Source organism: Misgurnus anguillicaudatus, chromosome 21, assembly GCF_027580225.2.
Source record: "Misgurnus anguillicaudatus chromosome 21, ASM2758022v2, whole genome shotgun sequence".
NCBI lineage: Eukaryota > Metazoa > Chordata > Actinopteri > Cypriniformes > Cobitidae > Misgurnus > Misgurnus anguillicaudatus.
Genome location: NC_073357.2, coordinates 29,023,430 through 29,126,276, shown reverse-complemented (window position 1 = coordinate 29,126,276; position 102,847 = coordinate 29,023,430). Strand labels below are relative to the sequence as shown.

Below are 102,847 nucleotides of genomic sequence, written 5' to 3'. Positions count from 1 at the left end.
AAAGAGAAATAAAAAGTGTGCATATTATTAGCAGCTGTTTGAGTTTGCTTTTTTCTTCTTACAGCTAAATAGTGATAAAACTAAAATAATCGTTGTTCCACTAGATTCATTCACTGGCATTGTTAATCAGTTAGGTTCCATGTTTACCAATATGTGTAACTGGATGACAAACCTTGGCGTTTTTTTAGATCCGGTGTTGGGTCTATTACTAAAATCAAGAGTCTTTTAAAGAACATTTTGGTAAAGATTATTTATGCATTATAACATCAAAGGTGGACTACTGTTATTCCCTCTGTCTGGGATTGCACTGAGCTGCTCCAGACTATTTGTAAATGAGCAGCCAGACTACTACATTCAGACTACTGAATGGCACCAGTAAACGTGAGCACATTACTCCTTTGGTTGCCTCTTCTCTGGCTGCCCATTTATTTCCACATTTTCCTATTAGTTTTAAAAGCTTTTTGTCCACTTAGCCTATGTGCTGCATTAAGATCTCTCTGAACATCTAGTCAATTACTGCTTTTAGTCTCTCGTTCATGTTTTAAGGCCAAAGGTGACCAGGCTTTCACATTATCTGCTCCTAGGCATCCTTTTCCTGCATTTTCTTCTTCCCCCTCGATCACTATGTCCTGTATGAAGAACCACTTTATTTAATGGTTTGTTTTATATAATTTGAACAGCTCTTTAGTTTTAAGCGCTGGTTTTAAATGCGCTTAATAAATAAATAAACTAAACTAAACTGTAGTAAAAAATATTTATCTAAAGGGTTAGTGTTCTTAAAATATATGTCTTTATTTTAATCTGCCGGGGTTTATTCAAGGAATAATTTACGACAGGCCATTGAATTGTGATAATGTGGTACTACGCGAAGCAGAGCATTATTTTCAAATAATTCAAAGGATTGGAGTCAATTTTTTGCTTATACCACCATTACCACGGTTGCTCTGGTGGTTATTTTAAGATTTTGTCAGGTCAGGTGTGGGGTTATTGAAAAATAATCCATACTCGTGGAACAGAATAATGCATTTAACAGTCCCTTGGTATCATTTGTGAACTACTGTAATATATGAAACCAAAATATTGGTTTGAAATGGCAACTGACCAATTAGAAATGAGTATTCCAGATAGCACTGTAGTTATTTGTTTTAACTTTAGCTCATGTGTGCCGCTTAAATTAAATTGGCAGATAGTCATTTAAACTATTAAACTAGTATGCTAATTTGTGGATTTCATAGCACTTATAAAAAGTTTTGTACTGTAAAGGCAATGCAATATGTTTATTGCTGACTGATGATCTTTCTCACGACTTTCTCCAGGTCCTGCACCTGCCCCTGTGTCAGTGCCCGCTGGAGTGCCACCTGGTCTGGAGTACCTCACTCAGGTGAGCTTACCTCGATCTCGCTCTTATGGTGCATTCACACAGAGCGTAAGGGCTGATGCTTCCCATTCACTTTTAATGGGTGGCGTCATGCGTTGCCAAACTGAATTGTGGCTCCGTCGGCGCGGCGTTACTGCCGTTGCTCACGGCAGAAGTTGAACATTTCTCAACTTTTAAAGTGGCAATGCGTGTGTCAGCCAATCAGATCGCCTTATGCAAATAACCTAGGCAAAGCCAGCCAATTACGTTTATGGAAGACCGGAGCATGTGTAACGGCCAATGTGATTGGCTGTTGGCCACGCTTCAGACAAGCCTTCCGTCAAGCGTTAATGCTTTCGCCGCGTGTGAATGAACCATTATACTGAACTTGTATATAAGGTTTTTTTATTTTATTTATATAATGTGTGTGTTTCAGATTGATCAGATCCTTATTCACCAGAAAGTGGAGTTATTAGAAGGTAAGACTTTATTTGTTTTTAAGTTCAACACAAAAAGAAAAGATTTAATTTTTAACTCAGCTGTGTGTTCTGTCCAATATTTACCCAGCATGGGTTAAAAACAATGCAGCATTTTTTTTAAAGTGTAGAAAAAGTGAAACTTAAAAAAATAAAGTACCTCAAATCGCAAACACAGATACTACAGCAAGATCACAACAGTGAGCAACATGCAAAAATATCAGTAACCTACATCTTCTGATATTAAAGAAAAAGAAAGGTAAAGTAAACACAGGCTACATGTAGCGTCTGCTAGACATTTATTCTGCAAAAATAGTTTTATCATTGATGATTATTCATTACACCTGGTTTTAATAAAGCAAACAATAATAACAACAATATATTGTACAGTAGAGATCAAAATTAGAGAATATAAGCTGTGGATATATCAATATTCTACTAGTGTGTTTTAAAATATAACCAAGACACTTCAACAAAAACCTTTATTTTGTGGAAAACCCTGATGAACAATAACCATTGTAGCACAAAAGAAGATTACAACCATTTTTTTAGGATTACATTTGTCAAAAATTTAGTAAAATAGAGGACTTTGTGATACTCCCAGTATGAGTATTGTGTAGATATTTATAAACATATAAACACTAAAAATGTATGGGAGCATTAAAACCATGTGCAAGTATTTTGTTATGTAGTGAACCTTTCTTATTTACGGTATTAAACAAGTTAAATTGAATTAGTTAAATTAGAAAATGTGATCAAATTTTCTCTGTCCTCGACAGCATTCATTGGCTTTGAGACCAATAACCAGTATGAGATCAAGAACAGCCTCGGCCAGAAGATCTACTCTGCCAAAGAGAAAAATGACTGCTGCACGCGTAACTGCTGTGGTGCACTGCGCAGCTTTGACATGAAGATCAAAGATAATTCTGACCGAGAGGTCATACGGCTCATCCGACCTTTCCGCTGTGCCACCTGTTGGTGCCCCTGCTGCCTGCAAGAGGTATAACGACATGTCATATCAATTATCAATGTAATGTAAAGATAAAAAAATAAAATAAAATCTGAGTTATAAATATTATAGGGAGGTCATGGAGTCTTATAGTCCTCACTAAAAAACACCTCTGTCTATTCTCCTGAACAATCTGTCACTAAGACTTATGTAAACATTTCACCTTCAGCTCGAGGTGCAGGCGCCTCCAGGAACGACCATAGGATATGTAAAACAGGACTGGCACCCGTGCTACCCAAAATTCTCAATTCAGGGAGCGAACAAGGAGACATTGATGAAGCTTGAGGGGCCCTGCTTGGCCTGTAACTGCTGTGGTGACGTGAACTTTGAGGTAACTTTTTTTAACTAAGAGCACATGACTTTCAGACGTGTCATACAGGAAAATATTCTAAATATCTATACATTATATTATAGGGTTGTAGCTGTACATGTATTCATACCGGACCGTTTCGGTACAGGGCTTTCGGCACATGTGCACCGAATGCAATCTTTTGTGTACGGAACATGTTTCCACACAAACATATTAAGTGGCGGAAGTCTCCGCGTTCAGCGCAAATTCCGCCCTGCAGCTGATTCTAAAGTTTTCATTGGTCATGTCAATATGTCATGCCCTGCTGTTGGGTTAAATTAACCCAGAAAATGTTTATATTTGGCCCAGCAAGGGGTTAAAACAACTTAGCATTTAGGGAATTAAAGGGAAATTTGATCGCTAGAAACATTAATCTTTATTGAAAGTGGGTCATATTTGTAGTCGAAATGTAACATAAATTGTGTGCCTATTTGACAGAGAAAAGACAGAACGTGACTTTAGGGCACATTTGTCTTGAAAACTACAACTCCCACAATGCACAGCTCTGCAAGCCACTCCCATTAATCGGAACACCGCTCAGATATGCTATTGTGTACATAAATGCCACGTTAGTATAACATAGAAAATAAAAACACTCGCTAGACATCCGTTTATCCCTGCAGGCTTTGGCTGTCGCTTCCAGTTTAGGATTCTAAAATATGTATCCAAGACGCAGCTGTCCATATATGGTACGAAACTTGGGTAGGAGCACGCTTCATTCAGTTTCTGATTTATTTTTGCGCATCCTGCACACAAACGCGTCCACCGCACAATATGTATACTCCACAGATGCGCTGGCTCACTGCTTGTGCTCGTAAGCCGAAACACATCTGTGAAATAAACATGCGCAAATACCTCTCTTCTTGCCCGGGAACATTCACCAAACAAATGTCTATATCCTGATCTGATGCGAAAATTTTATACAGAAAGCACACAGCGAGATTACAGGCACTACTAGTTCGTCCAAGCTCAAGCCAGTCCAGGCTCCTCTACGCAGCTGAAGCTGTATTGTGGCTCATAAAGGTGCAATGAACACGCTTGCGAAATCACCCTCTTGCATGTCATATCGATTACCTTCCGCTATTATTGTGACATGAAGTCTGGCTCGCTCCACAATGTCTGTTAGCTTAGCTTAGCATAAAGATGGCGGCTGATTGTTTTTTCATCTGTGTTCATATATTTTCGTAAGTCTCACCCACTTAACTGTAATAGGTCTGTAGCCTGAGTGGGTCCCACCCGTATACCCCACCTTGGAAAAATGAGGAATGAGTGTCTGTAGTCTTTCACCCTCGACAAAGATACAGCAGTTCCTTCTTTCAATGACGCAAAATTATGATTTTTAAGGAAGTGCAACACTGAAATCTATATTTCTCCCATCTCAGGGGAAACTGAGGGAATGATGCACCACGATTCAAAAACATGACTGGGGTTCTTACGATACAAAGCTTAATGCAAATCGGTGAAGTGTCCCTTTAAACAGCCTAACATATGTTAAATTACAACTCAATGCTGCAATTATAAAACATAAACATTAATTTAAGTAAATTAAAATAAAACAAAAAAGTACTATCAAAAACGTAGCCCTCCAGATCATTTTATCCAGTGTGGTAACCCTTGCTCACAAAAAGGTTGGAGACCCCTGGTACAATGTGTACATACTAAAGTGTAAGTGTAAATAAGGGGTAAGGTATGATTGGCTAAAGCTCAAAATATGAATTTTCGTCTCACACATTCATATCGTTTCCCTTCACATTTACCCAAAGGAGTCATTTGGATTACTCTTAAAATATAACATGACTCATTTTAACATTCATATAAAATCATAGTCATATACATCTAAAAATGGCATTTTATGTTTGGGCGAACTTTTCTTTTAAATACCCTCACTGTCTTACTGTGCGACAATGCTTTCAATGTGGATAGCAGGCACTGGTACATCTTGAGCTGTCAACCTGATTGTTTTGGGTTGAATGGATCACATGACTGTATCATGACTAAACAAATGCACATTGTTTTCAAATATCTCCATGAAAACTGCATTGTTACATCTGTCTGCTTGGCAGAGTCAGTTAGTGTGGATAGGAGGCTAAAATAGAGACAGAGATGCATGCTCAACTTTATTTAGACTAATGTGGATGTAACTCGGCCGTCCAGAATCAGGACTCAACACCTTTGATACAGTACGTGCCAACATAACATTGTCCAAGTGTTTCACTATAGGTTTTATTGCTTTATTTAGCTAAAAGGCAAGGATGGTGGGAAGTCTATTGGCCGAATCAGTAAGCAGTGGAGCGGACTGTTAAAGGAGGTCTTCACTGACACTGACAACTTTGGCATCAAGTTTCCTTTAGACATGGATGTGAAGATGAAGGCTGTACTTATGGGTGCCTGTTTCCTTATTGTAAGTATTCAGTTAATAGCACACTTCAACCTTGCTGTTTTTATTCTCTTGTTAATGTGACGTCACACTGATAAAGCCCCGCCCACAGACACTCACTGACTGGTTAATTTTACCAATAGGCATTTTGGGACATGCTATAACAAATTATATGTGGGGTATTTTTTAGCTGAAACTTCACAGACACATTCTAGGCACACCATGCCCTTTATACATTTATACATTTTCTATATATTATGTACCACAAATCAGATACACTAGAACAGTCTTATCTACTATGTATTTGCACTGACTCAGTCTTTGTTTTTTTTCTCTCATAGGATTTCATGTTCTTTGAAAAAGTTGGAGACTCTAACCAGCGCAATACTGTGTTTTCTTAAGCATGTTTCCAATTAGTAACTTAGGAAGGAACCTCAACTTTAATTAGTACCAAAAACTACATACAGCTGGCGCTCCAGTCAAAGGAATGTTCATGGTCATTTTGTATTGCAAAATTTACAATGCTAGACATCGTACCATAAGTGCCTGTTGACTGGGTGCCTTTTAAACAATCATGGTATAGAAAAATACAAATCACTGATACAGAAGCAGCTGACATTTGTTTGTCAAGTGTTTTTGTTCCTTGATTTTTTTTCTTGCAATTTAATAGTCATATATAACCTTATACACGTGTCTAGGTATTTTAAGATTATGTTATGTAGTAATCATGTTTACCTGGAATGTATTGATTATGTTTTGTGAGGATAAGGCAAAGAAATCAGTTTGTTTATACATCACAGGCTGAAAATTATTTACAGTACCTATCCAGAAGTAACGTTAAAGTCAGTTAACACGTCATGAAAGCAAATCTGTAATTTTCTTCATAGGCTTGAACACATAACACTGCAGTTATTTAGATTCAAGGTTTTCCTTTTTATACAGTACACACACTGCAAAACAAAGGTGCCAAAATTGGTTTTTGCAGAGATGCCATAGAATGAACATTTTTCTTAACTTGTTAAGTTATGAAGCAATATGACAAGCTAGTCATAGACTACCAAGATGAAATTGGTATTGGATATTTTTTAGACAATATGAAGTACATTTAGTGCATCACCAAACCAGTTCCTACCTAACTGCCTAAGAGCCTTTTTTCACTATGAAGAACCTTTCTGATGTTTCATGGATGTTATATGATCTTCCACACTGACAAACAGCCATTTAAAAACTTTTATCTTTATAGTAGTGAGTAGCCAGGCTGTGTAAATGATTTGTTACAGTATTGCAGTTTTTAACTCATTCAACTGGTGATTTAACACTTTATTAACATAATAAGTATACATTTAAGAATGAATAACAACTCTTCATCAGCATATAGGGGCCAGACAGGGATTAGACTAGTCCTAGACTAAAATAAATGTAAGAGCTGTCCAAACTGAAAACAACTACTAGTTATATTTTTTAATTAAACTAAGGCCTAGTCCTGGTTTAAGCTAATCCCTGTCCAGGAAACTGGTGCAGGCGTGCATTGCAATAATACACAGATATTCCAACTACTTCAATATCTTGATTTGTAGTGGATATAATACGTCCTTATCTACACACTTAAGCCATTTTTATACATGTTATGTATGTGTGTTTTTGTGTGTTTTTTTCTTGTAGTATATATCAGTGTAATGTTATAAATATACAGACATTGTATTGTTATATTGATTTGTAGAATGTATCACAACCGTGTCTAGAATCAAGTTAATAGCATGCATGTGTAGAGCTTATACTACTTTATATTGCCACGTGAACATTTTCAGTAATAGATAAAAATATGTACACTGTTCAGAAAGGAAGAGAAAAAAACTGGAAAATAAATAAATGATTAAAAAATAGTCTGTATTATTTTGTTCTTTTTGTTAAAACAAAATCAGGAAAAAAGCATTTTCCATTATGTCTGTAAGAGGTCATCTATTGGTTTGAGACTACAACTTGCACACATTTTTTCCACAAAATGCACATTAAACACTAAAAAATGCATCATAAAGTTAAACCAACTTGGTTTTGGAAGTCAATTCAACCTACTTTAAGTTTTTATTAAACTTAACTTATAAAAACAAGTTAAAGTAACATGAAAAATATGTTGATTTGACATAATTTTTTTACATTGTATAGTAGTACTTATGTTATTGTTTAAGATACCCAACAAATGCTGAGGCAGTCATCTAGATGCACTTGTCCAACCTGTTTACCTACTGTACTTAAAGGGGTCATACACTCTAAAAATAGCTGGGTTATTTTTGACCCATAATGGGTAAATATTGGACAGAACACATGCTGGGTCAGAAATGACCTAATGTTGGGTTGTTGTTATGCAACCATGGGGTATAATAACAGAGCAGTTGGGTTAAAATAACTCAGAATTGGGGCAATTTTTAACCCAGCACGTGCTCTGTCCAATATTTACCCATTATGGGTCAAAAATAACTCAACCATTTTTAGAGTGTAGTGTGAAAATCAGACTTTCCATGTTTAAGTGCTATAATTAGGTCCCCAGTGCATCTATCTACATAGAAAACGTAAAAAAAACCACCCAGTAACTTTGTTTGGGTAAGCCATTCTTTGCAAGCATGTGAAAAAATAGGTCGTCAGATTTTGCCTGTTTTATGACGTAGCCAGCAAGGCCAATTAAAATAATACTGCCCCTTTTAGTGCAAAGAGAAAGATTGAAAGAAAAAAATTATTGACAGCACAATTGAGTTTCAATTGCAACAAACCACAATCATTGTGATCAGTGTTTGCATTTTATCAGCTCATTTGCATTTTAAATAACACACCCATAAACGGCACATTTTTGCTCGCACCTACAAAGTGGCAACTTTAACATGCTATAATAAATTATTTGTGGGGTATTTTGAGCTAAAGCATCACATAAACACTCTGGGGACACCAAAGACTTTTACATCTTTAAAAAAATCTCATAATATGACCCCTTTAATATTTCATTAATATGTAGTTAAATGTTTTAAAGGATTTATGTTAAATATGAACTTCTGAACTGTATACTGTTAAGTCTTTGCGTAGTGTGCACTAAATTTGAGTATTAGTTTGAACATAAGAATTAGAAACCACTAGTGGGGCATGCTGTTAGAATGTTTGAGTTAAGTTGTCTCAGTTAAAGGTCACGTTCTTCCTGATACCATTTTTTAAACCCTAGTTAGTGTGTAATGTTGCTATAATAGCATAAATAATACCTGTAAAACGATAAAGCTCAAAGTTCACTGCCAGGCGATATTTTCTTCAATAGAATTCCTCTTTAAAAGCCTACAACGAACGGTCGGTTTGGACTACAGCCCTCTATTTCCTGCTTTAATGACGTTGGTAAAACGGTTCGTTGACTAAACTCCGCCCACAGGAATACGTCAGTCACCAGCTTTGGCTCAAACGGCTCTGCTAAGCTAAGCTGCTATCGAATCACAGCACACTAAACAAACTACACAATCGGAACTCCATACGTATTTCTGAAGGAGGGACTTCACATAACAAGGAAGACATCAGCCTGTTTTGAATACAGATAAGTAAATAGTGTGAAAAATACTGCGGTTTTTTACACGTGAAACATGAACACATGTTATATTGCCCACTATAAACACAATCAAAGCTTCAAAATCACAGACAGAACGGGAGCTTTAAATCACATTTGGACTATAAACAACTTATAGAAAATTAATATACATTTAGCCATTTTATAATTATTGTTAGATATCAGAAGCCAATCAAAATCAAATTAATATTTAGGCACTTAGTAGGTATCTACACTGTCAAAAATAAAGGTACGAAGCTGTCACTGGGTCAGTACCCTTTAAAAAAGGTCCTGATATGCACCATTTAGGTACAAATATGTTCCTTTAAAAGGTACATTTTGGCAGTTCAAAGTACTAATATGCACTCTTTGGGTACAAAGGTGTACCTTTTTGAAAGGGTACTGTCCCAGTGACAACTTTTGTACCTTTATTTCTGATAGTGTATGTTAAAATCTGGTTTACATTTATATGCCACAGCTAAAGGTTTGTGACCATGCTTAACAGAAGTCTTCAGTTTTCTTAGGTTTTTCAGTTAAATATGAAAGAAGAGGGTGCTATCAGTTTAAACACCTTAAATGCTTCATTCTTCAAAAGGCAGATCTGCATTCTGCATAAATATAAGCCAAAAAAATGAAAATCTCTAAACATTATTTTCTCCATCATCACAGTAACCCTACTGCTTCTCTGATCAAATGGAAGATAAATGGTATTTAAAGGAAAATGTTGGTTGTGCACCCAAATCAGTTGATGTCAGAAGAACCAGGGACTGAAAATCTGTTTCATTTGTCACTAGGGCACTCCTGCAGTTCTTTTAAGTATTTTTTCTACAAATTCTGTACTTTTAAATAATATTAATAAATTATTTAAAAAATGCAATAAAAGCAAATGATAAATGATAAACAATATATTTGTAGCCTGATGAGATGCCCTATGACTGGCCTTTTTCAGGACAATGACCAAATTATCTCTTTACCTTAATACACTCCAGTACAGTATGTTCCCTTCTGCCTTTTATATTTAGAAAATTATGAGACCCGATTGTTCCCCCACAACAAAGCACCAAATCGCTCTCTAAAACATTTAACCCATTCCTGTTCTTGTGGAATGAGTTTCCAGCCTCCACCTGATCAGCTGAGACAACCACAACCTTTAAAAAACAACTCAACCTGTCCATACACACTTGACTAAACCTTAACAATCCTTAGCTTTTCATTATAAATTAGCTATGGTCATAAAGGTGTGAAATGTATGCCTGTCATTCTAATATTTCTATAAATGTGTCCAGTGAAATGTGGGGAGTACAATATAATACAATATAATATAATAATAGCTAAACAGTATTTTAAAAATAATAAATGTCATTTTTTGTAATGTGCATACTATATAGGAAAGAGAACGAATAAACTTTTATTTACACCTGAGCCTGCATTGCTACTTACTTTTTCTCTTATTCTGTTCTTTCATTATATAAAAAATAACCATGCCTCATGTACTGTGTTAGGTTGACCGAGACAAGATTCAGAGCAATTATGTATCTTCCACCTCATTTGTAAATCGCTTTGGATTAAACCGTCTGCTAAATGTAAATGTACTTACCAGCCAAAAGTAACTAGTTACACTACTAGTTATATTACTTTTCAATTGCACACCCCAGCATAAAAGTTTGTGAGTCTGTGAATCCATGAAAGTTGCAGATAAATGAAGAGTACAACAGCCTCAAACTATTTGTTAAACAAGTTATGTAATGTAATAAAGCTGTAACATATATACCAAAATTTGCAACAGGCTCAAGCAGGTGACAAACATGTAACTAGCAACTAGCCCTTTTTGGATGGTAACTGTAATGTATCTGTTTTTTAGTAAATCATTACACTACCAGTTACCAGGGAAAGTAATATTATTAAATTAACTAGTTACTAGTTTCTGCCCAACATTGTGAACCTTAATCCATTTTCTACGTTTTAAACTTTGTGAATGGATTGTGGGGAATGTGGGGAGATAAATGTTACTGAATGTTAAAAAGTCCTACAGTTAACAACAAGTAATTACAATACAAAGATAACCTATAGAAAACACTTCATATACAGTAAAGACAGTACGAAATACGGCAATGATAATTAAAATTATGTTATATATGGCTAATATTTATGTGTTTATATGACAAGCCTAGCTTTGGGTCGAAGGACAATTTAATGGAGAATATGTTTATAGACCATTTTGCAAGATGTAAACACTACTGATTCAGAAGCACTTCCTGTTTCAGTTTTTTAACACTGAACAAAATATTAATATTAATTGAATTAAAATGTAAAATAAATATTAACTAAAAAAATGGAAAACAAGAAGAAGTGCTTTTGAACCAGTGTTGTTTACATCTGGCAAAATGGTCTATAGTTTTTCTCTGTAATATATCTATCTTGAAGTCTATCTTGTGCTTATTATTTTTTTAACACTGTTTTATACTAAATTCTCTTGTCACAAATTAATAAAATACTGTCACTGCATTATTATAACTGCTAAAATGTTTTGAAATATGAAAACTACATTCTTAAAGCTTTCCAATGATATTTGTCAACATTTCTGTAGATTTATACCAGGATATAGTGTTATGAATATATAAAATTTATATGCATTCCTATGGGGGGTGGGGTCATGTAACTAAAAACTGTCACTACATTATTTTTATCATCAGATGACCTTGACACATGAAAACTACATTCTGAGAGCTTTCCAGTGATATATAGTTTATCAAGATTTTTTAGGTTTAGAGTAGAGGTTTAGAAATATGTAAAAACAAATTGGGCCTACATATTGACCTTTTAGAAATTGACTCTCACTACGTCATTTCTTTCCCAAAATGTTGATGAAATATGAAAACTGCACTCTAAGAGCTTTCCAAAGATATATAGTTTGACTGGATTTTCTAGGTTTAGAACAGGGTATTAGTGCTATACATATGTAAAAACAAATTGGGTCCACCTGTGGCCCGTGACGTTTTAGAAACTGACTCTGACTACGTCATTATTTTCCAAAACTTGTGATGAAATATGGAAACTACACTCTTAGAGCTTTCCAAAGATGTATAGTTTGTCAAGATTTTTAGGTTTTGGATAGGGTATTAGTGTTTAAAATATGTAAAAACAATGTGGGCCCGCTTGACTTTTTAGAAAATGACTCACACTATGTCAATCTTTTCCCAAAATGATGATGATGAATGAAAACTACCCTCTTGGAGCTTTCCATTGATATACAGTTGGTCATGATTGGATAAGAATTCATATGCAAAACACTGAAGTAATTGTAAGCATCCCACCGTTGGGACAGTGACATTTAGCAGGATATAAATCTTTTGAAGCACACTCTCTTCATAAATGAATCAATTACTCTCCCTACATAATTTATTTTATAAAACACTGCTGAAATATGTATTCTAGATGCTTCGACCTTTCCAAACATATATAGTTTGTCATGATTCAACAAACATTTACATCCAAAATAGTAAAGTAAACCTAGGTGTTCCTCTACGACAGTTAAGTGGTTAAACTATTTCTATGGCGCACAAGGTGATGTCACAGTAAAAGTGACGCTAATGGAACTGTAAGCATGTGTGATTATTTCGTCACTGTAAGAGGGCTATATAAGACCGCGCGAATTCCAGAAAATTCGTGGGTTTAAAGTTAGGAGATTTTGGTTGACGTTGCTGTTGCTCTTCATTGCTATTTCGTTGTATTTCGTTTTTTAGTTTAATTTGTGTGTTTTGCGTGTTTTTGTTTTGTTTTGAGCGTGTGTTAGTTTGCTTTTGGTGTGTGTTCGTGTGTTTGTTTTTTATTTCTTTTTTTTCTCAATGATTTATAGACGGCCAAAAAAGCCCGCCGCGGTTAGCCGGCCATTCCGGCTAATCGCGCGGTTTTTTTTGGCCATGTACAATTGGCTGGTCTCTTTCTTGGGACGCCAGCCTAGCGGCGAACCGAAGGTCCACCGCGGACAATACAGCAGGCGTCCTCGGATGCCAGCTGTGGAGTCCGCGGTGATGCCGGTTCACCGTATTTCGGACACCGCGAGAGAGACCTGTAAGTAAACCCATTTCTTCTGTTATTAACTATAAAGTAAAATGAGATGTGTTTATTATATTTGTGTTAATCAGAGTTTGACATGAACTGTGTAAGTGAGTCAGTATCTGTAACTAAAAAGTCGTGTAAAGTGTAAAACTCAGTTATCGTTTTGCTGCTATACTAACGTTAACTTAAAAACTTGACAGTTACTTTAAAAACATGGGTAACGCTTCATATTAAGACCCGCAATGTAGGCTACCGGGTAATTAAACAGAATTCACAACGTACCTATTTGTAACAACAGAGTACCTTTACAGTACATAATACTTGTAGGTATAAGGGAACAATATGATACGTTTGGGGTAATAAGGTGGTAAAAATGGTATTGTATCACACGATTTTACCATTAGATGCCATATGTGGTTTTTCTGTTGTTTTTGTGTGGTAAAACCAAAGCTTTTGGACAGAGTTAAATACCACATGATTACCACAGAACATTTTTTGTAAGGGTACAGGGTAACTATTGTAATATTACTTGGTATGTATGACTAAGGGGCGATATTATTATAAATCAGCTGGATTTTTGCTATTTAAATCATATCAGTAATATAGGCTACTAAAAAGTGATGTGCTGTTATATTTTATTTGACGACGTGGCTCGTAGACATCGACTGTATACAATATACTTTCTTCAAGTAAGTAGGGAATAAGAAAAATGTACAAAAAAATTATTAAATAATTTCCCCAGATACTTGCCTAAGTCGTACATACCATGTAATATTACAATAGGTACACTGTAGTTATAAAATACTTATAAATAATTTATAAAGTATAAATAATTGATAATTTTCCATATTTTTACCACCCTATTACCCCAAAATAAATATATTGTTACCTTATACCTACAAGTATGTACTTTAAAGTTACTCTGTTGTTACAAATAGCTATGCTGTAAATTCAATTTAATTATGCCGTACATTGCGGGTCGTAATATAAAGCGTTACCAAACACCGTTGTTAATGTTGTTGACATTGCAAGTCCTTCTCACACCTGACTTAATCTCAAATGGACACTTCTGGACAATATACTGGAAGAAAAAATGGTCTTTAACTCTTATACTGTAAAACTCATAAAATGCTTTTCATATACAGGTCCAGTGTTTCAAGCCCAGAAACTTGTTTCAAAGTTTTCTGCGGCATCAAACGAAGGCGGTCTCAGTAAAGGGTAAGATAAAACATTCACAGTAATATTGTTGTTAAAACATGTTTTAAACAAAAAAATATGTTTACCTGTAAATAAAAAATGCATTGTTCTTGAGTGTTTGCACAAACAGGTTTTATTAAGTTTTGTATTTGTATTTATAGATCTTCTATGAGCTATCCAGGATCCCCGGGACTAACTCCTCACAAGCGTCCCACTTGTGCTTCACAGGTTAGAGTTTTGCCAGAGCCCTTATCATAACTAGTGCCAAGTTACAAAGTAATTGAATGCGCATGTATTAATTCTCTGTTTTCTGCATTTCCAGCCAAGTGGGACAAAGCTAGTTGAGGAGTTCCCTCCAGGAGGTCTCTTGGAGGCTCGAGAAGGTTCTGTGTCCCGCGGTTTGTCCAGGGGACTCTGTAAGTTTGAAATGTTACATGAATACATATTTATTAAGATTTGAGGGTTTCACAATTGTTCTTTAACTTGTAATTTTTATTCTTGCTTATTAGGTTTTGGACAGCCCAATGGGCGAAGGTCAGGCCCGGGCAGGATTCCGTCTGCGAAAATCTCGCAGGTTTAAATTTGATCATAACTCGTTCAATTTTAAGTTAAAAAGTAGTTTAATGATCATTTGTTAATTCTCAGTTTGTTATTTTTCCTGCAGACTGTTACTGTGACATGTGAGGAGGTGGATGCGAGCTTTAGGCAATCTAATGCTCCGTGAGTTCAGCTATTAACCTTTTGTTTTACTTAATCATTTGTAATATTTGTTTTAGCCATGTTTATGTAAAAATGTAAACAGCAATTGGGTAGTCCCTGAATATTTGTATATTTATTTTTATATATATATATAGACCAGTACGCCCCCTCATATGTCCGGTACCTGCCCGGGTTACCAGGCGACCCATGGCCGCTCGTCCGCCGGTCCGGTCCTCAGAGGACATCTGTAAGTTATTAAAAAATTCATTTAAATTTAAATCAGTTTTTCTTATATGCACAATTGTTCTTAAAATCGTAACTTTTAGTGTTACTGACATTATTTTTATTCTTGATTATCAGGTTCAGCTCAGCCTGACACTGGGTCCCTGGGTGCGACTGGCAGAGGGCCGCCAGAGGGCCGGCAGAGGGCAGGTCCCGGTCCCGCCCGCTCCTCTGGCGGTCGCGCCCGCTCCTCTGGGGGTTGCTCCTGCTCCTCTGGGGGCCGCACCCGCTCCTCTGGGGGTCGCGCCCGCTTCTCTGGGGGTCCCGCCCCTCAGCCGGTTGTGCCGTCGGCCGGTCCTCAGCGGGTGCTGCCGTCGGCCAGTCCTTTGCCGGTCCTGCCGACGGCCGCTCCGTTGCTGGTCCTGCCGACGGCAACTGCTGAGCAGGTCCAGAACTCAGAGGACATCTGTAAGTTATTAAAAAATTCATTTAAATTTCAATCAGTTTTTCTGATATGCACAATTGTTCTTAAAATCGTAACTTTTAGTGTTACTGACATTATTTTTATTCTTGCTTATCAGGTTCAGCGGAGCCTGAGACTGTGGCCGCGGTTGCGACCGGCAGAGGGCCGGCAGAGGGCCAGCAGAGGGCAGGTCCCGGTTGCGCCCACTCCTCTGGCGGTCGCGCCCGCTCCTCTGGAGGTCGCGCCCGCTCCTCTGGCGGTCGCGCCCGCTCCTCTGGGGGCCGCGACTGCTCCTCTGGGGGTCGCGCCCGCTCCTCTGGCGGTCCCGCCCCTCAGCCGGTTGTGCCGTCGGCCAGTCCTCAGCGGGTGCTGCCGTCGGCCGGTCCTTTGCCGGTCCTGCCGACGGCCGCTCCGCTGCTGGTCCTGCCGACGGCAGCTGCTGAGCAGGTCCAGAACTCAGAGGACATCTGTAAGTTATTAAAAAATTCATTTAAATTTCAATCAGTTTTTCTTATATGCACAATTGTTCTTAAAATCGTAACTTTTAGTGTTACTGACATTACTTTTATTCTTGCTTATCCGGTTCAGCTCAGCCTGAGACTGGGTCTGTGGGTGCAACTGGCAGAGGGCCGCCAGAGGGGCGGCAGAGGGCAGGTCCCGGACGCTCCAGCTCCTCTGGTGGTCGCGCCCGCTTCTCTGGGGTCCACGCCTGCTCCTCTGGGGGCCGTGCCCGCTCCTCTGGGGGCCGTGCCCGCTCCTCTGGGGGCCGCGACTGCTCCTCTGGGGGTCCCGCCCCTCAGCCGGTCGTGCCGTCGGCCGGTCCACAGCGGGTGCTGCCGTCGGCCGGTCCTTTGCCGGTCCTGCCGACGGCCGCTCCGTTGCTGGTCCTGCCGACGGCAACTGCTGAGCAGGTCCAGAACTCAGAGGACATCTGTAAGTTATTAAAAAATTCATTTAAATTTCAATCAGTTTTTCTGATATGCACAATTGTTCTTAAAATCGTAACTTTTAGTGTTACTGACATTATTTTTATTCTTGCTTATCCGGTTCAGCTCAGCCTGAGACTGGGTCTGTGGGTGCAACTGGCAGAGGGCCGCCAGAGGGCCGGCAGAGGGCAGGTCCCGGACGCTCCCGCTTCTCTGGCGGTCGCGCCCGCTTCTCTGGGGTCCGCGCCCGCTCCTCTGGGGGCCATGCCCGCTCCTCTGGGGGCCGTGCCCGCTCCTCTGGGGGTCCCGCCCCTCCGCGGTGTCTGCTGATGGCCGGACCGTTGCCGGTTATCTGTAAGTTATTTAAAAATTATTTAAATTTCAAACAGTTTTTCTTATATGCACAAATGTTCCCAAAATCATAATTTTTAGTGTTACTGCCATTATTTTTATTCTTGCTTTATTCTTGCTCCTCTGCCAGTCCCACCTGCTCCACAGCAAGTCCCGCCATGGACCAATCAGCAGGTCTTAACGTGTCCCGGTCCTCTGCCGGTTCCACCGTGGGCTGCTCCGGCCACTTCCGGCCACATCCTCTGTACTTCAGTAGCTCAGTAAGTTTATCAAATTCTAAAGTGTTTAGGTTGAACATTTGTAAAATAACGTTTTGCTTTAGGGATTTTACAAATAGCAAATGTTAAGTGTTGGAATATTTGCAGCAACAGCTCTTAACAATATTGTTTTATTTTATGTATTTATAGACCTTCCTCTCCACAAGTGCAGCCAGCACCAGCATGTGCGCCCCACAAGCGCCGTTCTGCTGCTATGTCACAGGTAAACATTTACCAGAGTCAGACATAACTAATGTCAATTAATACGTAAAATGTAGTGTGCTATGCATGCATTAAATCTCTTTTTTTTACAGCCACACACAATTGATGAGGGGGAGGTTGAGGCAAAAAAAGCCAGAAGGACTGTAGCTCAGTAAGTTTAACAAATTCTCTTTTTATAATGTTTAGCTGTGGTCATTTACAGTTATTATATAGAAAACTTGTGCTTAGTGTTTGAATATTTGAAGCAACAGGTCTTAACAATATTGTTTTATGTGTTTTATAGGCCTTCAACCTCAGTCTCAGAGGTAGAAATTTACCAGAACCCTACATATATCTATATACTGCCAATTTATGTGTAGTGTAATATACATGCATTTAATCTCTATTTGTTTAATTTGCAGCAAAAAAAGAAAAAGAAAAGGGAGAAGCGAAGGCTGCAAAGACAGCGAAGACGGGCGGCAAAGTCAGCTCAGTAAGTTTTAGCCAAATAACTTTAACATTTGTAACATGCTTTTTATAGGCAGCATTCGGTTAGTGTTTGAATATTTGCAGCAACAGCTCTTAACAATATTGTTTTATTTTATGTATTTATAGACCTTCGCCTCCACAAGTGCAGCCAGCATCAGCATGTGCGCCCCACAAGCGCCATGCTGATGCTGTGTCACAGGTAAACATTTGTCCTAAACAAAACTAATGTCAATCTATATGTAAAATGTAGTGTAATATACATGCATTCAATCTTTGTTTCTTTATATTTACAGGAGATACAGACAAGAAAAAGGGCGAGAACCATGCCCCCAGCTCAGTATGTTTATCAAATTCTCTCTGTTTTAACTCAAACATTTATAATGTAATGTTTAGCTGTTTCAACATTTTTATAGACAGCAGTTGTTTAACGTCTGAATGTTTGTAAAAACAGGTGTTAATTATATTGTTTTATGTATTTATAGACCTTCCTCTCCACAAGAGCAGCCAGTACCAGGGCCTTCAGCTGTCCTTTCAGAGGTAGAAATTTACCTAAACATATCTACTGCCAATTTATATCTAATGTGTAGTGTAATATGCACGCATTACATGATTACATCTCTATTTGTTTACTTTGCAGCAAAAACGAAGAAAGAGACAGAAAAGGCGGCAACGTCAAAGGAGAAATCGGGCTATTAAGTAAGTCTCAGCAAGTCTAGCAAAATCTCAGTTTTAACAAAAGTTTAATGTTTGACTGTTTGCAGAAATGAAGAATATTGCTGGTCATTAAGAAATGTGTTTTATGTATTTATAGACGTGCACTTCAAGCCCAGAGGAGTGCATCTACTCTCCAGGCTTCGTCTAGCACTGCGGTCTCACAGGTAAAAATTTACCCGAGCCCTGAATATAAAAAGTGTCATGTTATATTTAATATGTAGAGTGACGTACATGCATTAAATCTCCATTTGTTTTATTTACAGCCTTCAATAAGCAGTGCTATAGACAGCCTGGAGAGAAAGCTGTTTTGCTTGTCAGTTCAGAAAAAATGAAGTTGAGGGGAGCAGCAGCAGAAAGCTTCAATGAAGCCCCCCCCAAATACAATTAAACAATTTAAAGACCTGAAACTTGAGATCATTCGTTTACAACTTTTTAAACTTATTACTCAGTTAGCTGGATTTCATTGTTATTTTTTGGGTTCTTTGATCTATTTGGTTCTTAGAATCACATCCTGTAGTTGCTGTCAAGCAACAGATTCAAACGTTAAAACCTGTCCGGGATCAGGTTTAGTTCACCAATAATAACAGCTTATCAGTATCAGAGGTGATGGGGGAAATCTGTCACATGCGTGTCCTCTCCATGGTATTAAGAGCAATCCGTTGAGGATTGTGTGATATGAAGAGCTTTCTGAATTCAACGTGTAAAATGAGAAAAAAGTTGAGAGAGAGAGAAAATTGATGAGAAAAAATGAGAAAGAAATTTGACTCAAACAAAAGGTCCTCCATTCTTTTCTAATAGTAACCTTTAAACAGGTTAGATTACAGATGAGTACAGTGTTCAAGCTTAAAATACAGGTAAACAATTCAAGATGTCAGGATCTACAGGCATACATTTTACATAAGATTAACATTAACTCATAAGCAGATGTCATGAGTTGCAGGGTTTTTTCGCATGGTTCTCAAATGGCTACAGACACCCAGCTGTATATTCTGTTTGATAACCGTATATCCTCCAGCAATGAAGAAGCTCAAAGCTGGAAGTTTTATGTGAAGACGCGGCAGACAGAAATACTAATCGTGCATCATGAAGTGTTATACAGTGAATTATTAACGCGTTTTGTTCGTTGATTTATATGGATTTGTTTTAAATATTTAATTTTATTCATTTTCTTTATTGTTTTGTTGAAAGATTAGTCTAAAGACTCGTATGTTGAACTAAGCGATCACCTGATTTATTGCCAAAACATGTTTTCACTTCAATAGTGAGCTTGACCCGAACCAAACGCATATCTATCTTACTGTAAAAACTGTACATTATATCAGCAGCCTTCAAACTAACTTGTTTGTTCTGCATTTCTCATCCTTTTGTTCCCAAAGAGCCATGAAGAGACTGACAGACCCAGCTCCGGTTCAGTGTGATGCTCAATGATGACGGCAGCCATAGAGTCAACCAGAATCTGTGATGATCAAGCATTTAACTTTGCATCCCATGATCTGCCGCCAATGAATGTGACGCCATTGCATTCATTTTGTCATCTTACATCCGGCTGAGAGGGACTTTCGGCCACATAAAAATATTCAGATAATCATCCCATCATATATTAATTCTCATGATGTATTTTAAGTACTAATGTAAAAATATGTTTATGGTTTTATTATTTTCACAGATAAGTGATGTGGTGTAAAGATGAGACCTTCCACATGCTCCTGAACTGTGATGCAGAAACGAAATCGGAGGATTTATCTGTCTCTGACCACAACTACACCTCAAAATCACAGCTGAACCTGAAGCCACCTACATCTGATATGACACAACAGGGCTGTTTCCCAGATGGGCTTATTCTAGTACCAGACTAAAATGCATATCTGCCATCATTTTGTACTGCCATCTCAACATATATCAGTGCCATTGTTTTGTCTCAAGTATTGTTTTAAACTACTTAAATTTGGTCATATTTTTTGTCAACTAACGACATATTAAAACATTTTATTTGATTAAGGGGCAGATTCCTAAAGAGGGATTAGATTAATCCAGGACTAGGTCTTGGGACATTTAAGTAGTTTTTACAAACATACCTTACAAAATAACAATATTGGGTGCATCTTAAAACAAAACATTGACACTGGTATATGTTAAGATTTGTCAATACACGAGGTTTTTAAATATATTTAGAATGTTTTTTATTAAATGAAGGCAACTCAAACATGCATTGTAGTCCGGAACCAAGACAAGCCCTGTATGGAAAACCACCCCTAAATATCTACAGTATCTAACAGGTGGTAAACTTGCCCTGTTTAATTAAAATATTGAATTGATGTCATTACTTGACACTAAATTTTTCTGTTGGTTTTCATAGTGAGATCCAAATCATTTAATGTTGGAGCACACATTTTTTGAATGACATTTTATTCATTATGTTTAAACACTTTGTGGCGATTTCCCGGACAGGGATTGGACTAGTTCTAGTTTAAAATAAATGTAAGAGCTGTCCAAATGGAGGCTCTTTGTTTTGCCACAAAATGCACACAAGTAATGTTTTAAGTAAGGCATGTTGGTAACACTTTACAATAAGGTTCATTAGTTAACTACATTAGTTAACATGAACTAATAATGGACTGCACTTATAAAGCATTTATTAATCTTGATAATAATACATTGAACAATTACTAAGACTTTATTAAAATCTTGTTAACGTTAGTTAATGCAGTGTGAACTAACATGAACAAAGAATTTAAAGCTTTATTTCTATTAACTAACATTAACAAAAATTAATAAGCACTGTAACAAATGTATTGCTGATAGTTTGTTCATGTTAGGTAATACATTAACTAATGTTTGTTAAAAGTAGTTATATTTCCTAATTAAACTAAGGCCTAGTCCTGGCTCAAGCTAATCCCTTTCCCGGAAACCATCCCTTAGACTTACAACAAATAACAGTTTATATAAATAAAGTAGATTATTGTAAATAACGTGAAGATTTACTCATATATAAACAAATAAATATTGAAACATTTGCGCCATAAGAATAATTCAGATGTATGTAGGCCTAATATATGGTTATAAGCTGTGCATCTTGACATTAGAGGTGCGTAGTATTGAATTAAATTTAATTTGTTATATTTTCTTGAGTAAATATTTTTTGTAACCAGTACTTTTAGAGTATATGTAAAGATTTCTAATGAAAAAACTGTACTTTTATTCTGCTACTGTCAAATGGTAATGATTAATAAATATCAATATAGCCACCTGAGTCCCAGCTATTCATTTCTGTCTTCTGTATAATGAACATGAGTTTCAGACCTCTAAGTCATGCACAATTTGTTCAAACTATTTCAATCCTACTGTTCGGTCAAGAGGACATTCTATTGGGTCTTACATGGGGACACAAAGTTTCTTTTCAAAATAATGACAGTTGCGATTTTACATTTTATGGCAACAAGGTAACTAAGTAATACTTTTCTGCAGATTATATATTTGATAATTATTGTTTTTTCCCAAAATGAGAGTCTAGACTTTAAATTTAGCAGCATTTCAAAAAAGTAGGCTATTCTGACCCTCACAAATCACTTTTATTTGATGTCCTTTATAGTGGACACCAGGATAGGATTTTGTTCTTATATTTGTTTCACTTAATAGGCATTTCTAGGACAGATGTTGAGAAGTTTTCAAATTAAAATAATTTGTAACACTTTTACAACACTGTAACATTTGTAATACTGTAAAATAATTATATTCTGGGTCCAAAACATTTCCTGGAGTAGATACACTTTTCTTGTATTCTGTTGCCTTTTCATTAAACAATTGTTTTATAGCCTAAGAGCTTTGTTTACCTTGTTTTGTTGTAAGAGTGCAACAGGCGAAAGTAGTGAAAACACGAAATGGAGTTTAAATTATATCGACTCTAATGAGCCAAATGGAATGGGTTTGAGGAAGCAGCAGCGTGAAGGTCATAGCATTGAAAGCTTAAATGCGGAACGGAGTTTAATTTACCATTAGAATGACCTTTTTTAAATATATCTAAAGCAAATTTAGTACTGTTTTGTAGCTTTAGTGCATCTGATATGTATACGTAATGTTACTTTTAAAGGGGACATATCATGAAAATCTGACTTGTTTCATGTTTAAGTGCTATAATTGGGTACCCAGTGCTTCTATCAACCTAGAAAATGTGAAAAAAGATCAACCCAGTAACTTAGTTTTGGTAAACCATTCTCTGCAAACATGTGAAAAAATAGCTAATTGAAGTTTGGCTCCCCATGTGATGTCAGAAGAGGATAATACCGCCCCTTCATCTGCACTATCCAACCACAGCACTGCCATTCAGTGCCGAGATCAGCTCATTTGCATTTTATAGGACACACCCAAAACGGCACATTTTCCCCTATACAAAGTGTCAATTTTAACATGTTATAATAAATGATCTAGATGGTATTTTGAGCTAAAACTTCACATACATATTCTGGGGACACCAGATGTTTATTTGACATCTAAAAAAAGTCTTGTGAAATGTGGTTTCCTAGTCTTATCTGTCCTCTGACAGTGTGGAATTGTCTGTTCTGACACTGTCTGGACTCTCAGCTCGATACATGAAGTAATTCAGTCCATCGTTGTTGAGCACAGGAGAAAGTCCTGTTTCTACATCTTCATCCACCCTTGTGCAGACCTCCTCCTCTGACAAAACCAAAAACAGACACAAGTTCATTTGTACCAATTAGCCAAATAGGTTAAGTTTGCAATGCAATTTAATCCAGAGGATTTTGAGAAACCTAATCATAATGTTTTTTAAGTGAAAAGGAAAGCTTATATATTGACAATACGAAGTGGTTCTATATAAAAGAAGAGATAGAAAACATTTCAACATGCTTGTTTCTTACCATCTTCTTGGTATGCTTGGTTTACATGACATGCAATCATATTTTCATCCTATTTTATTTGATCTGCTTCGTAAACTCGCAATTTATGCGGGGTTTCCTGTAGGTCCTGGAAGCTTGGCCTTTCATGTGGCCCCTTTTTCCAACAGTCCATCATCAGATTGTACCTATAATATAATATAATAAAACAAAACATGATATAATACAATACAAACAATACAATACATGTTTAAAGCAATTGTTATGTCTTTGTTTTCTGTCAACACATTTAACGATTGTTTATTGAACTCACAAACTCTTAGGACACCCTGTTGGTAAAGGCAATCGTCCACCGGCATTAATGTAGCTTAAGACTTCATGGTTGGTGTATGTTGGATATGGAAGATTTCCTAATGTCATAATCTCCCACAGGAGAACCCCAAACGCCCTGAAAATATGCAAATAAAATTTTTATGATATGAATACTACCAAAAAATGTAACTGCAATATTGTCAATATTTACCAGACATCCGAGAATTTGTTGAAATTTCCATCTGTTAAACTCTCTGGTGACATCCAGCGTACAGGAAATAAACCTTCACCCTTTTCCCTGTAGTAGTCATTCTTGTACACATCACGGGCCAATCCAAAGTCGCCTATTTTAATGACTCTGTTTGGGTCCGTGTAGCTTTTTACTGAAACCAAACAGTTCCTGGCGGCAATATCTCTGTACACAAGAAATTGATACAGTGCACTATTGAATACAGTTCTATGTTTTCTAATGCAGAGCCTAGACAGCTTTAAATAAAGGTTCTTTAAAGAAGTCGTTCTCAAACTCTTCAGCGGATGCCCCCCTTTGTGCCCCCCCAAAGAAAATCTATGACAAAAAACAGTTCTAAAACTTGACATTTGAATTAAACAAAACATTAAATTATACAAAGTAGTGATGCGTTATTTTTTTTAGGTTTAATTTAACAGATTTTGTCACAGAATTCATGATAAATTAATGTATTTTATAAAATGTCATAAAACTGGGGCCCCCCTGGCACCATATCGCGGCCCCCCTGGGGGCCCCGGACCCCAGTTTGAGAACCACTGCTTTAAAGACTTCTGTTTAGTATAAGTTTAATATCCACAAAAAAATAAATAAAAATAAAGATGCTGTATGACGCTATACAAAAAACATTTTTAGCTACATGGTTCAGTAAATAACCTTAACATTTTTGTTTTACAAAAGATTCTTTGTAGTGAAGAAAGGTTATTTATGAATCAACAGATAGGATATCATGTTTTTTCTATAACATCACTGTGAAGAACCTTTATTTTTTTTAAAGGGGACATTTCACAAGACTTTTATCGGATGTCAAATAAATCTTTGGTGTCTTCAGAGTAAATATTGAAGTTTTAGCTAAAAAAAAAACCCACAGATAATTTATTATAACATGTTAAAATTGCCACGTTTTAGGAGTGAGCAAAAATGTGCCGTTTTAATGCAAATGAGCTGATCTCTGCACTAAATGGCACTAAATGGTTGGATAGTGCAGATTAAGGGACGGTACTATCCCATTCTGACATCACAAGGGGAGCCAAATTTCAATGACCTATTTTTTCACATGCTTGCAGAGAATGGTTTACCAAAAGTAAGTTACTGGGTTGATTTTTTTCACATTTTCTAGATTGATATAAGCACTGGGGACCAAATTAAAGCACTTCAGAAAAAAAATCTGATTTTCATAATATGTCCCCTTTAAATGTAGTTGAAGTATGAATAAATAATACCAAAAGATGTTACTTATGAACAAAGCGCTTCCTTTCTAAATAAGCACACCCTTTGGAGGCATCCAAACTGATGTCCAGAAGGCTGGTTAGATTCAGGAGCTCTCTATGGTTCTGTAAGATATAAGACTGCAGATGTTATTAAAGCATTCTCAAGTCTTTCCAACCAGAAATGTAAAGAAATCTCACATTCATAACAGTGTGACCTCGACGTTAATGTGTATTGCTATACACATGTTTGTGTGTTCTTACAAACTAAAGGACCAGTTACAAGTTTTTTCAATTTAGTTGCTACTTCAATGAGACTCTTACATAGGTCGAGCTCCCCTCAGGTAGGAACGGAGGTCTCCTCCCTCCATCAGCTCCAGGATGAGGTAATGAGGTTCATTCAGCAGGCAGACTCCAAGCAAACACAGGATGTTATTATGATTAAACTGGCTATCAAAAAAAAAAAAATTCATAAACATGCCCCAATATCTTAGTCAATATGTGACTCTGTCTGTGAAATCCAGGCTAAAGACTCGTAATCTAATGATGAAATTAGTACCATCAAAGTTAGATTTTTTTACATTGTTTAAAATTTTTGACATGGCTCGGGTTAGTATCCCTAATAGTTATATATTTACAGAAAGTCTTTACATTATGTAGCATGATTTGATTTAAAAAACTGTAAATCACAAAAATGACTTTAAAGGTGCAGTGCGTACATTTTAGCAACATCTAGTGGTGAGGTTGCAAATTGCACCCTCCCTTTCGAACCACAAAGAGGCTGTTTACACTTGGCATTAACATGTGTTTTCGTTGATGGGATCACAAGTGGACCACGTTAATGCCAGGTGTAAATGGTGTTCAAAACGTTTTGAGCTCGTCCACTTTCGACCACTTTCAACCACATCCCGAGGTGGTCGAAACCACTTTCGATCGGATCGCTTTGGAGTTGCGGAACGCACATGTGGTTGAATGCGTTCGAACAGCCACACGCGACCGCCTTCTCTCCGCCCATTTATCTAATCTGAGGTATTAAACACAAGTTTTACGTCTTGTTTGACTTCTGGCGTGAACATACGGTGAACAGCGCTATTTTTCGCCTTTCATTGATAAAACTAAGCGGCTGATCTCCGTAGTTTCGTTTTGAAAGCGTGTGAAAGTTGCGCGATCCTATTTCATCAATTGCGCTGAAAATTCAAAGAAAGCTCTATACATACTCATGTACAAAACACTGTGCAGCATGTTTACTTGCTAAACAAGCAGTGCACTCTGACATAATATTCGTTTGCGTCCATATAAACTCATAATTACTCCCGCTCGGGTTTGAAAGACAGCAGCGAGACTCGCCCACCGTCTCACAGACCACCCCCTCATAGTATTCAGCACAGAAGCGGTCGAAAGTGGACAAAAGAGACGGATTTAAATACCAGGTGTAAACGTAATGTGTCTCTCTCGTCCACTTGTGATCCGATCGATGAAAACACATCATAAAACCAAGTGTAAACAGCCCCATAGAGAAGCTATGGTGGCCGTCATAGGATAAACATGTCATCGTCTGAGACAACGTAATGACTAACGCACTCTGTAGAGCAGTTTGTTCGTTTGGGGCTACTGTAGAAACATGATGCCGCAAAATGGCGGCTTTCATGTAACTGTACGTACACACCGCCGCAGTTGCCAGTCCCGCCCGCGGCCTTTGCTTAGCAAGGCCCCCCATGGACCACTCCTCAGCAGGTCTCAACATGGGCTGCTCCTCTGCCAGTCCCACTTGCGTCCGTTCCTCTGGCAGTCCAGCTTGCACTCGGTCCTCTGCTGGTCGCGCCCTCTCCTCTGGCGGTCACGCCCACTCCTCTGGCGGCCCCACCCCTCTGCCGTTTCTGCCGACGGCCGGTCTGTTTACGGTCCTGCTGTCAGCCACTGCTAAGCCGGTCAAGCACTCGGCTGGTCCTGAGGATATCTGTAAGTTATTCAAAAATGTATTTACATTTCAAACAGTTTTTGTTATATGCACAATTGTTCCCAAAAGCATAATTTTTAGTGTTACTGCCATTATTTTTATTTATTCAAAAATGTATTTACATTTCAAACAGTTTTTCTTATATGCACATTTTTCCCAAAAGCATTATTTTTAGTGTTACTGCCATTATTTTTATTTTTGCTTTTATCTTGCTCCTCTGCCAGTCCCGCCTGCTCCTCAGCAAGTCCCGTCATGGACCAATCAGCAGGTCTTAACGTGGCCTGCTCCTTTGCCGGTTCCACCGTGGGCTGCTCCGGCCACTTCTCTCCTCTGTACTTTAGTAGCTCAGTAAGTTTAACAAATTCTAAAGTGTTTAGGTTGAACATTTGTAAAATATTATTTTTCTTTAGGGATTTTTAACAATTTTACAAATAGCAAATGTTAAGTGTTGGAATATTTGCAGCAACAGCTCTTAACAATATTGTTTTATTTTATGTATTTATAGACCTGTACTGAGTCTTCCTGCTCTTCCCTTACCCGCCAGCGTTCTCTACCTGACAGTGCATTTAAACATTTTAATTTGAGTTAAGGCGGGAGTATAATTTTAACAGGTGTGATATTAAGGCTGTGAAACCTTTAGTAAACTCTTTCTATTGTATTTACAGCTTAATGCTTATGAGAGTATAAACTCCATTAGATGAGGTATTACTAATATAAATATGACCATTTTAACCTGAGTTAAGGGGGGAGTATAATTTCCTCAGGTACAAATTATTACTCATGAGAAAAAAAATAGGGCATAGCTGTGCCTGTTTTATACAGTCTATGGGCAGTGCCACACCAAATTATTAATCCACTTGAAAACACAGAACTCAATATAAACTGAATTAGTAAAGGAATTAGTTTTTACGTTATTTACGTTACGTTAACATAGTTCCGAACAATGATATGTCATTCCTCGTCAGCAAAATGCATGACGTGAAAGCGTCATAGATTACGACAAATTCAACAGGCAGTGATTTGATTTTACTAAAGAACTCGTTTGAGAGATTGTTATTTAATGAGAAAATGGCCATCAAACAACATGGCGCAATGCAAAATTGCATGTGTTGTCATTTAAGTGTACAATTTATTCCAACAACATTAAATCATACAGCCTATAACACAACACAGAGTCCCCCCCCCCGAAATAGCGGACTGGACGGGAGTAATACTCCTGACTATAAACTGTAAAAGTAATGAACCCACTATAAAACTTACGAAAATGTCACAGGTAGGAGCGGACCCAGATGTTATAAGTCACGCCCCTTCCTAGTTTCCACCTCGAGGTTCCAAAGCCACCCCAATGACCAAACACCCAAAGCGTAAGTAAGGATAAAACAAGCTTTATTTAAATTATTTAAAATGGTTCAGGGAAGGCAAGAGGGGACTATTAAAAAAAGGACTTGTCTGTCTTCCCGGGGGAGGACGGGGCCAACGGAGACTTCGGTACGGGGGTGAGTGTATCCACAGGGGGGAGGGGGACGGAGCTCCTTCGTCCCTTCTTGTGACCCTTGGTCTTCCTCCTGTGGTTATGTTGACCCGTGGCGCCCTTCTCTTCGCCCTGAAGGCAGAAAAAACATACAATGAATATCCGATCCGATGAACAGCTCTTTACCTCTGGCTAATTAATGACTGTTTCCTCCTTGTGTCTCCGTCCAGGGCCTTCGAGTGGCGTCTCCTCCCTGGTGGTTCCGAGAGGGGGGATACTACCCGTGGCGTTGTACTCCTGAGGACAGGCACAGTACAAGGTGAGTATCTTAAATGGTTTTACCACGTTCTGGACTGGTCCACTTCTCGACGTCTGTTTCCTGGTTTCGACTATACGAGGGGAAAAAGAACACAAGTCAGTATTTCACCGGTATCTGTGCCTTCACTTTTCTTAGGGTCATGTGACTGGATCCAATCTCCTTGGTGGCTCGTAGCAGTGAACAAAGGTAAGTATCTCACAGGTAACTGGGGCTCTATGGTCACTCTGGTGGCTGGGTTGCAAATTACTGGGACTTTTTACAATGATCCTACAATTTCTCTATCAGCAGCCATTTCTCATCAACTACTCTTCCCTGGCGGTGGATTTGCGGTGACTATGGTACAACACAGGAAGTAATGAACGTACAGACCTTGTGTAGTAGAACAGTTTAACCCAGGCCTTCCCAAGAGCATCTGGTATGTCGGGGGGCATCCACACCGTCACGCTGAGCCGACCGCTTCCCAATCCTCTCTTCCTCCTACAGTTCCAGAGATCGGGACAGGGGCGCACCTTTGAAGAGGCTCCGCGGCGGGTAAGGTTAATCCACACAGCTCTTTATAGCAGTACAACTTCCTCATTGCATACAATAATTCTTTTAATCACTACTCACAACAGTCTGGTTCTACCTGTCCAGTCTAGTGTGACTACAGACAACACAAACACAGCATCCCATTGCAGATTTCAAGTGTACACATGCACAGCAAAGACAAGGACTCACCCACGGCACTCCACACACTCAATGTGAAAATAGGGTCGAAGCCACAGTATTCGGAGACTTGTCGGGCGTTGTAGTAGGTGTAGAACCAGATGTCAAACATTGCTGTCGCGGCTGCTTACGTCTCTCTGTATGAATGCTTCCCGGCTCACCCAACACTCTGCTCCGTGATGGGGCCGCTGACCTGTGCACCGGAGGCTCACAACACACGCTGAACCAGTACACTTTCCACAATGATGTTGTATAATATCCAATGTACTCACAGTTGGTAATAATGCTCTCTCCTTATTTCTTCCTCCTAGTGAGCCAAGTGTTCTTCACCCCTCACGTGTCTTGCTGTTTGCGATAGCCTTCAATGATACTTCCGGTGAGTTGTCTTCCAAACTGTTTACACAATACATCAATGGTGCACGTATGCTATTCCATTCAAAATCATCAAATGTAAGTCAAGTATACTCAGCCCAGTGTTTCCTGTCTCTGTCTCTTGCTTCACCCAGCAAAATGGCAACCTCCACCGCTCTCCAATGTGACTTCACCCAGACCTCCGCTTCTTCACACCAAATCGGTTTGTAAGCACACCTTTTTCTGTGGTGCTCCTTTAACACAACCACTACTCCACCTTTCTTTCACCTCCTTTGGCCCCGCACTCTTTCCACTCACTTCTTAGCGATCCCCGGATCAATGGAGCCTTCAGACTCTTCAAACGGTGAGTGTGTGTAGGTTTGGCCCGCCCTTGGCGGAAAGGAGCTCGCCCCGAAATCAACCCCCCCTTCTTGTATTTCTACAGATCTATTTATAGACATGTGCACCACCTGCATGAAGAGAGCACGTGCGCTGCCTACACGACACCAAATCACTGTAGCCTACCACGTTGGTTTGGATGTTGGGACCGTACCAGCAGTGGCCTACAGCTCAGCAGTGGTGTAGTCTACGTGATATTCAGGTACACGCCTTATATATATACCCACTAGGAATTGTCAAAGATTTCCGTACCAACTAAAAATAGTGTGAGGATGCCTAACAGCACGCACCGGCCCGGCGGCGGGCCCTAGGGGGCGTTTTTACGTGTTTTTGTACTTTGTTTAACATCAAAAATTCAATCAACAATCATAAACTTTGCATTATTTGAAAGTTTAAACACTCCAAATTCATGTTCTGAGCTTATTTTTGCAATCAATACACTGGTGTGGAAAGGGTTAAATGAAATGCAGACGGAATGCATATAAAAAATTTTGTGGGTACTCACATATGCAGAGCGATCGGCGGCTGACTTGAAGCAGTGCATTCCGGTTAGTATTTTTGTCCGACTTCAGCTGGCGCTGCAGGCACGTGATTGTGTCATATGGCTTTTAAGTACCGCGAGAGCGGTTCGAGATCAGCCGCCTGAGTTAGCCAGCGCAGTTCCCGAAGAGGAGCTGCACGGGCTGTAATGACGACACAGCTGTTTCACGATTGGTCGGATTCACCATATGACAACAATCACGTGTGTTTCGTGTGTATTTTCACGCCCTTAGTTCCACAAATGCTCACAAATCTGTATTTTTATAACAGTTAAAGCTCTTTTCATGTAGTCGCGATGTTATATTGTGTCATCTTCATCAAAATAAATTGGATAAAAAACGTAGACCCCACTACATTGGTATTTAAATAATATATGCTTATGTTGAACTTTATTCTTGTAAAAACACTGCTGTAAGCCTCTTCAGTTCCACTCATGCTCATACAGGGACATTCAAAACAGTATAATTCACTTTTTATGTAGTTTACATCTTACAAATCATGTTTAATGCGATTAAGCAAGCAAACGGCACGTGATCAGCCATGCCTGACGTAAATAGCGGTATTGCGGAAAGACGGAAAATCTCGTCATTGGCGGGGGAAGCGTTTTCTCTTAATTGACGAGATATCTTGTCAATGGCGGCGAAAGAGTTAAACACTGAAGTATTCTAAAACCAAGAGTATCGCACAAGTAATGCACAACCTGATCAAATAATATACTCCACATAATGCATTGTAAATAGCAAAATGCACAAATGTGATGTAATGCTGTTATATAGTAAGTGAATTTGTTGTTGTAGCCCAAATCTAAACGTCATTAAAGATTTAGCCATCAGACAGTGAGGTGCAAACAGCTGTGCAGTGCCTTAAACCCTGAATTCTTTTTAAGCTATGTTAGGACACATAGGAGATAAACTAATTTAGCATGTGATGGAAACCGCTCTATTTTTAGCTGAGTGTTCACATGCTTCTTTGAGTTATGAATATGTGGGATAAGAAGTAGCTCTCAACTCTCTCTGACTATTTACGAGTGAAATTTATTTGATCTGAATACTGGTAATGCGTTTTTGTACATAACTATTTGGTTCTGTCTATGGAAGTAGTACCTCATTTACAAACTTTATTTACTCATTATGTTCTTTTACTTTTTGATATTTTTCATCCTCAGGTAGAAGTAAAGGCTCCCCCTGGAGGACATGCAAAATAAATCTGACACCCTTTTAAAATATTTTTTCAGTCCCAAATTCCCAATAATAAGACATAACTGAAGATCAATTGGCTCTGTCTGCCATAACTGCTGTGGTGATATTATTTTTGAGGTAAATGTTTGAGGCAGAACAAAAGATTAAATTATCCAGCCCCACCTTGGTCACCTGTTCATCCCTTGGTTCTACCCTGTCCCACAGTCCTGGATGCTATAGTGTTTTCGCTGGGCATGAAGACCACACTTATAGGTGTTTTATCCTCCTGTAACATGAGTCATGTTTTTAATTTTATAGCTTGGAATTTGCATTATTTATGATTTAAGGTTTAGCTTACAAAATACCCACTAATTTTCAGGGTTCCCACGAGTCCTTAAAATCCTTGAAAGAATCTGGGGGAAAAAATTCAAGGCCCTGGGAAGTTTTTGGAAGCATACATAGATAGATACAGGTCATTTAAAGTGCTTGAATCTATTTTATGCAAAAAGTTTTCTGGGAAAAAAATCCCATATTATTCCCTGTGTAGTGTAGGATAATACGGTATCATAAAAATTCTTGACTTGTTAAGCCCACGTGCTAAACTGTTTGCTTTAAATGCTTTTATCTTCTGTATGCGAATGTTGATTCATACCAAAATGCTTTTAGGCATAGCTGTGTTTGACACATAAAAACGTCTCAGGTTACGTATGTAACTGTTGTTCCCTAAGAAGGGAACGAGACGCTGCGTCTCCCTTGCCATACTTCCTGCGTCCCTGTAACGCCGTCTTTGGCAATATTTCAGATAGCAATATACTTCCTGGCTCCCGTGTCACTCTGTCTTTGTTGTTAAGCCTCACCATTGGTTGAATTTGATATACACATTCAGACGCACTTACCCCTGGAGGCGTCCCCAACGTGTCACCTCAGTGACGCAGCGCGAGTTCCCTCGAAAAGAGAACTGTAACAATGTATCTTAAAAGGTAACACAATGTAACCTTGCTCTCACTTGAAATGTGTCCCCACATTTGGTTCTTGAATTTGAGGGTATTGGACCTGGAAAGTCCTTGAAAGGTCCTTGAAGTTGTGGGAACACTGAATTTTTCATCACTTTGTACATTTCAAATAAAAAGCAAAAGAAAATGATTGCTGCACACATCATAAACTTAATAAAAAAGTTATTTTTATAAAAAGTTTACTTTATTAAACAGCTACAAATAGTTCCTAGACTCTGTATATACACATTCACATACATATTTATACACAGATCTGAAAACAAACAATTAAAATGTCACAACTGTAATGGTTTCTCTTAAAAAAGTCAAGTTATACATTATATTCCTACTAATATACTGTCTTTATTTCAGTGTTGTTGTACCCGAGACTGAACCTCATACAGCTCTTAATGTCTCTAATGTCACTTAAAGCTCCTAATCATAGGGGAACCATTTTTAGTGCTATATAGCACCTATAAAGCACCTATGACGAACCATCAGGGGGTGATATAGCACCACATATGGTTCTATATAACACAATATGGCTCTACGTAGGTGCTATATGGCACTTAAACTGGTTCCTCTATGATTATGAGCCAGTGAACCACTTTTAGTGCTATTTAGCACCGCTTGTTTTTAAAGTGTACTTTAGCTACAACTGTTTCGTGGCCTTCATTGATATTGAGAACAGTATCATATAATTATAAATCAGAGATTGAATGTTAAACTCTTTCTCATCGTCTTTCTGATGCCTCTCTGGTCCTATCTCGGTCTTTGATCATTCTAATAAGATGACGGCTGGCCATTTGCAGGTCCCAGTTGTAGCGGGCGAGGAGTTTGTGACATTCCTCACGAGAGCACTGATTCATGTAAAACAGCTGGTCTGTCTGATGACGTTAGGAAAAGACAAAAATGACTTGAAGCAATGCAAAGATAAAACAGAGGATATTTACATGGATAAATGCTGGTTATTTTTCTGTCTTGAGCTGTTGCTCTGCCCGTGCAGGATTCCATTCATTGCGATGCAATGCTCTCTGAACCTCCTCACTGGTCACTCCATGTACCGCCTCCTGAACCTTACCGAGCATCCATCATTCATTACATAAAAAAACAGCTAATTAATTGAAAATGTTTTTATGTAATGGAAAAGTATAAATGTCGACTATACAGGAAGAAACATGCATACCTGTGCTATGAGTGCCTCCTTATTCACTTGTGGTGGGTACCTTTCCGGTCCCTTTTCCCGATCTTTTTCTTTATACCGCTCCTTCTCTTTATCCACGTCATCATCTAACTGAGGGCTCGATTTGGCCAGATGGGTCATCCGGGTAAGATTGTTGCTCCCGAAACACTGCTGCTGAGGTTGGTGTTGGAACTGTAGCTGTAAGTGATGAGCTGGAGGGGCCCAGGAACCGGGGTTTCCTTGTCTCCGGTCATGAATCATCATTTGGGGTTTGAAGCGTTTGAGCATAGGGGGTGGTGGGCGTGGAGGTGGAGGTGTGAAGACAACAGCGTCACTAAACCTGCGGGGATCTGGGGGGAATTGACTCGGCAAGGCTCTGCGGTGGCTGGGGTGAGTGGCATTGCCTCCGCTGTTGTCTCCAAGGACTGACTCCAGACTTTTTGACATGCCTGAGGAATGAAGGTGAGATAGGTAAGGGCTAATGTATAGGCATCCTCCGCTTCGCATCGGGTCATGATCACACTGTTTGGCCTTATTTTAACATTGTTCATTATCCCACTTATTATATGGCTATTTACCTCAAAAGTAAGGAAACGAACATTAAATATTGATTTGAAATATTTTATTAGCTAATTTTGAATTAATGCAGACCTTTCCACTTTTTTAAATACACTTATTTTTCAGCTCCCTTAGAGTTAAACAGTTGATTCTTACCGTTTTGCAATCCATTCAGCTGATCTCCGGGTCTGGCGCTAGCACGTTTAGCATAGCTTAGCACAATCCATTGAATCTGATTAGACCATTAGCATTGCGCTAAAAAAATAACCAAAGAGTTTCGATATTTTTCCTTTTTAAAACTTGACTGTTCTGTATTTACATCGTGTACTAAAACCGACAGAAAATTAAAAAGCAGAATAGAAAATAGTCCCCTGCCATTGAAAGTAACCAAAGGGGACTATTTTCGGGCAATGCGTAATATCACTACGCCTGCTGCAGCCATGTTACTTTGGCAAAGTCACTGATTATCACGCCAGTTTGAGAGTATTTGGATACCCAAAAAAATCCCAGCTTTTAATTTTCTGTCGGTCTTAGTACACTATGTAACTACAGAAGTCAAGTTTTAAATAGGAGAAATATCGAAACTCTTTGGTTATTTTTTTAGCGCGATGCTAATGGTCTAATCAGATTCAATGGATTGTGCTAAGCTATGCCAAAAGTGCTACCGCCAGACCCGGAGATCAGCTGAATCGATTTCAAAACGGTAAGAATGAAATGTTTAACTCTAGGGGAGCTGGAAAATTAGCATATTTTCAAAGAAAGTGGAGTGTCCCTTTTAATGTCACGGTTCCCGGACACACTATTTGGTTAAATCATTTGTATATAATGTCATGTATGTTATTAAAAGACATAATTTTGTGTAAAACTATACTGTAGAAATGCCTAAAATACACATTTATGTAAATCTTTGCAAGCACTCTTTTTTCTTCTAATAAATGTAAGTACTAACCTGACATTTTCTTCAGATTGGATCCATTCTTGACTTTTGTTGATGGAATCCCCCAATTTCCAGTGCTGGAAAGGTTGAAATAAAATACTCAGTCCAATAGTTCTATTACATTAGCATTGACACATGAATTTATAACTTTATTATCAGTGGCGGCTCGTGACTGCTCTTCTGAGGGGCGCAAATTCAAAATATGTGTTCGGAGTGTCATGTGTGTTTCTCGCGTTTTCAAAATATGTGTTTGTTGTGTCATGTTAACCATGTGCATCACGTTTTTTGTCAAAATAAGTGCCTGCTGCATACGTGTCAAAACCGTTTATGATAAAAGAGACGCTCACGTTCACAAAATACACGCAAGACACTCCCTTAACAGTAAACTCTGATTACGCATTAGATTATCCGAGTATCTGGCAAACACAAGCGTCTCTTTTATCACAAACCCTTTAGACGCGTCTGCAGCAGGCATTTATTTTGACAAGACACAGGATCTCTCGATGCGCAGAACACATATTTTAAAATTACGAACCACACACATGATGGGCTACATACATGTTGTGACAAACTTCGCATTGTGCGCCCTCAAAAAAAGAAGTCACCGGCCGCCACTGTTTATATGTCACTTACTCATTTAACCGTTCTGGGGTGCCCCAGCTCCGTGCTGGATCACTATCTCCATGGCCAGCGTGATGTAGACTGCCTCGAACAGGAGGAGAGATCAGAGCAGAACTGGGCATAGGAGTTACTGCTGTAAGTGAGGGGGCTGCCAATGCTGGGGGGAACCAGCCAGTACCCAGAGTTCTCTGGTTTTGCCCCTTCCACTCAGATATGTCCTGCCCATGACAGAACAACACAGAAAATACAGAACATGATTGTTTACGCAATATTGACTACATTGAGAAATAAAATGAGGAAGGAAATTGGCAATGTATAGAATAAGGTGAAGTATTTAAAATGTTAGCTAAAGAAAGGGTTAAATAGAAGGACAAGTAAAAATATAAATGTTAAAGAAATTATTTTTAGGTTTCTTTCCTCCTATCCCCCTTTCTTACCCATGCTCTATTACAGTGATTAGATCATTCGGCTGTAGAGAGAGTTTTCTAGGGTCTGTAAAATCTTTCACTGCACGAAGCTCCATAGGCTGTGCCTAAAAAATGAATTTAAAAGATGTTACATAGAGGTTGAGGTGAAAAGACGACATTTAATTAGTTTATGTTGTGGTTGGCACAGTGTATTAATATTGAATTGGAAAACTTTATTAATCCCTGTGAGGGGAAACTCATTTGCCACTGTTGCACATTACAAACACCACAAACCAGACAACAATCAACACTTACAAAAAAATTACACAACTGCATTAAAAACCTAACTGCATTCGGAATAAAAGACCTTTTAAATCGTTCTGTAGTACACTGAGGCATTAATAGTCTTCCAGTAAATGACTTTTTTAGTCCACTAAAGAAACAGTGTAATTATGTTAAGACTAAAAGCATCCATAACAAATCAAAACTCTATTATAAGTTATCATCTGCAATGTAGTCAACCCTTGGCTAGAATTTGCAGAAATATTCTCTTGGCATTTTATCAAATGTTTTTTGTGGTCTCATCCTGGGATAAGGATTTGAAAGAGTTCCTATGTATTCTATGCTCTTATTGATTGTTTTCTTTATCATATAGTCCAAGTCATCCATTTCAAAAATACATTTTTTAAATAAAATTTGCAGCTTTCTAATCAAATAAATTAATATGTTGGAACAATACACCTTCAAAAAAATACTTTTATGTATCACGAACAACAGTTAAAGGCCCACTAAAGTGCCACTCATCATTATTTGATGTGGTGATGTAATTTTGACTGAAACAGGAAGTCAATCCGAAACTATGGAGCAGACCCTCCCTATTTAGATGACCAATGGCATTTAGTTTATGGCAAAGTGCAACAAAGCTGCATTTGACAGCTTGTAAGCACCACAGTTTTAATAAAAAAGTTGAACAGAGATATAATATGCACAATTATGTACATAGCTTTATTATATTTGTAGAGAGCGTTTGATTGGACAGGAAATTTGATGAGAAGCTGTAGTGTAGGATGACATCATAAAAATGTTAGACTTTAAACGCACATGCCAAACTGTAAGTTTTGAATGCGTATATATTTATTATTAGATTTTTGACAGCGTTTTTACCATACCAGTTTATGTATATCCTTAGGCCCCATTTCAACCCCCTTAAAACTTCCACTTGGTTTTGAGTGCCCTCAACTTTTAAGTCCCCTCAACGAGGGAAGTGGGGGTTCAAATCTTTCCCTATGACTGGGTCACCACTATATGGAAAGTAGCGTAGCGAACATGCTACCTACGTCACACGCAGCGTGATTATTAATATGATTGAACTCTCGATAAGCCCGGGTTATGCGTGTTCATGTGAACGCCGGAACACAAATCCTGAATATTGACACAACTTCCTAGATCAGATGTATATATGATAAACAGACTCTCTTGAAGCAGTCGGGAGACATCGTCAGATAGCTTTGTGAAATATTTTCTAACAAAAGTGTTCAAAACTTCACACACACAAAACCCGTGTTCAAACTAACATATTTCAACAATTTCCAGAATTTTAACATGCTTATTTGTAAAAATATAGTTGTTCTTTTCCAGCAGGGTCCGCCATCTTGGTCGAAAAGTTTGACCAGCTCGCTGTGCTCACAAGGTATCCTGGGTAATTTCATCTCCCACTTCGTTTTAAGCCTGCATCGATCCTGACTACATTTTGAGGGTTGATTCTAAGGGAAAAAAAGCACTCCGCCTTGCTCCCTAAAGTAGTGGGACGCCCTACCCCTACACATGCACGCGCAAAAGCGAGGGTTAGGGCAAAAATGTAGGGGAAGGGGAGGTATTGGGACGGGCCCTTAAGCCTAACATATTTATATTAAAAGGTAAAAGTTTAATTTTGATTTAATGGGGACTTTAAGTGAAGTGTTTTAAAGAGGACATTTCACAAGACTTTTTAAAGATGTAAAATAAATCTTTGGTGTGCATATGTGAAGTTTTAAGTCAACATATCATATAGATAATTTATTTTAGCACATTACAATTGACGCTTTGTAGGTGTGATCAAAACTGTGCTGTTTTTTGGTTGTGTCCTTTAAAAAGCAAATGAGCTGATCCCTTCACTAAATGGCAGTGCTGTGGTTGGATACTGCCGATTAAGGGGCGGTATTATCCCCTTCTGACATCACAAGAGGAGCCAGATTTCAATGAGCTATTTTTTCACATGCTTGCAGAGAATGGTTTACCAAAACTAAGTTACTGGGTTACACATTTTCTAGATTGATAGAAGCACTAGGGACCCAATCAAAGCACTTAAAGATGGAAAAGTCCCAATTTTCATGATATGTCCCCTTTAAAACTTTTAAACAGTAGTGTACTTACATATATATTGGTGGCACAAGACATTGCATATATGGGTGATTCTCACGAAACCATTGAAACACCTCGGCACTAATGATTTTAGCTTTAAAATGTGTAATATAGTAACATTAAAAAGCATCAGAATTAACACAATACTGTGTTCTACCTTGCACAATGTGTGATTTCAACATAAGAATTTATAATTGTAAATTTTATCTCCTTTTCTGCTGAAATTCTCATTACCGCAATGTGTCCGGCTGTGTTTGAACATGCGTTATGTTGTAATTTAATCAAATTAACACAAAAATATTAAGAAAAAAATAAATGGATGTTTTGCTAGACTACTTTAGATGACCGAAAAAATATTTACTGAATATTCATGTATAATAATAATGAAGAAAAATTAGGAAAATGATGTGTCCATGCCTGATGTTCTCATCCTCCGCAACACTTTTTGAGAACAGTTTAAGCACACATACAGAATTGTAATAAAGTTTGATTTTGAGTGACCAAGCACATGGACCAGTTACTTCAAGATGGCTACCAGGTAAGATCATTTTTTTACAGTTAATTTGAAATATTGTCTTGTCAGAATGCTTACACGACATTTTGATTATCATTACCGCAACAGATGCTTATTAAATGTTAATTTAATTAATAGAAGCATAATACTTTGATTTTAAATGCATGTGCAGAATCTCCAAATTATGTTCTTTCAGGTTTGTCATGTCATTTTGAAAATATGTCAGTGTTGATGTTTTCTGACTGTTGCGGTAATGAGATTTTTTAGGACTAATTTTTTTAATTATGTTACAAAAATTGTTAAATGATAAGTAAAAGTTTTTAAATTAATGTTCCCATTTACTCCAGAATTTGTTTTTCAATGTCTGGTGGGAAAAAAAGTAAATTTAAGCAATTTTTACATTTTCATGCTTGACATTTTTAAAACCAAGTTTTCGTGAGAATCACCCATATGAACGACAGTAGGCATATTCAATACAATTTTCTTTGAGTTTAAACTTCTGCAAAACACTTACCTCAGCTACCATAGTTGTGAGCTGTGAGAAGGTCGGTCGATCGGTAGGACTACAGGCCCAACATTTACGCATCACAGAGTATATCTCCTGCGGACAGTCTTGTGGCCTCTCCAATCGATCACCTCGCTCTACACTGTATAATATCTGCAAACACAACACACAACCCCTTAGTCTACAAGCTTGAAAACAGTCTTTTCACAGATCATTTTAATTCAATTTTTTATACATTCATTGCATCTTTGCATTGACTTGTTTAGTATTGCAAGTTAAGACTATGTACACTAAAATATACCTGTTTGCCATAGAGCCCCAACCAGGGCTCTTCACAGTAAGTGAACATTTCCCATAACGTGACACCGAACATCCAGACATCCGAGGCATGAGAGAAAGAACCCACACGTAAACTCTCAGGAGCACACCTGTAGAAAGAGAGACTGGAATTAGTATCTTTGACCATACGATAACACGCAAGATCTTTCTGGCATTTCATGTCTAGCCTCTCACCATGCAAACGGGATACGTCTGTGCGCTGTCATGACATAGTGATCCCTTTCCTGATCCAAGCCTCTCATCAGTCCAAAGTCTCCGATCTTCACTAACTCTTTAGAAGCCAAGAGCACATTACGCGCAGCAAGATCTCTGTGGATGAACCGCCTGGACTCTAAATACTCCATACCCGCAGCAATCTGTGTGCTGAAGAGCCAGAGTCGTAACAGAGGGTAAAATCCCTGCCGCAGACGTAGTGTGTCGTATAAAGAACCGAGAGGAGCCAGCTCTGTTACCTGATAAACAAGAAAGTGTAATTACATCATCTGTTTTTCTGTAGCTCAATTGATAGTTTTCATGCGACGTCACGCTCTTAGGGAAACGCCCCGCTGGAGGGCAAGAGAGCGCTATCTGCCGTTGTCCACAGGGCAGGAGTGATTTCTTTTGTTTGGCCTAAATACTGAATAGTTGTTGTGCAATAAAATGCACTGACAATCAGACAAGCCTGGGCTATGCTTCTATCGAATGTAGTCAGAGATTAAAAAAAACCCAGAAAAAAGCAACTTGGGAATTTTGTGCCATAAACCCCCAGTGCCAAACAGTCATCAACAGTACTGTGCAAAAGGTCACCACCACCGGACTTGTTGTTTTAGAAGTTTTAATGTCCAATCACATTTATTTTTCAATCTATTTTATTAAGATACAAACAGGAAATATGTACAAAAAAATTAAATAAATACATTTTCAGGACTAAATGTCTTCTTTAGTAAGTGTTTAGTGTGACCTCTCTTGACACTATATCTTGAGCGTTTTTGAGCAGAATGAAGTAAAAAGAGTAATTTCTTTAAAATTAGAAATAAGGATTAATTTTATTTAAGTTTAAGAGATCTGCAGTTCCTTTCTTAATATTGCTCAAGTGTAAGGGGAGTTATCCTAAAAACTTGACACTTCAGCTTACAGTTTTATACAGTTTTTACTACTATATACACATTTCCTGTATTTTCTGGATGTATTCTATTAAAGAGAAACAATTATATATGATCACTATAACATTGCAAAAACAACAAATCTGATTGAGGCATGGTGGCCTAAGACTTTTGCACAGTACTGTATATACACTCAAATTTACAGGTAATCGTTTATTAAGACATATTAATGACTGTAATTTTGGCCATAAATCATATATTTGGGTCATTTTCTTACCTAGATTGTTGTTTTGTACTGAGGCAACCAAATACAGTGATTAGCTAACTTTAGCAGTTAGTGTAACTAGGTAAAGTAGTCATGTGAAAATGCAATGTTTGATTATTTGTTGTACAAAGAGTGTTAAGCTTGCGTTCATACATTGCTGATATTTATTGTTTTTTATACATTTAATTTAAAATATTATAATACAATATGATATGATATAAAAATAATATAATCCTGGATGCAGTATAATGTGAGGAATTTTCTTAGTAAGTATAAAACAGAATCAGATGTTCATAGCTTGAAACTAAAAACTATCAATTGGCAGAGCATTGCATTAGCAGTTCAAAAAAATAATAATACTCATGGGTTCAACTTCCAGGAAACATAAATATTGATAAAATATGTAAACTTGTAATGCACTATAACTCAATTTGGATGAAATCATCTTCTAAATGCATAAATGTAATGTTAAAAAGCTTTGAATTACCAGCATTGAAACAACAAAAAATATTTCAACATTAATGTGTTCCTGTAGCTAAATTATAAACCGTGTAGTAAGATGCAATGTATTGGTAATATTCATATGCTTTCAAAACTAATAAACGTAATTTTAGATGAATGAGTAGATTACCATTTTAAGGGGCTGAGTAAGGACAACACCATAGAGGTGTATAATGTTGGGGTGGTCTAACGACTGCATGATTGTAACTTCCTGGAGGAAATCTGTCACCATTTCTCCCAACCTCGATGAGTTACTCCTCAATGTTTTCACTGCTACAGGAATCTTAAAAGACAGAGACAGACATTAAAAAATAATGCAATAAACATTTTAACTTTAGAGATAGAACGAACAAGGACAATTATATCTGGAGTAGAGGTAAAACATAACATTAGGGTTTAACATTAAACATTTAGATGGTTTAAAATGCTTATAATCAAATGTAAAATATTCACCACTAGACTTCCTATTCATTTTTTATTTTTAGTGCTATTATAAATGCAAAATGTGCAAGCAAACAGACCATAAACCAAACCTACTAAGACCAGAAAATAGCAGAAACAGCACAAACTGAATGATAGAAATGATTAAATCACTGCACTTCAGGAATACATCTCCACCATGTCAGAAAATAACCAACTCACCACACGTCCAGTTGGTGTAAACCATTCTGCTTTTCTAACTACACCAAAGGAACCCGAGCCCAGCTTCTCCCCAAAGACCAGTTCACTGTCCTGAATAAGACAGGGGAGAGCACGTCCTGTGTCTGGCCCCTGGCCAGGTCCAACACCCTTATTCTGGTCATTTCCCTCTTGGCTACGACCATTAAAAACCTACCAGAACATTAAAGCGATGATTAACAGGTATCCTTATCAGTAATAAGTGAAATCATAATCAGGTTGTAAATATGTAAAATACTCTACTTTGACCATCCATGACCGTGGTCGCACGTTGCTTTTATACTGTTTGACAGCTTCCCATAATCGTCGCTGTCCTGTTGACAAATAAAAAACATCATTTAACCAAGAATATCATAAATTTAGCATGATTATAACAAAGTGGACTGCGTAACAAAACAAACCTGGTTTACTAATGCCAATCTGTTCAAGATCTGCTTCTTTAACGTAATTGAGGTGCTCAATACGCGTCACGTTGAGTCCATCACGCAGCTTCAAATAAAATCTCTCCAGCTGCACCTCGGAAAGGATCTGGTACAGCCACTGAGTGTCATGATCCATCATTATTTCACTGTATTACAACAACCCTGTTGATCAATAAGATTAATACAGTTACAATAAATTCAGAATACATCCATGACAAGACCTGAGGACATGTGACTCAATGAAACCTGTGGTTTGTAATGAAAGAAAAGAAAGTGCCTCTCTAGCTGTGTATCACTTTGTGAGAGCTATATCATCATTAATGACTACAAGAAGTATTAATACATTACTAGTCATTGCAAGAAATCTGAATATTCTCATCTCATTTTACTCAGTGAGTAAACTGTTTTTGTCGTAGTGTGTCATTGTAGTGAGTGCCCTAGGACTCACATTAAAAGTCAGTCACCTTTAGCTTATTTTAGCATAGCTGTTGATTTAAGTAGGCCTAGGTATTTGCACAGTGCTGAGTAAGACATGTGGTTATTTTAATAATTATTTGTTTAAATTTTGCTTTAATGTGTAAGCGTCATAAGCTGCTCTACGATTTTTCTGCCTTTTCATGTAATCCCACACTGACTGTGATTGTGAGATCAGATGTCTGTGTGGGCTTTGTTATATGAACAAAGACTCTAATGGACTTCTATGTTACTGTATATGGACAAAAACTCATGTTAATGGCAAAGAATGAATGTGAATCTATATTGATATTCCTTATGACACATTTAAACGGAAGATAACTAAAACTCTTTAAAACTTTTTATTTGTTGATGCCTTTTGCAGTACTCTATAAAGGGACACTTCACATTTTTTGAAAATTTGCTCATTTTCCAGCTCCCCTAGAGTGAAACATTTGATTTTTACAGTTTTGGAATCCATTCAGCCGATCTCCGAGTCTTGCGGTACCACTTTTAGCATAGCTTAGCAGCATAATCCATTGAATCTGAGTAGACCATTGGCATCGCGCTAAAAAATAAGCAAAGAATTTCAATATTTTTCCTATTTAAAACGTGACCCTTCTGTAGTTACATCGTGTACTAAGACTGACGGAAAATTAAAAGTTGCTATTTTCTAGGCAGATATGGCTAGGAACTATACTCTCATACTAGTGTATTAATCAAGGACTTTGCTGCCGTAACATGGCTGCAGCAGGCGCAATGATATCACGCAGCGCCCGAAAATAGTCGCTTTGGTTACTTTCAATAGCAGGGGACTATGTTTGGTCACTGTGTAATATCATTGCGTAATATCCATGATCGCCGTCTCCCCTCGTCTTTAAGAAACCAAAACATTTGTTATTTTCGACAAAGTATTTGTTCTAGAGTTAGTTTAGCCACTAGTCAGACAATTAAATAAACCGAGACCAGAAATTCCATCTATGCGTAACTGCGAAAAAGCGCATACGTCCAATGAAACCGTCTATACATCATTAGTCTCTGATTCATCAATGCATATATTTTAAACTGTGTACCCCTTACACTCTCAGAAAAAGGTACAAGGTGGTACAAAAGTTGTCACTGGGACGGTACCTTTGCAAAAAGTACACTTTTGTACCTAAAAAGTGGTACCTCAAAAGGTACATATCTGTGCCAGAATGGTACATATTAGGAACTTTTAAAAAGTTACCATCCCAGTGACAACTTTTGTACCTTTTTCTTAGTGTATAGTAAACTGTTAGAGTTAGGTAAGCCATTCTAGATCCTACTTTGCCATTCCTTGCAATTAAAGGCCTCATTGGGTTGCTATGGTCACCTTTTGGGAATTTGCTGCAAAGTTGAAGCCAACTGGCAAAAACACAAACACTATGAGCTTTGTGATCCTCCTGAAGCACACATCCTATGCTAAACAAACAACATACAAGCTATTTGAATTTTAGGGTGCTTGAATTTATTTCCAAAACTACGTTATGAGATAAAAAAAAGTGAGGGAAAATACAGCAAACAAGGTGGAATAATATAACCTGCATTTTAACAAACAATACCGAAATACAATAATGAGAAAGATGTAGAGGGTTAAAACACCAAACAAACCACTTTTTCAAGTGAATACCAATGTGGTGAAAGGTATGTGACCGATAATGACTTCTGGCATGCATGTCTGAAAGAGAATGATTTACCAGCTAATAAAGATCAGTCTCATAAAGTCTCAAGTAATAGTCTTTAATCAGTAATCATACCATCTTTGTAAAATCATCATAGGCATAGCACTTTTTTTAAGGAAATCCACTTCAAACAGTTTCATTCTGTATTGCAAATTTAAAAATATGCAAGTGTTGCTCAAACATCATTATTTTTGCCTGCTAAGCAAGTCTGTGAACCTTCCGCAACCTATGAATGTTCACAGCATGTGCACAAGAAGAGGCTCACTGCACCCCTTTGTTTAAAGAACCATGACAACAAAAACACAGACACATGACCTTTAGTGAATAATCAGCCAGTATGCTTCAGGAGGAATCAAAGTGACAGCTCTAAAACTATGGGTGCTTGTCTGAGCAGGTAACCCGAGAGTATCAAAATATGATTCTTCAAGACTACACACCCATACTCCACACCCTACATGACAAGAAAAACAGTAGACTCTGTGTATAATGTACAGGCTCTAGTTGAGTAAAGTCTGTCTACACCAAATTCTGAACTTATGCACTTGGAATTAATGCATTTTGGGTTCATCAGAGCCAGATCAAAATATAACCCAAATATCTTGAGAGGACTTTTACATTTAAAAGAATAGGCTACAGGAGTCAATTGTTCTGCTTATACCACGGTTACAACAAAAATTGCTAAGACATTGCTCTGGTGCATAATTTAAGACATTTGACAGGTTAGGTGTGCGTTTATAGAAAAATAATGCATACCCGTGGAACATTTCTCAACCCATCAGAGCATTCAACAGCCCCGTTCATGGTATAAACAGGAAAACGTGTGTATTGCTGCCTACAGACTTTATCGCTTTCTGATAAAGCAGTGCTCTGTTGCTTTTGTTTACATTTGATATGGAGCCTCCTCTGAAACTGGGTGTGTACTGAAAGATCAGAGAAATCATCCTATAGCATTATGCTAATCAAAAAAGTGTCTACCTTCGAAGAATTTAAGCCCGGTTTCACAGACAAGGGTTAGCTAAAGCCAAGACTAGGCCTTAAAATGTTTAAGCATCTTTTATAAGTGTGCCTACAAAAGACATTTCAGTTGTGTATTAAGACAAATCAATGGCACTGGCATATTTTAAGATCTGTCAGTGCTGAAATTATTTTCAGTTGAGACAACACAAACAAGTGTCTTAATTTCGGACTAGCATTAAGCCTTGTTAAATGTGACTATTTACAAAGCATTACGATACGGAAAGGTGAAACACAGTGCTCAAGGCAATTATGTTTTTCCTTATAGACTTATGTTGTGTTAAAAGATGTGACATAATTCCTTTCAATTTCATTAAAAAATTAAATGTGTCAATGTGTCATCCGTTGTGTAATTTCTGCTCTGTGCCAACACAAAATTTTACAATTAAATCTGGAGTCATAAGTGTCTGTTATATATCACTATTATATACTGGTGAGATTTGCAGGGCATTTTAAGTTTCAGAATATTTATTTTACAAAGAAAAAGAGAAATGATACTAGAATGGTAAAAACGTTGCCCATGCAGAATAATCTCATGACTAGGATACAATCCCAGGTGAAAATTAATTCTATTACTTTTTTAAAAAGTCTACTAAGTATATTTTCTACATTTTGTACTATTTTCGTCAAATCCAAGTATAGTTAAGTGTATTCAATTATGCATTAACTTCAACTTAACATCTATTTGACTTCACTTCAAGTGTAAATAGTATACTAAAATGAAACAACTTTTTGTAAACTTCAATTGCACTAAAATACACAACTGAAAATCAAGATTCATAAGCAATTAAGCACACTTACAGTACAATTGCATTGTATCGCCATTCTAATGGAAATATAATTAAAAAGGCATTGCAGCGCAAAATATAGTTGTGTTTATATACATTTTGTGCATACACTAAAAGTATACTTTTAAAAAATACATATTAAATACTCTTTAAATAAAGCACAACAAGCATACTTGTTTTATACTTCATGTACTTCAATCCTATTTCTAATACACTAAAGTTTACTACTTTTTTTACCTGGGATGATTATTACAGTATGTCATTAATAAAGTTTAATATAACACATAAACATATATGACTGTACAGAATAAGGAATAACTTTTACAGAGGCAGAGAAAAGCAGCTTTGGAAAGCAAAAACTCATACAATACACTTTGGTTTCACCTTGTTTCATAAGTCAGCCATGACAGCAGATAAGGTAAGCTTAGCTATTTACCCAGGTATGAGTTAAAGTATAACAGCAAAGCGGAAATGACGGTTTTTGAAAAGAAATAAAAGCAAATAGTTAGTTTTGACCAAACCTTTTGTTTACACTTTCAAACTCATTTGACTATAACAGTTATTTGATAACATTAATAACTGTTATTAAATATTATATGATAATAGGCTATAGTAAGCATACAAACGCTGCCAACTACAGTAACTTTACAACTTTGTTTGCACTAAATGTTCAAAGAAAAGCTTTTACTTACAAATAAGCGATCGGCGTCGAGTCACTTTTCCAGCTTGTACACTAACGACATTCCAGGCACGAGATTTCCATTATAAGTCGTTCATTTTTACACAGTTTAGATTTAAACGCATGATCATCCTTTTCGTGTGTTACAACATTGAGGTTTAATTAATCGTACTATTAGTTATCAGTAGTCTGTGTGTTTCTATATAAGTAGCTACAGGTGATTTATAGATCGCATCTGACGTCTCTCTGTTTTTCCCTCTGTGCGTTTCCTCACTCCGCCCATAATGCAATACTTCCCCCATCCACCTGCTCGATTCCTGAACTCTTGTTAGGTAATATAACTGACTCAGGTTTGATCTGACATGCTTTTTTCCACGTTTTTTCGTGTTGTCAATGTGGTCTACACATCACCTCCTTACTTTCAAATGATATATTCACAAAATCACCATTTAAAGGGATAGTTCACCCAAAAATGAAAATTCTGTCATTATTTTCTCATCCTTATGTTGTTCTAAACCTGTATGAATTTATTTTTTCTGATGAACACAAAAGAAGATATTTTGATAAATGATGGTAAGCACGCATCTTTTTGTAACCATTGACTTCCATAGTAGGAATAAAAAATATATGGTGGAATTGGGTACCATCACCTGTGTGCTTACCATCATTTATCAAAATATCTAATTTTGTGTTCATCAAAAAAAAAAATTATGTTTAGAACAACATGCGGGTGAGTAAATGATGACAGAATTTTCATTTTAGGGTGAACTATCCCTTTAAGAGTTTAACTTTTTATGAGTTTAATTAATGTTTTGAATCTGTTGGTATAGCCTATCTGCAACTAACCAATTGCAAAATTGGTATTTAGTTAGACAATAATATTTTTACAAAGAAATCAAACTTTTACTATAATAAAGTCCCTTAAATAATTCAATTTAAAATATTCACCTATCAATGTGCTGTTCATAGATTTTTCTTTGTTATTATTATAATAATTAAAAGTAATTAGCCACGTGTGTTTCACAGGAAATAATTAACTTGTAACACCCCAAACTAATGTTGAAATAAAGGATGTGATTACGACAAAGGAAGCGTATAATGACAAATTAAAATAAATGGGTGTGAGAGGAATTTTTAATTTTTTGTTTTAGTCTATTCAGTACACATGAACTCTCGTGCTTGACTCTGGATCATTACAAACAAAGACTGAGCAGAACGAAAACAGATACTATTCCCCCTCAGTGCCGCTTTCAGCCTTTCCACTCTGATCCTGTCTTTCTGGTTTGACTGGATGTTTATGGTCTTCTTGTCACAAAAGACACATAGGCCTACTCACAGATATGCAAATGCTTGCGTGAAATCATCTAATAAATTACCATATATATACAATTAGAGAATGGCAAAAGTTAAATTTTATTATCATTTGATTATGTTTCAAACCATACCTGTACATGCTTTATCAACAAAGAAGCAACCACCTTTTATCCTGACTTATGTGTACTGTCACCAAATGGAAAAAGCAATAGATCAAACTGATACCACATACTTCGCTTTTTAAACAAAACTAATGTATCAGGAGGAAAGTTCATCAATTAATACTTGCGAGACAATTGTCTGAATATGCTCACATTAGATAGAAGTGTTACAATCCAAACGTGTTGTTTTGTTGAGGTAAATAGTACATGTTAAAAAAAAGGTAAAATAGTCATGAACTTTTTTTCCCATATTTACTTTTTGATGTTTAGACATTTATATATACTTAAAAAGAGTCATGAACAATTACCACAACAAATAAATACAGTTGCAAAACGAATGTTAACTTTTGAATTTAGTTATTTTTGTAATTTTCAATTGTTAATGAAATATTGTTTGTTGTTGACTACTAACATCTGTAACGTGAAATAGCTTAATGTGAAGTTAGCGCTGTGATTCAAAAATGTCCACATGGTGCAATTTTGGAAATGTGTTTTCCTTCCAATCATATTATGACTCAACTCTTTTGAAGACGTAACTCTTAAAGTATGTAGTGTGTACCTACTAACCCTTACCATTTAGTCTACTGTCTAGACCTAAAAAGGATTGACAGCAAACATACTAACAATCTGTAACAAAAACTGGAAAAAAATGATTTCTTTTATATTTTTTTCATTTTGTTCCTTTGCTTCTCTTCAATCTGTTAATTCAAAGTTGGAATATTAATATGCGCTTTTATATTTATTTTACATTTTTATCCATCATCCAGCAGTATAGTTTCAAGTAGTCATGTTTCAGAGGTACAAGAGCTTATCTCACCATTTCACAGACCAAAAGCAGGACAATATTATGTCCAGTCAGTCTGCCAACTTTTATTGCAAATACACCTTTTTTTTATTTCACTGAATTTCAACAAAACAGACATAGTCAAACTTCAGTAAAAACTACAATAATACATATACAGAAAACTTTACATCCAGGACTTAGGCTTATCATTATACAAATATATTAAAGTGCTTATAGTCTAGCGAATTTGTATTCATTGATTTTTTTTTATTGTTTAAAGGGGACATTTCACAAGACTTTTTTTAAGATGTCAAATAAATTGTGTCCCCACAATGTGAAGTTGTAGCTCCAAATATCATATAGATAATTTATTATAGCAAGTTAAAATTGTCACTTTGTATGTGTGTGCAAAAATGTGCTGTTTTGTGTGTGTCCTTTAAAATGCAAATGAGCTGATCTCTGTAGTGCAGATTAAGGGGCTGTATTTTCCCCTTCTGACATCACCAGGGGAGCCAAATTTCAACCTATTTTTCACATGCTTGTGGAGAATGGTTTACAAAACTAAGTTACTGGGCTGTTCTTATTCACATTTTCTAGGTTGATAGAAGCACTGGGGACCCAATTATAGCACTTAAACATGGAAAAAGTCAGATTTTCATGGAATGTCCCCTTTAAATGAAAAAAATCTTCATGCATATTTGAATATCTTTTCCATTAACCAGAAACAAATGTTGCAAATATCTGTTTTTTATCTGTTTAATTAAACCTCAACAAAGCAGACATATTAAGTACAGTAGTAAAAAAAAGGCGGTACAGTAGTCAAAACTACAATATTACATATTAAAAAAACATACATTAAGCCAGGGGTTGAGCTATATATTATATTATATTAAATGACTGACACATAGAAAACTCGCATTGGTTCTTTTTAATTTTTGTTCTAAAACCCTGTAAAAGCATTATTCACACCCAGTGATGTCATCAGTTATGCGCCGCGTTACTGTTTATGCTGTCGTCTAAAGGACGCGACTGTATCCATTGATTAAGGGGGAAAACCTCGCAATGCAGAATTTGATTAATTGGTACAAAAATCGCAATAAATAAAGTAAAATCTGCGCGTATTTTGTAGCAAATAGTCGTTTGAAACTGCACGTAAAAGGTAAGTGATGTGTCGGATTGACGCAGAGACTATAAAGATTGCACGGGTGCAACGTAGCTGTTAGCTAGCCAGCTAATTAGCCAATGTACACATGCCAGGTAGTAACTAAACCACCAAATCGTTTATTAGCACTACCTATAATGTCAGTCATTATTGCAAAACTTCAAACGTATGTTTTGCTAAATCATGAAATGGCTAATAAAATGGGACATGCAAGAGGTAAAATAAATTATTCTGTATGAGATATGTTGTCCGCGGATTTAGTCTTTAGTAACGTTAGATACATTTTACAATTCAGTAAACATATATGTGCACACCAACCCAGGTTATTAAATGTATTGTGAATACATGCTATCTTAACAGCACGTGCTGAAACGTGCTTCTAATCTATATTGTTCTGCTAATAATCCACACATTTTAATGTATTTCAATCAAACTGGTCTTTGATAATACACTTAAAAAGCATAATAATGTTAATGATTATTATAAGACAATTTTAAACTTTGACCCTGGCAGGCGGCGAGCTGGCGCAGGTAGCAGGTTGCCAGTGGACAATGAGAGACAGTGGTGGAAGCCTGGCCCAAAACCGCTGGCAGGGCGAACTCTCCTTGACTGTGAGCCAGGAAGCCAGCGGTGTTGGAGGAATGGGAGGTGGTCTAATGGATCCAAACTCCCCTCCTAATGCCACCAGCCCCATACACCTCAGATTAGGCCACAAGGAGAGGGTCTGGACCGGTGATTACATAGAACCGGTAGAGGTTGATGAAGAGGTTGGTTTTGATGAGAATGAAGAATATTTGGAAGAGGATGAAGAACAAGATGACGAAGAGATCGATTCTGAGTGTGCTCCATGGGAGGAAAAAGAGGATGTGGAAGATTGGCAACGGCCATTCGAATCGCAACCACAAGTCATGCATGTTAATAGTTATCCACACCAGGCTCCATCACACGAAACCAGAGACTTTCCAGAAAATACCGTACAGATACGACTTCATGGGCTACGAGAGCAAAGAATGAAGCGTTGGAGAAGGCTGCGGTCCAGTGTGCGGCTACGAAACCGGCTTGTGCAAAATTGGAAAATTTGGAGACAGAGGGCACAGTGGGTTGGCAGCTTAGGGTATCGACGGGCAAGGAGGTGGCGCCATTATAGGCTTAATACCAGCAAGAGACGAGAGCAGGGATTTAACAATATGGGATCGTTACGGTTGGGTTTGGGCAAAACAAGCGGCAGACAAACAGGCAAGATATTTTTTCAACTTTCAATAAAAAAATATTTTTTTTAATAAATTTTAGTCAAAACTGCATACAATAAATGTCTTTATTTCCCCACAGAAAATCAGTTCTGTGGTTTCAACGGTTATCATGGGGATTCTTTCTCAAAATCCGCAGTCAGTGGAGGCCGGGAATATCATTCTATGCCTGAGAAGCCTGCCCCTCAGAGGATGGAGTTTGCCCTCACAGAAGAGCAAAGGACTTGTGCTCAAGGTAGCTCTTTGGGCTTTGAATAAAAAAATTCCTGTTACCACATCTGTATCATTTTGGTTATGCTATACTGATAGAAGTCCTTAGTCCGAACTGGTCCTAGGTGGTTTACCATTTCCTGGTACACGTGTTGTAAGACCAGTTATTTGTTCAGTCCTGATTTCCAAAATGATCCAGACAGCAAGTAGCAAGTAGTTAAATTCTTTTACAGCATGTTGTTTAACATCTCAAGTCTAACATCCCTAACTTTTTTATGCATTCAATGTTTTCTCAGGTCTTCTTGATGAATATCTTCAAAAGTATGGAAGTCTAATTCCTGTACAATCAGATGATATTGCTGAGGAACTACAGAATATCTTCAATGAAGACTTTTCCCAGCCTCACAGGTCTGGCACAAGTTTAAATACTCTTGTGCAGTACAGAATTTATGAAGTGTATATCTGCTGTATGTTAAAATGGAAAGTTATTTATCATATTATAAAGGTTCTATTATTAATCATGTGCTCACAGGAAAATAGTAGTGCAGCATTTAATCCAGTCCTACCAGAGATCACCAGGACAAGCTATGGTGAAAGGATTCCGGGTGAATTACAAGCGACATGTTCTCACGATGGATGACCTTACCACCCTCTATGGCCAGAACTGGCTCAATGACCAGGTTAGTTTAAAGCTCACATAACACATGCTTTTTCTCGTGTTAATTTTGTGTACCTATAGAGTAGTATCCTTCATATCGCCGAAGAGTCTTTAGTTTGATCATATTTATAAAAGACAGATCAGCTCTAGCGACTGTTTCTGGAAAAGCACAAAATCCCATAGGCGTCCAGCAGAAGGAGCGAATCACGAGCAAGCAACACGCACAAAACATTATCCCACTATCTCTGGATAACTTATAATTCACTACATGTTTGTGTCGTTAAGATCATATGCACTTACGTGCCGATTGCCAACAAAATGCAGACATTTGAAGCAGTTTACTTAACGCCTGAGACTCATGATCTGTGTGCGTTTCCCGAACAACGACGTAACTCGCTGCTGAACTAACATACTACGATGCATAGTTGGAGAAGCTAACTACCTTGTCAAGACTGTTTCCAGAAAAGCATAGTAACTTTGTCGCACATTTAACAATTTGGTGATTTTTTTAATTTAACAACATAGTTTATGATGTCATGTGAGAGGTGAAGTATTAATTAATCTGTGCAAATCGATTTAATGTCAGATTACTGCTCTAAATAATTGCATCAGAAGACTGATTTTGTTATCGTGTTAGTTATCTTTTGTTTTTTTCAAGATATTTAATTAATGCGCAAGTTCCCTCTTACGTCACTTCTCCCATGGATTCCCCAGGGTCTTAAAGCTTGTATGCTGCGCACCTGCGCAGTTTTCAAATGCAGCTCTTTAATTCTGTTTACAAACTTAAAGACATAAAATAAAATTTTTATATATTTAAAATGATGGATATAGAACGCACTACATTTCTTTGCTTATTTTGTTCAAAAGCATGATCAACGTAAGTCTACATATTATAATAACAAGGAACTATGCTTCCAACAACAGGTGAAGAGCTGTCGTTTAAACAACACAAGTTTGCGATGCAGCTTGCGAATGCTCGTTTGAACCAAGTGTGCCGCACAAGCCCTGAAAAGTTAATACAAAACGTCTTGATTGCCCCCCAGTGACTGGTCCCAGTATAGGTCATAAACCCCGCCTTTCCATGTTATTCAATGGGACTTGAGACCAAATAAACAATTTAATTACACTTCAATTTTTTTTCCAAAGCTGGTTTCTGTCATTTACTGTAGTTTTTATCACGCTGATGTAAATTTAAATGTTTGTTTTTAAAATAAGTTTGTTTTTAGTTAGTTATTTAATGATATAAAAACGGTGGTGTCACGTCATGATTGACACCGGTGACATCGTGTGATATGCGCATTCTGCGAGAGCGAGGGCGGGGTCTTGATTTCGCTGCTTTACTTCCTGCTCACTACTGCGCAGGACTGGTCCCGAAATCGCTATTGCGCAGACTCAAGACCCAAGATGTCAGCGCCGTATCGGGATACTGGCGGCTTCACTTTTCAGCAATGGAAGAGAGCGAACAGGCGTCATTCATCTTTTGTTTTGAACTGTGGTTGGGAAACACCAAATCGTTGAACTTTGTCGATGCTTTAAACGCACCCCTGGTTGGGACAGCACCATTTTCATAAAATCTAGCATTAAACAAAGAAACACATGCAAAACTCAGCTGCTACCCCGAATAAACAAACTATATCTATTGTTTTACATAAGGCTGGCTTACTTTCATCTAAAAACAAATTTCTTCTTTGGTGCCACTGTTGGGTCTTGATAATAAACACAGCTGAGGCGTGTAGTGAAGCCTGTGACTTCTACTCGAAGGAACAATGTTTATGAGCGTCCTTGTTCTCGCTCTCTCTCTGATTGACGCGTGGGTGTGCTTTTCTGGGGAAGTGCCCATAAAAGGAATACAGGGTCACTCATACCTAATGGGTACCCATGTTTGGAAAGAGGAGGTGTTAGTTTGATCAGAAAAACACGCTCAACTGCTTTTTTGACACTTTGCATTTGCGTTTAGCATCAGGATTACAACTCTTTAACTGTGTTAATAAGTCAGAATGCATTAAATACCCCCCCCTTAAAGTTGAACACTGACTACACCACAGTTTCTGTCATTTGATCATATTTTATTATCCTGTTCTTTTCATTTCTGTCTAATGTACTGTACACACTCACGTTTTATCTGATCCATAAGGTCATGAACATGTATGGAGACCTTGTGATGGATTCAGTGCCTGAAAAGGTTTGTTGCTACTTTTCCAGCTAATCTGCCATATAAGTTGTGTATAATTGTACAATAGGTAATTCTTAAGAAAATCTTGCACAGTTAAATGTATATAACATGTTACATGTACAATAACCTATATGTAACCCGTGATGTCTAAATGAGTCTGAATGTGCGCAGTCTAAATTTGAGCTACAGGCAAAAGACATGAAAAATATTGATTTTGGTCCAATTTAATTTTTTTGTAAAATACGATTATTAAGCATTCGTCTATCAATCCCAATGCTCCAAAAAGTAAATAAACATCTAAATTGATCTTTTTTTGTAAATTTTTTGAGAGGTGTACTATTCTAAATCCTAAACCTAATACAAAGGATGTTTGTCTGAAGCAAAGCACTTGCGCCTCTGACGTTTTGATAAAAAAATAAAGTGCAGGACTTGCTTGATGTTTAAAGAGTTAGTAAGAGAGATAAAGTGCGGTACCAGATTAATGTTTAAAGAGTTATTGAAAGCGACAAGACAGGAAATCGATTTCACTTCCGCTGATCTTACACATCCAAAGCCCACAAAGCTCTCATTGCGCGATCACGATATACACAGAATTACAGTTATTTGAAAGTTAAGTTTTGACAAGAACTGTTGGGAAAAATATCTGATGTGTAACATTATATTAGATCCTTGCATTTCAGTAGATCTTAAAGCCACCTGCCTCAATATCAATCAAGCAATAAAAGAAAGAAAAAAGTTGAACATAGATTTTTCCTACAGATATTGGTTTTGACTTGGTGTGCCAAATTTGTTGGTATTACTAGAGATTTTAAGGTGTGATTTTGTTTTGGAACCTTTCTTTAACTCTTTAACTTGGTTTTCTTAAAATTCACTTTGTCAACTTTATCAACTTCAAACATTTACATTTTAGGCATTTAGCAGATGCTTTTATCCAAAGATTAGGAAACAATAAAGCGATTTGTCATAGGGAGGATGTATGACAAATGGTGTAACTCAATTTTATCAGATTTCAGTCAATCATAAATAAATCATGTGAAAATAACTCATTTTTAAAGATTTGCTCATTGCGACTCAATTTGCCTTAAGGGTTCAAAAATTGAAGTGGAAATTGAACTATTCTAGACAGACATTTGGGCATTTATTTTTATGGTGGTTGTTTTTGTTGTTGGTTGCAGAAAAAAAAAATTCCATTCAACTATATCTAATGCTATCTTTGCTCATTTTTAGGTGCATTTCTTCAACAGTTTCTTTTATGACAAGTTAAGGACCAAAGGTTATGATGGTGTGAAACGGTGGACCAAGAATGTAAGCAAATTGTAAACATGTTATTTGATTTTGTTGTAGAATAGTTCTGTATACAGGGCATACAACCCCAAATCAGAAAAAAAATGGGACACTGTACAAATTGTGAGTAAAAAAGAATGGAATAATTTACAAATCTCATAAACTTAAATTGTATTCACAATAGAATATAGATAACATATCAAATGTTGAAAGTGATACATTTTGAAATGTCATGCCAAATATTGGTTCATTTTGGATTTCATGAGAGCTACACATTCCAAAAAAAGTTGGGACAGGTAGCAATAAGAGGCCAGAAAAGTTAAATGTACATATAAGGAACAGCTGGAGGAGGAACAATTTTTAGGAATAGGAATGTTGTCCTATTCTTGTCTAATACAGATTTCTAGTTGCTCAACTGTCTTAGGTCCTCTTTGTCGCATCGTCCTCTTTATGATGCATCAAATGTTTTCTGTGGGTGACAGATCTGGACTGCAGGCTGGACATTTCAATAACTGGATCCTTCTTCTACGCAGCCATGATGTTGTAATTGATGCAGTATGTGGTCTGACGTTGTCATGTTGGAAAATGCAAGGTCTTTCTTGAAAGAGACGACATCTGAATGGGATCATATGTATCTAGAACTTGGATAAACCTTTCAGCATTGATGGCGCCTTTCCAGATGTGTAAGCTGCCCATGTCACACGTACTCATGCAACCCCATACCATCAGAGATGCAGGTTTCCGAAATGAGCGCTAATAACAACTTGGGTTGTCACTGTCCTCTTTAGTCCAGATGAAATGGCGTCCCAGTTTTCCAAAAAGAACTTCAAATTTTGATTCGTCGGACCTCAGAACAGTTTTTCACTTTGCCAAAGTCCATTTTAAATGACTTGATTTAAATGATTGCCCAGGGAAAATGCCTACGCTTCTGGATCATGTTTAGATATGGCTTCTTTTTTGACCTATAGAGTTTTAGCTGGCAACGGCGAATGACACGGTGGATTGTGTTCACCGACAATGTTTTCTGGAAGTATTCCAAAGCCCATGTTATGATTTGCATTACAGTAGCATTCCTGTATGTGATGCAGTGCCGTCTAAGAGCCCGAAGATCACGGGCATCCGGTATGATTTTCCAGCCTTGTTCCAGATTCTCTAAACCTTTGAATGATATTATGCACTGTAGATGATGATAACTTCAAACTCTTTGCAATTTTTCTCTGAGAAACTTAGAAAACTATTTTTCACAACAGCATTGGGGGAATTGGTGATTCTCTGCCCATCTTGACCTCTGAGAGACACTGCCACTCTGACAGGCTTTTTATACCCAATCATGTTGCCAATTGACCTAATAAGTTGCAAATTGGTCCTTCAACTGTTCCTTATATGTATATTTGGATTTTCTGGCCTCTTATTGCTACCTGACCCAATTTTTTTTGGAATGTGTAGCTCTCATGAAATCCAAAATGAGCCAATATTTGGCATGACATTTCAAAATATCTTACTTTCAACATTTGATATGTTATCTATTTTCTACTGTGAATAAAATGTTGGTTTGTGAGATTTGTAAATTATTCCATTACTTTTTGACTCTAATTTCTACAGTGCCTCAACTTTTTCTGATTTGGGGTTGTAATATAATCACGTTATATGATTGTAACCTTGTTTGTATTGGTGTAAAAGTGCTGCTGGGCCACAAAGCAAACGAGTGACACTTTTCTTGATATGCTCTATTCATTTAATTAAATTCAAGTATGTGTTTAGGTGGACATCTTCCAGAAGGATCTGTTGTTGATTCCCATCCATTTAGAAGTGCACTGGTCACTAGTTTCGGTTGATATTAAAGAGAGATCCATCACATACTTTGATTCTCAGCGAACTCTTAATCGTCGCTGCCCCAAGGTAAAAGCCCCATTGTAGGCCTAATATAATATATATATATATATATATTTCGGAGAGAGTCTTCCCAAAATGCTATAAAATTTGTATGTAATTGCTACACAAATGTAACCATTTATTCAGCTGTGTATAACTGTTTTTCTTTCACTTTTTCTCCATAGCATATTTTCAAATACCTACAGGCAGAGGCTGTTATAAAAGGCAAGAGAGACTTTCTTACAGGATGGAAAGGCTTTTTTAAAATGGTGAGTCTGGACATGTCAGAAGCAGTCGCCACACATTGTACTTTGCGATTGATTGATGTTAAATTTATGTTAAATTTAAATTATGTCTTAATTGTTACAGAACGTAGGCAGACAGAATAATGACAGTGACTGTGGGGCATTTGTCCTGCAGGTATGTATATTTACTATTTACTATTTTCAACAGAAAAGCCATACTGCCCTCTTCTCAAAATGCAAATATATGTACTTGACAGCCACACTCAATAACATGGTGTAAAAATGTACATTTCAAACATAATACTTACCTCTTCTTTATCTGTGTATCTCTGCATTCTCTAGTACTGCAAGTGTCTTGCATTGGGTCATCCCTTCAGCTTCAGTCAACAGGATATGCCCAAGCTGCGGAGACTTATGTACAAAGAACTTTGTCATTGCAAGCTTTCATTGTGATATTTGTGTAAAGAGCACAGTCAGACGAAAGAAAAAAACACTCAAAAGATATATTTGTCAAACAACATGAGAGACTTTACACTGAGGATGTTTTATCCCTACTCACTCATTTTTATTTTGTATAAGCTTTATCTTTAAATAGAGCTCAATATCTTGAGTCAGAGAACTGAGAGCGAGTTATTCGCTTGAAATGTTGACAACAGTCTTGACAACCTGCGACATACTGCCTATTTCTAGGACCGTCATCAACACATTGTCCCAGGTTTTGTTATGAGAGAGGGTGCCTGATGCTCTTTATTGCATAGCCACCTCGGAGGAGAGGCAGCCCACCAAACAAATTTTGTTCCATTTTTGTGAAATCTGCTGATGACAAATGGAACAATTTGTTTTGGCGTTTGTGTTTGTTCTGTGCATAAATATGTTACAAAACTCCTAATCAAGCATTTTGGATGGAGAGTAGAAGCTCTCTTATATAAAAGAAAAATCATGTCTGTAGTTTTGTTATTAAATAAATCACCTTATGGAAAATGGATGTGTGTATTCTTTAAAACACTTTTATTATTGTTATGTTAACAAATAGCAATGTATCATGATTTTTGTTTTGTAAGCTGGTATGTGAAAAATAACTGAATCATGAAATGATCTGAACCAGAATATCTTGTATTAGGAACATGGACGGGAAATCAGCTCTTGAGTAATAACAGGAGTCACTTACTGTATTTTAAGCACTGCCCTACTTACTCCGGTTTCCTCCTACAGGCCAAAAACATGTAATTATGCAAATTGGAGATACCAAATTGTCCCTCCCCTAACCTGTGTATGGATCAACTTGTCTGAATAAAACTTCTGGATGGATTAACTGGTTCTCGCCATGAATATTGCAGTAGATGCTGAAATGGCGTTAAGAAATAAAGGAAGAAGAAGAAGCACTGCCCTACTAAAAATCCAGCTAAGATCAGCATAAGATGTTTTAATGTGACAGTAGCTGGTTTAAGATGGCCCTTCCAGCCTGGCAAAGCTGGTGGGTTAGCTGGTCTTCCAGCTAAGTCCAGCTTAAAAAGCTACTAAAACACAGCTAAACCAGCTTGACACACCAGCTAAAACCAAGCTGGGAAGAAATGAAGACCAGGGCCCTTATGTATAAAGCGTGCGTACGCACGAAATGGGGCTGGAAACATGCGTACGCCAGTTCCCACACAAAGGTTGTGATTTATAAAAAAACAAACTTGATGGGAGAATGGGCAGGCCGGGTGGGATCTGAGGATGATTCATGTACGCACACTTGCAGGTGATCTGTTATTTATAAAGCGAACATTGCTTTGTTTTAGAAGTCTTCATAATTTTTGGTATATGCCATTTTTGGCTTTTGTGCGTACGCAGACTTTTAGTAAGGATCTTACGCACAGTTTTATACATGAGGCCCTTGCTCATTCTATTTTTTGCTGGTCTCACAGCTTGGTTTTAGCTGGTGTAGCAAGCTATGTTTTTTCAGTGGAGTGACAAATTGCCAAAAAACAGCCAAGCTTAATAATACGTTCTATATAGACTTCGGATGAGAATATGTCAGACGTTTAAAAAACACTTCGACTAACCAAACAAATTTGTAGCCTTATTTGATAAAGTAATATCGTTTTTCTTGCCGAGGCGTCACTGCGTGGGCTTGTGACGGGGCGGTGCCTACTGTGGAAACCTCTGGTGGGTGGGACTATATCGTGATTGACTGGAAGGACGTCCAATCACTGGCCCATTGGCTGTCGTCACGGTTTAAGTATTTGCGTGTTTCCGCCGCTCTACAGTTCTTTGTGATAATGTCGTCTGAACATGAAGATAGGTAAGGAGACCATGTGGTCAAATAATTTGGTATATTCCTGTAAATTATTACTGTTTAAGTTGAGATTTATTGTAAGGATTTGGTATTCAATATTATTTATTAGGAAATCTAAAGTATTTGCTTTTTTGTCAAGCGAATGTTACCAGCCGGTTTGCGTCGTACCTTATCTCTGTTCCCGCCTTGTTAAAATCGGTTAGAATTTTTTTCCGTAGTGGTGTAGTTGACAAGTTATGTTATTTTGATAGTGGTAATGTTTATTGAAGAGTTTTTGAAGTGATTTTATAACGTGCGCACGACGACCCGTTAGAAGGCCGGGTGCGTGACGCAACGTGCCTCACGCGCTCATTTAGTTCCTCGTGTAACCGGCGAGTCCATGCGGCACATGGCTGATCATTTCTCATTTCATCGCATTTTAATCATCATACCTACGCATTTCACATTTACTGAAATGTTTTATACTCGCGATCGCCGTATTTTAGTATAGTTATAAAAACGGTGCGCAATAGGTTATTTAGAGATGCGTACGTATTTGCGAATGTGTAGGCCTAACGTTACATGGCCTTTGATGGGCGAGACAAAAGACTGGGCCGGCATTTTCGGCCTAAACCTTGTTTATAGAGAATGTTTTCTAAATAATAGTGACATCGAAGTTTTATCAGTTAACGTTATATGAAAAACCTGAAAATGCTTCCATATTTAATATAGCCGGGCTATATTAATGTATATGTGCGTAATATATAACGTTACGGATTATTTTATACGACGAGCTTACGAATAAACTATTTGTTTGTTTTTTATTAAATCTAGTCGCGTAACTTAATGATCGGTATTTATTCATAAAGTAAGTTAGCGAAGCCACGTTGTTAATGGCGCTGAATGAAAATGGCTGCCTCTTGGAGTTTTTCTGAGCATACGTTGTCTTCGTTCATTTCTTTTCGATAAAATTTTTCTAATGATGTCATCGGAATATATTTAGGATGATTACATAATTTTTACGCCATACTATATATCTAATGTCTTTGTCGGTGTATATTGGATAGCTCACACCATGTATAGGGGGGTGGTCACCTATGTGCAATTATGTAGTCTTAAGTTTTTGTGAAATTTTAGTCCAAGCACAGTATGACACGATATATATTAGAGAGCAGTGGTTTTAATTCTAACAATCTTATTTCAGACCTAGAGATAATGGCCCTGAGGGGATGGAGCCAGATGGTGTCATTGAGGTTGGTACCAACAAGCACCATATCACCAAAAATATTTAAGCAGGTATTTCTTGACCAAATGTTTAACCAATGACATAAAAATGTTTTTACAGAGTAACTGGAAGGAGATCGTTGATAGTTTTGATGATATGAACCTACGAGAGGCTCTTCTTAGAGGAATCTATGCTTATGGTTTTGAGAAACCTTCAGCCATTCAGCAGAGGGCAATTCTCCCTTGTATCAAGGGGTATGTATAATTTATAATGTCAAGATTTCGGATCACTTTATTCATACCCTTATCAACTGGGCAGGGCTGTGTCTGTCGATGATACGTTGACCTATATCTGGTAAGGGTAGAGAAAAAGAGCCCATATTCATCACAGTCTGCTCAGCACAGTGAGATTTGAACTGCTTCATGCTATGGGCACAAATATCCTCAATACTTAAAACCACAGCCAACATGAAATTGTGTGTATTAATTATCGTGTGTTTTGGATTGCAGGGTATGATGTCATTGCACAGGCTCAGTCTGGCACAGGAAAGACTGCCACATTTGCCATCTCCATTCTGCAACAGATTGATGTGGAGCTGAAGGCTACACAGGCTATGGTGCTGGCCCCAACCAGAGAGCTAGCCCAACAGGTGAGACCCGTTTGGTTCAGCGTTAACCTGGAGACACACGGGTAAATGAAAAAGTGACACCATTTCTTAACTACTACTACTATTTGCTTTACCCAAGCATATGCCCCCCTATCAACTGGGCAAGGCGGTGTCTGTGAGTGACACAAAGTCCTATATCTGGTAGGGGCAGAGAAAATAAAGGCCGTATTCATCCCAGTCAGCTCAATACAATGAGGATTAGACTGTTTCATGCTATGGGCACAGATTCCTAATTTCAGAAGTAAATCATGACTTACCTGTCACTTTAGAGTTTAAGTGGACTTTATTGCTAATCTAGTTATTGTTTTACTATCTTCAGATTCAGAAAGTAGTCCTGGCTCTCGGAGACTACATGGGTGCTACCTGCCATGCCTGCATTGGTGGAACCAACGTCCGTAATGACGTTCAGAAACTTCAGGCTGACGTGCCCCATATAGTGGTTGGGACGCCCGGTCGTGTTTTTGACATGCTTAACCGCAGATATCTATGTAAGTAAGGCTTGACTTAGTTTGTTTTGTATTAATCACGTATTCTGTTTATTGCCATAAATGATCGTTCCACATGCTTAAGTTGTTTCTCTTCCCGTCAGCCCCTAAATATATCAAGCAGTTTGCACTGGATGAAGCAGACGAAATGTTAAGCCGTGGTTTCAAGGACCAAATCTATGAGATCTTTCAAAAATTGGCCACAGACACTCAGGTAAATTAATTTCACATCTGTTGAATTGGTTATGTCCATTCCTGTGCTCTTAACCATGCACTAGTTAACAACCACACCAAAGTTACCTCTTCCTACCAGCTTTATCTGCTGTGATGGGTATCATAAACTTTGGTAAAGAATTGTAACTGCTCTCCACAATGATTGGGCCATTTAGTGCCTTTTTGTAACTTTAAAGCAGTTTACATTTCATGTCTTCAGGATGATCTCTTTTTTTAGACAATGAATAATCCTTTTTTGTTTCAAGTTGAAATGTAATGCATTTTTTTTTTATTTTAAGGTGATTCTTTTGTCTGCCACGATGCCTCAAGAAGTGCTGGAGGTGACCACAAAGTTCATGAGAGATCCTATTCGTATTCTGGTCAAGAAAGAAGAGCTGACCCTTGAGGGTATCCGCCAGTTCTACATTAACGTTGAGAAAGAGGTAAAGTGTTGTTTTATTTATGTGTGCAATGGGAATATGTGTATGGTAGTAATTCAAGTACCATTAAAAGTCTCAATTTGGCTGCCTGATTTTCAGTCCAACTTTGCATAAATTAAGTGTTAGCTGTTTTGTGATGATCCCCATGCGTGTCAACTGATCCCAGTCCCCCTTCAGTTCTCAATGTCTGGTAAGCGTTTTGCTTGGCAGAATGTTTGAGCCTGCAGGAGACTGGGAACGTGATCTTGCCTTGATTCTGAAAACAGCACCACCTAGTGGTATAATAAAAAAACACAATGTCTCCCATGTTTGTTAAGATTTCACTTTGTTCATTTAGGAGTGGAAGCTGGACACACTGTGTGATCTCTATGAAACACTGACCATCACTCAGGCTGTGATCTTCATCAACACTCGTCGGAAAGTCGATTGGTTGACGGAGAAAATGCATGCAAGAGACTTTACGGTTTCTGCGCTGGTAGGTGTGATGGACAAGATTTTGGAAAACCGTGCAGTGTTTACCAAATAGCATTTACTAAATGTATTTTTTTCATTTGTAGCATGGTGACATGGAGCAAAAAGAGAGAGATGTCATCATGAAAGAGTTTCGTTCTGGTTCCAGCCGAGTCCTCATCACCACTGACCTGCTGGCAAGCAGACGTCTTGATCTTTTGTCTACGATATACCCAAAGATCCCTCTTCCACTAGCTTTCTGTGCTGTGATGGGAATCAAGTTCTTTGGGAGAATATTGTAACTGTTCTCCACAGTGCCTGGGTTGCCAAGTCCCTTAACGCTACATAAAAGCAGTTTACACTTATATATATATATCTTGTCTCTGGTGTTACGTTTCATTTTAAATTATTACTTAACTACTTTTCTACCCTCTCTTTTGTCAGGCAAGAGGCATTGATGTGCAACAGGTTTCTTTGGTCATCAACTATGATCTTCCAACCAACAGGGAGAATTATATCCACAGGTGAGTTCATATGCTCTGCTTTTATCCCCTGTGACTTGTGTGTTTGAAGTAGTAGTAATAATAATGTAATTTTTATTTTGTGTAGAATTGGACGCGGTGGCCGCTTTGGCAGAAAGGGCGTGGCTATCAATATGGTGACTGAAGATGACAAGCGCACACTCCGGGACATTGAGACTTTCTACAATACTACTGTTGAAGAAATGCCCATGAACGTTGCTGATCTGATCTAAGACCCCTGCCTCTTTCCACTCCTTCCCTCCCTCTCTCCCTTTATTTCCTCTGTTTTCCTTTTTGTCTTATTCCAACCCACACCCTTTGTGCAACCCCCATCACAACTCAAGTACTGTCACTTTTGAGGACAAGATTCCTTTTGGACACATATCAGTGAACTTCGCTGATTTCCTCTCATTGCCCATTTAAATAACTTTGCCCCTTTTTAAACCGTACCATCTGCTAGCAAAGAGGATTCATTACAGGGCTTGTTTGCATGTTATAGTGTAGATGTTGTTGCACTGACTGGCATAATGGTTCAGAGACATGCCTTGCTTTTCAGTGTTGGTTTAATATTTGAGATGTAAAGGTTTATTTGTTTTTTAACTCCCAAGTGTGGACAAGGCATATGAAGTACAGAATGACTTTGCTTTTATGTAAAGGACTTTGACTTCATTTCAAATGGCAGGTCATTTGTAAGGTATGTAAGTGGAGTAACACAAGATCTGCCTTGGATGAACATGCTTTAGTCCAGTAAGCTGTTGGTTTGCTGGACCACAGAGCTGATTGTAGACTTGCAATATGTGATCAAGTAAATTTCTCCCATTGTCCAATTCTCCTGTTACATCTCTTGTATTGTCCTGCGCGTGTGTGGTTGTAGCATTTTGATTTTCAAAATGGGCTTTACTCTGGTGGGTTAGGTGGTGAAATGCATTACAGAAGTGAATTGATGGAATTTGCCCACCATAGTACTGCCTTAAATTTTCTCTGCATCAAAGTCCTTGATGTGTTGAGGAGTGTTGCTCCTAAAACCTACCTCGACAAAATATGTTGGAGGGGTCTAAAATGTAAAGGACCAAACTGCAGTAGTAGAGTATATAGATAATGTCTTTGTATTGTTCAGAATGCTTAATGTCTTTTGTTGGGTGGGTTGGGATGTGGGCTTTACATTGGTCAGTGATATTTTTTTAAACAAATTTATTACAAATGTGATAATTATTAACCTTTTTGAGACAGAAGCCATGTATTAAATCCTTTTCTACATTGGACTCTGTATAGTATTTATTTTAATGGTCTGAAATAAAGGTATTTCCCATTTTTAACATGCTAAAATGCTTCTTATTGGTGTAATTTTCTGGAAAACAACTATTGCAAAAGATACCGAAGCTTAATTTGGCTATTGTCCTTATTTTAAAGGATGCAATTTTTATTCTCTGTATAAATACTGACCTTGGTGGGAGGATGTTGTTGGGGTATGCCTTTCTTTGGCCAGTCACATACCTAATTTTAATGTGTTTTTATCAAGGGTTAATCTTGAGGTCTGTACCATGAAAATGGTTAAACTCAGGGCTACAGGTTTCAAGTGGATAAAGGCAAGCCAATGTGAACAGGCCTTGTTGGCATAAGCTATTTTTATGGTACACAAAATCCAGGATTTGCACAAACTAATCCTAAACATACCTGGCTAACCAACTAAACCGTCTTCAAGGTATAAGCCCTGGTCTCTAGGGCCGTTTCTCAATACGAAGGCCGCAGCCTCCTGAGGCCGCATTATGCAGGCTGCATACGTCATCAAGCCTGGTTTAAGTTATCCAAGCATTACATTTGAAAGTCATAAGCATGTTCCAACATTTTCCGATTAAGAACAATAGTCAACTTTATAATTGTTACTATTCTGAAATAAGACCGTCTTGATTATGAATGCAACCTCCGAAGGCTGCAGCCTTCTGATTGAGAAACGGCCAATGTCTTTGTTTTAAGGGTTAGATGGTATACGTGATAACATTTATTGTTTTCATGTTACTGAATTTAATCCAAGACCTTAGTTATGTTACTTCATTTTTAGTGTTTAAAAAAAACTTGCCTTACTAAAATTAGTGTGCATCTTGAGACAAAAAAAATGTATTGAGAAATGTTAAGATATATCAGATTTCAAAATAAGCCCTGTCTGGGAAACTGCCTCGTAAAATTTTAAGTGAAATGTCCATGGGTATGTTACAGTATCAAGGCAAAAGTCGAAGATAGGCAGTTTGTTTTGTACATTTTTAAAGAAGCATCAGCAGTGATCAGTGGGACTCATTTTCAGTTTCATGCCTTTTACTGGTCCTACAGCCTTGCAATTTATTATATTTTTTTAAATATATCATTTCCAATTCAATGCAAATACAGTAACCTAAACAATTATGATGTTTGCCATAATCAGCCCTACCATAAGTTATTTTAATTTATTCAATTAAACCTATTCAAAAACTACTGAAAGGGAACACGTGTTTGTGTTTTCCCCTACATTTTTTTTAATGTTTAGTCTTCAGATGATCTGTTAGGTATAAAAGGTTTAGAAACCCCTGATATAAAATACACAAGCAAGATTTATCAGGTCTGCAGGGGAAACAGATGAAAAAATCCTTATCTTCATTTTTTATCACATATCGCCAAAAAATGTAATGTAGGCCTACTTTGTGTCAAAAAAGTTTTTCAAATTTTTGTTTTACAAACATATTCATATGAAACTCACTTTTTAGAGGCTGTTCGCATCAAGTTGTGATCAAGTTTATTTTATAACAACATCAGCTGTAAAATTGACACAGAAGTTCAGGCTTTTGAGAGCTGCTCTTCATGTTGAAGTGGGTAAAATGTCCACAAATTAGACATAAGCAGAATTACTGGGTAAATCTTCAAGGTCATTGAGAGGACCACCACCCAACAGTAAAATTACTACTCCCATGCTCGGAAAAGAAAAGTGACAAAGAGGCAAAAGAAATGGTTTTAGATGAGAAAAGATACATCCTAGCGTTATAACTCCACCTTGGATGTTCCCTGCAGTTTTCTTGGATTTTTCTATGTTACAATTAATGAAAGAATTTAAAGAAGCTGAAAACATTGCAACTATTGTTGAAGATAAACTACAAACAGTGTATCAAGATTATACTCTAGTGTATACGGATCGATCTAAAGATCTTAAAGGGGACATTCCACAAGACGTTTTTAAGATATTAAATAAATCTTAGATGTCCCCAGAGTATATTATGTGAAGTTTTAGCTCAAAATACCATATAGGTAATTTATTGTGGCATGTTAAAAAAGGCACTTTATGGGTCTGAGCAGAAATGCACCGTTTTTGTGTGTATCCCTTTAAATCCAAACGAGCTGCTCAGGTGGGCGGAGTCTCAAGCGCTCGCGCTGTAGAGTGTAGACAAGACAGCATCGAGGAAGATTCTCTCACGAAAGAAGTTAGTGAGCGATGTTAAGCATTATATATTTGAACAAGTTTAAAAAGTCAATCATCTGTTTTATGCATACTAAATACATGTTTATCAGCAGATGGGAAACATTGTAGAATAAAAATAAAGACTTTTAGGTCTCATATGCTGCCAGTGTTTTAAACAGGCACAATGATTTTCAGCATGTTACAATAAATTACACTTCCACAAACGCTTAGAAGTAAACTTTTTGACCAAACCACACGAGCACATTTAAATGATTTGTAATAAAACAACACGTTTAATGCTTAAACTTTAGAGAAACAGATCACATGACATGTTTAAGTTTATTGTGATTGAAGACACATTCGCGTTTCTGTCAGTCTCTCATCTATCTTGTTACTCCTCGTATTCATTTGAAACTTCAGAGAAACATTAAACAACATATTTACTTATTGTGTATGATAGTGAATACGCGTTGTTCTCACACTCTGTCTCGTGCAGTGCATTAATCCTCGTGTTCATTCATATAAACTTCAGAGAAACACATTAAACATAACTTACTTGAAAGCGAACCGTCACGTTGCTCTCTCTCTCTCTCTCTCTCGTTCGTTTACTCGCTCTCTCTCACTCACTCGCTCTCCCTCTTGCAGGTTAATCCGTTAGAACGTTAATTCAATCTTTAGAAATATTAAAACTACAAGTTATAAGATTGTAGGCTCCTGTTTGTGTTTGAGGGAATACAAACGCGTCGTGCTGTCAGTCATTCTTTCTCTCTGTCACTCGCACTCGAGGTAGCATCATGGTTGGATAGCGCAGTTGAAGGGCGGTATCATTATAATAGGAGCCCTTACCTACGTCATGGGGGGAGCGAAATCCGCATGACCTATTTATTCACATGCTTGCAGAGAGAGCCTTACAAAAACAAAGTTACAGGGTTGCTATTTTTCATGTTTTCTGTGTTGGTAGAAGCACTGGGGACCCGATTATAGCACTTAAACATGGAAAAAGTCTGATTTTCATGGAATGTCCCCTTTAATACAGGGAGAACAAGTTTTGCTTTTGGTATTCCATCTTTGAACATTTTATTAACAGGAGAACATCAGATCATTTATTGGTTACACTTTAAGGATAATGGCAATAGCAACATACAGTGGATAGAAGAAACTCACGTGAAAAAGATTATACTCTGTACAAATTCATGTTCAGGATTACAGTCATTGAAATCATTTACAAGTAGACAGGATATACTAAATGAGACATATGAAAACCTGTATAGATTCAAACATAGGAACACCATGATAATATTTATGTGGATACCAGCCCACAGGGGATAAAGGGTAATGAAAGATGTTGGGTTAGCAAAACAGGCTTTGGAAACTGAGGATATTATGAACATTTCACTTAGTAAATCTGAAGGAAAAGCATTAATTAAAGCATATGCCACAAGGGGATTGCCAACAAAAATGGGATACAGGAAATATAGGACATCAACTTTATGAAACACAACAGGAAGTAGCAGCAGTGAGGATAACCAAAAAAGAGGAAACTATTCTAACAAGATTAAGGCTGGGACATACTATGGTGAAATAATACCTTTTTATATTAATTAAATAAATAAATAAACACCCAACAGGGAAATGTGAGCCCTGTGGAATAAAGGAAACAGTTGAACATGTTATTGTGTATGTTAAACGTATACTAATGAACGAGAAATAATGAAGAATGAACTTAGAAAGACTGGAGTGGTTGAACTAAAGCTTAAAAATATAATTAAAAATGGAATAGAAATGTATTTCTTCATCTCAAGACAGCAGGGTTGATAGGGAGAATTCAGTTAGAATTCAGAGTTAAAATATACATAATAAAGTTTTTTTTAAATAAAATGTGGAAACTCTGGTCCACATCCCAGAACAGTAGGTGGCGATAATGTAATGCACCTTAAAGTTGGTGCCACCCGCCCATAAAAGAAAGAAGAAGAAGAAGCTGAAGCACGTTTGAACTTGTGGTCTGAACATGAGGATAGGTAAGATGAACATGTGTGGTCAAAGAATTTGGTATATCCATGTAAATTATTATTGTTTTATTTGAGATGTCTTGTTAGTATTTGGTATTCAATATTTGCTTTTTTTCCCAACGATTCACAAGCAGATGTTACCAGCCGGTTAGCTCATACCTTCTTTTTTCCCGCCTTGTTAAAATTGGTTAGAAATGTTTCACTAGTGGTGTAGCTGACAAGTTATGTTATTTTAACCGTGGTAATGTATATTAAAGAGTTTTTTAAAGTGATTTTTACTACGTGGGCAACGTGTCTCACGCGCTCATTTCCTCGTGTAACTTAACCAGCGAGTCCATGCGGCACGTGGCTGATCACTTCTTCGTATTTTAATCACAATGCCTTTTCGCTTTTCTTTTCGATTAAATCTTTTTTTCTAGCGATGTAATCGGAATTATAGGATAATTACATTTTTTACGCCATACTTTAACATCTAAAATAGTACTAATTTGTCGGTGAATAAAGGATAACCCCACACTGTATAAGGGAATGGTCACCTATGCGCAATTATGTAGACTTAAGTACAGTAGGACACGATGAATGAGATAACAGTAGTTTTAATTCTAACAATCTTATTTCAGACCTAGAGATAATGGCCCTGAGGGGATGGAGCCAGATGGTGTCATTGAGGTTGGTATCAATAAGCACCATATCACCAAATATATTTAACTTAAGCAGATATTTCTCGACCAAATGTTTAACCAGTGACTTAAAAAAATGTGTTTACAGAGTAACTGGAAGGAGATTGTTGATAGTTTTGATGATATGAACCTACGAGAGGCTCTTCTCTCTTGTATCAAGGGTATGTATAATTTATCATGTTAATTTTAAGATCACTATTCATACCCTTATCAACTGGGCAGGGCTGTGTCTGTCGATGATACGTTGACCTATGGCGGGTAAGGGTAGAGAAAAAGAGCCCATATTCATCACAGTCTGCTCAGCACAGTGAGATTTGAACTGCTTCATGCTATGGGCACAAATATCCTCAATACTTAAAACCACAGCCAACATGAAATTGTGTGTATTAATTATCGTGTGTTTTGGATTGCAGGGTATGATGTCATTGCACAGGCTCAGTCTGGCACAGGAAAGACTGCCACATTTGCCATCTGCAACAATTGATGTGGAGCTAAAGGCTACACAGGCTATGGTGCTGGCCCCAACCAGAGAACTAGCCCAACAGGTGAGATCCGTTTGGTTCAGCGTTAACCTGGAGACACACGGGTAAACAACTACTATTTGCTTTACCCAATCATATGCCCCCCTATCAACTGGGCAAGGCGGTGTCTGTGAGTGACACACAGTCCTATATCTGGTAGGGGCAGAGAAAATAAAGGCCGTATTCATCCCAGTCAGCTCAATACAGTGAGGATTAGACTGTTTCATGCTATGGGCACAGATTCCTAATTTCAGAAGTAAATCATGACTTGCCTGTCACTTTGGTCCTTGTTATGGATGATGCATTGAGTTTAAGTGGACTTGTTGCTGCTAATCTAGTTATTGTTTAATTATCTTCAGATTTAGACTCTCGCAGACTACATGGGTGCTACCTGCCATGCCTGCATTGGTGGAACCAACGTCCGTAATGATGTTCAGAAACTTCAGGCTGACGTGCCCCATATAGTGGTTGGGACGCCCGGTCGTGTTTTTGACATACTTACATAGATATCTGCGGTTAAACAAGGCTTGACTAGGTATGTTTTGTATTAATTACGTATTCTGTTTATTGCCATGAATGATCGTTCCACATACTAAGTTGTTTCTCTCCCTTCAGCCCCTAAATATATCAAGCAGTTTGCACTGGATGAAGCAGACGAAATGTTAAGCCGTGGTTTCAAGGACCAAATCTATGAGATCTTTCAAAAATTGGCCACAGACACTCAGGTAAATTAAATTCACATCTGTTTAAGTGGTTATGTCCATTCCTGTGCTCTTAACCATGCACTAGTTAATGCCCACACCAAAGTTACCTCTTCCTACCAGCTTTATCTGCTGTGATGGGTATCATAAACTTTGGTAGAGAATTGTAACTGCTCTCCACAATGATTGGGCCCTTTAGTGCCTTTTTGTAACTTTAAAGCAGTTTACATTTCATGTCTTAAGCATGATCTTTTTTTTAGACAATAAATAATCCTTTTTTGTTTGAAGTTGAAATGTAATGAATTTTATTTTTAGGTGATTTTCTTTTGTCTGCCACGATGCCTCAAGAAGTGCTGGAGGTGACCACTAAGTTCATGAGGGATCCTATTCGCATTCTGGTCAAGAAAGAAGAGCTGACCCTTGAGGGTATACGCCAGTTCTACATTAACGTTTAGGAAGAGGTAAAGTGTGTTTTTTATTTGTGTGTGCAATGGGAATATGCGTATGGTAGTTTCCCACTTGAAAATTCAAGTACCATTACAGTTAAAACTTGACTGCCTGATATTCAAGTGTTTTAGCTGTTTTGTGATGATCCCCATGCGTGTCAACTGATCCCAGTCCCCCTTCAGTTCTCAATGTCTGGTAAGCGTTTTGCTTGGCAGAATGTTTGAGCCTGCAGGAGACTGGGAACATGATCTTGCCTTGATTCTGAAAACAGCACCACCTAGTGGTATAATAAAGAAACATGAATGTCTCCCATGTTTGCTAAGCTTTCACTTTGTTCATTTAGGAGTGGAAGCTGGACACACTGTGTGATCTCTATGAAACACTGACCATCACTCAGGCTGTGATCTTCATCAACACTCGCCGGAAAGTCGATTGGTTGACGGAGAAAATGCATGCAAGAGACTTTACGGTTTCTGCGCTGGTAGGTGTGATGGACAAGATTTTGGAAAACTATGCAATGTTGCAGAAAGAGAGAAATGTAATCGTGAAGGAGTTTCGTTCTGGTTCCAGCCGAGTCCTCATCACCACTGACCTGCTGGTAAGCAGACGTTTTGATAGTTTGGCTACGATGTACCCAAAGATCCCTCTTCCACCAACTTTCTGTGCTGTGATGGGAATCAAGTTCTTTGGGAGAATATTGTAACTGCTCTCCACAGTGCCTGGGTTGCCAAGTCCCTTAACGCTACATAAAAGCAGTTTACACTTATATGCTTGTATCTTGCCTCTGGTGTCACCTGTGGTGATTTATGTGTTTGTTGTATAATAATAATAATAATGCTGTTTTTACTTTGTGTAGAATTGGACATGGTGGCTGCTCTGGCAAAAAGGGCGTGGCTATCAATATGGTCATTGAAAATGACAAGCGCACACTCCGGGACATTGAGACTTTCTACAATACTACTGTTGAAGAGATGCCCATGAACGTTGCTGATCTGAAACCCCTCCCTCTTTCCCTTTATTTCCTTTGTTTTCCTTTTTGTCTTATTCCAGCCCACACCCTACAAATGTGATAATTATCAACTTTTTTGAGACAGAAGCCGTGTATTAAATCCTTTTCTACATTGGGGACTGTATAGTATTTATTTTAATGGTCTGAAATAAAGGTATTTTCCATTTTTAACTTGCTAAAATGATTCTTATTTGTGTAACTTTCTAAATATTGCAAAAGAAACCGAAGCTTAATTTGGGTATTGTGCTTGATGTATTTCAATGTGTTTTATCTGTGGTACATAGAAAAGATAAAAAAAGTCTATCAGGGTTTAATCCTGGTCTCAATGTCTATGTGGGTTAGATGGTATACATAATAACATTTGAGTTTCCCATGTTCCTGAATTTAAAGGATTTCTATGTGTTTCTATTTCAGCATACAGTGATGGTGAGTGTGACGATAAGTGTTAGACATGATTTAAACCAGGGGTGCCCAATCCTGCTCCTGAAGATCGACTATCCTGCAGAGTTCACGTCCAACTCTAATCAAACACACCTGCCTTCAATTTTCAAGTAATCTTAAAGTCCTTGATTAGCTGCTTCAGGTGTATTTGATTTGGGTTGGAGCTGAACTTTGCAGGATAGTCGATCGCCAGGAGCAGGATTGGACTCCCCTGATTTAAACAATTGACCCTTTGGTGCTCTGCAGAAAAGGTCTTCTAATGTAAACTTTTCTCTGAGAAATAAAGTAAAACACCATCGTTTTTCAATATTTTACGATGTTCTTACCTCAATTTAAATGAATTAATATATCCCCATCTTTTTTCAATGCGTGCACTTAATCTTTGTAGAGCACATCGTAAATGTTACAATTAATTCTGTTATTGTAATTCCACTACTTTTAGCGGTAATAAACATGTAAAGAAGTATTTTTTTTAAATCAAGTAATGCAGTTACAATTAATGAAATTTAAATGAGTTGGTTACTCGCGTTACTCTATTTTGTGATAAATGAACACTTGCAGACAAGACATTTCTCATCTAATGTCGCAGGACCACGGGCGGCACAATGAATAACAAAAGAAAAATCCAGATAATTTACTCACCACCATGTCATCCAAAATGTTGATGTCTTTCTTTGTTCAGTCGAGAAGAAATTATGTTTTTTGAGGAAAACATTGCAGGATTTTTCTCATTTGAATGGACTTTAATAGACACCAACAATTAACACTTAACTCAACACGTAACAGTTTTTTTTTCAACAGAGTTTCAAAGGACTATAAACGATCCCAAACGAGGCATAAGGGTCTTATCTAGCAAAACGATTGTCATTTTTGACAAGAAAAATAAATATGCACTTTTAAAGCAAAACTTCTTGTCTAGATCCGGTCCAGCGCGACCTAAAGTAAATGCGTAGTGACGTAGGGAGGTCACGTGTTACATATATAAAGCACACATTTGCGGACCATTGTAAACAATAAACTGACACAAAGACATTAATTAGTATCAGTTGACATACAACAACGTCGGAACGGTCCTCTTTCAACACACTTGTAAACACTGGGGCGGAGTTTCGTGTTCGTCCTCTGTGACCTCTTGACGTCATGACGTATTGCGTGGGGTCACGCTGGCGCATCACGGCCGGATCTCTACGAGAAGTTGTGCTTTAAAAGCGTATATTTGTTATTTTTTTTTGTCAAAAATGACAATCGCTTTGCTAGATAAGACCCTTGTGCCTCGTTTGGGATCGTTTGTGGTCATTTGAAGCTCTGTTGAAAAAACTGTTAAGTGTTGGTGTCCATTAAAGTCCATTAAAATGAGAAAAATCCTGCAATGTTTTCCTCAAAAAACATAATTTCTTCTCGACTGAACAAAGAAAGACATCAACATTTTGGATGACATGGTGGTGAGTAAATTGGTGATTTTTCTTTTAAGAAAATGGAATATTCCTTTAAGAACCTTCAACCTAGTGGCACGACAATATCGGACCTCTCTTTAAAAAACAATTCTCCCGGTGCTCCCGATTAGTCAATCCGGGCCTGGCAGTGATGGGGTAAATAGACAGCACCTTTGTTGCAGCTTGAGTTGGTAAATATAGCTCCTCAGCTTGGTCCATCTTTGTTTTATACTCGACGGCAGGGGTTCTAGCAGTGCTTGCACTCCGCATAGTTGTTTTTAAAGAGAGGTGCACAGCAGTCTACGCAGTAAGGTATGCCGTAAAATCGACGCAGTAGTATAAATTGGGCTTAAGCCTCATAAACTAAGATGAATGTTTGAGATGTTTTAGCTGAAAACAACATGCAATGACATACCTTGAAGAATTATGAAAATTCTGCCATTGTTTACAGATCTGGGCACCATTCACTCCCATAGTAGTCTCAAGATGAACACCAATAATGTTTAATTCTAAGGCACATTTATGAAAGCTACTAAATTTCTCCTGGTTTAATCTAAGCCCTGTCAGTGGAACTGGGCCTTAATCATGATTGTTGGTTTCTTTAAGATGCACACTACCTTTTCTTAAAGGAATTTTGGTAACCCAAATTCTTTGCATTAAAGGGATAGTTCACCCAAAAATGATGTTAATGCAAGTTAACGTATACAACATAAATCATTGTGCTGAAGCTCCTGTGCCCATATTACATTGGATTAAGCTGTGTAAAGACTCTTGAAAGAAACAGCACTTCAACCAAGAGTCAAGAAATGAATCTAGTACCTCTAAAAGCAAGTTCCCAGTGTGTCCACAGGGGGGCAGATAAGTACACCATCCGCATGCAAAAGAGAAAATAGTCTTTCAGCTGTGCCAAACTAAGAATGCATACCAATAAGACTCAAGGACTTGTCATTCCCAAACATGAGGATATTTTAGGAAATGATCTATTCATACATATGTGAGCCAAGAGCTTTCGAAACTCTCAGAAGTGTCATTACAATTCCACGGCTGCACCTTCTGATCACTTCAGTGAGATTGCTTCACCAACATCTCCTCACATAATGCACATGCTCTCATTCACCTGTCCATCACGCAAAGACTATGTTAATTTCCGCATCATGTACCCCTGTCCCACGTCCCCTTCATTCAATTCATGGTAGCACCTCCCTCTCCCTAATACCCACCATCTTCTTTTCCAACATTATTCCTCCTATCACAGTCCTCCATTGGAAGTTGAACAACCTCTAGCCTCTGTCTTGCCAAGGGCTCTACACCTTATGAGAAATGTTTTGATTTTTTGTGCCGCGCTCAGTGTAGGTGGCCCTCCGAACACTTTCACCGTCTGCATGGTAACCCCCCTGCCACTTCCCCCTTTCCCCCCGCTGAGTGCACGATTGTGGTCTCAGGGATTATGTGAGCAGGAGGCTCGTAAAGGGCCTGCCAGGGTCTTTCTGTGCAGTGATGGATGGCTGGGAGACTGAAGCCCAGATTTACATAAGAAGGGAGAGAATAGAGGCCCCATTCACTTTAGTCTGTCACAGAGAACTCGGGGACAAACTGCACTCTTTCCAAGTTGCCCTCTTCCCCTCTCAGTCTCTCTTTTCTTCTTTATCTTTGCCATTCTCCCTTTTCCTCAAGCTTTTCCTCATCCGTCCTCTTTTATTTGCGCCTTTGTAATTTATTGTGAACTAAGTCTCTTCATTTTTGAGCCACTTAATTTTTTTCTTCTCTTTAGGCTTCCTAATTCAAATTAAAATGCCATATTAGCCCTGATGAATTATTTAGCATTTAAATTTTTCCTCACAGGTTAAAATGCAGTAACAATTGAAATATCAAAAGAATTGATGGTATATCATATCAAAATCATTGTCATTGTTAGTCATTAATTGGACTAAACTGTTTTTGCGTCCCTTACCACAACAGAAAAAATACTGCGTGACCCACCTAATCTCACTGTGAGACCAACAGTCTGCTTTAGAGTATATTATTATATTAATAGCAAATATTCACTGGAAAAAATTGTTACGCAGCTGTTTCCCAGTAACTTACTGTAGAATTAAATGAACATTAAACTATTAACAAGTCTTTGTCTTTACAGAATATGCAAAGCATTCTGGCAACCAGAAATCCTCATTAACCTTTTTCTGTTTTTCCTTCAGATTTTGGTTCCCAGAATGCTTTGCATGAGGCTGTTATTTTAGTTTTATTTTGTGAAGATAAAGACTTGTTAATGTTTAATGTTTATTTAACTTTGAACAAACTGTTGCCAGTAAATAACATACATTTCAATCTACAGTTACTGGCAAACAGCTGCCAGTAATACTGTAATTTCTACATAAATGTTTTACAGTGTAGTCTACATTTCATTAATAAAAAGACAAGAAAAATAAAAACAACTAAAAGAGTTAAAATGTGTATTTTCCCCTCATATTTCCATTTAAAAATATATGCTGATTATAGATTATACATATTTTAGTGGGTCGCAAAATTGACTGTTAAGTACAAACATTGTAAAACATTGTAAAGTTGCGTATCCAACATGCTTCTCAATGGACATGACCATTTTTGTCAAAACAAGAAAGCTTTGAGCCACATTTCTGTGAAAAAATATAGATTAAATTATTTACACCTGCCTTTATTTCCAATTAAAGGATTTTACAAAATCATTATTTTTTAATATTTTGATATTTGGTAATCAGAATTTTACAAAATGTCTAATTGTCTGTGAATAAAAACAAACATATTGTAACATTCAAAAGGAGGGCACAGACACTCGTGCCTGCTTTTTTTAAGAGGTTTTATTAACACGGGCACCGTTGGCCGTTGCTTTTGCCTTACAAACAGTCGTGCTCTAAAAAACAACCCAGCCCCTTGCTTTTGCTACACCCTCTCTCTGCCCTCTCCAGACCCCGGAAGCTACCATTAAAGTGAAAAAGAGAACATAATATACAATCAGTTCAAACCAGAACAGAACAAAGTGCAATTAACCATTTTACATAAACAGAACATAGTGACTTTGCTACAGTATTGTTACAATCATACACAATATATAAATAAAGTTTAGATCACTTTTTTTCACTCAGAGAATTCATGCTTAGTGCTTAGAATATTCTGATATTTCGAAATAAAATCTTAATTTTAGAAAGAAAAGTCAAATACGTTATTGTGTGTGAATAAAGCAATTATTTTAAATAAATAAATAAATATAGGCAACAAAAAAGTCTAGACACAGTATTTATTTTGTTCAGTCGGAGAATTCATGTTGATTTTGTACAGGCTCATTCAGATGGCTGTGTTTGAGCAGCTTAGAGCCCAGTTGAATGGGTGGTTAGCCTATCTTTTGTGCACTTTGGAAAAACAACTGTGTTGTAACTTGTTTTGGACTTACATATTCAAACTTATGAAAACACGGGTTTTAAAAAGAGATAAAATAGTCATACACAGCACATGTGTATGCAAACCTAGGCTAGTGTGAGATCTGTGCGTGTTTGTTTGCAAGGCACAATTTTTGTGAATTTCTCTTAAGCTGTTGAGCTGTCTTGGTGCTGCCACAAACCACAACACAAATAGGACAAAGGGAAAGGAAGAGGATGGAAGAAAGCATTGGACAGCCTCCATTAAGAAGTCTTCTTTCTGTTTGTTCAAAAAGGTTTTCTGGATACGGTTATAAAAGAATGGTGCGTCACAATTTGTGGTTTGACTGGCATAAAGGTGTAACTGTCAGTCACGAACACAGGCTACTCGCATGGTTCACAAAGCACCTGCAAACTCACAGGCACTCACACCTGTGTCTACAAAACAAGAAAGAAACATAACATAAAAAAAACAAGCTTTGCACCCACACCTTTCCCCAAGCAGTTACAAACACTGAAAATCCCACCCCAATAGAAATCTTTGACATGTATACATCATAAATTATCATCAAAAGGGAGTAATGGCAGAAATTCTCGCTTTACTTTAGGACCTCTGACATGAAAGCATACCTACAGGGATGAAACTGTAAAAGATGCAACCTCATTCATTCCCACTTACATTATTTGTCAGACACATTTTAATCCAAAGTAACAGTGCATTACAATATACATTTTTATATACATCAGTATGTGTGTTAGTAGCTAGCTACTCATGACCTCTACCACTGAGCTATACAGGAGCACTTACATTCATTTACTGATTAATTTACTTTTACAATAATAAAAAAGCTGTGAAGTCAAAATAATTAAACCAAGTAAAACTTTTACAATAGTAAAAAATAAAAATAAGCTGTGAAGAAAAAATAATTTAACCAAGTAAAAAGCAAGCTTGTTAATTCGAAAAATACTTTTTTGTTTAAAAAACTTTTACAATAGTCACAGTGATTCAGAAATGTATTAATTTGTAGTAATAGAGAAGTAGTATTATATGAACAATAACCTGAGGCTCAATTTCGTCTACTTCTAGTCGTTTAACTCTTGCAACAAGTGATCTTCAACGTAAAAGCCACACCCCTTCCATTGTTATGTAAATGAGCAAAGGTCCAGCGTTGAACTTTGATTGGTCGGACGTGGAATACAATTATACAGTTGGTTCCTCGTGGACTGCATGCTATTGCTTTTCAACAAGTGGCTTGGAGTTGTGAGTTGAGAGACAAATAGCTGTTATTGAGAAGCTTTTCGCGCTCTTTTTTAACTTAATCTTAGTCAAAACAAAGTTTCAGCGTTCTTATCATTCAAAGAAATGATTGGTTTGATTCGTCGTGTCATTTTTTTCTGATTGCTGCTTTTTGGCGTCAACAATCCCGGCTGTAAACAGACTTCACCTGCGCCGGATTTGTTTGATCTGATTGGGTCGTTTGGCCACTTTTAATTGGCTGCTTTACACGTCGAGTGGTTGGTGTAACATGATGTACAGCATGATGGAGCATGAGTTAAAGGCTACAAGTCAACCTCATTCGCACCAGAACAGTCCAGGAATGTCTCATCCAGTCAATGCGCACGCCGGATCCAAGACCTCTTGTCCGCAAGGCGGAGACCCTATGGATAAAGTCAAGCGCCCTATGAACGCGTTTATGGTGTGGTCCCGGGGTCAGCGAAGGAAGATGGCTCAGGAAAATCCCAAAATGCACAACTCTGAGATCAGCAAACGACTCGGGGCGGAATGGAAACTTTTAACGGACGCGGAGAAGCGGCCTTTCATCGATGAGGCCAAACGATTGCGGGCCCTGCACATGAAAGAATACCCCGACTACAAATATAAACCCCGGCGCAAGAATAAACCTCTTCTTAAAAAAGACACTCCCATGGGTAAATATCCTCTCGCGGCTGGCAACCTGCTGGGGTCCGCTGTGGCACCGGGACAAGGAGGGAGTCCGAGAATGGACAGTTATGGCTGGGCTCACACAGGTGGTTATATGGGCATGCAGGGTGAAACATTAGGATACCCGCAACAACTGCACCGCTACGAGCTGTCAGCTCTTCAGTATCCCACGGCACAGACATTCATGAACGGCGCCAGCCCTTACAGGTTTGTGGCTTAATTCAACTAGTTTAGCAAACTTAAGTAAAATACTAGTTATTACAAAACGTGTGTGTTACACCTGCTTGTTTATCCGAACTAAATCAAGCAGAGGCATTAAGTTAATGTTGCTTTAATGCAATGCAAAAATGTCCGTTTTACAAGAAAGAAACCGAGATCTTACTTTTTTAAATGATTTACTTCAATGCAAAACATGAGCGCGCGCTAAAGTTTAAAGGTTTAAAGAAAGCAGATTTTCTTAAACTTGACTTTGTTTTGAACGTCTTTGATCATTATTGTTATACATTACGTATCATTTCGTCTTAGGTTTTCTCTCAAAGTCGTCACAACTAACCTGGCCTAACCTGTATAGACCTGTTGTTTGTTTTTCAGCGTTACTCTGAACCAATGCAGAGGCGTTTTAGGATGAAAGCTCAAATTGCGACAATATTGCTAGTTTAATGATAACTATGCTGTTCCTATTTATGTATTAATTTAACGTAACTTCCTGTTTTTATTTTGTTGAAATTTTTAATGGTTATTTTTTTGTCCTTGTCCACAGCCAAATGTCTTATAGTGGCAGTCCTCAGCAGCCCAGTCCAGTGATGTCTATGGTTAAACCAGAACCTCTGTCACATTCCCCTACTGGGGCACCCAACCACCACCGTGGCCCTTTCCAAGGGGATCTGAGGGACATGATTAGCATGTATATTCCAGGGGGTGATGCCAGCGACGGCTCAAACCAGAGGGTCTACCCTGGCGTCCAACAGCACTATCTTGGTGGAACGGTTCCCCTGACTCACATCTGAAGTTTGGAAGAACTCATTGGACCATCTTGACCCTTATTGGGATCAATGTGCCACAGTTAGTCTGTATGGATTACTGATGGACGAATAGGACACTTCTGATTATTTGCTACCTCCTTGCTTTGAATGATCCGAAGTATGTTGAGACTTTTAGCCAGTTTAGATGTTTGAGTCTACTGTTTCCCACTGTTTTTGCAGATATCACACTTTTAACTTGTTGCTTTTTAACTTCCTAATTTCTTATGAATACTACTTCACAATTCAGCGTAATCTTTTAATGTTTTTCTTTTAATCCAGGTATTGTAGCACAGCTGTCCCCTTTGTTCTTATTCTGATTTTAGGTTTTCTGTTTCATGGTATTCCGTTTGTTCATGCGACAGTGGGCATTTGTGTTAAAATCTAACTTTGGTACAGAACAGGGTAACATATTGGGCACTATTAATACAGTTTACCATGCAGTGATGGTTGAAATGGCCAGTGACATACAAACCATGATGACCCTGAGAAAAACGTTTTTTTTTTTCTGTGAACCCTGATGCTCCTTTATGGCCAGACTTGGTAGGCAAAGGCAGTATCTGTGTTATGGGTCAAGTTGACCTTTTAGTGCTTAAAACCATAAGGGATGAGATGCAGTAGTATCAAAGTACTTGGGACAATCTCAGGATTTTCCTTGCATGAGTCGAAGGCAAGCGACATTCGTTCAGCTGTTGCTTTTTAGCAGATTAGAAATTTTGCCCAATTTAGAACAAAGGGGGAAAAAGTAATTTTGCTGAACTAGTAGTCGCTTAAATTTTTCAATTTTTGATGACAGCTGGAACTGATTTACCACACCAGTGTGAGCATACTTTCTACTTAATGATTTAGTCCTTACAAAGAATTTGCACTCCTGTAAATGGTCAAATTTCAGCCCAATTTACAGATTGCTAAATGGTGAGTTTGTCTTGCTTGGCCTCACCCTGTTATGGGCCAAACTCAAATGCACTGACTCTTGCTATCAGTAAATGCACTTGGTTAGGATATGAGTTTTTTTTTTTACATCTGGTCTGTCTCATTCTACTGCAGCATTAAGTCTGCCTCTGCTTACAGTATAATTGACCAGAATGTTCAATAGAGAGCACCTGACTGAAGTTGTTTTTGTGCAGCGTTAATTGTTTTTTGTACAGTGAATTCATCAGTCTTCGTTCTTTGGGTTTGATTTGAAATTGGTAATCTGTGCATATGTGGTTTCAATGGTGGTAAAAATACATTTGTCTGTGTGGCATATTGCTGTCCTGAAGCTGCAATTGTTTAGATACTAATGTTTTGGTCAGTTAAGTAATAATTTAAGCTCATAATGGAAAAAGTTTACATTGCCATGGAAGTGAGTTTGCAGGTTTTTTTTTTAAAAAGTGGTTTTAATATAGGTTGTAAATACATTTTTGTACAGTGTATATTTGGCTCTTATGAGGGCCATTTTTACGTAAAAAATTAAAGTGATATCAAGAATCTCTGGTCTCAAGCTGTCTTTAATAGACCCCTTCAAGGTTTGTAAACATTGAATGATTATCGGGTGCGCGCGCAGCACGGGGTCGAACTGTTCATACCATTTAGGCTTTATAATTTAATCTAACAGTGCTGAAAAATGATGACTTACCTCAAATGAAGTGAGCACTACAAACACAAGCCTCTTTGATCTTTGCATTGTCCCAGTCTGCACGTTAATTGCTTGCAGACGCAGATGTTGTATTTTTTTGTTTTTGAGATTCTGCATGAATCGCGAAAACTTAACGGAAGACCTCGTGCGATTTTCACAGCCCACGACGTAAGTAGGCATTTTTGACGATACCGAATAATACGCAAGTCAATCAGCTGTAATGACTTTTCTGACCCCGACATGCGCAGTGGGAACAGCCTGTGACGTGAACCGTGAAGGGGTCTATACTGAACGTGTGTTAGTAGTGTGATTTTTAAATAAAAAGGCATCAACGTGTTTTTTTCCTTTAGCAAAACTGTCGTCATTGGGTTTTGTGTTTTATATATTGGCTACATTTCTGCTTATCAACTGGAAAGTCTAAGGTAAAACAATACAACTAGTTTACTATTTCGATATCGTAAACATTTAAGGACAAAATCATCTGTTTCCCCACAAAATTCTCTTGTCTGTCACTGCATAACCCCATTTCTCCAGATTAAAATTTTCTCTCTTTCGTAATTGGCCGTTTCGGATGCGTATTGTCCGATGCTATTGAGCTCGCAGGTGTGCGTGGTAAGCCACTGAATCCGGACAGCCTCCCTTGGACCACTTTGTTCTCCATTCTGCTTCCCGCTGCGCGGAAAATTAGCGTTGCAGTCGTCGCTCCCAGTTTTCTTTTCGGGTTTAACCCCTTCACCTCCTATAATGTCATTCTCATTTAAATGTAAGAGCTCGCTGCAGCTAATCGCAGGGTGAAGGGAGGGGGTAAGATTTATTTACCTTAACCATTCAAAGTGTTTCCAAAATTAGATAAAAAAATAATGGTTTATCTTTTAATACACTTTCTAAAAATAGGGGAGAAAATCAAATTCTCCACTTTGATAAAGTGCGTATGGGCTTATCGTCTGAATGTACGGTGATAGGAGGGTTAAAAGGGCGAATGTGGGAGTAGAAAGGGTGGGGGTGCTGGATTTTCTGGTGAGAAACATATAATCACTTAGCAACGGCCAGCGAGGCATCAACAAACTGTTACCATGGTAAGTTGTCAGAAGTTGTCGGTTGCCAGATAAAGGCCAACATTTTGTCTCAAGTAATTGACTTGGTGATCATTATCTCTTGCCGTGAATCTGCGTTGTTTATTTATCTATACAGTTTAAATTTCACAATAAATATATAACACGTTGACAATCTGCTACTGTTGCGTCATGAACGCGGAAACGAGATATTAATGGTTGCTCTGGAGACCGGGGGGTGCGTAATATTTACATGCATTCCGAGGGAAGTGTGAGCGGAGCCGCTCCTCTCCTGCACGCACACAGGCACGAGATATTGACGTTGCACCTTTTAACTTTCACAGGTGAAATAAAAACGGAAAATAAGAATTAAAGGTCATAACGAACGTGAACACACAATTGCAGTGAAATTTATATAGCCTATTAAATTGTATTTAAACAGTGTATGTTATTGTCTAAAACACATCAGAAGTCACATAAGCATATTTAACATGGAATAAATTAGCATGCCTAGTATGTATGTTTGGCCAGTTCAAGTGTTTATTTAAAGAAATTGTTCCCTCAAAAGAAAAAAGTCGTCAAAAAGTTTATTAATTAATCTCAAAAGCAGAATCCTAATTTTTTTAAGAACAAGTGTTTGTGGCAATCAAGCTTCAATAAGATCAAAAAAAACCATGAAGTATAGCCATTAAAACTGTACATATACGGCTCATGCTCTGTATTTAAGTTTTCTAGAGCAAAAGTAGTTTTTGACTTAACAAACAATTAATAACAGACTGTTAAATTACTAAAAAGGAACACTCACCTTGTATTTAGGTTTCAGTAATCTTCAGTAATTCAACAGTCTACTCAATTATTCCATTTATATTTCAATTGTCATACCTCAATTAATTTTGCAAGGTTTTCTCTGTAAAACTCTTGTTTCAATTTCTATACCCCTTTTCACAGCTTTGCATTGATGCACAGCAGCTTTACAGAAAGTTTATTTTAGGACACCAGAGGGAAAGAAAAAAAACCTGTATAGAAATCTAGATAAAAATAAATAATAGAGAACAGGAAAATAATAAAATTCATTTACGTTACTAACTGCAAACATACTTGTCTATATAGAAGTGTAACCGGACTGTCTTGTGTAGAATTGCTTTCCAACATTGCTGATTCGGCTTTTTGAAAAGTCAGAAAGACTCAATACCTTTCTAGTAATTTACATGCATCGCTTCAAAACTAGTAGTGCCAGCTTTGGCTGTTAAATGCAATCATTGAAGTAACACGTGTTCATGTGGAACATAAAGAATGAATGATTTTTATCTGCATCAGTCTCAGTGTTGAGCAGTAGCGTCACTTTCTATAGTTTAGATGAGGTAACAGTGCAAGTTTTGACAGTAGCTTACTAAAACCTTTTATAGGTTAAATACCCTGTAAAAAAGTGAAGGTTGGGTTAAGTTAAAAATGAATTTAATTGGTAACTTAAATTTACTCAAAGTGAGATTTTTTAAAGTTTTTTTTCCATCTTAAATTGTTTACTTAAAGTGAGAAGTATTTTTTAAGTAGATCCAACTTTCACTTTTTACAGTGTGAAGGGATACCACTGTCAACAAGGTAATTTGCGTTCTTTTTATGTGTAAGTGTGTGTGAGAGAGAGAGAGAGAGAGAGAGAGAGAGAGCAAGTGTGTTTCCCATTGATGTTATATTTTTTGAAAGCAATTAAATACTTTGCTTGTTGGTATTTTCTGGATCTAATTCTTTTAACATAACTGAAATATAGGCTAAGTGATGGTACTATAGATGGTTTCAGCAGTAACAACATAAACAAACAGCTTTCATGGAACAAACGTAACTTGCGGTAATTTCCGCAAAGAATCAAATACAACAAAAAACCTTTTAGAGTAGTTTATTTCTTTTTCTTTCTTTTTTTATTAAGAAAAGCATCACAAGCACACTACAAGTATGAGAATATTATATAATGAAATGAAGGGGAAAAAAACAAGAATTAAACACGCATAATAAATACTCATATACAAATGAACATATAAGCATAGTAACATATACATATAAACAACTAAATAAATCAGAGAAAGAAAAAACGGTTTTAATCCAGAGCTTGTCTCCTTGAAATAATATAAAAAAAGGGCTCCAAGATTTAAAGAAAAGATCGGGTTTCATTCTAACTCCAAATTTAATCTTTTCCAGTTTGAGGGCAAAAAGTAGGTCAAAAACCCACTGACGATAGGTTGGTGGAGATGGCAGCTTCCAATTAATTAGTATTAGTCTTTCAGCCAACAGTGTGCAAAGTGCAATATTATCGCTCTCTAAAGCTGTAAGTTTAACATTATCCGGAAGGACCCCAAATAAAGCTGTCAATGGGTTGGGATCAGAGTAGTTTATTTCTTATAATAAGCTAAATAAATTTGTATAGTCACACCGTGTATCAGTGCTTCATCATCTGAGAATATAGTTCCCAGTATACTGTTAAAAGAAGGCTGTGTCTCATATGACTTTGTTATTTGTACACGGTGTGACTATACAAATCACAACACATAAATAGGAAAATGTTATTTTGTCACTTATTTGGAGCAGTTTGCTAGCTGGAGCCATTCACTTCCAGTCTTTGTGCTAAGCTAAGCTAGCGGGGCTGCGTCAGACAGAGTTACAGCACGCACGGAGATGAGAAAGGTATGTATGGACTTATCTAAATTTGGGGGATACAGTAAATAAGCTAAATGTGGGCGTGTTCCTTTACGCATCAGTGCCATCAAACCTGAACTGTAAAAAAGACGCATGAAGTATAAACAACTTGGTCACGCAAGACCAACGTTTTCACTTGTGATAATTTGAAATAACTTATAAAAACATATTGAATTTTTTTACTTAATTTGTTAAGTTAGTGTCTTGCAACTATTTTGTGAAAGTGAGCGTCTCTTTTATCCCAAACCCTTTTGACGCATGTGCAGCAGGCATGTATTTTGCATGATGCACATAGGTTCACATGACGCAACAAACACATATTTTGACATGACGAGCAACACACATGACACTCTGAACACTTATTTTGAATCCACGTCCCTTGGAAGAGAAGTCCCCTCCGCCAGTGGTGTTCCTCACACAAAACTTGAGTGTATGAGTGTCAGTTTAGAAATCACAAGAGTGTGTTAAAACAGTATGTTGAGAGTCATAATGTATTAATGTCATATACATTTTCCATATGTTTATAATGTTACCCATTTCCATATGTGCCTTTTTCACTCTCAAACTGACCTACACCAAAATGGGAATGTGTGTATATTATGTTTCATCACTCACTTGTACAATGGCTTGTCAGTCATGCCTTACAGGTTGTGTACGCACAGGTGAGTGAGTGGGCGTAAATTTTTCTTCCTTTTTTAACAGAGCCGCCACGGTTGGTTGAAATGCCACCAGTGCTGGATACACGCATGTGTGTGAGTCAGGCAACACGAGGACAGCCTGTCACGCAACAACAAGAGGGTGGACGGACTCATACGATAACAATCTATGTTGTGTCTGCCACTTGGCAAATGCATTTAGGTTCATAAAATATGCAACCTGTTAATCAGCACTGTATGGATAATCAGCTTTCAATCTGTTCTGATAGGGCCAGCTGTCTTACGTCCACACATAAACAGTGAACCTTATTACAAAGAAAGAAAAGCAATATTTAGCGACAAATCTGTGCCATCAGCGAGATGTTTTATCAATGTATCTTGAGTAGACTTCAGACATCAAGATTAGGATACTATTTCAAGCAAGAATAGGTGTGTACTTGTAACTTTTCCACTTATTCAGCTCAAAATAAAACATATGGATTCTAGTGTCAACAAAACATATCTACTTCAAAGGATTGGTGTTGGGCCACCTAATGGTTGTCAGTGCCTGGGTTATAATTGGTTGTTTTTGTTCAACTTAGTAACCAAATTTTCTTGTAATAATAAATCAAAGTATAGCTGCAGAGGAAGTTGGTCATTACAGTTAAGTTAGGACTTAAAGACTTTCTCCGAGCCCTTTCAAAAGCATCCATAGAGGGCAAGTTCAAACTAGGAGTAAATCTTGTTTCGGTACATCAGAATCAGCCTGAATATGTTGTATAAAAGAGACCCCTGAGGTTGAAGCCCACCTTTCTGAGCAGCTGTGGCAGGCTTTGATGGAGCATGTGTAGATTTCTGTTGGGTAAATGTGGTTAATAGAGGAAACGTTTGCCCGGCAATGAAAGAGTGATTGACAGCTAACACTAATGAGTGCACCACACCCTGGGCTAGACTGGTCTTGCAGCAAATTGAAAGCGAGGGAGGTGGGGTGATACACTAGAGAGGCAAAGTGAAACAAGATACTCAGGATTACTATTTACATTAAAGATAAAGTCATCATCTGTGATTTTATACATCAAACGGTACTAAAGTTGACTTTTTAGAGTACGACTATTGATTTTTCTAAAAAGAAGCTGACAGCTAAAATCGTAAGAGTTGTTGACAAACCGGTCTGGCGCATGAACTCTGCCGTTATAGGCCAGATAAAGCAATTGTCAAGCACCTTACATAGTTGGGGGGTGGGTGGTCGGGGGCGTGGGCTGGGGGTGGAAACAACTGATTAAGAGATATGCATATGTGATACAGTCTCCTTCCAGGTGAGATAAGAATATGGGTCATACACTGAGGGCTTCCCAATAGAAAAACATAAGAGAGCACACCACAGGAAAAACAACTGCTCAGTATCCCAAAATACAGACAGCAATGCTTACATTATTTCTTATTAATCGTAATTAGTCATCAACATCTGGCTGTTACATGTTTTGACCATGTATCCAACGATATCTATAATAATAGCATGTTTATTTAACTGTCAATAAACAACAATAGACAGACCACAGAGTCATGAAACCATGTAATCTTTTAAATGGATACTGTTGTGCTTGAGTTGTTTTTATTGACATTATGTGTTTCATATTGATAGTTAAAAGACACTTGCATGCAAAGACTGTGGGAAGTTGCTTTAGATAAAAGCATCTGCTAAATGCATAAATGTAATGCCAACTTGTATCATTAGCTGGCCATTTATGTAATCAAAATGGGAGTGAGAATGTGTTTTGCAAAAACACAATGGGTTTATTATTTTTAATGTGTAATTTTAAACAACAAAAAACAATAGGTGTGTTTGGCATCAAAAGCTCTTTGGCATTCCCATCATCGAGAATAGCCGGTTGCAGTCAGACGAGGAGTTGAAAAGAAAGCTGTCAATTTGGACACCCAGTACACCGTAAAAAATTCCTTGTTGCACTGAAATGTTTAAGTTTAAAGAACTTGAAATAAAAATTTATTTTAACAATTTTGACTCATTAAAGGGACATGCCACTTTTTCATCAAATATCCTAATTTTCCAGCTCTCCTTTTGATTTTTACCGTTTACCGTTTTGGAATCCATTCAGCTGATCTCCGGATCTGGCGCTACCACTTTTAGCATAGCTTAGCATAATCCATTCAATCTGATTAGACCATTAGCATTGCGCTAAAAATAACCAAAGAGTTTCGATATTTTTCCTATTTAACTACTCTCATTCTAGCGTAATAATCAAGGACTTTGCTGACGTAACATGGCTGCAGCAGGTGTGGTTACTTTCAATAGCAGGGGACTATTTTCAGGCGCTGCGTTGTATCATTGCGCCTCCTGCGGCCATGGTGCGGCGGCGGGGTTCTTGATTGTTGCGCCAGAATGAGAGTATAGTTCCTAGCCATATCTGCCTAGAAAATTGCAACTTTTAATTTTCCGTCTTTCTTAGTACACAATGTAACTACAGAAGAGTCAAGTTTTAAATAGGAAAAATATCAAAACTCTTTGGTTATTTTTTAGCGCAATGCTAATGGTCTAATCAGATTCAATGGATTATATTAAGCTATGCTAAAAATGGTACCGCCAGAGATCAGCTGAATGTATTTCAAAACTGTAAAAATCAAATTTTTAACTCTAGGGGAGCTGGAAAATGAGCATATTTTCAAAAAAAGAGGAGTGTCCCTTTAAAAGTTGCTGTAAATGATAAAAATATAGTTGTAATAACTTAAGTAAGTAACTCAAGAAAGTTAAAATGACTTTAAGTTGTTTTAACTTAAAGATTTAATTGCAACAAGCACTTTTTACATTCAGTACCACATTTAAAAGCACTAGCTACATAAGATCAATAAAAATGTTTATTGTTGATATGCAATAAAAGCAAGTACCGTTTGTTTTTAGAGTGTATATTTCATATGAATACATTATTTTAAATTTAATAGATTATGCTTTCAGTACAGTACCTCTATACAAGAAATAGTAAAAGATGTGACCCAATATAAAATTATGCAATTGTATTAAAAGTGCTCATACTGTTATGCTGTCGAGGATTTTTCCATTTACTGTACACAAAGCTGTTTAAACGCTAACACACCTCCTGTAAACATACACTTAAGAGTTCAGTTTATTGGGTACACCTGTACACCTGCATGTTAATGCTAATATCTCAGCAGCCTTAAAACTTGCACACAAAAGCAAGGGGTTTAGTTGCCGTTCTCAAACATCAGAATGGGAAAGAAATTTAATACGATGGACTTTGTCTGTATACTATTGTTGGTGCCAGATGGGGTGGTTTGAATTTCATGAAAATCACCATTTTCATCTTAAACCATCTGACAAAAAATGGCATGAAAAGAATATATGTGACCCTGGACCACAAGTTGCAGGGATATTTGTAACAATAGCTAAACATTATATTGTATGGGTGAAAATTATATCTTTTTTAATGCCAAAAATCATTAGGATATTAAGTAAAGATCATGTTTCATGAAGACATTTTGTAAATTTCCTACCTCAAATATATAAAAAAAGTATTTATCATTGGTAATATGTGATGCTAAGGGCTTTATTTGGACAACTTTGAATGTGATTTTCTCAATGTTTAGTTTTTTTCTGTGTTTTTTGCACTAATCATAAACATTTAAAGTAGATCAAAATTTATTTTTGACATTTATAAAAGGTCATGATCCACTTCAAATGTAGTATAGTCAACAGCCATAGTATCACTGGTCTACGTCAACAGTTCACTGAAAGCTACAGGCAAGACAGAGATGACTGACTAATACCTGACTAATAAAAAGTACAAAGCATTGCAATCATTATAATAGCTTTCCGTTGCACGACGCTTCTCTTCACAACAGCATATAATCTACTTGTCAAATTTAAGATCAGAATCAAAGACGACACCAAGATTTTTAACAGGGGTGTGTATTTTTGCAGGTGGGGCTCTAAACTATTGGTAAATAGCCAGAATATACACAGTTGTGCAAAAATGTTATTTACCTGGAGAAGGTTTTAATATCCAACATTTAAAATTATCCAAGCATTCAAAAAGGTTTTAAAAGAGAGGTCAAGAGCAGGTTTCATGCTGTGCATCAGCATAAGATTTTAAGAAATGGTGTGTTGGTTCCCTAAACTAGAAAGCTAAATTCAAAAGTACAATTGGTCCTTCATTTAACATTACTGATCTCTAATGCAATGCAGTTTGGTTCTAATGTGTTGTGACAAAATAAGTCAATAAATCACTATTTTGACTTTTTAAAGGTTAGAGAACCAGAGGGGTGTAAGTAGCATATCACCAAGTTTACAGGATTGTCAGAAGAAATAAAATGACCATGGTTTGATCTTACTTTTTGTTCTAATTTCAATCTTTTATAACTTTAAATTGATTAAGAATTCACTTCCCTGCTAAAAAAAACAATAGATACCAACACAGAAATTCTATTGGATTTAATGGGAATTTTGTTGTTGTATATAATGGTCTCTGTGGGTTTCTTCTGCTATGTGTTGGGTTCTATTGGTGGGGCATTAAATCCTATTGGAATATGTCCCAAAACACAATAAAAAAGAAATTTTGTAGTGGTTTAAATGGTAAAAGCTAATGGAAACCATTAGAATTTCTGTGAAGTTTTTTCCAGCAGGGTTGTGTCCTTTTGGCAGCAAAAGAGCTCATCAAGAGCTTTCATATTTCAATTTTACCCAAAATGTCACTTATGCCTTTCTTCTTCTCACCGCTCAATTTGCTTCCCAAAGATTAGTAATGACATATATAAGCAATTCTAACTGCCCTACTTTACCAATATTTACTTTTCATAATAAAAAAAACCCTTTTACATTTATTCTGGGTGTTAATATTTTGTTAATCTCTCAGACTACCAGCAAATTCATTCTTCTACAGTATATTACACGTAAAGATGTCCAACTGACATGTCTCAAAAATGATTGCAAGGTGCATGTTAAAACATGGACAAATTTATTGTTACCTCAAAATGAGGCAGTATAATGTCTTTAATTTTATCGAAAGCAAGAATGTCAGAACAGGCAGAATTAAACGCTACCAACTCCTCTGTCTAAACCCACATGAGGACTAAATACAGCCAGTTTTTGACACATTATTTAGCTATTGATAGAAATCTCATCTCAACACTACTTTGGTAAGCAGTAATAGAAGTACTAAATAAAAAACACAAATGACCATCCACTTTGATAAGCAGCTTAAAGTTCGACTCATTAACTTAAAGCTATTTTTCTTAACAAAAAAAAAACTAAATTTAGTTTTATAAAAGAATTTAAAGTTTTGTTAAAAATATTTTTACATTATGTCATTAGCATTAATGCAGCAACTGCATAATGTTATCATGTCCACATATGTGCCCATCCCTGTAAAAAAAAAGTTAATATTTTATTGTTGTTGTTTAAATTATGCTACATAGTGTAAAGAACATTCTGTGAATATATAACCTTAAATGTAAACATAAACTTAAAATCTTAAATATTGATAGAGTAAGGCAATGTCAAAGACTGTGATTGAATTATAGTGAAATCAAACATTGATGCTTTTAAATCTCATAATTAGATTAAGAGACTTTAGCCTGGATTTCAAAGACAGGGTCACATATACCACAAGTGGATCAACAAGAGTGAAAAACATATCATTTGTTTTAGCACTGACTCTTTGCCTCTCTCTGGTGGTGTGAATATGTATGACAACTGTAGCCTTGCATTAAAGGTGATGACGACTGAGACATAACTTTAAAAATAGAATTAAACATTACATTCTATTTTTTCTACAATCATTTGTGTCACCTTCTACAATAAATAAATAAATAAAGAGTAATGAAAACAAGGCAATTGTCAAAAAATAAGCTGCAACTTTGACACTTTATACACCTATCTGTAAGATATTCACATTGAAAGAAAGAGGAAAATAAAGTCATTAATATATCATGTGCAATTTTTATAATTCAAACTTGCATTTAATGGTTGAATAATACAATCTATAAAAAAACAAAAAGTGATTTATATCATACTTGATTTTCATGTACTAGGTCCTACATTGAATGACAATACGAGCCACTTTATATGACTCTCAACAGTTACATGACATTCCGACATTTAAAATTAAAGTGAATACCCAGAAGACTTACTTAAGTCTCTGTGCAACCCATAAAGAAAAATGTCTTTATTGGGGGTTAGAGCAAGCTTTTCTAGGTTTACCAGTTTTGCATTTTTTGGAAGACTGTAAAATATGCTATATGATTTGCCTACACAAGGATAGCAGGTCCTTTCTGAGGTTCCAGCATGACTTCTATTAGCATGTGATGATTTTTTAATAAAGTATGCACAAAACAAGCTTTGTATAATTTTAAAAAACGGAAAGGCTTTTTTGCATTCTGCAGCAGTGAAATACACGCATCAATATACAGAGACTGAATAAATAAGAGCTAAATGTACCATGAACAACTGCAATCCGCTCTTAGCAGAGGTGAAAGTGTTAACAAGCAAAAAAAAACACGAATTTCAGCAAATATGCATTCAGGACATTACTGTGAAACAGTATTTATGTCAAAAATGACACATAATGATTGCTTTATTAAAAAAAAACTTGTAGATTTATACTTTTAGGGTTGAAAGTAATAATACTTGTCCCCTTGTTCCCCTACCTGAGCTTAGCTATGGTCCAAGAAATTGCCTAATCCACAACCCACAACCACAAGAATGAGAGAATAAGAAAAAGGCGTACTATTATAAAAGAAATTCCAGACCCTCCCTAAACAGTATTGTGGATTTTTGGTCCATTTTCAGGCAACTGGAATATGTAAAAGTGAGCATCTATTCAATATTTAGTCGCACTGATATGAGAAAAATAAATACCATTTATAACCGATTAAGGGACAGAGCTCAGTTTTACTAGAACTATCATTTTGATTGGGAGAAATCTGATCCCCAGTCAATTGTTTACCACTGAATTCCAAATCTGTCTTCTTTTCTTCTACTACGCCTTCTTTTTAAGGGCAGATGTGCTGTTCCAATAGTAAAGAACCTGAGCTGCAATTACACCATTACAGAAAGAAGAGATGACATAAGTGACAGCCATGAGGAGATCTCCCGTTTCCTGTACAGAGACAAAGGACACAGATCGTAAAAACGGTCACTTCTCTACAGACCTATTTTTGTATAATATACAAAAGCCAATGCAGGTCTTTTATACAACTTAATACAACTTGGTTTCACTGTGGTTATACCTGCACTGTAGTGAATATACGTGCTAGAGAGCCTGCAAACAGTAGAAAGACTGAAATGGCTGACAGCTGCCCAGTGTGACCATTTCTGTAGTTGGTGCCAGCCTGAATTAACTACAAAAAAAAGAACATCACATAATATATTTTGGATAAAACTGGGCTAACTGTTGAACAGTGTTGTATCTCTTTTTTACAAATGTACCCGTCCAATGATAATTGCTGGCATATTCGAGGCTTGCATGGTAGTGACTATGTCCCTGTGGGTCAAGGGGGAGATGAGGACCGCTAGCAGACAAGAATAGACGATCACAAACCCCAAACCTGCAAATGGGTGTAAGCACAGTGCAACAGTGACGTATAAAATGATTCAGTCAAGAATCACAGAACGTTAAAGTATAACTGAAAGTGTCTCCTTACCTTTGATGGTGTTTCCTGCATAGTGCTGAATGAGAAACCCAATAGTCACTGTCTGAAGCATAAGGAAAAGAGCCTCACCCCAGGAACTGTAAAAAACACAGAAATAAACAAAACACTGGAATTACAATTGATATTTATAAAATGATTCAATAAATGTCATGTAATGAGCAAAAAAAAAACAAAAAAAACACAGCAATGTCACTATACATATTAGATAAAAGGCCTGTGTGTCATTTTAAATGCACGTACCTGAAAGGAAAACTGTTGACTATACTATAGGCCATGGTGCTAGTGATCGCAAACAGCTCCAGTAATATAGAGTTAAAACTCAGTCCTTCAGCACTTTTTGCACCAATCAGCTTGAGAATCTGAGGTAGTTTCACTATTAAGAAACATTCATGAAAATAGAAGTTTTAAAATGCTTTTGTATTGTGTGTGTATGTGTGTGTGTGTGTGTGTTGTAAAGGTGATGGGACAGACTTTTCCTTACCTAATACAGAGCCAAGAATAATCCCAATGCCTAGGCCTTTGCTGATAACAATCTTTAGACATTCCACTGTAGATTACAGAAAAAGATAAGTAAAGGTAGTGAATTATATGAATTATATCCAAATGCTTTCTGCAAATAGGGTTTTGCCATTTAGAAAGGGTTGGGAAAATGTAAATTAAAGTCTTTTAAACTTAGATAAAAAAACAAAACATACACTTGAATGACTGTATAAAGACTTGCATACAAATTGTTCATGAAAATCTGAGAAGATCATACCAAAAGACACGATTTCTAACAGATTTACGGAAACTCCCGATCATTTACGAACACAGGACGACGCATCCAGTAAGAATGTGCCATGTGTATGCTGCTGTAGTTCCGCCTCCTAACTTCAAACAAGTGTTATAAAGTAATGAAGCTGGTGACTTTACTGACTTCAACGACAACGAGTATTTATTTGATAAGTAAAAACTTGTAAACATATAATACCTCAAATTGCGAAATATCTACGATCTATCATCCCTACATAAAATATTATTTGTGTCGTTATTTTAAAGTGTCTCATGTCTGTGCAGTGTATTTAGACTTGTCCATGAACACAAGACCTTATGATAAATGTGGTTAAAAACATAAGTTGTTAAAAGGAGAGAAATGCATTCTGGCATAAAATCGTTATCAGTTGCTGTTATACCAAGTAGGAAGTAACGTTAGCCATATATACTGTAAACTGCAAACCCGCTGCCTTCTTTCTTTCTTGTTTTGTTTGTTTTAGGTGTAACTTATGTGGATGTCTTGTTGTAAATGTATATGTTTTGTTTCCTTGCAAAAAATACACACTAAGTAGGAAGCACTTTAATGTCATTCATTCATGTGTAAAGTTACACTTAAACTAGTGGCATTAAGTCTTACCGTGCAGAAGATTGAACTGTAAAAAAAATTCGTCAAAGCATTTTTCTGGCATTAAATAATTAACCAGTATATCTTTGAAAGGATCCATGAATGATGTTTGCGAAGGTGCCTCTGATGCCGCCATGATGCTAATGGTAAACTGTGACGTCACGCAACATCGTCCGTCAGTTCTTCTTCTTCTTCTTCTTCCCTTTTTATGGCGGATGGCAAACAACTTTTGGAAGCATTACCGCCACCTACCGAAATGGAGTGTGAGTCTGGATATGTTTAACACTAGCTATGTTAAAAAAAAAAAAAAAAAAAAACTATTAGATACATATGACCTACTCTATATTCTCCTAATCAGACCCGTTTCTTCCAAAAAATTAAACAAATACCTATAACAAACTTCACTTGATCTTTTCTGAAGAATTACTTTTGTTTTTAAATGTTCACTTTCTATCTCCATCTCTTGAATTAATTGCTGTCTCTCCTGGTTAAACTTAATACAATGTTCTATAACATGTTCTACAGTCTCATCAGCATCACAAACACTACACTTTCCATCAGCATGCTTTTTTAAAAGAAATAAAGTACTAGCCAAACCAGTGTGTCCAAACCTCATCCTAGAGATAATGTTTTCTTCATGAGTAGATCTATTAGTTGGTCTTGCTTCGCCCACAAACTTTTGAATACTGTAATATTTTCTACCAGAAATATCATTATCCCATTCACTTTGCCATTTTCCCTTATACTTTAATTTGATTATGGTTTTAATTTCAGACTTACTATGACTTATATTCATTGTAATTTCAAGAGATTCACATGCCTCCTTTGCATTCTTATCAGCTAATTCATTCCCCCGCACTCCTAAATGGGCTGGAACCCATAGAAAACTGACAATTATTTCAGAATTTAATAGTCTACTTATTAACTGTACAATTTCTAAAACAATATCTTGTCTGGATTGAGACATGGCACCTTGAATGCTCATCAATGCAGATACTGAATCTGAAGCAACCACAACCCCATTCCTAGGTCTATTACTCTCAACCCAGGACAAAGCATTAAAAATTGCTAGTAACTCTGCTGTATAAACTGAAAGATCATTACTCAGTCTTTCTTTTTTACAAATATTGAGACTAGGAATCACAAACGCAACACCAACTTTACCTTCTATTGACTTTGATGCATCAGTAAATATCAACATTTTGTCTCTATAAACATCTCTAACATAATGTTCTACTATTCCACTGTTAATTTCCTCACTCAATTTTAACTCTAAAAGATCTAAATCAATTTCAGGGTTTCTCAATATCCACAATGGAACTGTTGGATAAGACACTGTTGGACACACATTAATCAACTGAAGACCAATTTCACTTATCTTTTGAGATATAATCCACCCAAAACTTCCACTTTTGGACTTCTCTCTCTCTTGACAATGACTTAAAGATGTTTTACTTATATGATCTTCATTTTGCCCTCTAAGATTAGCCCAATAAACCAGCGTTAACTGATCCCTCCTGATATACAGAGGCATTTCACCCATCTCGACCTGAATTGCATTAACTGGGGTAGTCTTCATAGCACCACAGCATAGCCTCAATGCTTTATGTTGAATTACATCCAATCTCATTAAAAAAGACTTAGCTGCAGATCTATAAGCTACACATCCATAGTCAAATACAGACCTAATGAGGCCAATGTAAATAGCTCTTAAGGCTGGTCTATTTGCCCCCCAATCCACCCCACGCAAGCATCGCATCACATTTAACACTTTTTTACATTTTTCTATCATTTTCTGTATATGTACAGACCAGGTAAGCCTTTTATCAAACCATAAACCTAAATATTTAAAACAATCAACTCTTTCTAAATCTGCACCATATATCTTCAGTTTTAAATCTTGAGGAATATTTCTCCTGGTAAAAAATACTGTTTTAGTCTTATCTATGGATATTCTAAATCCCCATTCAAGGGCCCACTTTTGGACCACATCCACTGATTGTTGCATCTTCTTCACAATAAAGTTAACATTTTTACCCCTCTTCCACATAGCCCCATCATCTGCAAACAATGCCACATTAATTGATCTCTCTACGCTTTTAAAAACATCATTAATCATAATCAAGAATAATATTGGACTGATAATACTACCCTGAGGTGTACCATTTTCAACTACATATTCAGTACTATATTCCTCATTAATTTTAACTATAATTCGTCTACCAGATAAAAAGTTACTAACCCATTGGAACATTCTTCCCTTTATTCCCATCTGTCTTAGTTTAATAAGAAGACCTTCCCTCCATACCATATCATAGGCCTTTTCAACATCAAAAAATATGGCCAAAACTGTTTCCCTATTAGCCTGCGCTTTCCTTATTGAATCTTCCAAAGCAATTACTGGATCCATAGTCCCCCTCCCTTTCCTAAAACCACTCTGATAACTATTTAAAAGATTTCTTGTTTCTAACCAGTAAACCAGTCTGTCATTGACCATTCTTTCCATTATTTTACCCATTTGCGAAGTTAATGCTATAGGTCTATAATTACTTGGGCTCTTTGCATCTTTTCCAGGTTTTCGAATAGGGATAATAACAGATAGTTTCCATTCTGCTGGGATGACTCCCTCTGACCATACTTTATTGAATAAACTCATCACCACTTCCTTCCCTTTATCAGACAATTTTTCTAACATAACATAACAGATCTTATCCCTCCCTGGGGAAGACTTTCCAACCTTCTTTAGAGCCCTATTAAATTCTTGTAAATTGAAAGGAGTATTTAAAGTTTCCCCATCTCCAGTTTCCTCATATAAAACATATCTGTATTTTTTTATTGTCATTTCTCTTCCTCTCTTTTCTTCCTGAGTAAGGTTCTCTGAGCTATGCACCTTTACCAGTGATTTCGCTATGACCTCTGCTTTGTCTTTACTCTTTGTGATAACTCTTTCCTCATCTATCATAACCGGATACTCAAACTCCTTCCCATTCCCTCTCATCTTCTTAATCATGTTCCATACATTTTGAATTGGAGTTGTTCTCTCTATTGAGTCACAAAACTTTTTCCAATATTCCCTTTTTGCACTTTTGACAGTGCGCCTCACCACAGCTTGACACTGCTTATATTTAATCAAGTTTCCAAAATTTAGCGTTTGCTTTACAATTTTAAAAGCCTTATTTCGATCCTTAACAGCCCTACCACATTCCTCAGACCACCAAGGTACAATCTTTCCTTTACTACCCGTCTTTGACTTGGGAATGGATAGCTCAGCAGCTCTAATTATGCTGCTTGTAACTAAATAACACATAGAATCAACATTGCCACTATCTCCAATCTCCACTAAACTACTCTCACTGCTACTAGAAAATGTTTCCCAATCTGCTTCTCTTAAAATCCATCTTCCACTTCTTACTATTTGCTCTCTTAATAGCTCAATTTCAAACTGAACCAATACCGGATAATGGTCACTGCCCAAAGTACTTTCATCCAGTACCTCCCAGCTACATCTGCCTGCTAAGTTTTGAGATACTATTGTGAGGTCTATAGCAGATTCATTGCCTCTTGCAACATTTATTCTCGTATAAGAACCGTCATTCAAACATACAAGTTCTTTTTCATCTAAAAACTCTTCAATTACATTACCATTTAGGTCATTCTTATCTCCCCACAGTGAACTGTGCGCATTAAAATCCCCACACCAAATGACCTTACCACACAAACCTTCCCAAATCTCTTCCAAATGCTTAAACTCAATCTGTTTACAAGGATTATAAAAATTAACCACGCTAACATTACCTTCTTTAGTCCATATCTCAATACTTATATATTCCAAATCATCACCTTTCTTTAGCTCTCTATATTGTAATCCCCTCCTAATAAAAGTAACACACCCTCCACCATTACCCCCCACTCTATCTCTCCTAATACTAGTGTAACCCTTAATTACAAAATCAAGTGAATCCTTTAACCAGGATTCCTGAACACAAATCACATCAGGCTTATCATTTAAAATTTGTATGAAACCTTTAAATTCTTGTCCGTTAGCTATGAGACTTCTAGCATTCCATTGTAAGATCACTAAGTTTGACTTATCAATGGTGATGCTGTTACTAACTCTGAGGATTCACCCACTCTATTCAAGTCAGCATAGATCTTTTCCCAAGATAAATTAGCAAGATTTAAGAATTTTGCTGCAGCCTTCACTACAATTCTTATTTTCTCTGTCCTGTTTTTAGCCTGTTCAGTACAATTTATTACATATGCTATAAATAGCACTAAACTCTCTGAGTTAATCATAGTTTCCCTATGTCTTTTCTCCTTATCCACTTCTTTAACAGCTTCAGCATACGAGAGGTTTTTATTTGTTTTTACTTGCTGCACAACTACAGCCTTTTTCCTCGCTGGACAACCACCATATGCGGCTGTATGATCTCCACCACAGTTACAACATTTCCTCACCGCTCCATCGCCACACTGACCATACTCATGGTTACCTCCACACTTACCACATCTCTGACTACCTTTACAAATTGCAGCTACATGACCATACCGCTGACACTTAAAGCACCTGATTGGAGGAGGTATGTACTCACGCACATAGAAACTCATAAACCCGACCATAATCCTTTCCGGTAGCCGCTGCTCCCTAAATTCCAAAAGCACTGATGTACTCTCAACTTTTTCCCCATCCCGATTTGCCAACAATCTTTTAATTCCCAAAATTGTCCCTCCTCTAATGTTCTTTTTAATATCCTCCAAATTTTCACCAAGTGCCACTCCTGAAATGACTCCTCTGGCTCCACGTTCACCAAATCTTCTTACTTCAGCTATTTCTTTCTTACAGATAGACTGAACTTTCATTATTTTTTCCCTTTGTCCGCTGTCTTTACACTTAACCAGCAAGCTTCCATCCCTCAATACCTTAGCCATTTCAATCTCCCCACAAGCCTTCTTCAACCCCGTAGTCAAAGCAATTAAACCAACATCCCTAACATCATTACCTTCCTTAAATTTAATGATCAATTTTAAATCTGATACAGGATCTTTGACAACTTTCCTTCTTATATCTCTCTCCCTCTCCCCCAATTCATCCTCACGATCTTTCCTCTTGTTTTCCTCTTTTGAACT

The 102,847-nt window shown here is 37.3% G+C and overlaps 7 protein-coding genes, 2 long non-coding RNA genes, 2 other non-coding genes and 1 pseudogene across 16 annotated transcripts in view; 8 read left to right on the top strand and 4 right to left on the bottom strand.

Annotated features, from left to right (window-relative positions):
• The window catches only part of LOC129441472 (phospholipid scramblase 2), a 13,591-nt gene extending 6,140 nt beyond the window's left edge, over positions 1–7,451 (top strand). For all 4 annotated transcript variants that reach the window (XM_073858774.1, XM_055201142.2, XM_055201146.2 and 1 more), the window contains exons 4-9: positions 1,317–1,381; positions 1,794–1,836; positions 2,613–2,833; positions 3,012–3,173; positions 5,431–5,592; positions 5,910–7,451. In XM_073858774.1, coding sequence (XP_073714875.1) covers positions 1,317–1,381; positions 1,794–1,836; positions 2,613–2,833; positions 3,012–3,173; positions 5,431–5,592; positions 5,910–5,969 — 713 coding nt within the window. In that variant the 3' untranslated portion in view covers positions 5,970–7,451. The remainder of the gene's footprint in view (positions 1–1,316; positions 1,382–1,793; positions 1,837–2,612; positions 2,834–3,011; positions 3,174–5,430; positions 5,593–5,909) is intronic.
• Positions 7,452–11,908: 4,457 nt separating this feature from the next.
• LOC129441424 (uncharacterized) lies at positions 11,909–22,321 on the top strand. The gene is made up of 22 exons (XM_073858834.1): positions 11,909–13,210; positions 14,344–14,416; positions 14,557–14,623; positions 14,718–14,811; positions 14,905–14,969; positions 15,060–15,115; positions 15,250–15,341; positions 15,455–15,784; positions 15,898–16,248; positions 16,368–16,712; positions 16,832–17,059; positions 17,187–17,316; positions 17,464–17,536; positions 17,628–17,686; positions 17,819–17,840; positions 17,937–18,007; positions 18,130–18,202; positions 18,297–18,340; positions 18,486–18,540; positions 18,641–18,699; positions 18,815–18,881; positions 18,981–22,321. Exons 1-22 carry the CDS (start codon positions 12,985–12,987, stop codon positions 19,047–19,049), a joined length of 2,649 nt encoding a protein of 882 aa, XP_073714935.1. The 5' UTR covers positions 11,909–12,984; the 3' UTR covers positions 19,050–22,321.
• Positions 22,322–23,174: 853 nt separating this feature from the next.
• On the bottom strand, positions 23,175–27,333 carry LOC141352783 (uncharacterized). Of its 2 annotated transcripts, none has more exons than XR_012359919.1 (6): positions 25,656–27,333; positions 25,347–25,457; positions 24,091–24,294; positions 23,881–24,015; positions 23,592–23,755; positions 23,175–23,388 (listed from the first exon to the last, which is right to left on the bottom strand). It is a non-coding gene; the product is annotated as an uncharacterized lncRNA (long non-coding RNA). The 2 variants fall into 2 exon arrangements; XR_012359918.1 differs by having other exon boundaries at positions 25,360–25,457; positions 25,656–27,330.
• Positions 27,334–33,426: 6,093 nt separating this feature from the next.
• On the bottom strand, positions 33,427–48,591 carry tnk1 (tyrosine kinase, non-receptor, 1). 2 transcript variants are annotated; one of them, XM_073858773.1, is made up of 14 exons: positions 48,306–48,591; positions 43,635–43,817; positions 43,477–43,547; positions 43,198–43,386; positions 42,686–42,838; positions 40,882–41,159; positions 40,670–40,796; positions 40,378–40,521; positions 36,985–37,074; positions 36,555–36,769; positions 35,934–35,998; positions 34,430–34,875; positions 34,226–34,313; positions 33,427–34,132 (listed from the first exon to the last, which is right to left on the bottom strand). In XM_073858773.1, the coding sequence occupies exons 2-14, from the start codon at positions 43,792–43,794 to the stop codon at positions 33,978–33,980; spliced, it is 2,181 nt and encodes a 726-aa protein (XP_073714874.1). In that variant the 5' UTR covers positions 43,795–43,817; positions 48,306–48,591; the 3' UTR covers positions 33,427–33,977. The 2 variants fall into 2 exon arrangements, with proteins under 2 accessions (XP_073714874.1, XP_073714873.1); XM_073858772.1 differs by having other exon boundaries at positions 34,226–34,319; positions 48,306–48,590.
• A 2,947-nt stretch (positions 48,592–51,538) lies between these two features.
• On the top strand, positions 51,539–60,383 carry senp3b (SUMO specific peptidase 3b). Its single transcript, XM_055201069.2, has 11 exons — positions 51,539–51,710; positions 52,227–52,949; positions 53,043–53,195; positions 53,467–53,578; positions 53,703–53,850; positions 55,963–56,010; positions 57,229–57,306; positions 59,047–59,184; positions 59,343–59,426; positions 59,527–59,577; positions 59,745–60,383. Exons 2-11 carry the CDS (start codon positions 52,265–52,267, stop codon positions 59,853–59,855), a joined length of 1,608 nt encoding a protein of 535 aa, XP_055057044.2. The 5' UTR covers positions 51,539–51,710; positions 52,227–52,264; the 3' UTR covers positions 59,856–60,383.
• Positions 60,384–61,648: 1,265 nt separating this feature from the next.
• On the top strand, positions 61,649–66,986 carry LOC129441404 (eukaryotic initiation factor 4A-I). Its single transcript, XM_073858771.1, has 11 exons — positions 61,649–61,686; positions 62,864–62,912; positions 63,005–63,143; positions 63,400–63,533; positions 63,871–64,039; positions 64,141–64,250; positions 64,549–64,692; positions 65,027–65,164; positions 65,247–65,336; positions 65,584–65,663; positions 65,749–66,986. Exons 1-11 carry the CDS (start codon positions 61,664–61,666, stop codon positions 65,891–65,893), a joined length of 1,221 nt encoding a protein of 406 aa, XP_073714872.1. The 5' UTR covers positions 61,649–61,663; the 3' UTR covers positions 65,894–66,986.
• LOC129418229 (small nucleolar RNA SNORD10) lies at positions 64,818–64,953 on the top strand. The gene has a single exon (XR_008636040.2). It is a non-coding gene; the product is annotated as a small nucleolar RNA SNORD10 (small nucleolar RNA).
• LOC129432521 (eukaryotic initiation factor 4A-I-like) lies at positions 66,551–73,934 on the top strand (annotated as a pseudogene).
• On the top strand, positions 73,573–73,708 carry LOC129418224 (small nucleolar RNA SNORD10). The gene has a single exon (XR_008636038.1). It is a non-coding gene; the product is annotated as a small nucleolar RNA SNORD10 (small nucleolar RNA).
• A 5,645-nt stretch (positions 73,935–79,579) lies between the features above and the next one.
• Positions 79,580–80,908, bottom strand: LOC129441396 (uncharacterized). The gene is made up of 2 exons (XR_008643416.1): positions 80,772–80,908; positions 79,580–80,149 (listed from the first exon to the last, which is right to left on the bottom strand). It is a non-coding gene; the product is annotated as an uncharacterized lncRNA (long non-coding RNA).
• Positions 80,909–80,979: 71 nt separating this feature from the next.
• sox19b (SRY-box transcription factor 19b) lies at positions 80,980–84,037 on the top strand. The gene is made up of 2 exons (XM_055201061.2): positions 80,980–81,860; positions 82,414–84,037. Exons 1-2 carry the CDS (start codon positions 81,238–81,240, stop codon positions 82,658–82,660), a joined length of 870 nt encoding a protein of 289 aa, XP_055057036.1. The 5' UTR covers positions 80,980–81,237; the 3' UTR covers positions 82,661–84,037.
• An 11,233-nt stretch (positions 84,038–95,270) lies between these two features.
• mpdu1b (mannose-P-dolichol utilization defect 1b) lies at positions 95,271–97,895 on the bottom strand. Its single transcript, XM_055201059.2, has 7 exons — positions 97,733–97,895; positions 96,824–96,889; positions 96,583–96,715; positions 96,334–96,419; positions 96,119–96,237; positions 95,920–96,030; positions 95,271–95,789 (listed from the first exon to the last, which is right to left on the bottom strand). Exons 1-7 carry the CDS (start codon positions 97,854–97,856, stop codon positions 95,670–95,672), a joined length of 759 nt encoding a protein of 252 aa, XP_055057034.1. The 5' UTR covers positions 97,857–97,895; the 3' UTR covers positions 95,271–95,669.
• Positions 97,896–102,847: the final 4,952 nt, after the last annotated feature.

Bases quoted from the DNA above. Each gene is read 5' to 3' on its own strand.
- LOC129441424 (XM_073858834.1), top strand. From the start codon at position 12,985: ATGATTTATAGACGGCCAAAAAAGCCCGCCGCGGTTAGCCGGCCATTC. The intron at 14,417-14,556 runs GTAAGATAAAAC...TTGTATTTATAG, and splicing joins GAAGGCGGTCTCAGTAAAGG to ATCTTCTATGAGCTATCCAG. The intron at 17,537-17,627 runs GTAAACATTTAC...TTTTTTTTACAG, and splicing joins GTTCTGCTGCTATGTCACAG to CCACACACAATTGATGAGGG.
- tnk1 (XM_073858772.1), bottom strand. From the start codon at position 43,794: ATGATGGATCATGACACTCAGTGGCTGTACCAGATCCTTTCCGAGGTG. The intron at 43,548-43,634 runs GTTTGTTTTGTT...ATTTGTCAACAG, and splicing joins GATTGGCATTAGTAAACCAG to GACAGCGACGATTATGGGAA. The intron at 34,133-34,225 runs AGACAGAAAAAT...CCTAACGTCATC, and splicing joins ACGGGCAGAGCAACAGCTCA to AGACAGACCAGCTGTTTTAC.
- senp3b (XM_055201069.2), top strand. From the start codon at position 52,265: ATGAGAGACAGTGGTGGAAGCCTGGCCCAAAACCGCTGGCAGGGCGAA. The intron at 59,427-59,526 runs GTGAGTCTGGAC...TAATTGTTACAG, and splicing joins GGAAAGGCTTTTTTAAAATG to AACGTAGGCAGACAGAATAA. The intron at 59,578-59,744 runs GTATGTATATTT...TGCATTCTCTAG, and splicing joins GTGGGGCATTTGTCCTGCAG to TACTGCAAGTGTCTTGCATT.
- LOC129441404 (XM_073858771.1), top strand. From the start codon at position 61,664: ATGTCGTCTGAACATGAAGATAG. The intron at 62,913-63,004 runs GTTGGTACCAAC...ATGTTTTTACAG, and splicing joins AGCCAGATGGTGTCATTGAG to AGTAACTGGAAGGAGATCGT. The intron at 64,251-64,548 runs GTAAATTAATTT...TTTTATTTTAAG, and splicing joins AATTGGCCACAGACACTCAG to GTGATTCTTTTGTCTGCCAC.
- sox19b (XM_055201061.2), top strand. From the start codon at position 81,238: ATGATGTACAGCATGATGGAGCATGAGTTAAAGGCTACAAGTCAACCT. The intron at 81,861-82,413 runs GTTTGTGGCTTA...CCTTGTCCACAG, and splicing joins AACGGCGCCAGCCCTTACAG to CCAAATGTCTTATAGTGGCA.
- mpdu1b (XM_055201059.2), bottom strand. From the start codon at position 97,856: ATGGCGGCATCAGAGGCACCTTCGCAAACATCATTCATGGATCCTTTC. The intron at 96,238-96,333 runs GTAAGGAGACAC...ACCCATTTGCAG, and splicing joins TGCAGGAAACACCATCAAAG to GTTTGGGGTTTGTGATCGTC. The intron at 95,790-95,919 runs GTATAACCACAG...GTCTCTGTACAG, and splicing joins GTATATTCACTACAGTGCAG to GAAACGGGAGATCTCCTCAT.